The sequence below is a fragment of the Culex pipiens genome, chromosome 3, assembly GCF_016801865.2.
Source record: "Culex pipiens pallens isolate TS chromosome 3, TS_CPP_V2, whole genome shotgun sequence".
NCBI lineage: Eukaryota > Metazoa > Arthropoda > Insecta > Diptera > Culicidae > Culex > Culex pipiens.
In genome coordinates, this window is record NC_068939.1 from 55391 (window position 1) to 195603 (window position 140213).

Genomic DNA, 140213 nt, shown 5'->3' on the forward strand with positions numbered 1-140213 from the left:
TATCTCCATATTATCCCTTTCCCACCTTCCCTTTCTCCTATCCTCATTTCCTTCCCCTCCTCCGGTAGGACCCAAGGATATATCTCGAAAAGTATTATACGAAGTTGATTTTATAATTGTCGCCCTGGGCTCCTACGTGTATGAAAGTTTTGCACGGAGCGACGGCGCCGAATACTCATATTTACATAAACAATTTTAGAGAGCCCGCCGCGGGATTCGAACCAGCGACCTCTGGATTATGAGTCCAGTGCGCGGTCCAATTGATCCACACGGGCGGTAAGGTATTATGTGTAGATCAGTGGGGGGGGGGGGGGGGGGGTGTACGTCTGTCAAACACGTTCTGACCTGAAATCTCTTCGGCCAGTTCGGCGCACTTACAACAATTTTCAGGGTGTGTCAAGATAACATGACAAGATTGAAACTTCTTTCGTATTGAGAGTGGCAACAATGCACGGTGTTTTTTTGGTTTTTATTGAATATCTCAGAATTGAAATCGAATTTCGAGTCTGCGATTAGCAGAGTAGCGAGTCAGACGAAAGTACCTCCAACACCAAATAAGTGCTAAAAGGTGCAAAAAATGCCTCACTGCAAGAAAAGAGGCGGTCCTCACCAGCAGGATCGGCAGATTTGAAGAAGTTAAAGAATGTCGAAGCGCTTCCTGCAAAGCCAGGCAGTTTGAGCAAGTACGCTCAAAATTCATCTGGAAACCAGTTTGCTACCTTCCCTGTGGACGTGAGCGAGAAGGAAGAATTTTTGTGAAAACATCGTCATCGGACTCGGTGCGAAAGTGGCTGTACGGGTTTATCAAATCTGGTGCTTTACGAACTTCCATTCGCTTGCGTGCTGATGGACTACCTGGCAGAAAGGATAACAACTACGTTTGGGATTTCCTGAACAACACAAAGATTGAATACTACAGCCATGACGATCCATGTAAATGCCCCATGAAACAGGTTCTCCGTGGCCTGTACGACATAGATGTGAGTGTGCTGAAAGCGCTCAAAACTCTTAAGTTGAACGTGATCGATGTCTTCAAGATGACGAGACACAACAAGGACATCAAGTATCGTGATCAACTGTACCTGGTTCATCTCGAGAAAGGATCGACAACGCCGTCTGAGCTGAAAGCAGTTCTGGCAATTTTCAACATCATCGTGTCTTGGGAACGTTATCGTCCAGTGCACCGTGACGTGACGCAATGTTCGAACTGCTTGCAAGAAATGTTGAACTGCCCGTAGGAAAGTTCAATAAAAACATATTTAATTTCTGAAATTTCAGAAAACGAATTTTGGGAATCTTTGCCGGTCCGAAGATGAGGCATTGTGAGCAGCACAAAGTGAGGCATTGATCGTACACAGAAAAAATATATAAATTTACACAGAACGTAATTGCTGTTTCTTATGTAAATTCACTCAATGTAATGTTGCAATATGTTGTAAAGAGTAAAATTACTCCAATGTAAATCTAAATCTAATAAAAATCATGAATCTAATGGAATCGTTGAGCATGGAAACTCAAACCTGATTAATTTCTACCTGTTTTCGGCTTTCTGTAAATTCCTATTTAATGTAAATCATATATCCAATGTATTTTTGCCAAACGTTGACTTCAAAACTACCCGAACTAAAAATAGTTATATTTGGTTCTTTTTCTATCGCTCTCATACTTCGCTGGCCCACTGCCTGAGCCTCGCTCTGAACAAGTTGATGCTTCAGCCGCTCGTTTATAAAATGCGAAGATGTCTCAGTCGGCAGCGGGTAGCAGCAGTAACACCGAACATCCTACCCGTCGTCCGTTCGCCTCCAGTCCAGCGTTATTCCACTTGGCCGTCGACGAGAGAGATTCCCCTACATGTGAAACAACTTTTTTAAATCAGAATTTCTTTTTGCTGACCGCTTCAATCATTTTAAAATAGAACATAGGCCACATCTTTTCCTACTGCAATCCAAGTCGAGCTTCTCATTCCCATTGGCCAATCAAAATTAGTTAATGTAAACCTAATGTAAATATACATCATTTATCATGATACCTTTTGGTACATGATGAATAATGTAGATTTAAAGGAATATTTTGTCTGTGTATTTACGAAAATAATAAACTACCTAGATGATAAATAGTATATTTTCAAAATATTACTATATTTTGCATGGATTTTTTTTACAATTGTTTATCAGTTTTTAAGTACTTTTATGTATTTATTTTCCAATTAAATATGTTGTTCGATGAAATGAACTTAAAAACGAACTTAGTCTTTTTTAGTAATTTACAAATGTTATAAGAAAACGAAGGATTTGAAAAAAACACCATTCAATCTTGTGTCACGTGCCGTTTACGTCGTTTTGGCGGTTAAGTGGTAGTAGAATTAACGAATTGCATTGCTAGTAACAATTCCTCATATTGAAAATATTGGAAATTGTAATAATAACGATCATACGAGCAATTGTTCCTCTTGGCCCATACGGTCGTCTTGCCCCACCTTCTCCTATATTTCGAGTTTGATATCGAGATTTTTCCACCTGAAAAAAAGCATGTAAATACTTGTAAAAAAATCAACATTTTAATAAGCTGACTATTTTTTACCAAAACTAGTGTGAGTAAATCATGTTTTTTGTCAGGCTAATACAAAAACTGTATACAAAATGAATGACGATTAGAAATGTTTGCGGTCAACCGGTGTCACTTACCATCGATATTTTTTTAAAGTAAGAATGTGAATAGAAGTAGCATGAATCGAACATTGGTTTATTATCTGCTGCATTTTTTGTGTGGTTAAGCTTGAACATGACTTGTGGAAAAAAATGTGCGTCCCGAACGAATCAATGACTTCACAGGGTCCAATACTATAGTTTGTATATCAATCTGTTTTAATCTTTTCTTCTGACACAGCAGTTGATACTCCTTCTTCAAGTTTACGTCTCGACAGTTGTACGACAGCTTGACGTGTTTATATGTTTAAGAGATTATCTCTGACTTTTTCTGGAGAATGAAAGAAAGAGTAATTGTTGCGAATTTCTAAATCTTTTTCGTTTTTATCTTCACGGGAAATGTCAAGGGAGCAGACAAGAATTCATGCTTCTTGGTTTCCTTTTCTAATAAACATGTTGAATACGGTTTGATCCCTGCGGCTTAAGAGGGATTATCTGTCATGGAGTCTCATCTCACTAAGCAAACTCCTGTGCGTGATTTTTGATGAATTCACGAAACAGGCATGGTATGAGTGTACTGTTCAGCTCTGAAAATTATCATCTGTTTCGATTAATAATAATAATAGATTTTTTAATGGTTAGCATACGAATTTCACCATTAACAGTTAAGATATTAATCGCGTGGGAAGCTGGTTCTTTTGTAATTACCCATCAATTAAGATGTGCTCATGGTGTTAAAGTGTAAACATAAACCATGTAGATATATTCTTGGTAGGGTGTTCCAATTCAAATGAAAATATTCTAATTCGTAAGATAACACCGTTTTACTGCCAGTTTACCCTGACTCTTCCACGCAAACACGAAAACCAGTTCTCTACTGAATTTCAGCCATATAAATCTCTACAGCTTTATATCGGAATGCCATTGACATTCGAGCTGCGTCGTTTGTCATGTAGTAAGTTCGAAATTAAAAGTGACAAGCAACGCGTCCATCGCACTTCCATCTCCGAAAGGTGATGCAGTGAATGAAACGTTGCGAGAATACCAAGAAATGATATCAATCTTTTTTTTGCTGGTGAGTTAATCGGTAAGCCGGAAAATATGTATTAACTGAGATAACATAGTATCGTGGTTGTGAAGCATCCCAAAATTATATCGCTGTTCTACATAACAGAAATAAAAAAAATCCACTGTGTGTGTGTGTGTGTGTGTGTGTGTGTGTGTGTGTGTGTGTGTGTGTGTGTGTGTGTGTGTGTTAGAGTGGTCCAAATCTGGGCTTCCTCGGGGCTACCCCTGAAATCAAATATTGACCCAACACTAGGCTAAACTCCAAATTTGAGCTCATTCTGACCACGGGAACCCCTCTCTCTAAACGCTTGAAGTTGTATGAGAAAAATCGCCAAAATGCTGGTATATGATTATCACTGGAATGTCAATAGGGGGATGGCGTCGCTATTTTTAGACCACGTTTTCCACTTTTTCTCATCGAAACCGACTACTTTATCGACTTCATTTTGCTGGGCGAGATAGGACGCAGTCTATTTTTAGACGATGACTCATCACTTTTCCACTCTTGCACTAAAAAAAACAGGTGGCAGCACGATGTGACGCCACGTCCCTATGGATGTTTAACATACACGGATGCCCAAGCCTCCCAAAAAAAGTTACAGATTTGATCAAATAAAGTTCGGCAAAGTTTTAGATCTTGACAACATTACAAATCAATGGAAGAAAGAATAGTCCCGATTGGTTGAGTTATGCCCGAGAACCAGCGTAAGGACGACGATTTTTTTTGTTTATTACGAATTTGTACGGAATTCGATAATGTCATTAACAACTGGGAGCGGCCGTGGCTCGCCTTGTAAGCGAATGAGCCTGGGTTCGATTCCCAGCGGCTCCCAACGAGAAAGTATAGGAAATGTAAATCTTGAAACTCTGAACATGAACGAAAAATCAAAGTCACTCGAGTCGGGGTTCGATCCATTTTTTAACATTTTTTTTAAGTAGTTATGCTTTATCATAATCTGATCCGAAAGAGAAATTTTGTAAGTTTTGTTTATTCAAGTTCTAAATTTCTGAATGTACGCACAAACGAAACTATTGGCACTACGCCCCCCGGGGCATGGCCTTCCTCTAACGTGGGATTTCTGCTCCAGCGCCTCTGACGAGACAGGAGAAACCGGGACCGACGTTTTACTTCACCATCCGATAGAAGCTCAGTGGATAAGGCGGGAATCGAACCCGCGTCTCATAGCATCATCGGGATCGGCAGCCGAAGCCGCTACCCCTGCGTCACGAGACCCACAATGTACGCATTTTTTTATCTTTGTTAGCTTCATTTGTTATACATCGATGTACATATTTCAAAGACATTAATGTGATCAGACTTAAACCATCCGATAATAAAGGACTACATAACTGTAAATCCGTCGAATTCCTAAATGATGGTATGAGCTCATGATTAAATAAATTTTAAAACTCTTTTGAAGGGATTATGTTAATCGTCTCCCTGGGCCCTGCCTCGGTGGAGTCACTGGTAGGCAGTTGGACTAACAACCCAAAGGTCGTCAGTATGAATCCCTAGGGTTTAATATCATTGGAAAGAAGATATAGCGTCCGCAAAATTCGTCTAAAACGTGATTCTCGACCAAAAAACACGGTTTAGACGAGTTTTGAACACGCTGTATCTTTTTTTATGGGCAAGCTAGCACCATACTCTCTTCGGGAAAATTGTAGAGGACATTCCAGAGCATACGAATATGAGTCCGGTTTTGATATAGCATGAAACATTAATTTGATAAATATCAGAATACAAAAAAAGGTTTTTTTGCCCAAACAAATTTATATGGGAAATTGAATCACTTTGCGCAAAGTGAGGACTAAAACAATCGTTCTCAATCTTTGGGGAGTTGTTTAGGACCCGAAAAGGAACTGAAAAAGTGCTGTGCTCACTAAATTTGGACAACTTTTTTTTTCCATACAACCATATTACACCCTAATGAATCCCGGGGAGGATGGAAACTTAGGTGTAAAAAGAGGTTTGCAATTGCCTCAACAATCAAGCCTTCGGGCACTTAGTTTCAAGTAGGAATCTCACAATCTAGAACGTCAAGGCAATGCTGTAGAGCGAATAATTTGATTTGGTTTTTTTTTTTTTTTTTGAGAAAGTATAATTGACATCAAGTGAAGCGAAATAATTTTTGGTCAATTTTGCATCTATGCAATCTCTTTAAAAAGAAAAAATAAATACTGAATATTAGCATAAGCGTAAACCATAAATCATCTTCAAAAAAATGATCATCACTCTAAAATGTTGTTGATTTAAAAAATAAAAAGCTCAACAATGAAAAAGGCACTGAAGAAAATTCTGTTGCAAATCAAATGCATTTAAAAATTTATATAAATTTGTTATGCAGACATTGACATCCCATTGTTCCATTGTTAATCTGACAAATGATTGTCGAGCTATCTTCTGTTAAAATAATAATGTCTAGTTGGATGACACACCTAACCTGACAACCCAACTTTATCAATTTTTATTCGTTGCAAGGAAGTAGCGGGTAACGAATTACCAAGAAGGTTAAAACTGCCAGAAATTAATGTATTAACAACAACAACAAGGCTATTTTTCTTCAACTAAAATTCCGATTTTGAAGCCCAAAAATGAAAATTAAAGAGAATTTTCTCTGATATAAATAAAATATATTAAGAGATGGACAGATGGATTAAAAAAATAATAAGCTCTAAAACGAAAAAGCTATAAAAATATGCATATTTATAAAAAACTAAACTCTTTAAAGTAATTTTCGATTACAAATTCAATTTTAAATTAGAAAGTGAGCAGATTTTTCAGTGATTTTTTGTTGATCTTTGCCCTGTCTAAATATTTTTGAAAAATTCAAAGTACCCGTGTTTCTGGGGAATCCACAGTTCATGCTTCCCCTCGAATTGAGCCAGAGCAGAAATTTGGTCGATCATTTGGTGCTTTTCAAAATGTTCTAGTTGATTGCACGTTTATTTTCATTAAAATTTTGCAGTTTCCGAAAAAAAATGTTTGCCCTGATTTTTCGGTCCAGGTATCGAAGAAATGTTTTCAATTCTTATTTTTCATGGCGTACTCAAAATTTGGAAAAACGTATTGTTCATAAAAAAGTTAAAAAAAAACAATGTTTTAAATGCACCGCCTTTTTTCGTTACTTAACTTTCGTTACTTTACTACAAAAAAAAATCAAGAGACATGTCATGTTATGGAAATTGACTGTGATTTTAAATCTGCATTTATAACCAAAAAATCGTTTTAAAATAGCTTTTTGTAATTCTGCAGGGTAACTTTTTAAAGTGTATCAATATTCTACAAAGTTGTAGGCAGCCAAAACAAAAAAAAACATACATTGATGCCCGTAAGCTCTCTTGTACTATCTAGATAGCAATCTCAGCAAGGTCAGTACAAGAGAGCTCATGGGTATCAATATATAGATGAGAGGTTCGCTTGCGTGATTCAAGAGAGATAAGTTTTACATAGTTTTACGGAAGATTTTTTTGAAAGAGTGAACATTTTGGGCATTTTTTAAATTTAATCGAGTGCATTTGATTTTTTGACAGTTGAGTTCGCAAACTTCGCATAAGACCATTGGATTGGAGATACACAATTTCACGTTTTTCACGCGTACCACAAAATAGTTATAACTTACCAGGTTGCATAAGTAATTTAGATTTTAAGCTGTATGTATGTTCTCATACATTAATGTTTTAATTATGCAGTAGTTATAAAAAAAAAACGAGTTTTTTTGGTGAGATTAATAGTACTGGTGCATCAACAAGTGAGATGAATTGTATATTTCATGTGCATTTGACTCCGTCACGTTTTTCACGCGTATCACAAAATCTTTATAACTTACCAGGTTGCACAAGTAATTTAGATTTTAAGCTGTATGTATGTTCTCATACATTAAAGGTTGAATTTTGCAGTACTTATTTGAAATAAAAACGAGTTTTTTTTTGATAAGATTAATAGTACTGGTGCATCAACAAGTGAGATGAATTGTATTTTACTGTTACTGTTTCAGTTCAAATTTCATGTGCATTTGACTCCGCCTCCTTTGTAGCAGCAAAATGCAAAAACTGCGAATAATGCGCCCGGTTCATTATTGGTGGCTTCCATTGAGTGAAAGAGAACAAAATACCGGTGAGCAACTCTGTTTTCAAATAACGTGTAGGGAAGAACGGAATGGGTTGATATGTTGAAAAAGAAGATACTCTGTGTGAAAAGGCCAGACATATTTTCATCATAGCCTTTTTGTTGCGGTGTTTTTGCTTGACAGCATTGATTCAGTAGAGAGAGCTCAGTTTCAAACGAGTGGTTTCAGGAGAAACAACATCGCGTGCTTCCGTCGGAATTATGTGTGAAGTGATTTTATTTTCTGACTTGGCTTGAATTATTTGCAATTAATTTCCGAGGAATTTCTCGTGAGAAATGCATAAACCTAATGATGCTTCATTGAAAATGCTATGCATGTTTTGCATATCTTGATTAGTTTAAAGCGTGATATCATATGTTAAGACTGCTTTTGTGATTCAATATGATTGATGTGAGTGTATATGGAAGTCATGCAATGCACGCTAGTGGTTTTCAAAGTGGAAATTCAGGATCAGACGGATTCTCCTATATACCAACAAATAATCATTACTACCAGAGACACTCAACAAATGTGGACTGCAGCAATACTGGAATAGATTCGTCATCCTTTTCGGCGCAAGCAATTGGAAATCCTGCGAGTGCATGTACTAACTCGCCTAACCCAGTTCAACAGCAACATTTTGCTCATAGTCATCTGTATAGCCCATCTGCAATCGAGTATGGAATTACGACATCTAATTCCCCGTCGGATCTTTATTTCGATAGTGAAACACAGAGTATGTTCTACAACAATAGTCAACATACCAATAGTCCATTTGCACAATCCAGAATAATAAGTGCAGACAATGGATTGAGTTACACAAATCTTGATTATATGTACAGCCATCAAGAGAGCGGAGATACTGTAATCAGTCAAGAAAGTAAGATACACTTACATCGTTATGAAAATACAAGTGAACATTCACTTAGTCACCATTCGCTACCAAATACATCATGGTATTCAGAAGGAAGTTCACACCATGCACAATCGAGTTGTGTACCAGGATTTTCAACAAATATACCACATGGACTGAACATTGTGCGACAAGACACGGATAACAAAATCAACACAGGAAGCATAGGCTTGGCCAACAATAGTGATAGTGATCAAGCAATTCATCAACTAAGACATGAGCATATACAACAAAGTTCAACTAATGCTCCAACATACAAGTGGATGCAAGTTAAACGCAACGTGCCAAAACCGCAATGTAAGTTTTTGAAATCTAAATATAATCTAGATTTCTAGATTCGTTGATATTTACTTTGTGAATACCGTAACCGTTCGTTTCTAACAAATGAAAATCTTTATTGATGAACAATGTTTTTCAATATTGTTTGATAAGAAATGTGGATTGTATCCTACGGAAAGAAAATGTTTACACACAATGTCCAGAATGAGGGTTGAATTCTCAAGTGTTGGTGCTAATTAACAAACGGCTAGAAAGCAAAGCATGCCGTAATATAAGATCTTTATCGCTACACATAATTATAATATTTTTACGTCAAGCGGCATGCAACCGTATACAACCCTATTGCTATATAGTATTCACTTCAGTAGCATTTGTTTGTGCTCTACAGGGTAGGATCAATAAAATAATTAGCGGTCGTGTGCTGTATTTTAACTAGCTGGGTTACCCTTGAAAGGATATTTTATGCCAAGGAACACACTTTCTAAGTGAATATACTTTTTCAACAATGGACTGAAAATTTGATTAAAATTGTCTTAGGCGTCGTCCATAAAGTACGTCACGCTCTAGGGGAGCGTTTGACATGGGGGAGAAAGGGGGGGGGGGGGGTAACGTCTGTAACGTCACGCTAGACTAATTTTTTAATACTAAAAATTCATTTTTAAAATATAACTCAAAAAGTTTAATGTTTGATAATCTTTTCATATAAATCAAACACTATTTGAGTTGTTGATTATAGATTTAATATGTAACGCATTTAAAACGTGGCGTACTTTTCGAGGGGGGTCATAGCCAGCGTGACAAAGTGTGACATGCGAGGGGGGTTTAGTTTTTTGTTTGTTTTCATAGTCAGCATTTGCATTTTTTATTAATGTGGGCAAGGAATTTGAGGAAAATAAAAACGATATCTTGTCACAACAAAAATCCGATGGTAAAATCGCATGTAAAAGCTAAAGCATCACTTTTGTGAGAAAATTTAATAATACACACTGAATCACCAATGCTATGCTTTGCTATGCTAAAATTTAATAATACACACTGAATATGCAGTTTTTCTAAACACAATAAAATATTAACAATACAAAAAATCAAACCATCCACTTCAACGTCCCGAAAGTCTTTTGTGTTCTTCTGCTTCTGCTCAAACTTTGGAGTCCAAAGGCTTGAATGGGGAGAGTATTTTTTCATAAAATTATTTTTATTAGGTCCTTTTCGGTACAGGGACCTGGTTAGGACCGAGTCGGCTTTTGTAATTAGATTGTTCTTAAGAATAAGAGTACCCAAACCTCTTTATACTCCAAGGAACCTTCGACTCCAGGATTCAAACTGACGACCTTACTTTTTTATTTGTTATTAAATAACATGCAAGTTAGTCAAAGTTAAAAAGTATAAATCTTGAATGAAGTAAAATTTTATAGCTAATTTACTATCCACAATATTATGAAAGGTAGTATCATATTGACAACACGACTCTGGGTGTAATATTATAATTAATTTACACATTTTTAGTTGGAAAATTACACATTTTCCTGACATAAAAGATGTACTCATATTCAGATGTAGGCAGTTTGGCAAAGTCGGCCCCAGCAAATTCAAATGGTGGCGTCGCAAGGAATGACGCATATCTTGTTTGCTGAAAAAAAGCCGAACAGTGAAGGTCTGTGCAGGGCCTCAGGAAGCTCAAAAATTATATATTTTTTTGGAAGGAGCCTAAACCGAAAAAAAGGTCTCCGATCGGGCTCAAAATTTTTCTGGGGGTTCCTTGGCCAAAATAATTAGACCCGTATTTTTTTTTGTTTCGCCATTAGGGTGACCTACATTGTGCTAGGGTGGTACGAAAAATTGCAATTTTCGTCATTTTTCGCAAAAATCACTTTTTTCAAAAAAAATCATATCTCCGCGTCATTTTATCCGATTTTAGCTGTCTTAAAAGCAAAAGAAAGGTGAAAGAAAGTTTAGCCGTTTGAGAAAAATAGTAAGAAGTTTCAAAAATCTAGCTTAACATTTGAAAAAGTCGTTTGAAAACTTAAAATGTTGTTTTGACCGTGTCTGGGCCAAAGAGCCTAACTCAGTTTTATTTTCAAAAAATCATATCTCGGAAACGTACTGTTCAACATCGCCAATTTTTTGATATGTTATGTGAAATTTTCCGAGGAATTCGATAAAAATATCAATTTGCGGTCATCAAGTAAACATATGTTCATTTGAATAACATAGCAGATTTCCTAGTTCCTTTTAGTGTTGTATTAAATCATAATCCAGTTTGGAGCATTTATGATGTTAACTGAGGCATTACCAAAAGTAAGAAAACAATTAGAAAAATCATGCTAAAATTGCTAAGAATAGCGGATAGAAAGAGAGAAAGCTTATTACTAGGTCACCGAGGGCCCAAAATTATTCTACCTTGTTACTGTCGGAAAACGCATCATCATCTCGAGAGAGCAAAAAACTCTGGCAGGGTAACAAGATCTTCCCCGGTGACTTTTTGCTGGGCCGCAATGCCCCTACGGGCAGCGACCACGCTGGTAATCTTCCGCCTTCATCCAGGAAGAAACGTTGAGTTGTCCGCTGGAACCGTATGCTGTCCAACTTCTGGCGCTTTCCCTGCCCCTCGAAGTAGGACGCATCTGCGGTAATTGCCGGTTGCGTTACCGTCGCAGTTCGCACACCTGACACGCGACTTTGTTTGCTCTGAGTTGTCCCACAAGTTCGCCTTTCGCAGCAGTGCACACTCCTCGGAGAGGTTTGTATCACTACATTTCGCGTAGCGGGGCGGAGGTAACAGTTTCGCGAGCCGTGACCAAATTTGCGGCAACGTCCATCAGGTTTTTGGAATATAACCGCCAGTAAAACAGTCTAACGCCTTAGTTCACCGCATGTCTTGAATTTTGATATCGCAGCGGTCGAAGTACAACAGATACAGGGTGTGTGTACTAGTGACTGTTGTCTTCCGCGAGAGCACTTTTATCTCCCGTGACGTTATTCCGGCACCCGAGAGGTGTCTCTTTAGGTCATAGATCAGTCGTTGTTTTCAGATTTTTGTTTACATTTTTATTCTAAACTTATTTCTATTAGGTCCTCTTAGGTGTTACAATTTTTGTTTACATTAATTACTGTATCTTTTGATTGGTGTAGCCAAATTAGTTAAAACTTGGAGCGTTTGCTTAGCGATACTATACGAACAAGTTGCTTTAAAAAGTTTGACTTCATCATTTACCATCAAACTTTAAAAAATGAGTTTCTCAAAAAGTACTAAATGTTCGTTGTCGCAAGATAGAAAACAAACGACGGTCTAGTTAAAAAATATTCATTGACCCTTGAACAGAAAAAAAAATAAATAAAAAGGAAACATAAGTTAAATTGGTGTTTCATAATTGTGGGTAGGTCTCACAGCACTATATCCTTTATAGAATCACAAGCCAAAGCAGGCACATCACTTTTGAGAGAACAATTTTTATATTACACGACTTAATGTACGGTTTTGTTGCTTACTAAATATTTCTGGAATCAATCCCAGCACGCAGATTATGACCGGTAAAAATAGACAGGAATCACAACAGAATAAACTCACTTATGTAAAGTAGGATTCCCTCCATGTTTTGTGTGTTTGTTTTACAAGTAGTAATGCGCCATGAATTTTACACGTAGGCGAATTATCTTTTTTTAACTGTGCTCAGCTTACAAATTTGGATCCTCTTCATTGGCGAGATGGGCTGGATCCCCATGTGTGCAACAAGTAGTTGAAAAACCCCTGGACATTTGTATCCAAGTTTGAGAACCGCTGGTTCAAAGCATTCCATTTCCAAAGTGAAAGATCAAATTGAAATATGATATGGCAAATAGATATCTGGAAAACGGTGTGTACATTTATTCTCCCTCTCTACTTCAACAGAGTTGTTTATGCAATGCCTATATATTAATGCGTTTCCGAATCAGATATGATTTCTCCCACAAGTTATGTAACAAACAGCATATCAAGCAAAATAATGTAAATGGGCCAATGCGAATTTGTTAACAAGCAGCCTATCCTGCTCACGTCAGTTAATTTTTACAATAAAAATGAGTAGGATAGACCGTTATTTATCCGCATTGGCCCATTTAAATTTTTTTGCTTGGAATCCTTCCTTGGAATTTTGAGACTGATGAAGTTCAATGCATTGTATGTACGTTAGGATGTCTAGAATATGAGATAGTGTTTGAAAACTCCCTCCACAACCAGAATACTGTTCCATGAATTTTAACGTCTTTGAGCAAAATACTACAAAAATCGGCCAACATTCAACCGTTCACACGTACTTAACAATGAAGTTTATACCAACCCCATTTTTATGTATTTAATTGATAATAACGTGTTTAAAATCTTGATAGAAATTCAAACCTATACTTTCGAAGGACCAAAACATTATAACTTGGTCCCCTCAAGAATAGAGAAATATTTACTGTTACTTACCTAATGCAATCTAGTCCTTTTTGAATTCAAAAATGTGTCATGCATTTCACTGAAAAGGGTTAATATAATTTTAAATCTTGACCGAATTTGCCCAAATTTGACCCATGGTCTTAGAATAGCTCAACAATGTTTTACGGTTGAAGAGCAGTGGGGTCCTTTTTTACCACTGAATTTTGGGAAGACCTTGTGGGAGTTGAGAGTAAAACATTATCAACTTAAATGTACTTTTGGCTAGGACTGAAAATATACAATATCATAAACATAACACTTAGAGTTGGTAACCTTGTAATAGAAAATTCTCATTTAATGTAACTTATTAAAAACATGATGATTTGCATGTATTGATTTTCATAGAGTGTCTCATTGTACCCTACGTGTCTTATTATTCCTGCCAAATCCGTCTACATTGAGACAGTGGAATAATTCTTACAGTAAAGTTATCTTATTGATTACTACTCTATTCTACACTTTTTTAAGGTGGTTTACATGAGCTAAAGTAGTTTATTTTTTTCGCAGGTCCTGCATTTGAAATAATTGTCTGAGTTTACAAACGTCGATATAAATTCAGGCAAATATTTTCAAATAAGTTTAAAGATCTCAGTTTTATTCATTTTAGTTTTATTGAATTGTTTTTGTTTGTCTCTTGCAATGCTTGTTATATATGCATTTTCAAAAAAAATGTTCTATTTACCCTTTATGTTCCTTCTGACGCAGTGATGAAATAATACTGCAAAGAATGATTAATTCTGGAAACCTAAATTCAACCAAAGGCTTCGTATCTATTTTCTGTCCATATTCAGTAGCTGCAACTTGTTATCTTGACATTGTGTCAATCTAAATGAATGTGGATCGATGGTAACTTCGTCGCATGAACAGTTGACTGAGGAGTGAGGTTTTCTTGTTATCAGCCTTAAGTCAAATATTTAGTTTAGCTTATTATGTTTCTAATGGTGGACACGCACATGTACTCTAGCTGAGAAGATTTCTACCCATATTGAAGCTTACATTTACTTTTTGATATGAGTTTGCCTACTGTTATCATAAATATCGTGCAGATTCACTTGGAAATATTAATAATCACACCAACCAACAAAATTTCCGCGCAAACTCAACTCGAGGGGAAGAATGAACTTTGGGGTCCCCAGAAACACATAAAAGCAATCCACTTTAACGATTCCCCGGGTCTTTTGTGGTCTCTGTTGCAAGTTTCTGCTCATTTCTAGGCGTCCGAAGGTTATGTGTGGTGAGTCACCCAAAACCACTTTTACGCAAATGGATCGATTTTTTTACTTTTCCATCCGATAGATAGGCGTGATCAGGCAAATCTCGTCTCGAAAAATCGCACCGGGACCTTCTGGGATTGAATCCAGGTCGATTGAGTGAGAGGCAACCACGCTTACCCTATACCACGTAACCTTTCGGCCCAGACTAAATATTTTTCAAAAATTCAAAGTGCACGTGTTTCTGTGGACCCTAAAGTTCATGCTTCCCAGTCATTTTTTAGATTTTTTTTGTAGATCAGTGTTATTGTTGATTAACCGCCATTCATAAGTGACGAGGAGAGAGGTTAGTCTAACTGGTGCTACGAAAAACAGTAAAATTTAGTTTTTGACTTAAACAATACAAGACTTTGAGAAAATTAACAATAATGTTGGTTGTCTCTTTGAAATTAGCTCCACTTAATCCATTTTAGTTCAATCTTTGAGGCAATATTTTAATTCAATTCCACACGCATACAAAAACGTAACAAACATACGCGAACCAGAGGAAAACGCAGCCGTTAATCGTAGAGAATTATTTTCAACCAACAGATTTTTTGACATTATGCTTTAACTTTAGTCAAAGTGTCATGCTCCGCCTGGGTGTTAAGTAAATTTTGCATTATTTTATGAAATCCTATGTGATACTACACTCAGAAATATGTAGCCCATCAGTATGGAAAACCTACTTGACCGAAATGTCAAGCTCATATGTAGAGTAAGCTATTGTGTTTCATATGTTTATGGAACCTTTTCAAAAAGAACTCTAGATATATCCTTTCAATTCTTCATCGGTATGTTGGCCGAGCGGACTAAGGCGCCATTCCTTACTGTTGGTGCTGGAATTCCGTCGGTTGCAACTTTTTTTGTGTTTACAAACATTTTACATGTGTAATATTAAGTGTCTTTTTTGACGAAGGTGATGTGCATGCTTTTGCATGCGATTTTCCCATCTTTTTTGTTGTGCAGCATTACATACTGTTTAGATAACTTTTACAAAATTGTATGGGATTATTCAGTTCAAGTAGAATTACACATTTTCGTGTAATCATACACGGAGAAAAAAGAGTTCCCAAAATCGTGAACAAGCGTTCATGAAAATAGGAACCACGAACAAAATGTTCAAATTTCATGGTACGTTTTTCAAAATCGTACCATGGGATTTGAACACTTTGTTCGAGGTTCCCATTTTCATGAACGCTTGTTCACGATTTTGGGAACTCTTTTTTGTCCGTGTACTTGAACTGAAAAATTCAATACAAGTTTGAAAAGTGAACTTAAAAATGTGTAATGCTGATTTTGTGTACAGGAAGCATCTATCTTGCGATGTGTCTCTGCAAGAAATTAACTTTTCAGCACTGAAAGTCTGGCGCAACACGAGAAAAGGTCGGACAAGCATTTTGACAGCTGGAACTGGACAGCTTGCAAATTCCGAGCTAACAGGTAACTTTTTCATAAAACTCGAAATGTTAAACAATAGTTGGCCTTCACAGCCATCTTTTAACACTGCGGGTTTTGTTAAATAGTTACTTGTTGGCTCGGAATTTGCAAAATAGTTTTGACTGTCGAAATGCTTATGCGCCCTTTTCAAGTGTTGCTGCAGAAGTGTGCTATAATGATTTTTTTTGCAATACCGTCGTGTAACTACTTTCTTTGGAACCCATACTATGCCGTACACCAAGCACGTATTGAATCTGTCCAAAAACAATAGTTACTGTACGCACTACGTAAACTTAACTGGACTTCATTTCTTCTCCCATCATATGCTGCATGCTCATAAATATACAATCATTAAAAGAACGTCGTAAATTTGCCATGCTCTCTTTCATCAACGACACGCATACAGTCAGCAGCACTATTTTCAGAAATACGCAATAGTATTCATGAATCAAGCCGTACTCTTAGACATTCACCACTCTTAAAAATGACTGCATACACGACAAATTATTTAAAAAAATCACCACTAAATCAAATGATGCACTTTTATAATGAAAATTCACAGTAGGATAGAGTAGTCATTAATGAGACAAGGGGAACGTAGTTTCAACCAATCAGGCTCATATTTGGGGGGAAGGTGTATCTACTGGATACACTTCTGCTATAATAGTGGCTTTGGTTATGGACGCTCCCTTGAAAAGTTATTCATAAATGTTTGATTCTGGGGTTTAAAAGTAAATTATGGACAAAAAATACTTTTTCGCTCGTAGGCTGCCATTTACACCAAAACTAATATTTCTTCATATTTCTGTCGACGTTCCATAGTGATTGAGTTGGGCTACAATGTCCTTTCATTAAGATTGACCAAAATTTAGAATATACCCAGAATCCAGGGCTGTCTCATTGTTCCCCACTCATTTTAGCCCATGGGTAACAATGAGACACTTAGATTTTTCTTCACTAAGCTTTTCAAAATTTATGGAAATCTTTCAAACAAATGAACAGAAAGTGATTTTTGGCATATTTATAGAGTTTTAACTTCATTAAACCAAACATACAAAGTTTTGTGGTACAAATATACGGATTTTACAAAATTTAAATACTATTTAGTATAACTTTTGTTAATTAAAGTTTCATGTTGGCAAAATTACTCTAAAATATTCAAGGCAAGTCACCTGTAATGAAATAATACAAAAACATGATGTATTACTAGCAAAGTATTATTTTTCGTATGATTCCCTAGCTGTCTCATTGTTCCTGCCAAGTGCGTCTACAACGAGACAGTTGAATAACTCTGGCTGTAGACGTCAGATCAATATCATATTTTGGCCAATGTTAGAACACACTAAAAGAAAGAAAATGCATTAAAAAGCTCATTAAACCATGCTGATGAAAAAAATTAGAAAATTCGTTGAATGTTGAAAACCAAAAGTGTCTCATTGATGACTACCCTACCCTACATACAGTACATCTGTACAATAAAAATAAGAAAATTGTAAGTAGTCTACATTAGAGACCCTAAATGTGGACACTGGTCTAAGTGTGCTAAATCTTTCTGGCAACGTATGTTTTGAGCTTGGCAACACTGATAAGTTTCGCTGGGCGTAAAGGCAAATGCTCGTTTGGATACATCAAACTCGTGTCTGTTTGGGTACGTCAAATTCACTTCGACCAGTCTCCCTATTTAGGATTACTAGTCTACATAAGCTTGACGAATAAACAATAAACTAAATTATTTTATTGTCATTCTCGAACGACGAAAGGGCCTGCTTATCAAAAAACAACAAAACACAATTGAAAGAAAATTCGCTAGATTTACAAATGTTGTAATTTCAGTTTCCTTTTGAGAACGTTAAAACCGCTTACTCTTCCATCCTCTTTTAGGCCATAAATTAAGATGCCTGAAAAACTTGTAACATGAAAATGTCATTGCAATGATCAATGTCTACTACACAGAAAAAAAATCATGGTAATATTACATCTGGGAAGGGGTACATCTTTTATGTCAGAAAAAAGGTGTAATTTTACCTCTGGAAATGTGTAATTTTACCACTTTTCTTGTGTAATGTCACTTTTTCAGTCTAAATTGAGGCACGGGTATGAATCTTCAAGCAATTTCAGTATGGCGACTTGTATGAGAAGAAAGTGAGGCATTTTCGCTAGTTCTCACTGTTCTGTGTTCTGCGTGCACGTCCGCAAATATCGACCACACACATACTAACACAAAGCACCACCAAGAGGCAAAAGGTAGTTACGAATATTGTTGGCACTTTTGTTAAAAAATAAGCGGTTTTGCAAAAACAAATAACAAAACCAACTTTTAAGTGTAGTTCGACTATCAAACTTATAATTCGATGCTGATTTGTGAGGAATTTTTTAAAAAATAAAAAGTTTTTTTGCAGCACCCCTTTTGGGCGGACATTTTTGTTGTCACCTTTTGGTTTCTTGGATTAGTCATGAATAATTTCACAGTGTAATAAACAGGGCAGCTACCACCACGCGGCGCCACCGTTTTGATTGAGAAAATGATACAGGTTTTTCAGACGAGTTTCAATCCCGTGATTGAGGTAAAATTACATCATAAAAGAGGTAATATTCAACCTTCAAAAATTACAGCTTCCAAATTTACATTATTTTTCTCTGTGTACACAATAAAAAACATGGTAATATTACATCTTATATGCCAGAAAAAATGTGTAATTTTACCTCTAAAAAGGTATAATTTCGCCACATTACTGGTTTAATGTCTTTTTCAGTCTAAATTGAGAAGTAATACTAAACCTTCCAAAATTATACCTATTAATAAATGTTTTCGGAATTGCAATAATTCAGATAGTTCAGATGCTTTACGAATGACTCCTTGACAAAATTTTATTGTTGAATCTAAATACTTCTTATTTTCTATTTCACAGTACCAAAAAGCACCCCTCAGACACCAGCAGAATTCCACATCAGTCATCATTCAGTGGATCCATTAAGAGGATTAGCAGATCATAATTTAGGTAAATCAGATACTACGGTACTTACATGTTAATATTGAGGCAAGCTGCATTCAACAGCTTCCATTTTTTTGGTTTTGTTGAGAAGTGCGTAAACAATTTTGCTCGAAATAGTACGGTGTTGTGCCGCAACACTTTTTGCCTTCCTCACCTTAATGACAAAAATCACTCGAAAGGTGTCTTATTCATATCAATTCAGAAAAATGTTTGTGCGTGATGATTTTGATAGCTTTGGTTCCATTTGATCTGTCGCTGTTAAAATTGTGAAGTTTTATAAAGTACCTCAAAAGTTATGCAAACGATTTCGACTGAAGTTTGGAAGATTGTCAAGAGGGTGGTTTTTGAGCGAAAAACCTTCATGTTATATATTTTAACGCACAATCGCACAAAGACACTTTTTCAAATATAATTAAAAAATCAATACATGAATATTTGTGCATGAACAAAAGGTAATTTTGCTCTGAAAATAAGCTTTATCGTTGTCTTTCATATTTTTTAAATTTATTCCATTCCTGTAACCAATTGAAAGCTCTTCTTGCAATATTAATAAAAGTAACCAATTAAAAGAAAATTTATTGTGGAATAATAAAAAAAATCAATTATCATTTATTTATGACCTTTTCAGCATCCTCATCGAGTTCACATCAAACCAGTTTTCTGATGACAAACGTTAGTACCGGACGAACAAATTTCACTAACAAACAGCTGACGGAGCTAGAGAAAGAGTTTCATTTCAACAAATACTTAACACGAGCCAGAAGGATTGAAATAGCCAATACTTTGCAACTGAATGAAACCCAGGTAAAATTATCACTCCAAATGTCTCCCCTTGTTTCATTGCCTCCGATTTTGAGGCCAATCTCTGGAGATTTTTTTAAGTTCAATAAACTTTTTTTTTGCTTTTTGGGTGTTTTTGAAATCGGTCTTTTGACTAATTTAATCTACTGATCTCCATTTTTTTATAAATTATATTAATTTTATTTTCAGGTCAAAATATGGTTCCAAAATCGCCGCATGAAACAAAAAAAACGGATTAAAGAAGGATTAGTACCACATGATAGTCAATGTCCATCTCCGAAGATCATTAATAGCCCTTCAGATACTACTCCTATGAAAAATGCCACAATTACAGAAAGTAATGATAACAGCCGAGAGTCTACTTCATTATAATTTTGTAATTTGAAATTGCTAAATAATATTAACTTATTGTTTTTGTTACAAATTGTTCAAAAGAGCAAAAAATACACAATCAAAGATATTATGCATTGAAGATAAAACCAACCCACACACATTCAAAGAAAAAAGTATTGAATAGACATATAATATATTTTTTAAATCAATTAATTTAAAATTGTCCATGCTAAATTATTTAGTTGAAAAAAAAAAAACACAACAATTAACTCTAAAGTGTTGAAATTGTGTATTTAATGCATTAATAATAATTTACCACATTTTAAGAATTTTGAAATTTTTAAATGGCATTCAACATGTGTAGCGGACATTTTTCGTTCATTAATTTCTATTTCATAATTGCTTAGCAAGTGGTTTGAATATGCGATCAGTTATGTCGAATTAAATCAATAAAATGGCAAATTAACATTGCTTGAGATGTGGCTTGTCAATCAGTCCAGCTCACTAGTATAATAAAGTTTTGATAGTGAAAAGTCTTGATCAAATCACGGTAATGTTATAATCCCAAAAGTATACTGGTGTTTAAATTCAATGCATAAAAACGATTATTAGATAAAAATAATATTAATTAACATCGAATGTTCCTCTAGTGTAAATTAGGTAAGATTCATATTCATATAAATTATAAAAAAAAACTACAGCAATCGAAAGCGTGTATTATACAAAATAAAATTTGACTAGAAAATGAATGAGCTGAATGTCTTTTAATGTGTTACTAAAACATCTCTATTGCAATCCCGGGGTACGGGGTAAAAGTGCGCACGGGGCAAAGGTGCGCACCAGCCTTTTAAATACTTAATTTCAACTTAAAAAGCTCATATTTGGGGTTTCGACTTGTCTTAGGGTCAATTTTATGTATGTAAAAACATAAAGTAAAAAATGAATTTTGTGAAAGCTATTTAGAAAAGTCACTTTTGGGCCATTTTGATCTTATATTTGAAATTTACAAAATAAGGTTTACAAAACTTCAAGTTTAAGAAATCTTTGAAACCATTTAACTAGTGTTTAGCCTAGCCAGTTACCTTGCTAACCCTTAAAGAATATTTGAAATTCCTCTTCTTCTTATTTTTTACCATAATTTTTCCTAAAAAGAAATTTGCTGGGCAAAAGTGCGCACTAAATTTTCTAAACATTTTGTATGAAAAAAATTCAAACACATTGGAAAACTTTTATTTCTGATAAAATTGATTCAAAATCACCAAAAAATAGTAATTCTGCCTAAATAGGACGAAAAAATATAACTTATGCGAAAATAGGAATGTTTTGCCTTTCTTACAAAAGAAAGGTTTTAGGTTTGCTTTTGGAAAAACGCTTTTTTCAGAAATCTAAAAAAAATCGTGCACGGCGAGGATTCGTCCCAGGAAAAAATCCTATTACTAAATTGAAGGTATAGATGCGCTCTTTCAATTGAATTTTGGCCCGAAACCCGGAACTCAAAGTCTGATTTTTGAGAGCTCTTTTTCTGAAATACATGGCCGATGTCTGTATCCGCTCTTAAAAATTTGTGTCTTCCATCACTGGAAAACCGCTCGTAAAACCCACAATTTTTAAAAGTCAGATCTGTAGCCGTGGGGTCGGAGACGAACATTTTATTTTTCGATTCACAATTTTCGACCAGTAAATGTGGTCAAAGCCATTTTTAGAGGTATTTTTTGGACTATTTTACAGATAACACTAGCAAATTTAAAGAATTCAGTTTCAAACAAAAAGCCGTTTGAAAACATGCGCCATAAACTGTTTGGGCCCAAAATTTGAAGCTTTTCCAAAATGTATTTCCAGAGATATAGCAATTTTAGTGTTTTTCGTTTTATTTTTACCCTATTTTTTCCTATTAAATTTTTGGATTTATACAAAATCATATACTGAACATCAAATTCGAAGTCCCGGCTCGTTCTCGCTCGAAAAGTCGTCAAGTCGAAGCTTCAACGCCAGGGCTTTTACGCTTGCGCGTTTTACGCTGCGCGTGAAAGTGTTCTTTCTGGCTTCTCATAATTGATCGACAAAGTGCAATAGCGATACATATTTTTTTAAGTTAATCATAGACTAACATTATAGACTGAGTACTTTTTATTTATTTTTTCTAATAATGTCAATCCAATATGTTTTTTTTAAATTAAATTTAAATTGCAACAAATAATGTACTTCTGAAATTTAAAAAAAAAATGGCATTTGAGGTTTAGCCTAAAATGATTCGAAGCCTTAATCTCACTGGATGGTATCATTATGTTTTTGAAAAATTAATTGCACCAATATATTTCTCGGAGTTTCATCATTTTGTAAAAAAGGCTCTATTTCACCTCTGGTGATATTAAATCGGGTTTTTAACCCTTAAAGTAAAACTTCTGTTTTATAAGTACTACGTAGTTTGAATTAGTTACTATACAATAAAATTATCTTAATTTGGGGTAAAAAAAACAATCTCCAAATAAACCTGGAGCAAACTTAACTTTTACACAAAAATTAACTCAACAGTCACTTCGCACTGCATATTGCGCACCTTTGCCCCACATACGGAGCAAAGGTGCGCACTTCATTTTTTTAGATCAATTGTCTGGTCCTCGAGATGTAAGCAGGCAATTGCCTGCTGAATCTTTCGTCAATCACCTATACTCATGACACATATGAATAATCTTTTATATACTAATAAAACGAAGTCCAAAGATGCGGCTAGAACCGTCATTGCATGATTTACAGCATTTATTCGGAAAATCTTTTGAAACCGGTGTGAATCAATTTGCAAAAATAACAATTCTTGATCTATTGAGAAACCGATAGGTTTCTATAAGTCTTTCTATATTGTTAGTGATGTAGAGGTAGGCAAAAAAGCGAACCGCTCCGTGGCTCCCAAAAAAAGAACCGCGATTCTTTTTTAAACTCCGGTCTTTTGAAAGAACCGTTTCAATATGGCATGATTTTTGATATGATTATGATTTATTGAATTGCCAAAAAATGTAGTATTTAATTTGTTTTTGAGAATAGGAAATGCAATTTTAAAAATTTTAATGCTTATTAAAATTGATCCCAAAAGTAAATGATTTTCTAAACAAAATGAAATAAACTTTTCATTGTACAACTGAGTGTACATCAAAGTAATACCGGAATACAAATTTGAGCATTTCAAATAGCATAATTTGTCAAATATTTCCAGCAATCTACTGGATATTTGAGAGATTTGGAAAAAATAATCATATTGTCCGACTAAATTTTAGCGTTTATAGACTTTATCGATTAAATCAGAATGTAAAGAAGAGTTCACAGAATATTTTCTCTTGCAGAAATAAACGCAATTTTAAAATAGAATTTTTTCCCATTCCATTTTTTTCGGATTAAAAAAAAGTTCATCAATACTTCGATATTTTGAAAACTAATGATTGCAATACAACTGGGGATGTGTAAAATGCATTTTAAAACTCTTTTTTCATTAAAATGTTTATATCATGGCTTGTTATTTCTTTTTTTGCGACTTTGGCCAGAGTTGAGGGTTATAAACTTCAAAAAAATGTTTGGTATGGCCTAATTTATAAAAGTCCAATGTGAAATAACTTATAAAATCACACGATTCTTGAAAAACCCCTTTTAATCCAAATTTTGAAAAAGAGCGAAAGAGCCGTTCAAAAGAGCGGCTCTTTTTAAAAATCGAACGAAACTGAGCGGCTCCTTAAAAAGAACGGTTTTGCCCACATTTAAGTGATAGTGATTTTTCACGGCACACAAATTGAAGTTTCGCGGTATGTCAATTACAAGTCATTAGAATTTAACGGTACCCGGGCAGACGGTAATAACAAAATTCATGCCATTTCAATAACTAATACTGTTAAAATAACAGAAAATGTTATGGAATCTTCTTGAAAAATCCATTTTCGCATAAGAGTTTAGTAACAGTTTATGTTATCATAACAAAATTTGGTATTGGTCTGATATTGGTTGAAAGCCAAAACAACATTGGAATAACATTTTTTGTTATGGAAAAATACCTCCAACTGTTATTGGGATGATCGGATTAGTTACTAAAATAACAAAAAATAATAACTAAGATTTGAAGAATAACTAAAAATGTTATTAGTCTGTTATTACAATAACAATCCCATAACAAAAAAAATCATAACGACGAAAAACAAATCATGTTATAATTAACATAAAATGTTATTGGCCTAGTATTTTCAAATATCAAAAAATGTTATTCCCAACTTATTTCCGTCTGCTCGGATAGCCAATAATCTACTCCAAATAAACGCAAAAGTGTTATTTAAGAATAATCAATACAGAAATTACAAAAAACCTGTTATTCCCACCTGGGGTGAAATATAGCCTTTCTTACAAAAGGGATAAAACGGCAATTATTTTTTTTTCAAAGAAATAGCAAAATAAAGAATGGTCCATTCATGAATCAATTCAAAAATCAACCTGCGTTGTTTTTTGCCCCATTCGCCATGGCCGGGTGTAAGATGTATTCAAGCATTTTCGATTTTCAAAATCATAACAACTTATTTTTGAGTCAGAGAATTAGTTCACAATCTGCGATGTTCGTAATGTGTTCTGCATATCGATAAATTGTTCGTACTCTCTGAGTGTTTTTTTTTTCACTTTTCAAAATATCGAATTAACGAGTAAAGAAAATAATTCCGTCTTGCTCCAAAATGACAGGCAGAAAGTATTTCCACACCCGAGATTTTGCCGTATTTACGATGTAACGGTTAAGCCGCTTAAAAGTTCATGAATGCTTTAAAACGCCTACTGGAATTTACAAAACTGACATTTAGGCGTTAGGCAAAATTGTGAGCTTTTAATAAGCAAGCCAGAAAATTATGTAGCATCCATTTAGGCGTTTTTGGGCTAGGGAAGCATACTGCGACTGAGCGCTCGGTGAGACTTCACTACGACAAACACAATCGTTCCGAGTGAACCACCTTGGCTCATACGTTGGGTTCATGTCACGGGTGAGTGCCAGACACGAAACCGAGCCGACGAGAAGACGCGTGGTACGATTAACCAAAATACTAACAAACAAATGGGCTCGTACCGAAGCTAGAAAACCAAAACCGCGATGTGCGTTGTCACTGGCGTATGGGAAGCTTGGACGCTCACCAGAAATTCGTTCGCTCAGAGATCGATCAGAGAATGAGCAAGAAAAAAAGGCAAAAGAATGAGCATGAGGCTTCAGGACGGATAGCTGCTTGCGTCGTTTTGCGTTCACTGAAGCTTAGCATAGATAATCATGATAGGCGATGTGTGATGAACTAGCAATAGCGCAGGAGGGCAACTTGCACAAAGAGGGAGTTATGTAGTATCAAAACTCTATACGCGCCAGCATTACTCGCGTCTGCATGTGAAGCTCAACTTGACAACTTGTCGACGAGGCGATGGAAATCGATCGTCCATGAGTTTTTGCTGATTTTTCGAATGAATATTTCTCGAGAAATGATTGAATTACGAAGCTTGATTTTGAGTCGGAGTTAAAAGCAGACCCTACACCTTTCTTTAGTAAGAAAGGCAAAAATGGAAATTTTCTATAATCTGAACGGTAAATCTGAATGAGGTCAAATTTGTTTAAGAACATCGAAAAAAAAAGATAAAATGCCAAAGGAACAGTTTTGGAATTTGGTGAAAAATTGGCTTTCACCTTTTTTAGGGCTTTTTTCCCCTCACAGTAAATTAGTCCAACAGTTGTAAATCAAGAACCACATTACCGACATGGATGAAAATTTGGGAGGATGTAAGGCTCAAAAAATGCAATTTTTCAGATAGATAAAAGATTTCAACTCTCGAAAAAGGCATTTTTTCGGAAAAATAAACGACCGAACTTTTATTTGAAAACCACCTGATCATGTGAAAACATACTCCGAGTCCTCTTAAAAAATGGTTAGATTAAAATTTGGTATGGAACTGCTTCACGTTCCCCTGTCAAATGCGCCCAAGAAAGCTTAAATAAATAATATGAGCTCTGAGAAACCCCCTACTAGAAAATTGAGCACTTCTTACCACACACGGACGTCACGTGTGCTCTACGGTAAGTTGATCCCAAAAATTCGGATATTGGAGATAGACCAATTCTGTCATTGTCAATCGATCGGGCGTCAAAAATCGATCGTCCATGGTTTTTTGCAGATTTTTCGAATGAATATTTTTCGAGAAATGAATGGATTACGAAGCATGATTTTGAGTCGGAGCCAAAAGCAAGCCATATACCTTTAGTAAGAAAGGAAATGGAAATTTTTTCAAATCTGAACGTTAAATCTGAATGAGGTCAAATTTGTTTCAGAACCTCGATTATGGTCTAGATTATGATATGGAGAAAAAAATTTGTAATTTGGTGAAAAATTGGCTTTTACCTTTTTTAGGGCTTTTTTCCCCTCACAGTAAATTAGTCCAACAGTTGTAAATCAAGAACCACATTACCAACATGGATGAAAATTTGGGAAGATGTAAGGCTCAAAAAATGCAATTTTTCAGATAGATAAAAGATTTCAACATTTCAATTTTCGACCGAACTTTTATTTGAAAACCACCTGATCAGGTGAAAACATACTCCGAGTCCTCTAAAAAAATCAAGTTTGGTATGGAACTGGTTCAGGTTCAGCACATCCCCTTTCAAATGCGCCCAAGAGAGCTAAAATCCATAATGGGAGCTCTGAGAAACCCCCTACCACAAAATTGGTCACTTTATTACCACACACGGACATCACGCGTGCTCTACGGTAAATTGATCCCCAAAATTCGGATATTGGAGATAGACCAATTCAGTCAATCTGGCGTCGATAATCGATCGTCCTTGATTTTGTGCAGATTTTTCGAATGAATAATTCTCGAGAAATGATTGGATTAAGAAGCTTGATTTTGAGTCGGAGCCAAAAGCAAATCCTTCTTTAGTAAGAAAGACAAAAGTCAGCAGAACTTCAACATAGAAAATAATCATTGCAAAAAATAAATGAATACGAATTCAATTTTGTAGAATTTTCATCCTTTCATCAGATTCACCAAAAGTGAAATCAGTAAAAAAGGTAAGTAAAAAAAAGTTTGTTGTCTTGGTTTCCAGCAAAAGGTCAATTTTAGTAAACGTGAAATAATAAAACATTGCAAATGCACAGCTAAAATATTTTTTTAAATTTTCTTCAAGATATATGCAATTTGCCACCACATTAAAAAAAATATTACAGAGATTTAGGAATAAAATAGCTCCATCTGCTTTGTAATTATTGAAACACTTATCCATGTAGTCTAGTGGTAATGCTTCCCCCTTGTAAGCGGTAGATCGGGGTTCAAATCCCGGTTCGGACCAAAACAACTTGCGTTCTTTTCCCTTCTGGATTAGATTGCTTAGTAAAAGGGAAGGTAGTGTATCATCACAAGCTGGACATTATCACGACACCTTAGGGAAGGCGACCTGTGGAATGTTAGCATTAATCTTAACATGTTGACATAGGGACGTGGCGTTACATCGTGCTGCCATCTGTTTTTTTAGTGCAAGAGTAGAAAAGTGCTGAGTTATCGTCTAAAAATAGACAGCGTCCTATCTCGCCCAGCAAAATGAAGTCGATAAAGTAGTCGGTTTCGATGAGAAAAAGTGGAAAACGTGGTCTAAAAATAGCGACGCCATCCCCCTATAGAGGAATTCTTTACGAAGTTGGGCGATTTCATGCATTTTTTAATTTTTGTATTTTTTGTATTTGGCTCAATCTTTTGGGGGGCCTTCCCAATACCCAAAGAAGGCATCGCGTGTCATTGGTTCACCCATGCAAGGCTCCAAACGATTTTGGCATTTGTCCATACAAAAAATGGTACGTAAATATTGGAAAACCTGTATCTTTTGAATGAATTTTCTGGTCGGAGTGGTGTTTTCGGCACATTTGTAGGTATTGGCGATTCAGTAATAAATTGGTACACCGATTTTTTTTTGCGGATTTGTTTTTATAACTTTTGATTATTTTTTCATATATGTTAGAAGACGCAAGAGATGATCTGTTGTTTAATTATTGAGAGAGATTGAAAAGTAAGGCAACTAGGGGAAATTCTCGTATATTTGGCAGGTTAACACTCGCACGCCCAACGCATGTCCAACTTACACGGACACCCAAGCCTCCCAAAAAAGTTGGAACGGTAACTTCAACTCGCTGGTTCTCAGGCATAACTCAACCAATCGGGACGATTCTTGTTTCCAGGGATTTGTAAGAATGGCTAGATGATCCTAAAATTCTGCAGAATTTTATTTGAACAAATGTGTAATTTGTGCGACCGAAAATATCGTTTCAATTTTTTTTAAACGACGGAATTTTTGACGAGTTTTTTTTTACATGCAAAAACAAGTTGGAACGATGTTTTTTAACGTAAAACTTACAGATTTGATCAAATTGAGTTCTGCAAAGTTTTAGGATCATCTATACATCCTAAAAATTACTGGAAAAAAGAATTGCCTTGATTGGGTGAGTTATGCCCGAGAACCAGCGAGTTGAAGTTACCATTCCAACTTTTTTGGAGCCTTGGGCGTTGGAATGTTAAGCGCTCGCTCCTAACTTCATCCAATTTGCTGATTTTCAATATTTAAACAGCTAATTTGACAAAACTTTTGATAGCAACATGCTTGCTCACTTCCTATCGATCAGATTATCACTCGATTTCAGTTGAAAACGCTTTTTATGAGCTGTAATTGAATGTCAAAGTGCTGATATGGCAACATTAGAGGCACGCTGGAATTAGATGCTATTCCCCTATGTCCTATTTTAACAATTCAATAGGGTTCCCACACATATTAAAGATGCTTGAATCAATTCAAATATGAATTGTTGTTGTTTCAGTTTTGATTTGCAATTCCGTTTCTGAAAATAGACATTTGATGAGAGAATTTGTAAATAGAAACAAAACATGTGCTCTTTGAGAGAACATCTGAATCTAGATTATGGAAGTTAAGATTGCTCTCATACTGTGTTGAATACTGCTGAGACATACTAACAGTATCGTCAAACTAGCTGCTTAGGCAAGGTCACCTAGGAGTAATACAGACTCAAAAAGCATAAGCTCTACTGATCCTGTTGGAGATTTGCATGTTCTAAGCTGTACACAATTATTTGAGGAATTTTGATACAAATATTAAATCTAAGTCATGTAAACGTGCCTTCAATTTGAAAAGAAGTGAATGAAAATTATCACAAAAATATAGCTGTCAGCGTCTTAGATATTGTGTGTTGTGCGCATGTTCTGTGAGAATGTCAGCGTTATTTATTCACGGTTTTGTGAATGCGAGAGCATGTCTCTTATATTTTCGGTGATAACAAATATCGTTTATCGCTCAAAACAGGAAATTTCAATGTTAAAGAAACGTCATTAAAATTTATGTAAAAACAAACATTTGAAGCAAACATAATGGCCATAAATCCAAATATAATAATACTGCTGTTTATCTAGGGTAACAACACTCAGTTATCAAGTGTTCCTTACCCTTTTAGCTCCAATTTTATCACATTGTTTTGATATATATTCTTAAAACTGTATTAGAGGTAAATAATAACAACCCTATCGTTCACCTTTGTCAATACCGTGAGTGTACAAACATTAATAAATCTCTATAAAAACATTTTTCATTGCAGATTTAAAAAAAATCTTGAGGTGTTTGTCACTTTAGCAAAATGAGTGTTAAAATTCTCGACATGAATAATGCTCTTGAGGAAATAAATAATATAAATACATCTGAACCATATGACTCGAGAAATGGTTTCACGATTGGCTACAACTATGATTGCAAAGAATCCAACTCAAAATTGTTCAATACATCAGACAACCTCCCAGAAATTGACAGTAAGAACGAAAAAAATGAAGCAGTACACGAACAAGCAAAATCAGTAGTTGTTAGTTATACATCTGGCACTATGGCAAAGAGTAAAATTCAGAATCCATATGTCAACAAGACTTCATCCCATTTGCAAGATTTGAGCATTTGGAGCTCAGTTTGTGGTCAAAAACAAGTATTGCTTTTAGTTTTTAGCTTAATTATTTTATTGTTGGGTTCAGCACTTGGGTACATAATCTCAAATTTTATTTCAAACAAATGCGAACCGGAACATGCTAGCATACAGTATGCTAGAAACAAAAATATCTGTTTATCTCAAGAATGTGTTAGAACAGGTATGTTATGACAACTACCTATGACTGCTGATTTCTCAACAGTAAGAACAATATTAATATATTTTTAGCATCGTCTTTATTAGCAGCTATGGACCGTAGTGTAGACCCTTGCATTGATTTTTTTCAGTTTGCATGTGGAACATGGAACAAAAAACACGTGATACCTGAGGATAGAAGTTCAATAAGCACTTTTGAGGTAATTTTTTTCAGTTGAATCTCTACCTCTGCCTCTGTCATGTTTTCACAAATGCAGGTGAAAATAATTTACGGATTCTTTACATTCTTTCTAGGTGTTGGCTGATCAACAGCAAGTCATTCTTAAAGGAGTTCTGGAAGAGGCTGTTAATTCAAATGATAACAAAGCTACTATCAAAGCAAAAATGTTTTATAAGAGTTGTATGGATTTACGTATGTGACATGGCATTTTTTGGCATATAAAATGTTCAAATAAAGTTATTTCTTTTCCAGAACAAATACGGAAAATAGGTATAAAACCTTTAAGACAAGTGTTGAAATTACTCGGTGGTTGGCCTGTCATCGAAAACAATTGGAATCCACCAAACACAAGTGTAGAACATTTGTTAGGTTTATTAAGGGGAGTTTATAGTGAACCAGTTTTAGTAGAGCTTTATGTTGGCGCAGATGATAAAAATTCTTCAAAAAATATTCTTCAGGTATGTCTACATGTTGTCAACTAGAAATCTTTGTTGTGTACAAATCTATGCATTCAAATTTTGAGATGCGGCAAAACGTTGAAAAACTGAGGTATTCAACAGCATGTTCTTCTGAGTTTTTTTCTGGGCAAAAATAGTTTTAAAGCTATTGATACTTCACACAGTCGTTTTTAGGCGGAATGACATGTATGCCCATGACCTCATTTTGAAATAGACAGTTTTTGCTGTTGTGCTTGTGCAAATATTGGATATTTTTCATCACGTCAATCCCTTAGCAATTCAGTCCTTCAGTTCAGATTTTTACGAAAATATCATGATCAACATTTAATCCATACCACCAGGATTTGTCTTAAAATCATTATCGAAAATATCGCTATGTAACGAAAGTGTTTGAAATTTATGTATTGAAATTGAGTTGATAATTAAAAATTTTAAGGTTGTTTGCAAAAACTGAAAACGATACAACGATGGAAACAATATTTTCGAAATATAATTTTCTGTCTTTCAATAAACTAAAAAAACATCAGAAAGTTTAAATCACACCTACACACACTCGCATACATACCCATGTTTAACATTTCAAACGTCATCTTTCACAATTTCCACAATACATTACTTTCAGATTGATCAATTAGTTTTAGCCCTTCCATCGCGTGATTATTACTTAAAACAAAGTAGTGAAGGGGATCTCAAAGCGTACCACCACTATATGACACAAATAGCTATACTTTTGGGAGGAGATCCGAAAAAAGCTTCAAAGGACTTGACGGAGGTAGTTGATTTCGAAGTTCGCCTGGCCAATGCATCACTACCTGAAGCAGACAGACATGATACTAGCGCGATATACAAGAAAATTTCACTACTTCAATTGCAACGTGAGGTACCCCAAATAAACTGGCGTGAATATTTACAGGTATTTTGTCGAACTGGAGCAGTACTTTGTTTATATTAATATATTTGGATCTGTATTGCAGACGACTTTAGGAAGTGTACAACTGGAAGAAAATGAAGCTATTGTCAGTTACGCAATGCCATACTTGGTTGAAATGGGACGTATTCTCAATGAGACAGATAAAAGAATAGTTCATAATTATGCAATTTGGCGCTTTGTAATGTCAATAATGACTCACATGATAGACGACTATCAAAAAGAAAGAGTAGAGTTTAGAAAAATTTTGCTGGGCATTCAATCAGAGAGACACAGGTGGTCTCAATGTGTGGAATGGACTAACAAAAAAATAGGAATGGCTGTAGGAGCTTTATTTATTCGAGACAACTTCAATCAAGAAAGCAAAGAAACCGCTCTGGAGATGATTCACACAATACGAGCAGCATTTAATGAACTTTTAGCGGACATTCATTGGATGGATGATGAAACACGGGCAGTCGCTAAGGAAAAAGCTGATGCGATGAATGAGAGGATAGGATACCCGGAAATACTGACCAATGCAGGAGAGCTCGAAAAGGAGTACATAAACGTAAAGTTAAACAAAAATCATTTCAAAATTATGTAACAGAAGCTGACAAAACAATAAAATATATCTTTCCCTGTTCCTAAGAGGAATACCCGTGAAGAGTTTCGGGTCGGCATTTACAAAGCGGATTCAGTGACAGTTTATTAAGCAACTTAATGTTAACATGTTAAGGTTAATGTTAACATTCCATAGGTTGTCATCCTTAGGGTTCAGGAAAAACTCCAGTTTGTGACGATACACTGGGCTACATGGCTTGGTCTGACAAAACAATGCTTGCATTCATATCAACCATGACTTTGTAATATAGTGTACAGTTTTTTGCCTTTCCCCCAAAAAATATGCTGAAAAGAATATCTGGGACCAACAAATAAATTTGGAACAAAATATTTTATTGAAAAAACTTTTGTCTCCCAGCAGGCTTAGTAAGACTCAAACTGAATTTTCATTATTTTATTAGGTGGGGAAATATATTGAATGCTATTTGTTACATAATTCGGTTAATTGGTATAAACAAAACAAAAATAATAAAACATAACATATTTTCTAGTTAACAGTTTCCAAAGATCATTTTATGAACAATATTTTAAATATTCTACGTTGGGATGCTGAAAGAAATCTACAGTTATTGAGGAAACCCGTAGACAAAAATAAATGGGCGACAGAACCTGCAGTGGTGAATGCATTTTACAATCCAAATAAGAACGATATTGGTATGCCTTTCAATAAATAACACAAATTCCTGCTGACATAAAAATTTAGTTTTTCCAGCTGGAATTCTTCAACCGTTATTTTACAGTCAACATTTTCCAAAATCACTCAATTATGGAGGCATAGGAGTCGTCATAGGTCATGAAATCACACATGGTTTCGACGACAAAGGACGACAGTTTGATAAAGATGGCAATATGATGCAATGGTGGAATAATGCCACGATAAAAGCTTTTCGCGAAAGAGCGCAGTGTATCATAGATCAATACTCTCGGTACAAAATTAATGAAGTTAACATGTATATGAATGGAAGAATGACGCAAGGAGAGAATATTGCTGATAATGGCGGATTAAAACAATCATTCAGGGTAAGTCATTATTACTACGAATACGATACAATATCTGAAAGGCTAGGCTGGCATATTAATTTTTACTTTTAAACTATGTTTCAATCACATATTTTGAGAGTGTTGTAATGACTTGTTATTATTTTTACAGGCTTACCGGAAATGGGTAAAACTACACGGCCCCGAGCAGGAACTTCCCGGAATGAACATGACACACGATCAACTGTTCTTTTTGAATTATGCTCAAATTTGGTGCGGTTCAATGAGACCCGAAGATGCTTTGACGAAAATTCGCTCATCGGTACATTCACCAGGGATTATTCGAGTTATTGGTCCCCTATCTAATTCAAAAGATTTTGCAGAAGCATATGATTGTCCCTTGGGATCCCCGATGAATCCATTGAATAAGTGTAGTGTATGGTGAAGTAACACAGAAATATCAGTCGGAGTCAAAACATTTTTTAAATATCATGTGGAATAGATAACAAAATGTATATTTTATCACAAAGAAAATCGAAATTTAATATGCTTAACAAAATATATTATTATGTTCAAATCAGGTCACAACATCAAAGAAATACAAGATCAAAATGTAAAAAATCATCAAACATGCAAAAGTTTAGAGGGGTGAAAAAACATAAAAAAGCGCCGCAAAAAAGTATTCAAAATGCATTTTATATCTATTCATTCACAAGAACTGCTTCAATTGTCAATGCTAGTTTTAATCTAATCAGGAATGCGAAACTTTTATATGCTGACAGTTGTTTCGCTAGATTTTTTTCATGCTTAATTAAAAAAAAACATTATTAAAACATTATTTTAAATTAAGAACCTGTATAAAAAAGAAGCGAATAAGAGTTAATATTGCCGCAAAAAGCAAAGAATATTCTCTTACGAGTTTGTTTTTGGAAAACATTGCATCCCTTCAGCAATATTGCGTTTCTACGCATAACTTTCCAATGATATTTATACATTTATAAATTTAACTTTAGTTTGTAAATGTTGGCTTAAGCCTAGAGTCACGGGGTCCTCACTGAAATCAAAGATTGGCCCATCAAAAGGCCCGGGGGTTCCCATTAGGGCCCATTAGGGTGCCAAGAAAAAATGATAATTTTGGAAAATCTTAATAGATACCCCCTGGCTCAATTCTTTAGGTAAAAAAAAGTAACTGTGCCAATTTTGAGCCAAACCGGTTTAAGTAAAGGGTTCGCTTTTTATCGTTGAAGTTTATATGAGGAAAATCGCGAAATTATATGGGGAAAAACATCGCTTAAGAGTTTTGACAGCATGTGGCGCAGGTCTCGCCCATTTTTTTTCAAGTGTGAGATTTTTGTAGGAATTCAAAGTCCTACAACTTTGTTGAAGAGTGCAAGAAGATCCGAGTTGATCCTGATGAGTTATAAGCAATGCGATGAAAAGAAATTGGCTGATATACTTGAAAGTATAAAAAGGGGAATATAGGACGTATATAAGATAAAACCTTTTTCTAAAAACAAATTATCAAAAATCAGGATAAACTCGGATCGTTTTGCACCCTTGATCAAAAGTGTAGGGAATTGAATTTCCTGCAAGAATCTCACACTTGGACAGTTTTAGGTGAGACCTGCGCCACCTGACAGAAAAATACTGAAACGATGTTTTCCTCAAACATTTTCGCGAATTTTTCCATATAAACATCAACGATAAAAAGCGACCCCGTAACATTAACAGATTTGGCTCAAAATTGGCGCAGTTACTTGTTTTTGCTTGTATTTGGCCGGAACCGTGGTGTACGGGTAAGCATGGTTGCCTCTCACCCAGTCGGCCTGGGTTCGATCCCAGAAGGTCCCGGTGGCAAATGTTGAGACGAGATTTGTCTGATCACGCCTTCCGTCGGATGGGGAAGTAATTGTTGGCCCCGGTCTAACCTAGAGGTTAGGTCGATACACTGAAAGCCCGACCATGGTAGTTTTAAGAAAATATGCTAAAAATGCTGCTTATTAAATTAACTGTGGCTTTTTGGTGAAAGTAAACGCAAATATGGTAAAATGTACAATGCTTCCACAAAATTGCATGGTAGCTAATACGAAATCATTATCATTCTCTCCATAATCGAGGGTTAAAATTACCATACCGCTCTCGACATAGTAAAACTGACTGCGTTAATCAGTCAATCCAAGCACGGAATGTTTTTAGCAAAAATACGTCGGTGCGTGTTCTCAATTTAACCCTACAATATGGTAGCAACTACCATGGTTGGGTTTTCAGTGTAGCGCTCAGTCCAGGTGTAGGAGTCGTCTCCCTGGGTCCTGCCTCGGTGAAGTCGCTGGTACTAACAATCAAGCCATCGGACATCAAGTTTCGAGTAGGAATCTCGTAATCGGAAACGTCAAGGCATTGCTGTAGAGCGAATAATTTGATTTTTTTTTGACGTGTTTTTGCCTAAAGAATCGAGCCAGGGAATATCCTTGATGTCGATTTCTTTATATTGTCACCCTAGTGCCCATTCACAACAATTGATTCCTCATTTAAATTAAGAAAAAAACATGCATATTTTATTTTTGCATGCGCAATTTAAAGATTTCTACTGTAAATAAGCATGCTTACTAGGGCGAAAGAGATGAAGGGAGACAGCTGGGACATTTATGCGTAGAAATACAACTGAAGGCTGTATTAACTTTAACCGCGTTTTTATTGAGAAGCAACTCATCGAACATTATGCGTAAAACGGCAAAAAAAAAACAATCTAATTTTTGAATACTTTCAATTTTTCTTTTCGGTGCCATTTGATGATTTCTGCAGCCAAATATCAGTTGTCAAAAAAATTAACCAGAGCAGTGTTGAAAGAATTTTGAAATGGTGCCCTTAATTAAACGGGTATAAAATAAATTGTGACCAAAACATGTAACAAATTGTTTGTCACATTATGAGGAGTCATATAGTTATTCAGAAATAATAACGCGCATATTCTGGCTTTGATTCAAACTAATCTTCTAAGAATGAAAAATGTTTTTAAAGAGATCCATAATGTGAACCCCAAAAACAGCCTATCAAATGAAAGCTATTTACGCATTTTAAATACTCGTTCATCTGTTATCTGTTAAAAAATAGATTTAGTATTTTTTTTTCGAAATAAGGTTATAATAAAAATACGATGGTGTGTGTGAGATATTTGCACTTATAAAAATTGTCACAATTATTCACGTTTTAGTTAAGAGCCCATAAATATTTAATATCACATTTTTTGAAGATAGCCATTCCGGCACATCGTAGGACTCATAATCCAAAGGTCTAAGTGTAACTGTGGGTATCTGGCGCAATTTTGTGCAGATCTCAATGCCTTCACAGATTCACAAAATACGATTTCAATCCTGAGATATTCAACAAAAGCCAAAAAAAACTCTGTGCATTGTTGTCACTCTTCATTTGAATGAAGATTCGATCTAATCGTGCTTTCTTGACATACCCTGAATATTGTTGCAAGATCGACAAATAGCCAAATGAATTTTGGTCAGAATACGTTTTGACACACGTACATGCAGGCCAAGGGTGAGTGATACCGATGATACCTCCTCGGTTGACGCCCAGGCGAGGAGCATCCCGGAAGGAGCCAAACTTCATCCGTAGTGCTGTTTGGTCAAAGCAGTATGGCTCTGGTTCCTTGCAAGTGTCCTAATTTCTTACCTCCACGTTGGCTTGGTTTAGTCATCATGATGATAAGATGAAACCTAGCTGGTGGCCTGTGGAAACGGCTCGTAAACCTTTGACCAGCGAGGGTTAGAGTCGAGACGGCTAGAAGAAAGGGGTGCGCCAATGTGGGAAAGGGAAGTAATTTGTGATTGTAGACGGGTTTGCTTTGATTCGCAACATGTTGAGTCAACTGTTGTGGATGTACCTGAACATCGCAGGTTTCTCTTCTTTCCATTTCCAGCTTCCACTCCTGTTTTTAATTGCTCTACTGATTCGTACTTCTTCACTGATTCAAAAATCCAGAATTTTGCATTACGTAGTAAAAGAACGCTCCCTAATGAACTGTGTTTGTTCTTAAAAATAAACCTTCCCCTAATGCACTAGTAATATCAAGTCTATTTATCATTTGTCTATTCTTTGTTGGTTTACTTCTTGATTTATTTATTTAAACTATTTTTAATCTGCCCTATCATTATAACAATAATCTAAGCTTGTTTGTTATTTCTATTTATTAACTTTTGCCTATTTCTACATCTACTACATCAAGCTTCTACTTTTTATTTTTTTATATACAATAATGATTCTCTTACTATTGATTCTTTATAAAGTATATTCTCCTTTATTGTTTTCAATCTTCACCCTTTTCTTCTAACAAGTGAGGTTCGAGAATGATTGAATGATTGAAGGATTAACACAAAAATTACTATTGTACTTTTGGTAAACATTTATAACATGCTTAGGTTAAAAAAATTTAACAAATCACCGCGACATAAGAAATAGCAATAGATAAACACGACTTAACATTAGGGAAAATTTTAGGAGGAAGCAATACCCAATAAATAACAGCTAGATTTTAAATTCAATTTATAAATAATACATTTTTCGTTTAAATAAATGTTGATAGGCACACTATAAACAGTTAGGCACATACACTTACATCAAACTCAAAACACTGTACCACCCCCGGCCGAGCTGCGTAACCGGAAAAGAAGCCTGGCACGAACTCTCAAAGCGTGTTCTAGCGTGTTGCTCGTACTGACTCAGAGCAAGGGTGAGATGTAGGTGTAAGGGCAGTACGTGTTCGTCGGGAACCTGGTGCATAAGATCGGTCAAGGCCCGTTCTTACACTGTAAATTGCGAATTGTGAAAAGACGTTTTGACACACGTACATGCACGAATGCACGATGATTGAAAAAAAAATCAGGGCTCAGGCTACCAAATTCGACAATACTTCGGGACAATGCACAGAACGGTCACACATTATGAAAAAAATATGCAATCCGAGATTTTGGGGTCTATCGATTCCTTACACCAAACACCATCTGTGCAAAAAATAAAAACATTCGCTGATGTAGTTTTCGAGATACAGCCCTTTTGAGATGTTACATTCGATTTTCAATAAGAAACCCAAAACAATCTACACAATTTTAGCATTTCAAAAAATATGCAGATAATGATCAATTTTGCTTTATATGACTGTCAAGTATGTCTGGGCAAAGTTTCGGAAAGTTTGCTGTTCTAGTTCTGTAAATCAATACAATTTCAGCACTTTAAAGAATATGCATTTCGAGATAACAGGGTGGCCACCAGATTTCAATTTTCAATTTCCCGGTTTTTTCCCGGTTTTCTCCCGAGCCCAGAAGGAATTTTCCGAAATGTTTTTAAACCAAATTACAATGTTTTTTATGCTAACGTTAGAACCCACATACTTTTTGAACGCATACATTTGGTTAAAAGTTTGAATTCCTCAAGAAAGCTTTCAAATCTTGAATAAAAAGTAGGTAAGTTGTAAACGAAGCCGTTTTTATCTGTTTCCAATCCAAACATCTAATTTCCATAATGATTGCGATTTTTAATCATCATAAATGAAAATTTATAAACTCAAAATAAAAAAATCATTTATTTTTTTAAAATGAGTTTGATTATTACTACAATTTATTAATTTTGTAGAAAAGATCTGTAAATCTGTAATCTGTAAATTTATGTAAATGCTCGTTAATTCGTTAGTTGCCCCGAAAAATCAGAGGGCAAAAAAATATTTATCAAAAAACATTAAAATTTCAATTGAAATTTAAGTGCAATCAGCTGAAATCAAAATAAAATGCATTCCCTTGCGTTTGGAATCATCTTTAAGCATGTTTGGGTTGATTTAATAATCTTTTAATTTTTAAAATTTTACACCTTTAGTTTTTTTTTTGTTGCCGTCAAATCTTACATTTTTTGAAGACTAATGGATGCAAAACAAATAAACTAGTGTAAAATGCATTTTTGCAATTCCGTCGTGAAACTACTTACTTTTCCTGTCATTCTTGAACGACGAAATAGCCTACTTTTCTGTACCAAAAATAACAAAATCGAATAGCAACACTTTTCAAAATAAATGCTGAAAAGTTCTACTTTTCAGCACTGAAATGGGTGCTGAAAAGTTGAACTTTTCAGCACTTGTTTCGAAAAGTAACACTTTTCAACATTGTTTTGATTTAAACGATTTATTGACAAATACATGAAAATTTGACTTAAAATTTCACTAAATGGGTGTTTTTCGAAATTGCAAAAAATGTTGTATGGAACTCGTTGCAAAACTTGATTTTTTCAGCACTCGTCGTACTTATCCAACTCGGTGAACCTCGTTGGATAAATGTACGACTCGTGCTGAAAAAATCCTCTTTTTGCGACTTGTTGCATAAACTACTATTTTGAACACTTTTTGCATTCAAATGTTGAGACTATGGATTGTTCCCCCCGTTCCCCCACTTGACCCCGGCCAGAGCCGAGGGACAAAAACTTTGAAAAATATTAGCATCGGCTTTTTTTTTCAACATGATTTAAATTTTTGTGTTGATGTAGTAACCACCTAAAAGTGATTGCCTGTATTTCAAGTGACTTTTTTGTAGCAGAATTCTAAATATGTTGTATTTTTCAAATATCTGAAAGTTTTACATACACAGCAAAAAATCCGATAGTAAATTCGCATGCAAAAGCATGCACATCACCTTCGTCAAAATAAACACTTAATATTACACACTGCGTGTACAATTTTTGCAAACACAAAAAAAAGTTGCAACCGACGGGATTCAAACCCAGCACCAACAGTAAGGACTGGCGCCTTAGCCCACTCGGCCATCAGACCGATGAAAAGCTGTAAGGATAAACGCATATATGAGCTTGACATTTCGGTCAAGTAGGTTTCCCATACTGATGGGCTACATATTTCAGGGTGTAAAATCACATAAAATTGCATAAAATAATGCAATATTTATTTTACATCAACGCCTTTTACATGCAGCTGGATTACTACTTTTTTAGCTGTGTAAATTTCAAACGACATTTAAAAAAATACTTTGCAAAAAAAATCATTGCAAGTTGTCCTTAATAATTTGTCTGGCTGAGAATCTCAAATATCATCAAAAAAAAAAAAAATCAAAAATCAAATCATTCGCTCTACAGCATTGCCTTGGCGTTCTCGATTGCGAGATTCCTACTCGAAACTAGGTGTCCGAAGGCTTGATTGTTGAGGCAATTGCAAACCTCTTTTTACACCTAAGCTTCCATCCACCCCGGGATTCGAACTGACGACCTTTGGATTGAGAGTCCAACTGCCTACCAGCGACTCCACCGAGGCAGGACCCAGGGAGACGACTCCTACACCTGGACTGAGCTAACGACCTAACCTCTAGGTTAGACCGGGGCCAACATTTACTTCCCTGTCCGACGGAAGGCGTGATCAGACAAATCTCGTCTCAAAATTTGCCACCGGGACCTTCTGGGATCAAACCCAGGCCGACTGGGTGAGAGGCAACCACACTTACCCCTACACCACGGTCCCGGCTCTATATCAAATATCATCAAATAAAATAATATTTACAAACAGAAACTCCATGATATTAATATTTTTAAGTTGAAATATATTATAATTCAACGGTTCTCAACTTTTTCTAGGCTAGGTACCCTTTTTAGTGCTACTTAAGCTGCTGGTACCCCCTAGCGTTCATACATGAAATTTTTCGTTTGCATGAGATTTTTCTACATTCCAATTCACGAAGAAAGAAACTTGAATTTTGAAGTATTAAAAATGTCGTAAATCATGTTTCTAGAGTTGTTTAAAAACATACTGGATAGGCCACACAACGTCCATGTACATTTCTTCAAATCAGTTTTCTTAATAAAGCTTCAAAATAAAATGTTGTACCCTGTTTTTCTTTAAAACTATCTACTATCTGTAGAAAATCCTTTTGTTAATTAAATTTTCGCTGTCTTTTTTCATTTCTACAGACATTTCCTTTATTTTTTTTTAAATTTTAATTTTTGGAGATTTAAATTTTGTAAATAGTATTTTTTTGAAGTTGTAGCTATTTTCAATTGAAAAATTATCTATTAAATGGTTGAGAAAATTCTTTTCTGCTTTCTTTTTTGAATATTTTTGATCCATAATTTCCACTTACAAAAAATCCTAATTTTTATTTTATGCAAAACTAATATTTTAGCAAAAAAAGGACGAATTGAAAATATCCAAATCATGAAACATAAGATTATTTTTACCAACATGGTAGTAAATGGTAGTTGGCACAATATACAAATTTGAAACAAATATTTGTAGAAAAAAAACGAAATAATCCAAAAAACGGTGCACTTTACTTCAAATTCTTAAAAATTTCTAAACGAATGCAAATTATAGATTTATCATTCAAATATTTTTTAAACATTTTCTGATTTGGTCAAAAACAATTCGCCCGTAATTCATTGCACCTTAAGCATGGTTGTTATTTTTTTGCTTCAAAGCAATTTGTTATTTTTTTCTCTCTCAAATATTTTGCTTGGGACAAATGGCCGCCATTGCGGGGATTGTCCTCGGGACTCCCTGAGACCGCTCGTGGTACCCCCAGGTGTACATGTCCCCAGGTTGAGAATCGCTGGTAGAGGAAACATTTCGTTTTATTAAAAAAAAATCGCCAAGTAAAAATACAATAGGATACAACAGAAAAAAATTACACAAATTCAAACATAGTTTTCGCGAATTCTTCATTTAAAATAACAGGAATAATATTCTAATTGAGAAAAGAACATATTGAACTCATTAAAGAGGCTTTTGTAAAAATTTTACTAAACTTAAAATATTTTCCCGGTTTGTCAGTCGAATTCCCGAGTTTTTCCCGGTTTTCTCCCGGTGGATAAAAATCCCGGTTTTTTCCCGGTTTTCCCGGTTTTTTCCCGAGGTGGCCACCCTGCGAGATAATGATGTTTTTTGCTTCATATAACTGTCAATTATCTCGGGGCCAAGTTTCAGAAAGTTTGATGATGTAGTTTCTTGAGATACAGCCATTTTAAAATGTTATTTCCGACTTTGTCAAAGAAAATCTATCGAGAAATTAAAAGTGAGAGTGTGTGCGTGCAAAATGGAGTTAAACTTTTCAAAGTGCCATGGAAAACTTCACAGCAACTTCACAGAAAGTTTAACTCCATGTTGCAAATTTGACAGCTCGATACAATCAATACAATTTCAGATACTGATACTGTGTAAACTTTTGATGCTCTCTCATTTTACATACATTTTTTTCAAAATTATTTTTTTCAAAATCTTTTTTATTGCGTTAATTTATAGAGGGCAAAAAGTTCACACCACTTGATTTTTTTCTCAAAAGTTGTTCTAAGAGCTGTAGATTAAATTTTAAGTGTTCATTCCTATGTCACCACACAGGGAAAATTGTAATCGTCATACTTCGATGCTTCGCGCCATCTGGCTGAATTATTGAGCTTTTAATTGCGAATTGAGCAAGATAGACTGCATTTTTGCCTTCCTCACCTTACTGAGTAAAGGCTATAAAATCACTCGAAAAACTAAATTCTTAATTTGACATCCTAGACCCACCTTCATGTATACTTATCGACTCAGAATCACAACCTGAGCAAATGTATGTGTATGGTGGGATGTTGATAAAAATATTGCAAAATGGCACTGGCTGAACCGATTTGGACCGTATTGGTCTCATTCGATCCGTCTTGGGGTCCCATAAGTCGGTATTGAAAATTATAAAGTTTAGTAAAGTACTTCAAAAGTTAAGCTAAATAAAACGATTCTAACAAAAGTCCGGAAGATTGTAAAAATTTATGCACTTTTTAGAGACCGGATCTCATATATTTCGATTAAAACGTTGTCCGGATCTATCATGCAACCTGTCGATGGTTAGGTGATCAAAAGATCTAACGAGTTCAAAAGATTGAAGATTTGACAAACCTATCAAAAGTTATGCGCACTTAAGGGTTATTTATGCACTTTTTAGTGGCCGGATCTCATATATTTCGATGAAAACGTTGTCCGGATCTATCATGCGATCTGTCGATGGATAGGTAATCAAAAGACCTTTCCAACGAGTTCAGTAAATTGCAGATCTGACAACTATCAAAAGTTATAAGCACATAAGTGCCCTGAATTATGAAGATCTGACTACCCAATCTGATGGTATGAATAATGAATCAAGTTGATAGAACACTGAAAGGTCCGCCCTTGTGTATCTATTTTGGATAGAATTACCCTCTAAAAGTGAGGAAGGCAACAACCACCCAAGGGTAGATTAAGTAACGTTCAAACTATTTTTATGGGCGAATCACAAGACTGGACGACGACGACCAATTGGTGCATTGCACGTTGAACAAATAAAACATGTCAGAAACTACAGTCATCCCACATATTCCGAACGGTTTACAGATCGGCCGATGGTTGAAAAATCATAGAAAATCGATAGTCGAACATAATGTTTTGCCTTTTCCTTCATGTGGAAGCTTTTCTTGAGATCTTTCGATTGATGTATAGACCGGCTGTAGTTTTTTACGTTTTATATCATTTTTTAAAGAAAACCATTGACTCATGAAAACCACAAATTCGGAACACTTTTTTCTTATTGTAAGGTATGCACTTCGGAAGAAACCGGTCAAGAAAAAAATCAAATGGGCAGCAGCGGTAGCGAAAGCAAGCCAGAGAGGGTGAAGAAAAGCCCCAAGAAGACGTTCCCTCTTTTTTGTCCTGCCGTTCGTAAAGCTGTTTCTTGACCCCTTTCCTTCCGATCTGCAGACCAGCCTTATGAATGTAAACAAACCTTGGTTCTCTCCAGGAATACAGATTTTTAACAAAATAATGACTGAAATCAATGAAACTCATGCTTAGTGATGGTTTAAACATGGTCTGATGACTTTTTTGTGAAAATGTCAGTTAAATTCAGGTGTTCCACAATTGTGGGAGGCACAATAACATCCCACAATTATGAAACAGGCAATTTGGAGGCAGTGTTTTGCTGCTCTGGATAAAATTGTCTTGAAATGAAGTTTTTGTCTAAAAAGTACTACTTTTACTAATGAAATAGCAAGAGAATGTCCAAATAAAGGTCCTAAAAATAGTAGGGTTGACGGAAAAGCTGCATTTGGCATGCTATTGACAAATTATCTCGAAAATGTTCCGAATATGTGGGTTGACTGTAATTAGTTTTTACGTTTAAATAACAGTTTTTTTTAACAGGCAGTGATACCATTTTATTTTTTATTAAAAATGTAGAGAATAAACACACATATTGAAATGTATACTTTATTTGCAAATGACAATTGATATAGACAAAAGTTAAAGAATTATGTATGAAAAATCACATTTCGCTTTTGTTCGTAAAATCACAAAGGTGAAAAAAACATGACTTTAATTTAACATTAAATAAACTGATTTATATATATTTACATTCAATATTTCACTGCTGATTTATCGAAAACAATTAAATGCATTAATTAAAACTTTTGACTTGTCCGTTTGCATTAACAGTCGTTTTTTTAGGAATAAAGGTTGATCAAAGTATTTCTTGGCGATCATTTATGATACAGTGTACATTCAAGTTTCCTTGATTCTTTGGAATTAATGTTCATAGCCTACTGTAAAAATTAATGAAAAGTTTGTTATTCGATTGCTTTGTGTTTTTTTAAATAATAGGTGCATCGTCCGAATCATTACCTAAAATAACATCTTCGTACGCGGGTCTTCTGGCTCGAGTTGGATACAGAATACGAATCCTTTGAAGCAGCTGTATTTTTTTTGACAAAATGATGATGCCCAAGATGACCATAACAATGCATACTGGTATCAATATTCCTCCTAGGATATGGTGTGGTTCAGGAGTTTCTTTGAAGACTTTTCCAAACGTATTTGTTTTACTATTGTTTACTTCTAAAGTTGTTTCTTGAAGAACGCAAAAGCTTCTGCTTACTTTTTCATCGTAATCTGGGTTCTGCTTGAAATTATGTATGCAAGAACATGAACCATTATTACACGATGAATGTGGAGGACATTGGTTGAGCATATCTTCCATGCATGAAATGGCTGCAAAAAGCAAAATAAACAAACCAAAAGCATTAATATCAATGTACGAGGCGTACAAAGTATTTGTGAAACAATCTACTTACAAAAAAAATCATTCTTCACAAAACACTTAACCAATGAATAGTAACTCGAGTAAAGTAGCACTATAAAGCTGTAAACATTGTTGCGAATCATCTTACAATATGAAATATGATGACTAGAAACGAATATTTGATGAGTTTAATGTTATGTTTAACACCAGTTCTTTCTACGTGACATTATATTTCAGTAAAATGCCAGGATAATATATTAAAGTCTGAATAAAACACTGTGGAGATGATTGTAAAATGGCAACTCTTATTTTACTATTCGAAGACTGAGAGCAAGAAAATTTAATGGAAAGGTTATACAAACTCAAGGTCCTAGAAAACCATTAGGTACGAAGCATATTAATTTTGTTAGAGATTGAGGAAAGGAAACGTTTTTTTCAATCCGTAACGCATTTAGAAGAAGTAGTACAGATTTTCTATTACCAGATTGGCCAATCTTGACTGGCAGCCGAAGTTTTAGTTTGCCATCAGTGATGGCCCATCACCGCCAAGTGTCACCGGATTTACTTAAAAAAGGAAAACATTTTAAAACTTCAAACCATTCAACTTATTTAATCGAGAACTATGAAACCACCCCAATACCGTTAACCTAATGGACAAAAAAAAAAATACATGTCTAAAAATTCCAGCCAATGAACCCCTACTTCAATTTGGGTCCTAAAACTAAGCTTAGATTTGTAAAAAAATTTTGATTACGACGATAAAGCTTATTTTCGATTGTTTTGGTTCAAGTACGATTACGATATTTTAGGTTCAATCCTTAACTTTCAAAGCACATCCCCCTATGTAGTATTGAAACATTTACAAGATGTTTATTGCAGTAATTTTGTGTGTTTTTTTTTCTTTTTTTTTAATTGAGAGGTCTATATCAGCTGAGCGCTCTCAGCAAAGCAGGCATGTAAAAATGCTGTTGGATAATCTCAAGATAATCCCTCAATACCGACAGCCCAAAAATAATCATTTACGGAAGATAATAACTACGCTAGACAATTTTAACTCAAATAAACGCGTGACGCCATAAGATTTTCTATGCCACTGTTAAAATGTCTGCGCACCACAACTAGGTAGATCATTTATGCCACATTCATACAGACATGCACTAACAATCTGGCATCCCTGTTTTTAAGCAAGCTGTTTTTCTTACCTTTTGTAGGCATCACTGTTAGTATCTGTCAAAATTGAGCTCTCTCCATTCTGTCATACGTTGGAACATAAAACCCGGTAAATCTTCCAAAAAAAACATTTTGCTTCGTTTTCCCGTAGAAATGGTAAGAAGTACATTAATTTTATGCAAAATATGAAATATCACCTATTATTTTTAAATTTTAGTATTCATTGCTGCATAAGGAAGAGTCGGCTCATGATGAAAGCATCTGGGCTTGCAGCTGGGGACGTATAAAAGTGAACAGCGAATTAGAGTCAGCTGAAAGGGACGACGACAATTCGGTTGATTCTACAGCTTCGTTTCGCGATTTCATTGTTACTGGCGGCTTAGATGATCGCGTTAAAGTTTGGGACGTAACGTCTGACAATAAGCTCAAGTTGAGAAATACGTTCACTGGTCACTCTCTGGGTGTTGTATCTGTAGATGTGAGCAGCGATGGAGAAGGTGAGACTCAGCTTTAAAGATTTTTTTACTATAAAAGTTACACAGTAAACATTTTGTTACAGTTATTGCGAGCAGTTCGCTCGACTCAGGATTATGTGTCTGGAAGGCGGAGACTGGACAGCTATTGAATCAGATTGCCCTTGGTCCAGTTGATCTCTGGACAGTTGCATTTTCCCCTTGTGACAAGTACATCATTTCCGGATCACATGAAGGAAAAATTTCGCTGTATGGAGTCGAAACTGGAAAGGCCGAGCAGGTGCTGGATCCTCAAAACGGAAAGTTTACCCTGAGCATCGCTTATGTATGTATTCGCGAAATTTGTAGCTAAAAACCCCAATCAAATTAAATCTCTTTCTCTTCAGAGTCCGGACGGAAAATACATTGCAAGTGGGGCTATTGATGGAATAATTAACATATTTGATGTGGCTGCTGGTAAAGTAGCTCAAACCCTAGAAGGACACGCTATGTCCGTTCGAAGCCTATGCTTTTCACCCGATTCTCAGATGTTGTTGACCGCTTCGGACGATGGGCATATGAAGCTGTATGATGTTGCCAATTCCGATGTAGTTGGAACGTTATCGGGACATTCTTCATGGGTCTTATCCGTATCATTCTCCGGTGATGGCAGGAGTTTTACGTCGTCGTCGAGTGACAAAAGTGTCAAAATATGGAACGTTGCCGAGCGTCAGTGCCTACACACTTTTAATGACCATCAGGACCAAGTATGGGGAGTAAAATACAGTCCAGATAGCTCTAAAGTTATTTCGGTATCGGAAGATAGAAGCGTAAATTTGTATGATTGTCCGCCAAATGTTTCCTGAATTGTAAACTCTGATGGATGAAATACAGACGATTTAATTCAGCAATTTATTTTGATTACTTGTATTGGGAAATGCCTTGCCTTTTTGTTTGTTCTCAGGTAAATGCAATTCAAATGGTTTGAAGTGCTTAAGAATGTCATTCACAAGATTCTCTTTCAAATCATAGCGTTTAGATATCGCAGCGGCATTCCATTGCGATGGATCGGTTTGGTGATTGGAAATAAACTCCATAGCTTGGCGTAATGTGCAACGGCCTTTAGACACCTTTTGTGGTTCCAAATGCCCAAATTCGAAATCATCAACAGCTGAGCGATCCAAAGGTAACGCGTATTCCAACTGTCTTTGACGGGTGGGTTCCTAGAAATTTTCAAGAAGTACGTAAATAACAGCTATTAACACGAGCCGACAAAGGGTTTAATTAATTTTAGGTCACAAAAAATAAAAATAGTTAGATGCTAATTGCTGCTGTAAATTCCAGTTACAATTTTTAACAAACGAGTATTTCTAAGGAGTGCGAAACCCTACAAGAATAATTATTCCCAGATTAGCTTTTCCATTGCTGATAAAAAAACAAAAAATAAAAATAAACTGATGATCATTAACGACGATCAGTAAATACAGGGCTGTGGAGTCAGAGTCTAAACGATGTCAGAATCCAGAGTCACTTTCGGAACAAGAGTCGCTCAACTCTACAGCAAATACTGCTTATCTTACTTGCTCTAAAATATATTGGTAAACTGGGATTTAACGCAGCAATAGTCAGTCAGATAGTTTCGAAATTGTGTATAATCGAACGAACGTGGATAATTTACATACCGAACGTGTAGAAGTTACATAGACATGTTTCAAGTAATCATCTAACAATTCATCCTTTTTGTTTTGCTTGTTGATCAATTCGGGATATTCTGAGGAACAATTTTTTTAATGTTAATTTAAAGATTTTCATTATAAGTAAAACCTGCAGCAACATTTGAAAGGGGCGGTACTACATTGCTCATTGCTCATTGCGTTTAAATGGGACGAAAGGCTGTAAGAGCAATGTCGTACCGCCGCTTTTAAATGTTGCTCCAGATATGAAAGGTTATCCCAAATCACCAACGCACACTGTAAAACTGCTAAAGTTAGTTTTGCTTTCCGATTTAGTGCTTTTGGTCTATTTGGCATGTCCTTTTCAAAATATCTCAAGAAAATGTTTTTTACGTTACCTTGTAAAACTCTTTCTAGGTCTCTTAAGTTGGAATCAAATTTTGGTGCAGGCTTGGGCTTATCTTGGGAAATTATTTTTTGAGCGCGATTTTCAACATTAAATTTATTAAATTGTCGTGAAACAAGTGACTGTACTATGCCCATAATGATAATTTGTAAATGATTTTTAATAAACTGAAACAACTATTGCACAACAATTCAAAGGCTAAAGTATAGAACACAACAATCAGGCGCTAACCATAAAGTACTGAACGCTGCTTTCACATTTTTGTTTTGCTTTGGGGGTTTGACAAGCGAAGTCAGCATCTCAAATACAGGGACATTGCGATTTAGGCAACATGAATTTCAAAGTTATAACTTCGTTTTAAGCTTTATTTTTCAAAACTTATGTTAGAAACTAGTATGCTCAATTTATGTTAAGGGTTGTTTTAAAATGCATTTTGCACCTGCCCAGTTACTTTGCAATCATTAGTTTTCAAAATATCTAAGTATCGAACATTGTTTTTTTTTTTCGCCAAAAAAGAAAACTTTTAAGGGTACACACAAACCCTGATGGTTTGACACAAAACGTAACAAAGTGTGACAAGAGGGGGAAGTGGTGTCTGTGAAACTGTGACGTCACGCTAGACAATTTCTTGAATACTGAAAATTCAGCCTTGAAATATATTTAAAAAAAAAGCGTGACGTACTTTTCAAGGAGGGTCGGAGACAGCGTGACTAAGTGTGACATAGGTAGGAGGGGGGGTTGATTTTGCTTAAGTAAATTTTCAAAACAACCTATGAATAATGGGTTTCCTATACAGATAGGACCTTTTGAAAATATAATTTAGATTGTACAAAAAATCAAAATGGGTGGGGGGGGGGCGACAAAGCGTGACGTACTTTTCGAGGAGGGTCGGAGACAGCGTGACTAAGTGTGACATAGGTAGGAGGGGGGGTTGATTTTGACCGATTTTAGCGTGACATACTTTATGGATGATGCCTTATAGGACCCTAGTTTCGAAGGGCAAAACGTTGAAAAACTCGAATTTTATGTTTAAAACAAGAAAAACGAAACCCATACAAACCTTCGGATAATCGAACTTCGGATAATCGAAACTTCGGATAATCAAGGCTTCGGAAAATCGAGTCTGAACTGTATTACTTTATATTGGTTGAAACGCCTTTTGGGAAAAATCGAGCTACAAATTGTTGATAATATAACATTGAGTGCTCGATGGAATGATTATTTTCACTTTTGAATTAAATAATATATAGTTAGTTGTAAAGAAATTTTCTGGAATTTACAGTTAAACTTTAACTTAAGTGCAAAATTTTTTTCTGATGAAAATTCAATTGCTTAACTGATAAATAAGCTTTAAATTTGATATTCATTCTATCCTAACCAAAACATACAAACCTTCGGATAATCGAAACTTCGGATAATCGAGGCTTCGGATAATCTAGGCTTCGGATAATCGAGTCTGGACTGTAATTATTTCCAATATCCAAAAAGAACATAACATAATAACAAATGAAAAATATTTAATTTAATGTTACAATTAAAGTATTTTAATGGCGAATTATAGTCATTTGATTCGTAGATGTACCAAGCATATTTTCATAAAACATGGTTTACCGTACTATAAAACGTTGCACTGTATGTCAATGCACTAATACCATAAACATAAAATTCTCATTCCATTCAGTCAGTTGTTTGGCGTTCGTCGGCCTAGTTGGGTGTAGCCCACACGATTGAATTTATAATAGATAGTTTTAGTGTGATTTAGCCTGCAATGTTGGTTCAATTATTATTTTGGCATAATATGAGAAATTTGTTGTTTCTTAGTAAAGAAAATAGGGATATAAACAATCGCATAAATCTATATTAAAATCCAGTGAAATCAAAAAGTGTCAAAAGGGTTCAAATTTTCCCGTACATCAGTGTTTAGCGGCGATAGTGTTTCAATTATGTTGTTCTTTTCCGATTCATACACAACGTTTTATTCAGTGCTTGGAATGAAAGACTGGAATAAAGCAAACCGGAAGACACTTTATTCTATCATTTCCCTGTATTGTGTCATTAAATGTGCTGAAATAAGTCCAATGAGTGATTCAGAGTTTCGTTTAGCTGGAATTAGTCATTTTGATCATTGCTAGTGAAGATCGTGATATAAGTGTTAGGATTCAACAATGAGATTAATTAATAATCCAGTGAGATGCTGTGTACTTAATTTAAAAATCTTGAACCCATATTTTCCACTCGTCTTTTGCATCAGTTTTTTTTTAAATATCCATCGCATGATTCAAAAATAGATTTTATATCTTGCATGGTCAGTGAAGAAAAAACGCAATGCTGTAAAGTCTATCATGGAGAGACATGTCTTTCCGGACACACGCGGAACAATAATTTCTATTAAATAATACCTGGTGATAAATGTTTAGAAATTTACATGCTTATATTTTATAGTTAAGTTCATGTATAAAGTAATATCTACAAATGGAGAACTAAATATAACTCGTTATTTTATTGAATTTGGAAGATTTTACATATGCGGAAGGCTGTTGGTCAGTATGCATATTGCTGTACGAATACTTATTGATGTAGGGACGTATAAACCATGAATCAAATTTAGACGTGTTAGGTTGATGCGTCACTTCGAACAGTTACCCTAGAAATTTCAAAGCAGGTTTTTTTAAGATGTGAAGAATTGAATGTACTATTCAAATAGTAGTTTTAAAGAGATACTGCATATCTTCCTTTTTATATAAGTAATAGTGTTGTGACCAAGACAGATTCTAATGAATGGAACGTACTAACACACAGATACACAAATTCATATGTTTTCCCTTTGTGTAAGCGGTTGCATATGACAACAAAGATAAAGTATTAAGTTCTACTTCTTGTTATGCTTTTTATCTCAACAAACAGTCGTGGGTTTGAGAACCGGTTTGTCCAGTTTTCTGCCTCAAAAAGGAACGTAGAAGAGAAACGAATAAGACATGAGAGCATAGCTTTTTCCTTTTCCACTTTGCTTTCTACACCTGGTCTACGTGTGTGATGAACTGGTTAAATGAAGGTATGACCCAGCATGACGATGCTGAATGTTCTGAACAATGATCAAGGGAATGTAAAAGGAAATAGTGTTGAGATACTTTCGTAGTGAGATGGTCCAACTCTCGTTTCGTTTATTTCATTGGAGTATCTCTGCTCTTGCCAAGATGCTAGGTACCTTTTTCCGTTCCCGTTTCGGCATTCTATGTTACAGCGTGCTTGCTAGGCTGCGCAAAGAAAATGAACTTTGACTGCTAGAAAAAGTACAGGAAATCTCTGCATTTAAGATCTACGATTTGTTCAGGTTTCAGGTTAAATTATGTAAACAAACGCGCGGAAGAATTATTCTGTGAATACATAGATCTGTGCTATTAAAAACGATAAGTGGGAAAAACAACCAAAAAGGTGTCAACTAGAAACGAGCAAAATGCCTTCTCAACCTTACGATCTTGTTAAGGATGACCAAGACATTCGTGTACCGCTTTATCCGGAACAAGCATTCTATGGAAATGGAATAAGTTTTCAAGCAAGGGTAAGTTTTATAATAATTTTCACGGTTTTGTTTTTTGTAAGATACGTCTCTAAGTAATGAATGCAACGTATATTTTTTTATATTTTCTAATGTTATTTTTATAAAAAAATAGATTGTCCTTCTTTAATACATTCCAATAAGGTGAAAAAAGCTTCCTATTTCAGTGTATGTTGCCTAAATGAAAACTTGTTACTTAACTCTCTAATGCCCATGGTTACTTCAGAACACCACTTTTTTGTCGTCAAATTTTAATTTATCTGCAACTATGCACTTATTAAACAGGCAGACTACTATCGATTCTACATACTTGTGTCTTTGAAATGAGTCAAATATCAACCGTCTAAGGTTTGTGGCTCTCGAGATATTGCAGCTTGAAAACTGAGGTTTTTCTCAATTTCTACGTAAAATGCATTACTTTGGGTAGGGCGTCCAATTTTCCAGGGTTTTGAATTTCCCGGGAAACGGGAAAAAATATTTTCGAAATCCTGGGAATCCCGGGAAATTTTTAAAACAGTATTAAAATCTATGTTTTCATTTTATGTGCATGTTTTTCAAGCTTAAAATCATAGAATTAGCTCAATACAATTCATTGGTGGTAATTAGAGGGTGACGACTCTCGAGATTTTCAATTTCCCGGGAATCGAGAGTTGAGTTTTGCCATTTCCCGGGAATTCCCGGGACCCGGGATTTTTTTAACCAGCCAATAGTGTCAATAACTTATAAAGATAAGTAAAACAACGTTTCTTTTTAATGAATTCGAATACAATTAATTCATACTAATCCAATGAAACGTAAATTTAAGTAACCTCATTATGTTGAGGAACTATTTCTTCATTTTGATTTTTTCCCTCAATCTACAAATAGAAAATCGTTTCTTGAGCCTTTTAGGGACTCAAAATTGCAGTTTAAAATTTGAATGATTTTTCAAAAGTTGCACAAACTTGTTGTTGAACTTGTTATTAGATTTTTTGAAGGTAAAAAAAAACTAATATATAATTTTCAATAAATACAATATCGTATTTTTGCAATATGATAAATAAAAACACAAAACAAAAACTTTAAGTTGATTATTTCCTTCTTAGGGTCAACTGTAAATGTTAAATAATTAGCGGACACTAACTTTACAACTAATGCTTGAAAAGGTTTTTCCTCTTAGAAATAATAAATATTTCATTCCTGGTGTGTAACTGCTATGAATGTTTCAAGGTTGACTGGGTTAGTTAGCTCGGTGGTAGCATGCAAGAACAGTATTCAAAGGAAGTGAGTTATAATCTCAATTTTTGGAAATATTTTTTTTGTGTGGTGGGTGCCAACTTTTTGACGACGACTGAAATTACATTTTATACAAATCAAGGGACACTCCAGCTGGGAGGCTAGGGAGACTAACTTAAACGGTTAAAAAGCAAAAAAGCACCCCAATAAAATGGAGACGAAAACTTATTGCCACCGTGATTAAAAAAAATCTATGCTTTTCTAGTTCAGGCAAAAACCTCTGATTGCTAAACCTAATTGTTACCACTAAGCTAGCAGTACTGACATGTAAACGGGTGATTAAAAGTCAATGAAATTTAGCTAGTCTACTGAGGTCTTATCAAAGGTAAATGTTGAAGTTCTGAACTGGGTTCTCCGTTCGTTTCAAAAAGGCCTACTGAACGAACGTTTCTTAGAGACGAGCGTTCGTTCTCAGAGCTGTTATTTTTCGTGTTGCTGTGTGAACTTGAACAAACGGAGAACCCGTTCAAAAGCATTACTGCTTAAAACAAAAAAAAATCTTTGAATTATTCAAAATCATTAGAACGAGTAAACTACGAACTGTATTTTAAGATAAATCCTCCAAGCGTTCTTACTTGTTCTGCAAGAGTTTTGCAAACACGCAGTGTTGTTGTCATCTCGATGAAAATGTTCAGAAGTTCTTGTGAGGAAAACAGGTCACTCCTGCCTTCATCTGTTGATGCTGGTTGGCTTTCCCTCGGTTACTGACTGAAGCCTGGAGGTGTTGTATTCTCTGCAACTTTTTGCCGCTGATTCAACGGCAATAGCTGCAGATTTGGAACCACTCGAGCAGATTGCGCTCCTGGTGACGCCAAAGCAGGAAAATCTACGTCAGCAGATGGTGTCTTACGACGATTTGGTTGGTGTCTCGTCGTCGCTTGCTGCCGATTTTTTACAAACTCAGCACGTTTTGAATAGCTTTGATTCTTGGTCGAATGGTCGCCACCGCAATTGAAGCATTTGGCTTCGAAGTTCTCGTTGATTGTGTTGCAAGCAGCGTTGCCAGGTTGCCAGATAAATCTGGCATTGCCAGATTTTTTGAGTGGCAAATTGAAAAAAATATTTTTTTATTTCTTCCAAAATTTGTTAAATTAATGTATGTTGCTTATTTTATGAAAACGAACGAAACTATTGGCACTACGCCCCCCGGGGCATGGCCTTCCTCTAACGTGGGATTTCTGCTCCAGCGCCTCTGACGAGACAGGAGAAACCGGGACCGACGTTTTACTTCACCATCCGATAGAAGCTCAGTGGATAAGGCGGGAATCGAACCCGCGTCTCATAGCATCATCGGGATCGGCAGCCGAAGCCGCTACCCCTGCGCCACGAGACCCACTTCTTTTATGAAGCTATATTGTATAAAATGTGAAAATACACCATTTTTTGAACACAATTTTTCTTATTACTTTGAGAAAAGTGGCTTGCCAGGTTTTTGACCGATTTTTTGCCAGATTGTTTTTATTCAGTCCTGGTAACCCTGGTTTCAAGCTTGAGTTTTGTGCTCACCTCCGCAGGTTGCAAAACGACTTTTGATGAAACAGTTCCTTCTACCATGTCCAAACTGCAGCAGTTCGGACATTGCATCACGTCACGATGCACTGGAAGCAAACGTTCCCATGTCACGATGATGTTGAAAATTGCCCGAACTGCCTTCAGCTCAGACGGCGTCGTTGATCCTTTATCGAAATGAACCAGGTACAGTTGATCACGAAACTTGATGTCCTTGTTGTGTCTCGTCATCTTGAAGACTTCGATCACTCACGTTCAACTTAAGAGTTTTGAGCTCTTCTTTCAGCACACTCACATCCATGTCGTACAGGCCACGGAGGACCTGTTTCATGGGACGTTTACCTGGATCGTCAAGGCGGTAGTATTCAATCTTTGTGTTGTTCAATAAATCCCGAACGTAGTTGTAATCTTTTCTACCAGGTAGGAGAATCTTGAGTCCATCAGCACACAAGCGAATGGAAGCTCGTAAAGCACCAGATTTGATAAACCCGTTCAACCACTTTCGCACCGAATCCGATGACGATGTTTTCACAAAAATGGGTGGCACCTTTTCCCGTCGTTCAAATTCTTCCTTCTCGCTCACGTCCTCAGGGAGGGTAGCAAACTGATTTCCAGAAGAATTTTCGAGCGTCCTTGCTCTAACTGCCTGGCTTTGCAGGTAGCGCTTCGGCATTTTTTGACTTCTTTAAATCTACCGATCCTGCTGGTGAGGAACGCCTCTTTTTCTTGTCGTGAGGCATTTTTTGCACTTTTTAGCACTTTTTTTGGTGTGTGAGAGACGCACGTCTGACTCGCTGCTCTGCTAATCGCAGACTAACTGTTATCTTAAAGTTTTCTACTTTAGTCATATTAGCATTCTGCTGAAACGCTCAACCAAACCACAAAATATTTCATTCGAACAATAGAAATCAAATTTTGATAAGTAATAATATTTATATTTAACAAAAATCTCTTTAAAAACAACCTAATTTTTTAAGAATAACCAATTGTTTTACAGATTTCTCAAAGGGCCATATTATATGATCACTCAAGATGGGTCGCGCGTCATACTTTGGTCTACCCTGAACTAGCTGTTTCCGGGTGCCTTAACCAATTAAAGATTCTCGAAAAACCTTATGAGATTATAGTTTGTGTTCGAAGAAAAAAATGCCGAAGTAAGAGATTCATCAATTTTTCACATCTGTACAGAATGTATCCAGGTTTTTAAGCGAAGATGACGTAGCACCAACATTAGAAAAAAAAATGTGGCTGTCATGCCATGGCACACTTTTTTGGTAATGATGGTACCACTGCATGACTTTGACATTTCGGGCGTTCACAATTCGAACGCCATCTTCGCTAAAAAATCTGGATAGCCTCTCCCCTTAAATTGCAACACCTGCTGCAACTGCAGAGCTCTGCAGAGACTGCCGTCGGCCTCGTTGCTGGGGTTGTTAGCGTAAAAATTTCAATTCAATTCGGCTTTATTTGTCAATAATCAAGTTACATTGAGTTTATTAAGGAACATAACAGAGTTTTGGAGTTCCTTTCAGCTGTGTGTTCGTCGTAATTCAATCGAAAGCATTATTACTTATAAATATTAAATAGAAGACAAGAGTAGGCAAAACTTAAAAAAAAAAATCTTACAGAAATTGTTTGCGTAAAAGAGTGGTTCAAATTTGACTTTTTGCCGTTCACTATATGGCTGAATCGTTTGGCTGTAATAAGCCTAAATCCTGAATATGAGCTCGATCGGACAAAACTCGAGCATCCCAAGTAGAAGTAGTAGTATATTTAATACATTTTTCATACGATTTTGTATTGGGAAAGACCATTTCTAGTCAGGGCTATTTTTGAGCGTGTTAGCCATTTTTGCAATTTATGTCCTCGTAGGCATATATTTTTAAGATTTATTTGGATTGGGCTACTCGTTTTCGCTTGCAACTTGTGAATTGATCGCTAGTGGCCACGTTTTCACATTTGAACTCCGCCTCACTATCCTTTCTTCTATTATGCACTTGTTTTATACATCACATCATATTATGAATTACAAAGCCATAAATTTTTTTATCTTCTTTATTTTTTTGTAATTTTTTAGCTGATTGGTTGGCAGATTGTATCACGTCCAAATAGCAGATCGGAGATTGTTCAAGCGATGCGAAGGATACGAGTGAGTTGACAAAACCCATGATATCTTAAATTATATATATTTATATATATTTTAAATTTTTCATACAGTACGAATGCAAAGTGCAAAATGATAAAAAAAAGAAAATAGCTTTCCATGTATCGGTTGATGGCGTTAGAGTTTGCTTAAAAAGAAAAAAAAGAAAGGTGAGTTCAACATGATTGAAGCAAAGCTGTTGTTAGCTGTGAACACTATCTACAGAGTACAAAGGAGTAGTATACTGCCCATCATTGAAAAAACGGCTATTATGCACTTTTGGCAAAATCGAGATTTTTGCTTCAGGGGGTAGAATGTTCCATCGCACCCTCCAAAACTTGAATTTCACTAAAAATGTTAAATATTCCACTCCCCTTTGAAATTGCCGTGGCGAAGACTTTGTGACGAACACAAACACGCGTTTTTCCCGGAATACTTGATTTGGCATAATAGCCGAATCTTCAATTATAGGCAGTATAGGATCGATTTTAAATATTTATTTCAATTCATTATAGAAAAAACGGCAATGGAATGAGAATTCTGAATTAGAAATCCTGAGTCATCCAATTTATAGGATTTTTTATGTTTCTCATGATAGCAATGATTTGAAAATATTTAGTTACATTGCTAGAGACGGGAGCAGTGATGTTTTCAAATGTTGTGTTTTTAAAACCAATAAAAAGGTAAATAAAAAAACTAATAATTGTGTATACATTGTTTTATCACAACCAAAATTAATTTATTTTGGGTTTGTGTGCTTTCTTTTACTAAGTTGGCTGAGTTCATCATACAAATAGTACAAGAAAGCACAAGCATCGAGTGTTATTCGCTTAAAACATAACCAAGTTAATGCTTTGTCGTCTAGCAATGTTGAGTTTAATGATCTGCCGTAGGGTAGAGTAGTCATCAATGAGACACGGGGAACAATGATAAAATGGCTCTCACAAGTCGTAGTTTCAACCAATCAGGCTCATATTTGGGGGAAAGGTGTATCTACTGGATACACGTCTGCTATAATAGTGGCTTTGGTTATGGACGCTCCCTTGAAAAGTTATTCATAAATGTTTGATTCTGAGGTGCAAAAGTAAATTATGGACAAAAAATACCTTTTCGCTCGTTGGCTGCCATTTACACCAAAACTAATATTTCTTCAAATTTCTTTCGACGTTCCATAGTGATTGAGTTGGGCTACAATGTCCTTTCATTAGGATTGACCAAAATTTAGAATATACCCAGAATCCAGGGCTGTCTCATTGTTCCCCACTCATTTTAGCCCATGGGTAACAATGAGACACTTTGATTTTTCTTCATTAAACATTTCAAAATCCATGTAAATCTTTCAAAACATGAATTGAAAGTGATTTTTGGCATATTTATAGAGTTTTAACTTCATTTAACCAAACATACAAAGTTATTTGGTATAAATATATGGATTTTACAAAATTTAAATACTTTTTAGTATAACTTTTGTTAAGTAAAGTTTCATGTTGGCAAAATTGCAATAAAATGTTCAAGGCAAGTCACCTGCACAGGAACAATACAAAAACATGATGTTTTACTAGAAAAAAAAAATGATTTTCGTAGAGTGTCTCATTGTTCCCCAGCTGTCTCATTGTTCCTGCCAAGTGCGTCTACAATGAGACAGTTGAATATATCTGGCTGTAGATGTCGGATCGATCTCATATTTTAGTCAATGTTAGAACACACTAAAAAAAAGAAAATGCAACAAAAAGCTCATTAGAACATGCTGATGAAAAAATTAGAAAAATCCTTAAAAGTTGAAAACCAAAAGTGTCTCATTGATAACTACCCTACCCTATATCTTTAAAAGCTAACAAATTTAATTGGTTGAGAATGTATATTATATTAGGACTGTACTGTAAAAATTACCATCTTTGAAAAAAAAAAAACATAAAAGATTGTAAGCTTTCATTCATAAACAATGTAGAATTTTCGGATCCAATAAAAATTATATTGTGAAAAATGATTTTGTTCCATATGAAGGAAGCTCATTCATAGTTTTCAAAAGAAATTTTCATCTTGCACAAGAGAACACGATGGCATCAATTTGTGGATCAACATATACTGTCTCACTTATAGACTCTAAGCTGTGTAGCCTATCTTGCCAGTGCAGCCGCTCAAGCGGGAGTATTCGTTTTTTTTAAATTATATTCTCTTTCAACCTCTCGCATGTACAGAAATATTTGCTTACACAGAGAGTCAATCTGAGCACACCAACACATTAGAGCAGAGAGAAAAAAAACGCGCGCGTTTGTATACAGAGGTTTATGAAGCAGAATTTTAAAATTATACCAAAATTCATAAAGCAGAGGCAGAGATTTTCCTCAATGTGGTCAGCACATAGTTAGTGCGTACCGACTTTTAAGCCAGTAAGGTTTATTGTGGAAAAAAGACATACTGATTTTTGTCTATTTATTTTTTGTGTTATTCCAAACCTTGTTTAAACATCTGAGATAGTTGTTGATCCTCTGATAAGTAGTCAACACAATGTATTGTTCTTAATTGCAAATAAATGATGAAAAAGAATGGCAAAAATAAAAAAAAAATAATCGCGTTTTACGTTTGAGTTTAAACAGAGAGTGTGGATTTTTTTTTGCGTAGCAATAATAAATTTATAATTATGTAACATCATCAACAGAATTTTTTAATGGCGAAGAAAAATCATCACATATTCTTAAAAAGGAAACAAACGTGAAGAGACAACCATGTGACATTGTGGAATTCTAGAGTGATAAAAAATTAAGCTTGCTCTAAAAATAACAAGGACAAGCCGAAGTGAAGGAAAAATATAATAAATGAGCACTGTGAACAGAGAGCGTTTTTATAATGTTGTTTAAATTGTAGTTAACATTAAGAAAAAGTGATCAGTGAACTGTGGAAACTAATTGTTCTAATTATGTGGAAGAAAAATGCTATAACTTCAATCGATTATTGCTGTTAAAAATAATTCGGAGATTAATAAAGGGCAATTACCATTTTCACAGGGTTGCATCGTATTCTAAATATATACTCTATTTTGATTTTGCCGCTAAAATGATACGAAAATGGCAGCGTTTATGATGAAATATAATTATACTCGAGACAATAAAGGCGATACGATGCAACACAACGAAATATGACAAATGGAGTGCAAGTGTGGTCCCTCAACGATAAATAATTTAAAATCCTTTGTAATATAAGTGAATAATTGAAAAATGATAAAGCAAAAAACAGAAGAAATGCAACTTGAAAGCGGCGATCCCCTGAAATCTCCAAGTAGTAAGCGTAAAAATGAATCGACACTTCGTCAACTACAGAACGATGTCATGGGAAAAGCTCGTTCTACACTTAGCAGCTTGGGTGATGTTCTGAAAGTAGGAAAAAATGTCGGTGGGAGTTCATCAATACCCAGTCAATACCAAGAACATCAGCAAAGAACTGGTACAGGAGATTTGTTTTTGGAAAGCCCCGAACAACATTTTGTTACGCCTCCTCGGAGTCCCAAAACACCCAAAGATAAAAGTTCCTTAGACTTTTTTCCTTGGTCAAAAAGTAAAGCTAAAGATAATTCAAAGAATACAAAACGGGAAAAAATCAAAACTCAACAATCCCAACTTAGTGACGTTCATGAAGAAGATGTCGAAGATGAGGATAATAAAAAATCTCATACTGGCAATATTTCTGCCAAAGGAAAAACACCAGTGACTGGTACTGTTAAAAAGAAATTAATCAATGATAACAGTGTAATTCGCCATCAAACTCAGAAAAGTAAATATTCATCTGAGTTTGTAGAATCTTCCGATGATTTCAAATATGAAAGTGAGTTCAGTCGTTCTATGGAAGATGGAATACAGTATGCATCCCGAGAAAGCGTTCAGGGCAATGAAAAATATTATGAATGCAGGCCGAAATCATACAATGAAAAATATGCACAAAATGTTGAGTTCATGTATAATGAACAGCAAGAACAAGCCTCAAAATCTAATCGAAAAATTTCGAATTTGTCGAGTCCATCTTCAGTAAAACATATTTTGTTCAATGAAGAAAATGATATCCTGTATTATAAGGACAATCATCGGCCATCAAAAAACAAAACGTTAGGAGACCATCACGCTAGAGAAAAACAAAAGTGTGTTCCAGTAAAGTCCTCTACAGGCAGAGATTCGTGGAAAGTACAAGATGTAACTCCGATACCTATTAGGAAAGTATCCAAAGATGAAAAATCCAATCTCCCATTATCAAACAATGCCATGGTTTCTCAAGTAAACACGGAATCATATTCTTCAAAAGCCAATACTAAATTTCAACGAACAACAGTCAACACAGAGGATAATTCGAGAAATAGTCAAAGACCGAGTGCAAGGCTTACTTTAGCAAGAGGTTATTCAGTGGATTGTAGGAATAGTAATTCTAAACTTGATACAAACAAATATGGGGAAGCAAGCGAAAGTCGTAGTACAAAAGATCCCCAGATTGAAAATGAGCCCGTTGACAGAAGGTGCTCAAAAAAAATTTGTTTTCAAGAACCAACTTACGACAATAGAAATAAATGTGAAACACTCCCACGTAGTCGAAAAACTTCAAAAAAAATTGATGCCAATGATTACTTAGATTTTGATATGCTTAGACCTCGAAGTGGAAGCCTTGATTCAGATCTTGAGGTAAATGTTGCTGACGACAAAGCATTTATTTTATGCCTTTATAACTTTTTTTTTAATTAATTATTGTTTTATTTTATTTTTAACGAAATCCTATCCTAATTCTACTTTTAGTCTCAAGCGATGCGTATTGTTCGCACAGTAGGACAAGCATTCGAAGTATGTCACAAATTATCCATACAAGACAGTGGGGGCAACATGGACGAAAATTCGGAGACATCTAACTGTGATTTTTCTGAGCAGGATAGAATTTCCGACAAAGTTAGTGACGATGGAGATTTTAAAAAAGGTATGTTGTGTATGAAAAAGATGAATATAAACAATAAACAACAACAAAATCATACTAAGAGATAACACGTTTAAAAAGAATAAGTCTTTAGTTTATTTTAAAGGGTCCTATAAGATATGGGATTCCTAATGATTATAGTAGCTTTTAAATAAAACTCTAAAAGTTATTCAAGGTGCAAAAAATAATAACAACTAATGTTTCAGTTTATGCATTATGTGGAGGTGTGTGTGGATTTTTTTTAAATACCTTTTGGCCAGCAGCGAAATTATGGGAATCTATCATTTGTATCAGACATGGCTTATGTCCTTGCAACTTCCCTTTAAGCATTTAACACTTCAATGAAAAATGTTTTGTGAAATGCATTCTACACCACAACAGTTTTCTGAGAATAATTCATTTTGAAAAAAAAACACTGAAAAAATATTTGCAACTGCGTAAATTTAAAAACACACAAACATTTTCGATTATTTGACCGCCGAACTATTTAAAAAAATATAATTTGTGTAGGTCTCCTTTCATTACTAATGTTTGCAATTTAAAATAAAAAGCAGAGAGCCAGCAATAATGTTACAATTAGAGCTGGAAAACAAGAAAACAAGAAAAGAAAAGAAGCATTTAACACTCCATAGATGGAGCCTTCAATTAAACCCAATCTATCGCACAAAACAAATAAAAACATATTGTTGTTCTTGTTTAGACATTGCAGCAGATGCAGAGGATTTGCCACAAATAAATGCATCAGCAAATATGGATTTAGACATTTTACCACAAACGAAACCAACGTCGCAAGTAAGTATATATCAATTAAGGGCGACAGTAAGAAAGCATTCTCACCAGCGCTCACACTCATTCAACAAATTTGGGTTTAGTAAGAGTCTAGATGAGTAGGAACGAGTAAACTCGTCAAAAAACTATTGTTTCATAATAAATTTGTTGTTTCATTTATATTGGAAAACCTTCTCAATAAGTAAAAAATTGTCTAAACTTGATTTTTCGGCAAAAATAAGTTAAAGACCATTTCAGTTTTGAGGACGCTGTATCTTTGTTTAGAGTATGTTAGCATCATACTTTACGCATTTTTTAGTTTGATCCTCATTTACTAATATAGTTTCTTAACGCTCTGATTTAATTGAAACTAGTAAGTGTTGAATGTTAACACGAATTTACAATTCACAGGAACATCAAAAAGAACTCATGCCTGAAAATATACCTCTGTCATCATCAAATGAAATTGTATCACTCAAAGAACAATTAGAACAACAACAAATACAGTGCAGACAGATAGTTGCACAGTTGGTATTGGTACGAGAACAGCTGATAACAGAAACAAATGCAAGAATTGAATCACAGGTACATAACACTCAAAATGTCAGTTTAACCACATTAACTAAATGTTTTATTTACTTTTCATCATTCAGGCTCGCAACCAACAACTATTACAACAGAATCGAGAACTTTTGGAACACATTGCATCACTTGGTGGTTATCATGAACCTGATCGACCTGGAATGTCAACGACAATTGGATTAGCACCACAGGTAAATTTCTATCATGTTTACTGTCATTATGACATTTTGTGAGCATTAACTATTAAGCTTGAGTGTAATTTTTCAAATTAACAATTGTGTTGAGAAAGCTAAAAAATATATATTGTATGGTACACAGAAAAAAATAATGTAAATTTGGAAGCTGAAATTTTGGAAGGTTAAATATTCCCTTTTTTATGATGTAATTTTACTTCAATTTAGACTGAAAAAGTGACATTACACCAGAAAAGTGGTAAAATTACACATTTTCAGAGGTAAAATTACACCTTTTTCTGACATAAAAGATGTACCCCTTCCCAGATGTAATATTACCATGATTTTTTTTTTCTGTGTAAGGTTCAACGCTACAGTGCGATTTAAAGCTTAAAGGATTTAGGGAATTGTTGCATTTCATTCTTGTAATACTAAATGACGAATTTTAATTACGAGCAATGAGTGTACTAACGAGTGTGTGCAGTTTTGTGTGTGTAAAAGTTAACAATAGTTACAAGTTGAAAGTATCTTTATTGGTAAGTACATCATACCGCTTGATTTTTTGTGTTCATGCATGAAGGCTTGATTAAAAATACTTCAATATTGTGTTCAACCAAATAATTCACTAAATATTGTTTGCAGTATTCTTTATTTCAGAATCACCAAGGACTAGGAGATATAATTAATATGGGAGGATTAGGTTCACACTATGCATCTGTACAACACCTAAATAATGCTAATCAGGCGGCAATGGCTGCAATGCAACAACCAATCAACAAGAATAACTCTTCTACATATTCTCAAATGAGTAAACTTCAAAACATGCATTCAAATGTACAAAATTCTAACAACATGATGGGTACACAAGTTTCTTCTTTGGCTGCACAAGAATTCTATAGATTAAATCAAAATATTCTAAATCAACTGACCAATCCCAGTTATACCTCGGTATTTCCCTCGATCTCGCCATGTTCTTCAAATGCCAGTCAACTGCAGTCAAAAGGATTTGTATTTGCTAATCAAAATGCTGCAGGATTCAATAACAATATTCTAACTTCAGATGTTAAATCAGCAGCAAATAATGAAGATAAAGGAAAAAATGAAGTTCTACTAAACCAAACCAAACATACAGCAAAGAGTGCTATTTCGGATACATTATCTAAATCTAAAACCGATCATGCAATCGAAGATAGTAAACAAGACGAGAACTCAAACTCTGAAGGTTCTCAGTTTATCAAGCCATTATCACAAGTTGGAACACTTACAACAATGGATGCCGAGGGCAAAGTTAAAGTTATAGTACCTGTAACTTGCAATGAACAATTAATCGTTCCTACAATGATGGGTCGAAAATCAACGTCCTTCTCAGAAATATCTGCAAGTACTGAAAGTAGCACTAAAAACATGACAACAACTAAAGAATCGAAGGAAAAGAAATCCTCCATTCCAAGCTTGGTGACTCTGAAAGTAACAGATGAGAGTGGTACTATAACCAGAAGACTTCCAGCTACCCCAAGTTTTATCACACGTACTACTAGTGAAAAAGTACCAAATCGTAGTCAAATAATGAGTCAGGTACAGAGAACACAATGGGCACGACATACCACCAAATAGTATGATTAGTAGAAGAATAATGACAGTTGTAGATAACGTTTTTCACTTATTTCAAACCATCTAGAACATATCTTGAATTGCATAGTACAACACATAACCGAAGTTTTATTTAATATCACTGACCAAGCTAGCCAACAATTCCAAATCAATGCCAAAATAAGTTATTACATGCTTTCTCCAAGAATTCGTTAGATGATTTGTCTATTATATATATTTTTTTTAGAAAGCTTGATTTGCCCGCATACAGGCATTTTTAACATGTTGTTTTAACCGTTTTGTGGGCTTCACCTTAACTGTAACTTTTCAAAAATAAAAAAACTTTAAATTTCTTTGATCAATCCATAAGATAAATGTATGATTAATGTTTAAAAGAAAATTGTGAATATTCTGAAGGTCAAGGTAATATTTTTCTATTACTTTCAGCCCAATATTTTCACAATTGCTTAAGAGCGAGTCCACGAACAGGGCATACCCCTTTGTATGGGACGTCGTTTGGACCTCACCAATCTGCCTGAAATTTTCAGGGGTTGTTTGTACATATAAAACTAGCATCTGGCCAAAATATGAGCACTCTAGGTCAACGGGAAGTGGGGCAAATCGGGACACAAAGTTTAAAGGTTCAAAAACGTCAAAAATCTTAAAAAGGCTATAACTTTGGCAAAATTCAATTTATTTTCAATGTTCAAAATGCATCTGAAAGGGCTTAAAAAATGCAACAAAATGCAGGATAGAGCATCCCAATTGGTTAAACCTAAAGGGAGTTATTGGCATTTTAGTGAAAAAAAAGCATAATTTTCAAACTCAAATAAAAAAGTGTTCCATCCAGATATCAACTCGGTTCGACCTGCAGCTTGTAGGGGACATCTGGGACTACCATCTGAAACTGAGAACGCTTTGGGTAAGGCAGTTTAACATATTAAATAGACACTTTTACTTTTAGTGATTTTTTTGGTCGTAAATTTTTGCTCGGGGGACCCCTTAGATCCCATTTTCTGGTGATATTTTTATCATATTCGTGTTCCTGAGACAATTTCACAATAGAAACATGCATAAAAATGTTTATTTTGATCCATTTTAACCCTTTAAAAAATAAAAGTTAAAAAAAATTAAAAAGCTTCTTTTTTCTGGTGTCATCTAGTATCCTTGGAAACGAGCTTGATTTTCAATAAATGTGAATGGAGGGTTTTTTTAATTTTTATTTTTTAAAGGGTTAAAATGGATCAAAATAAACATTTTTATGCATGTTTCTATTGTGAAATTGTCTCAGGAACACGAATATGATAAAAATATCACCAGAAAATGGGATCTAAGGGGTCCCCCGAGCAAAAATTTACGGCCAAAAAAATCACTAAAAGTAAAAGTGTCTATTTAATATGTTAAACTGCCTTACCCAAAGCGTTCTCAGTTTCAGATGGTAGTCCCAGATGTCCCCTACAAGCTGCAGGTCGAACCGAGTTGATATCTGGATGGAACACTTTTTTATTTGAGTTTGAAAATTATGCTTTTTTTTCACTAAAATGCCAATAACTCCCTTTAGGTTTAACCAATTGGGATGCTCTATCCTGCATTTTGTTGCATTTTTTAAGCCCTTTCAGATGCATTTTGAACATTGAAAATAAATTGAATTTTGCCAAAGTTATAGCCTTTTTAAGATTTTTGACGTTTTTGAACCTTTAAACTTTGTGTCCCGATTTGCCCCACTTCCCGTTGACCTAGAGTGCTCATATTTTGGCCAGATGCTAGTTTTATATGTCCAAACAACCCCTGAAAATTTCAGGCAGATTGGTGAGGTCGATGCGAGATGGGTATGCTTTGCTCGTGGACTCGCTCTTAATAACTTGTTCCGCCCGTGTGGATCAATCGGACCGTACCAGAGGTTCCTGGTATGAATCCCGAGGCGGGCGCTCTAAAATTTGATGTGTAAATATTGGTATCCGACGCCTTCGCCCCGTGCCGTACTTAAACAATTAGGAGCCCAGGGCGGCGAAGTCTTTGTAGTTGAAAAGAAGACTAGCATGCTGCCAATAGCATATAAGCATGCTACCAATGCTTATATGCTATTGGCATTGGCGAACGCCTAAGTCTCTTAATTAGTTGGACCGTTAACTTTAACTCGATGGTTCTCAGCCATACCTCAGCCAATTGGGACGATTCTTTTTTGAGTGATTTGTATGGATGTCTAGAAAAGCATTAACAGATTACCTAACATAAGTAGATTGAATCGAATCTTTAGTTGTGTTGGTTGAAAGGTTTTCTGGAAAAAAAAACTTTAAGGGTTTCACACTCATATTTATAATTATTTCAACAATGCCAGAGCCTTATTCAAATATTTTAGTATCTTTAAAACTAAGGGAACTATCGATATCAAGAAAGGTTGTCTACAATAGAATTAAACAAAGTAAGACTGCTTGTTCAATCAAATTGTTTCAGATTTGAGTCCGTAAATGCAACAATTTCGAAAAAAGACAAAAAAAATCCGAATGATGAGCACCCTTAAATATCTTTAAAACACATCTTCGTTAAGTGGCAGAAGTTCACATACTTTTATGGTCGGTAATAAAATTACAGTTCATGTTTAAATGCTTTTGTATCTTTATTTTCAGCTTTCTTCTTCTGCGAAAGTAGCGCGTTGGTTTCATCAGCTGCAATGGACAAATCAGACACAGCCTCTTTCTAGACCAGAAAGTGGATTTGTTTCAGGAGATTCCCGGTCTGAAAAAAATCCAAAATCAGAGGCAGACATAACCGATAGTTTAACCAAAGATCAAAGACAACATCATAATGTAGATTTGTGTGATGAGTACTTATTGATTGAGGGAACAAGTAATCTGTGGAGCAAGCTTAACGTTAAAAAACGTAAAAAACTATTAAGCATGAAGCTAGGTAAAGTTACAACATTCTAAATACTAAGTATTTGAAAAAATATACAAAAACACTTAATAATTCGGTCTTCCGAGCTGGTACTAAGCATTTTTTATCCTACAAAATGGTAAAATATAGTTTACATTATTGGTATAGATAAGGCATGTTTTTTATCGAAGTATCGGGATTTCTGGAAAATTTTACGTGAGGAATTTCGATTCGATTCTGATAGTTTCCGAATTCTTAATTCGGATATCCCGATGCATCGAATGCAATTCCGCATCTTTACTAGAGATTCTTATTTTTAATAAATATTTGAGCCATACATATTTATGTAATTCTTATAAATTGCAAGACTCAATAAATACAAAATTAATTTAATTTTTAAAATAAATCACTTTTACGTACTATTAGGCAATTTTAGGTTTATAGATAGTTATGACATTCATTTATCAGATTTATTTGGGATCATTGATATCCAACCTTACTATTTTCAGTAAGCATTAATTTCATTTTTAAACTATAGACAATAACAGTATTGCTTTCCAATTTCAATGTATAGAAGTATAAAAATTAAGATGCAGGAAATTGGTTAGCCTTTAGATTGGATTAAATTAAACAATATAGCAAAATTAAATCATTTGTTTCGACTGAAATATTCACAACTTGAATGCTTTTTATAGTAATAAAAAGATATTTAAAGTAATAAGACGTTTCAATTGGTTTCTTGATAATTTCACAATCCCTTTTATTTGTTGTTTTGTTAGTTTCTGTTACTATTCCTTCTATATTGTTTACAATTGCACAATTTTCATACTTTTTAAGCATTCTATTAAATTAATGTTTTTTTTAGCGACACTCAAGCTCCCCTCATGGTTCCTTGTCTAGCTGCTTAAGCAACAAATCTAATAGAATCTAATCTAATCAGACCCTAGCGCAGCCAATCTTTCAAAGGGATCATAGAGAGTGCCTTAGGTTAGATTACGACTAACACTCTTCTTGTCATTTATTAACATTTGTAGTGCACCATTGCATTAGAATGTATTGAAACATCACAAGCGTTAAAACGGCCAGGCCTACTGCCTAAAGTCATGTCGCAGAAACATAATTCGTGGGTTGAGTTTGAGCACAGAATGTTCAAATAACAACACAAATCTGAATCGACAGGGGAGGAAAAAGCGTGGGGACACACCACCATACGCTCCGAGGTTTGGTTTGGTTTGGTACTCCGGGACACTCTGGGATCGGACATTGTATTTCCACGAATGCCCTGGACACTATTTGTCGTGGTTATAGCGCCCCAACTCGCTCTCTGTAACAGTATTCCTAATTCCAGTCCAAGCTCACCAAGTCGTCATGGCCTAATGGTTAGCATTTTAGCTTAGCAATCCAAAGGACGGGGAATCGAACCCCGCCTCATCATTCATCATTTCAAATTTCTATGTTCTTAACTTTCTTACAATGCGAACAATGTAACCAGTCAGCAACGGCCGCTCCCCTATCTAGCTGCTTAAGCAACAAGCATACAATTTCTGAATCATTAAAAAAAGAAACTATACCAGTTTTTGGTTCAAATAAAGTTAACATTCTCCGGTTAACCAGTTTTAAATTTGTTATTATGGCGGAAAAGTTTGACAATGGAAGAAAGGCGTGATGACAAGCATAAAAAATAACTGACACATGCGTGCAAAAAATAAAAACAAACCATCAACACTTTAACGACCCCCAGGTATTTCGTGGTCTCTATTGCAAGTTTCTGCCCAATCCTATGAATCCAAAAGGCTTGAATGGGGAGATCACCCAAACCTCTTTTTACTGCACGGAACCTTCCACCCCAGGATTTGAACTGACGAACTTTGGATTGCGAGTCCGCTTACAAAGCGAGCAGCGTAACCATTTGGCCACGCCTTCACACTTGATAAGCCCGAAAGGTATTCTCGTTGGTCCATCACCCTCCTCTTTTAACTCAATAGATTCTTTGTTATAACATTGAAAATTAAAATGTAATCTAGAAAATCAACAACACTATTCCTTACAATTTATACTTCTCTTCTGAAAGCTTTTTCATTGCACTTTAAAGTCAACAAGTCAATTTTTGCAAGCAACATGTACAAGAAGCGAGCCACACTGATTCTCCATTGTAAGGTAGTGAATAAGCGTTTTTTGTTTTAATTGGCAAGTATAATCAGTTTATTCTGTTTAACATTAGAAATTTATACGTAAGCTGTGGATGTTATGCACAAGTCGCAGACGGGTTGAAACTTTACTACAGGTTTACTTTAATACTATTGCGTGCACCCTCGCAACTTCTAATGTTAAATGAATCAAGCACGCGTTCCCACCTACATTTTTACTTTTCTCTTGGAAGCAATGGCATGTAATGTAGAAAATAGTAAAAAGAAAATATCGACGCTGATATGTTTAGAAAAAATCATACATTTTGTAAATGATGCATCAAAGTCTTTAAGTACAAAGAAAAATAAAATGATGGTAATAGTCGTCCGGAAATGGTGAAAAATTTAGTGTCAAAAAATGAGTAATATTACATCAGGAATTGATGAATATTCATCAGGTTCACATTTTTACACATTTTTTGACTAATATTACTCAAAAATGGGTAATATTCAACCAACCAAATTTTCAACATTCCAAAATTTAACTTTTTTTTTGCTGTGTAACATATATAAAATATATCCTAAACAATAAACTTTAGTGGTTTTAATCGTTACGTAATCACTATAATCATATAAAAAACCAAGCCACCAACAGTAAATATTTATATACTGAATGAAGGGAGTGACTGGGATTGGGGATGACATTATCAACGAAAGCCCATCATTCTTCTGTTACGTGTAGTACCACACAGGTTTCGTTGAATAAAACTATTGAACATGGATGAAAAATTTTGCACACGAAAGACATCTGGTATTCTTAAATTAGATAATATAAAAACTAGTAAACAATTAACATCATCAATTGATATTCTACAACCATGTCCTTCTCAAGAAGAGGTAACTATTACAACAAAATATTATTGTATCGTTTACAAAGCGTGACCACGAGTAATATGTATAGATAAGCATTATTTTTAAAAGCATTTCTTTGAACGAAAAACTTCTTTCAAAAAACCTAGAGTATAAAAACAGAAAAGGAAAAACGAGCTTTCCGCTATTTTGATGTTGTGATAAAAAGAAAATACACACTAAAAATTATAATAACAAAAGTGCACATTGTTACAAGAATCGATGTTATTTTCACTAGGTGATTTTTTTGCAAAACGAACAGTAGCAATTGATTTAACATGGTCTACCAACTATCGTTTTTGATATTTTTTGATGTTTTTTTTTCTGTGAGGTGCGCCGACGTTACCATCTTTTATGCCAGCCCAGCAGGAATGAAAAAGGATATAACATTAATTTCGCCACCAAACTACGGGTGGGCATCCTTTAGCACCTTTTTGTTTTTGCAGTTCAACGTGCCCCGTCAGTAATGCGTTATCTCTAGAGTTGTTCAAACGTAGCCATCAATATCGAAAAATTGGTAAAACAATGGAATACCGTCATCATGGGTGCCATTGGTATAGGAGGTGAGATTGGGTCTTACAAATTTGAGCATTTTTGTATGGTCCAATCTCACCCCAGACCCAATGCCACTCCTGATGACGGGAATAAATAAAAATGTATAATGTCAAGTCAAGTAGATAAGCAGCATGCAATTTCATCGAGCACCTATTATTAGCGTTTCAGCACTTTGACGTTCAACTACATCTTCGAACAAACGTTCCAACTTCGAGAAGTGAATAGCTCTGTCCGAAGTGATCAAGCAAGTTCCCATCAATAGTTATGCAAAAAAATGGTTTAAATACTGAATCTCAACGAAATGCATGGATTAAGGACAAGATCCTTAACCTGCCAAACATATATTTTTTACCTATTTCGAAAAAAATATATTTTTCAGTACGTTACCATTATTTTAGAAAACAATTAACAATCATTAATTCCGCAGAATTCATGTATCAGAAGATTTATCCCGATTTTGGTATAAAGATATAACAGCTTTTTTAAATGGACAGAGAAAACCATTTAATTAAAATAGTGCTCCTTTTAATTTAAGCACCATTATCACATAACAATGTTGTTAACAAGTTTACCTGCACACATCAGAATTTTGTTTGATTTTTAAGTTTTACAAATATATAAACTTCATTAAACATTTTCCGACACTTTCTTCATAATACGAAACGTTATAGCTAGTATCACGGATCATGAATAATCAAATATGTGTTACTGCATCACTGTTACTGTTCCATTCCCACATTGTACCTAATAAAATCAGAACTTGGAAATGACTAGCAATTGAATCTCATCATTGGCACCTATTTTTCTTGTAGTTTTCTTCATCATCAGCAGTATCCCCGCAATTGTCAGTAACATGGGCATTTCCACCAAATGAAAGGAACTTTGAATCGGTGGATTACATTTTCCCTATGAAGATGGATGCAGCTGGTGAGAGCTTTATCAGGTAAGTATGTTTACTTTTTCTCCGAAATTAAATGAAACATACCATCAATTTAAGTAAACACGACAGCAAAGCTAAAATACAAGAAGAAAATAACGAAGATTATTCCACGAGCCTAAATGCAATTATTCAAAGAAAGGCCAGTGTTAAAAGAAAAAGAGGATCCAGAAATCATCGTCAAAGTTCTAAATCTGGTAGTCAAATAATGGGGATAGTAAGTGGGGACAGACGGCGATCCAGTGTATATACAACAAGTTCAGGGGAGTAAGTATCACTTGAAAAATTAAATACTGAGTATTTATTTTCAGTTGGATTAGGAGCTCGTAAACAAACAAGATTGTTCTTTTTTTTTTGAAATAAGTGAAATTAACCAAGTTGTTCTTAATTTACTAATCGAAACATGTTTATTAAAAGGACTGCAATAACGTTTGAAGAATCCAAAGATGACTCTATGCAAGACAAAATATTTGAAAATATTCGACTTCATAAAGAGGTACTACAATCCGTCAAATTCGAACCATGGAGCATGAAACGTAAACTAAGGCTTGTTAAGCAAGTAGGTCAACTTATGATGTTCAATGATATAAACACGAACTATCATTAATTATTTTAGGCAAAAAGCTACATCACACGTCATGAGGGCGCATTACAAGAGCATTTCACCTCACGGACAGCAAAAAGTTTATTAGCGCAATTCAATATTTTTTTATTAACAGTATGTTGAGAAACATTATTATTTTTTGATTGAGTATTGACTTATATAACTTTTAGAAGTGGCGCATGATGATCCGCGAAGTAACTAATGTATCAACTTATCTGATCCCATGGGAATCTAGAATAAAGGAAATTGAATCTCATTTTGGATCAGTTGTTGCATCATATTTTACATTTTTAAGATGGTTGTTTTGGGTAAACGTAGTCATATCACTGTTATTAATAGTGTTTGTGATGGTACCAGAAGAAATATACGTCGATTCTAGCAAGATTAAATGTGATATTCGAAAAACTATGTCTCGCCAAGAATATGCAGCATCGGCTAATTTTAGTACGATATGGGAGTTTGAGGGTAAACTAAAATATTCCGCTCTATTTTATGGGTAAATATTTATATTAAATATTTATATTACGCTACACTTACAACAATTATTTTAGCTACTATTCAACCTTTTCCGGTGCAATCGCATGGGGTTACAATTTACCATTAGCATATTTTTTAACAGGACTAGTTGTCTATATTTATAGCTTTGTTGCAACGCTTAAAAAGTAAGTTGTAAAGAATTATAAATTGATCATTATTATGATTGAGGATGTTTTTCAGGATGGCGAAAAACTCAAGAATGTCTAAACTTTCATCAAAGGAGGATGAATATATATTTTCATGGAAACTATTTACAGGATGGGACTATATGATAGGCCACACAGAAACATCTCAAAATAGAACAGCTTCAATTATTTTAGGTTTTAAAGAGGCTTTACTGGAAGAAGCAGAAAAAAATAAGGACACGAGAAAGTATGTACTTGATTAATGGATTGGAGAAATTGATAACAACACCTCTTGAAAATATTCTTTGTCTATTTACAGTTGGCGAAATATTTTGTTAAGGGTATTAGTTAATTTAGCTATTCTTGGATTGCTAGCAGCATCTGCATTTGCTGTTGTTCGTGTTGTTAAACGCTCAATGGATATCAAAGACACAGATTCCTGGTGGACACGGAATGAAATAACTGTTGTTATGACAGCAATAACATTTTTCTTCCCAATGATTTTTGAAACGTTGGGATTACTAGAAAACCATCATCCCAGGAAGCAACTCAGAATTCAGCTGGCTAGAATCATGGTTTTGAATCTCCTCAACTTGTATTCATTAATATTTGCACTATTTGACAAAATTAATCACATGACGGAAGAGCTTACTCATATGAAACCGTCAAATATATCATACAACAATCTTTGCTTTATTTCAAATCAAAGTTACAATTTTATAGAATATCAAAGTTCCACTCTAAACAATATCAAAACCACTTTTTCCAATCCATTACCGTTGCCTTTATTGCAAACACAGATGTCAAATTTGATGGAAGATTGTTATAGAATAGTCGTTGATTGTACTAGTTCGATATCAATAAATTCTACAATGTTGTCAACATTATTTTTAACAAATATAACAACAACGACTCTTCCTGACGTTACAAGTATGAATTATGGTCAACTTAATCGAAATATTGGCTATAGTAACGAATCTGTTCTAACATTAATCAATGAAACATCTGATAGCTTTTCGTCCACAACATTCAAAATGACAGATGTTGAATACGACTTCAACTATGACGAAGATAATGTAGCTTATTATCTGGAACAAAAAATGCGAAATCTTCCAAATGATCGCTTTGATGATATTCTTATCAACAAACGAGAAATCGATGGGAATGGTAACACAACAATGACTCCATCAGAAGAAAACCGTTTATTGGAATTAGTCACTCAAGTTGTTCAAACTACAAACAATGATGAATTACAAACTATGACCTACACTGAACTACAGGCGTACATAACGGGAAAGTACGACGATTTTCTAGAATCATATTACTATTCTGAAGAGGAAAAAGAAGTACAAGCAAAAGAAATGTTCAACAACAAAACATGCTTCCGTTGGGTATGCAAAAACGTAACCGCATCTACTACAGAAGCAGCTAATTACTACAACGATCGCACTACCAAAATTCAAGAAAAAGATTCAACTATCAGTAATACTATTCAACCCACATTGTCTACGGACATCGAAAAGGATGCATTTGCCAAGAAAGAACGCAAATTTAAAAATGCTGATATACGCACCTTGTGTTGGGAGACTATGTTTGGCCAAGAATTAGCCAAACTAACCATAATGGATTTGGTAAGTATCTAAACAAATTTGAAAACGAACGAACTGTCTGAGTAGCAGTAGCTAGAGCCCACAAAGACCCCTAAAGATAATATAATAGGTTCAAATTCAAATTGATTACTTTTTTATGAAAATTGTTGATAAAAACTAGTACACCGAATAGCACTAAATATTTAGAGCAAACTACCACTGCGCCATGGGGATTTTATTTACGCATTTATTATCTCACCTTTTGAAAAATAGCGAGAAATTTCACATCAAAATCGGAAAATTAATAACACTTTTTTTTCTAAACTACACAAAATTGCACATGGGATAATAAGGAAATATTCTGTATTATTTCTAAGGGATTGAATTGTCTGCATCCTAGACTTCAATTTAATTACATGCTAAGAATGACTATATATGCAAAATCTTTTGAAACCCACGTTAAACGATATTTTTTTATTTATATTTCCTTTCAGCTGATGACAATACTTTCAACTATGATATTAGATTTTTTTAGAGCTTTGTTTGTTAGATATTTGAATAATTGCTGGTGTTGGGATCTGGAGAAAATATATCCAAAGGTATTTTTTTTATTTGTTGAAAAATAATTTAGTTTTATTAAAAAAAACTTACAGTACGGAGATTTCAAAATAGCTGAAAATGTATTGCACTTGGTGAATAACCAAGGAATGGTATGGATGGGAATGTTTTTTTCACCGGGTCTTGCTGTTCTTAATATATTGAAGTTGATAGTAATAATGTATCTTCGCTCATGGACTGTACTTACATGTAACGTGCCTCATGAAGTAGTATTTAGGTATTGAGGTATAATGTTAATATTTTTCATATATCTAACATTTATTTTTTTAAGGGCCTCACGATCGAACAATTTTTATTTCGCTCTACTTCTCACAATGTTATTCTTATGCGTCCTACCCGTGAGTTACGCAATTGTATTTCTGGAACCATCTTGGCATTGTGGACCATTTTCGAATTCAAAACGAATCTATCATCTACTCACAAATGCTACAGAAAACATTGTACCAGAAGTGATTACAAAATATATCGTTTCACCGGCTGCTATTATTCCTTTACTGGTTCTTCTTATACTAATTATATATTACCTCATATCGTTAACTGGATCATTGCGAGAAGCAAACCAAGACCTTAAAATGCAACTCAGGAAAGAACGCACGGAGGAAAGACGTAAAATGTTCAAAATCGCGTCTAGTCAAAACCAGCCCCAAGATGACGGTATGAATGGATTGTCAATATCATGGCATAAAGTATTGAACTCAACAAAATTACGAATCAACTCTACGGCAAGCGAGAATAGTGAAAACGATAACATAAGTTCGAAACACCGTGAATTAATGCAAAGAATGATGAAAAAAGCATTGTTAAAAGAGCATGGAGGTGAAAAACATAGATCGGTAGTCGATAGCTCACCAGACGGAATGAATGATCTTACATCAATGAACCCTGTTGATAAAAATTACTCAATCACAAGTAAAATTAAGAAAACATCGGAATGGATCGATACAAATCCTATTATAACAATAAGTAAAACTTCAAGTGATGAATGCATGATAGATTCAGATATTGAAGATCTTAGTGAAAATGTAGATACATGTAAATGAAGGCAATTTTTTGTTAATATAGCACATTATTAGAATTTGTTTAATAGCATATGTAATAGTGTCTCGAATACTTCTGGTAATTCACAAATAAATATATGTCAAGTTTAAAAGTGGTGGCACGAGAAATCATTTTCCCGTTGAGATTAATTTCATCACATCGCATCACATCTTTGCGACCCTTTTTCTCCCTCTTCTGCGCATACAGCAATCCGCATTAACAACACACAGGTCTCTATTGTAACCTTCTGCTCGGACCTAGGCTTGAATGGGGAAAGCAATCAAATCTTTTTTTTTTCTCCAAAGAGGATTCAAACTGACGATCTTTAGATTGCGATTCCAACCGCCGGCCAGCGACTCCAACGAACCAAGCCTGGTAACCACCAGAGAGCGCATTTCATTAACTAATCAAACAAATATGTTTAAATTACTTTAATCTGGTACATGCAACAAATGTTCGATTCCCATCTGTTGCAACCTTCCATCGGATGAGGAAGTAAAATGTCGGTCCCGGCCTTGGTTGTTAGGCCGTTAAGTCATTCCAGGTGTAGGAGTCGTCTCCATGCCATAAGTACAAACAACACACCAAACCAAGCCTACTCCGGTGGAATCGCTGGCGGCGGTTGGACTCGCAATCCAAAGGTCATCAGTTCAAACACTGGGGTGGAAGGTTCCTTGGAGTAAAAAGAGGTTTGGGTGCTCTCCCCATTCAAGCCTTCGGACTCCTAGGTTCGAGCAGAAACTTGCAATAGAGACCACAAAAGACCCGGGGGTCGTTAATGTGGATGGTTTGATTTGATTTTTGCAACAAATGTTACGATTTAGGATCTAATCAATAATCATGACATGCTTAGTAGACCAACCGTTGCCACCGACGATAAGGAACCATCAGCAAACCACATGGACTCGTTTTGGAAATCTCAATGTAAAAAAATAACAAAGACTTTTTTTGGCTGACCGATATGTGTATTGTCTCAAAGTTTGGTTGAATGCGGTTGCCGGAATCCCGAGTTACAACTTAAAATCATTAAGTCCCATTGAGTCCCAGAGAATCACAAACTGTGAAAAAGAAGTCACAACATTTTGTAAGCAAAAATAATTTTTTTATGCTCTCAAATATTTCAACAAGGTGCACCCTATATTCCGAGACCAATCATTGATGTGTTTGTTGAACCAAAGTGAATGCACTTTCCTTCAATTCACAAATACTACTACCCATTTCCTTCCTATTCATCTTCGATCGCCAGATGATCGTATATTCACGACCTGCTATTTGGTACATACCAGTCTTAAATTATTCTAATGAATGTATTCGTTAAGCTCTCATGACAACATGCCAGTGTATATTCATATAAATGTAGTACTACACCGAAAAAGAATGAAGAGAGCTCAAGAGAACCGCACAGGCATCTCAAAACAGCGATCAGTTGCATTTAAGTTTTTGACTAGGATTGAGGTGTGACAGTGAAAGAGAAGTATGTTTTCCACATGGAATGTGCCATCTTGGTTTTGGGATAAGTAAACGAAGGCGTGCGGAGGTTTTGCAATTACTTCAAATGTTTTAACAGCAAACTTTACGTTACATTAACTTCACAAAGTAATTTCTTTTAAATTTAGGGTCAGCTGAAATCAGCTTTACTTTAGTAATTATTTCTAGAGCTTCCAGTAACATTATCTCGTCACGAGATAACGAGAACTATTCATGTTGCTAGCAACCATTTTTAGATTCATTTTTTTTTAATATGTTCAGCTTAGTTTTGAATCCAAGTAAAATAATTGGTGACGTAATCAAAAGTGAAATAACGTTCTATACCAGCAGAAATGAAATCATTTTTGATTTTAAGTTTGGGTTAGTTTGTGTGATGTTTAATTTACCAGATGCGCGTAAATTCACATTGAGGATTCAGCAAACAAAAAAAAACCAAATGCTGCGAGATCTAGCATGCAAATGTTTATTTTAGTTAGCATGTTTATCTCGTGTGCATAGCTTAGTATTAGTGTGAAAAGCATTTATTAGCTCCACCCAGATAATTAATGTATCTTTCTTTTTTTCTATTTTCTCTTGTGTCATTTCAGAAAACAATAGTTCACCTAAAATGATGCAAGTTATTGGACAACTCAACTAAACGTGCGAAATATCATTCATAGATCAAAAAAAAAAGATCAGCAATGTGTTCATCATACAAGAAATGGTCATATTTCACCTTGAGTTATACGGTAGCATTCATAACTTTGGCAATATGTGCAACGCAAGCAAGTGAAACAACCCACTATTTGCCACCACTTGAATGTTACGATCCGTACGGAAGACCGCAAGTACGTAAATTCCATAAATTATTAAGTTAATTGAAAATGTGCGCAGGGTTTGCAAACTTATAGTCCGAAAATCAAAGAAGGTTTCAAATGATTCAATTTCATGCTCTTACATGACTCGTTCAAAACTGAAAATCTACCGTGGTATAAAAGCTTTATAAAATACGACCAAATTATACGATCTCTCTCAGAGAATGTTCTTGATGAGAAAGCGTGAACAGACGACAATGAATGTCACAATTTATAGCGAGAGTGAAATTATACTCCGGAAACAGAATATCAGCTATTTAAAATGTAACATATTGATAAGGAGTACGAAGCTACGCAATGCTGCTTAGTGACAGTCTCTGCTGATGAGCTCAGTTGACTTACGAAATACAACTAAACATAATTTTCATTCCCTTTCTAGCGTTGTATACCAGAGTTTGAGAATGCCGTGTACCAAGTAGAGATTGAAGCAACCAACACATGCGGTGAAGATGGAGACACTAATTTTTGTGTTCAAACAGGCTATTCCAACAGAAAAAGTTGTGATGATTGTCGGGCTGGACAACATTCTCCGGATTATTTAACTGACTTACATGATCCTACCAATCCAACATGGTGGCAATCCGAAACCATGTTCGAAGGAATCCAATATCCAAATCAAGTGAACTTAACCTTAAAGCTAGGCAAGTCATTCGACATAACTTACATTCGAATTGTGTTTTACTCACCACGTCCGGAATCATTTGCAATTTATAAAAGAGTTTCACCAAATGGGCCATGGATTCCGTATCAATACTACAGTGCAACCTGTCGAGATACTTATGGATTACCAGATTCTCTGTCTGTCATGAAAGGCGAAGACGAATCTCGTGCGCTTTGCACTAGCGAATACAGTGATATTTCGCCACTTCGGGATGGCAATATCGCATTTTCTTCACTTGAAGGTCGACCCAGTGCCATCAATTTTGAACACAGTATTGAATTACAGGTATTGTAACCTCGTGAGGTTCCTTGATTTACCATTGTTATTAATTTTGATACTTTTTTTTACAGCAATGGGTAACTGCTACAGATATTCGCATAACATTGGATCGTCTCAACACTTTTGGTGACGAAGTTTTCGGCGATGCACAGGTGTTGAAATCATATTTTTATGCGATAGCAGATATTGCTGTTGGTGCGAGGTGTAAATGTAATGGTCATGCCAGTGAATGTGTAACAAGTACCAATTCTAATGGACAACGAGGACGCGTATGTAAATGTCAACACTATACCGATGGACCGGATTGCGAAAAATGTCTTCCATTCTACAATGATTCACCTTGGGGACGAGCAACATCGAAAAATGTTCACGAGTGCAAGCGTAAGTAACGACTGAACTGAACTTTTTTTTTGGTATCGCAATGCTCGATAAAAGTTAAACCTGATTTATGCGTTTCCTTTTATGAAAACTCGTCTCACAGTACCATTAAAGGGCAGCAAAGAAAAACAACGCAGAGCAATAAAGTCACACAAACATCTTTCTTCTTAAGACAAGTTCCACCGACGCGTGAACATCAAATTTGATTTCGAGTTGCACATAATTATGTTACATTTGCGATTTAGTTTCATTCTTATCAATAGTTTACAAATTATTTATACTGAACAGTTTAATAATGTATATAAAATAAGGAAAACCATATCACATCCACCTTGGTATCTTGTCAATTGTACGAAATAATTTTATTTTGATTAATACTAAAAACCTCAAGCTTTAAATGTCGAAACGGACGTTTACCGTTATTAAAGACATTTTGAGAATGTTTGAGATATACCTAATAACTCGTTTACTCTATTTAATATTTCTCATCTTGTTTCAGCCTGTAACTGTAATGGATACTCAACCAAATGTTTCTTTGATCGGCAACTATACAATCTGACTGGTCACGGTGGTCATTGTATTGATTGTGGTGCCAATCGCGATGGACCAAACTGCGAAAGATGTAAGGAAAATTTCTTCATGCGTGAAGATGGCTACTGTATCAACTGTGCTTGTGATCCGGTCGGTTCTCGGTCATTACAATGTAATGCTGAAGGAAAATGTCAATGCAAGCCAGGCGTTACTGGAGACAAGTGTGATCGCTGTGAAAATAATTTCTATAATTTTGGTCACCACGGGTGCCAGCCGTGCAATTGTGATGTTCGGGGTTCACTAGAAAACGCGCCATCCTGTGATCCTGTAAACGGTATTTGCTCATGTAAAGAAAATGTTGAAGGTCGTCATTGTCGCGAGTGTAGACCAGGTTACTTTAACTTGGATTTGGAGAATAAATTTGGTTGTACCCCATGCTTTTGTTACGGCCATACCAGTGAATGCACAAGTGCCGCAGGATACTCAATCGTGTCAACAACATCAAATTTCAACAAGCATAAAGAAAAATGGTCTGCCATTACAGCCACTGGAAATCCTGTCGATATAAAGTACAATGCCAAAAGTCAAACAATTGGAGTTGGAGCTCAAGGATATGACGCAATTTACTTTCTTGCACCTGATCGTTTCCTTGGCGATCAACGCGCTTCGTATAACAGATTGCTCAAGTTCCGTTTGCAACTCGTAGGCCAGACTAGACCAGATGTCAGCACTTTTGATATAATTTTGCAAGGAGCCAACAGCAGTATTTCACTGCCAATTTTCGCTCAAAATCAACCAATGCCCGATGATGAATTCAAAGAGTTTTCGTTTAGGCTCCACGAATACCCCGAATATTCTTGGCAACCATCTATGTCAGCCAGAGGCTTCATGTCCATTTTAAGTAACCTAACGGCAATCAAAATACGAGCAATCTATTCGGATTACGGTGAAGCATTCATTGACGACGTAGAACTTCAAACAGCGCATCGAGGTGCTGCAGGTCGTGCGGCGACCTGGATCGAACAATGTACATGCCCTGAAGGATATCTTGGCCAATTTTGCGAGTCGTGTGCACCTGGTTATAGACATAATCCAGCGTTAGGGGGGCCGTTTATGCCATGTATTCCCTGTGATTGTAACAAGCATGCCGAAATTTGTGATTCTGAAACAGGAAGATGTATTTGCCAACATAACACAGCCGGTGATACATGCGATCAATGTGCTAAAGGATATTACGGAAATGCGTTAGGAGGAACACCCTACGATTGTAAACGATGTCCTTGTCCTAACAATGGTGCATGTATGCAGATGGCTGACGAGTCGGTTATTTGCCTCGAATGTCCCGTCGGCTATTTTGGTAAGATTGCTCTTCTATCTATAAGCTAAGAGTCATATGAGATAGAAAGTTTTGTTTGCAATATGTTTTTTTTTTTCAATTCTTAACAGAAACATTCATACGAAACAAACGAGCTTTCTAAATGAAAATAAAATGAAAAATATCAGATATTTTAAGCCAATTCAAATCTTTTCAGGACCACGTTGTGAGTTATGCTCAGATGGATATTTTGGAGACCCAACGGGAGTACACGGAGCCATTCGTATGTGCCAAGCTTGTGATTGCAATGGAAACGTTGACCCGAATGCTGTGGGTAATTGTAACCGTACAACTGGAGAATGTTTAAAGTGTATTCACAATACTGCGGGTCTACACTGTGACCAATGCTTGCCCGGTGAGTATCATTTGTGTTATCAATAGATAAGATATTCAATATTCACACCTTCGTAAAGAAGAATGCTGCACGCATCACTGCTTTATTTCTGTGCAATAACTTGTTTTTTTGATTCAATAAATAGTTGTGGTAATTTCAAAATTGAGCATTAGACTTTTTCATAAATAAACGACATTTTTTGTTACAGGTCATTTTGGAGATCCATTTGCACTGCCTCATGGAAACTGTGAAGAATGTAGTTGTTATCCGCGAGGAACTGAGCAAACTGATAAAGGCATTTCAATCTGCGACCCCAACAATGGTAAACATAACCTTGAATTGATATGTTGGTCATCACCTAGATAAAACAAATATTTCAGGTAACTGTCAGTGTAAACCAAATGTGATTGGACGAAATTGCAACGAATGTAAAAATGGTTACTGGAATATTATCTCTGGAAATGGATGTGAAAATTGCAATTGTGATCCAACTGGAAGCTACAACTCATCATGTGATACATATACAGGAGAATGTTATTGTAAACCAGGCATTATTGGCAAAAAGTGTGATCAGTGTGCTTTGGCACACTATGGATTTTCATCAGAAGGATGTAAATCTTGTGACTGCGATCCGAGTGGTTCTAAAGGTTCACAATGCGATCAATTCGGACAATGTCCATGCAACGATAACGTCGAAGGAAGACGTTGTGACCGTTGTAAAGAAAACAAGTTTGATCGTCATCAAGGCTGTCTGGATTGTCCTGCTTGTTATAATCTCGTTCAGGAAGCAGCAAATGAACATCGAGGAAAATTGGCAAACTTGAACAAAATATTGCAAGATATTCAGTCTAAACCGATCGTTATCGACGACAATGAATTTGTCTCGAAATTACGAACAGTACAAGACAAAATTGATATCTTGGTTGAAGACGCCAAAAGTGGATCCGGTGGAGGAGAAAAAACATTGAATGAAATGTTACAGGATTTAGAAAAAAGACTAGAAATTGTGCGTGACTTACTCAGCAAAGCTGATGAGTCTCAAGAGTCCACGGAAGTAAAAATTAGTAGAGGAGCAAACAACGCAACAATTGCTAACAATCAAATACAGGATGCTCGCCGCGAATTAGAAGCAGCCATTGATTTGTTACAGACTGACGGAGCAGCTGCGTTGAGTAAAGCACGAGACATTTCTGGGCATTTAGGAAATCAAACAAATCAAATTAGCGGCATATCTAGGGAAGCACGACAATATGCTGACCAATTCAAAAAAGAAGCCGAAGAGAACAAAAAACAAGCTGAAGAAGCACACAAAAAAGCGAGTGAAGCTCATTTATTGGCCAAAACTACAATTAACTTGCAGGCACAAATTGGAGAAGAATTCAGAACAAATATTTCAAATGAAGTTCAACAAGCCAAAGAAAAATTAAACACGGTATCGAAACTGACCGACCAAGCTTTAACAAAGGCAAATGAAGTATATGACGAGTCATTATCTTTATTTGTTGCTGTTAATAGCGTTTCCCCGCCAAGCATCAATATCGATCACATTAAAAAGGAATCGAACAAGTATAACAAAGAAGCAGACAAAATAAATGCAGATTTGGAAAAAACAATTGAAGATCATCAAGCTTTGCTCACGGATGTAAGTGAAAACATCGAACTTGCCAACACACTTTTAGAAAGGTAAATATTATTGAAAAATAAAATGTAGCTCTCAAATATACAAAATATAATTGTTTGCTTCAGGGCCGAGTCTCAAAAGTTTGACGCCATAAATGCTGTTAAGGAGTTGGAAGATGCTAAAGAACTGGCAGTTAAAGCAGTTGCCGAAGGCGATGGAACATTGAAAAAAGCTAATTTCACTTACCATACTCTGTCTGGGTTCAAAAATCAAGTAGACGAATCTAAACAAAAAGCAGCAGATGCGTTAGAATCGGTACCTAGCATAAAACGGCAAATCGATAATGCCATTGAGCTTATTGCAAATTCTGAAGCGGTAAGTACTAAAAACAAAACACTATCAAAAAATCACGTGAATTTTTCATGCCGACAAAAAAATATTCACTCAATCGCGTGATTCATGGACTATCTTAAATGATGGAATGTTCAAGTATTTCATAATGTTACTTTATCCACAGGCTTTGAGAAGCGCAAACCATAATGCGCTTGAAGCACGTAATAATGCTCAGTCAGCACAAAAGAAGTATGCTGAGGAAGCTTCTAAGGTTAGTGTTTTATTTTATTACTTGCATTACTTTCTATTTAAATTTGTTTTTTATTTTATTTATTTATTTATTTTTTTTTGAAATTACAGCTTGCGGATAGTATCAAGAAAAGAGCAAATACTACCAAAAATACAGCTCGCGATTTAAGGCATGAAGCTGATCAGTTGAATGGTCGATTAGCCAAAACGGAAAACAGTCTTGCAGAACGAGAGGCAAATATTCGAAAAGATTTTAACTTAACGAAAGAAGCTAAGGAAAAAGTTGGCCAAGCTCAATTGAATTCAAACGAGGCCAAATCTCAAGTAGAAAAGGCTATGAAAGAAGTAAAAGCTATTATAGATGAACTAGCTGATTTGAGAGACATCGACATCAAAAGTTTGAATGCTTTAGGTATGCAGTTTTTTCGGTGATTTTGAGAAAAATGTTGAAATTATTTCTTTTTGTTTCAGATGATCGTCTGACAGCCGCAGAAAAAGAATTAGAAGATGCCAAACTAACTCATAAGTTACACGTGTTAAATGAATCCAAAAATCTACAAACTCAAAATATTAAAAGCTATCAACGGGAGATAGCAGAATTGGAAAATGAGGTAGCAAACATAAAAATGATTTCTGATTCTTTACCAGAAAACTGCTATAAAAGAACTCGTCTTGAGCCATAAGTTTTAACTGGATTCTTTGTTTGAATGAAATGCTGCATTTTTCAAACAGAAGTCTTATTAAAACCATCTACGGTGTTCTCAGATAAGACTAACAAATGAAACAAAATCTTAAATTCAGTAGAAACAGTGCCAATTACAATAATAACTATATGAAGTGACTAATCGCAAAAGAAAAAGAGTGAAACTAAATAAAAGCAATTTTAAATATAATCGAAAATAAGCCATAGTTTTAATTAACAAAAAAAATCACTTTCCTGATAGATTGACTGGATACGGTCAATCAACCGATAAATTAAATTGATGCTGCTCACGTCAGTGAATGTTTACATTTATACGGAACGGAATCGACGTAACACCTTATAATGTGGCCCTCTTAAACCTTGCGGTTTCGTCAACGGTTCCACAGGTGTGTATCGTTCTTTTTGCGACAAGACTCCGCCTCCCGGGTCTCCTAAGTGTGAAAGTATGGCACGGGGAGAGGGCACCGAATACCTATATTTACACTTAGAATTTTTTGCGTCCGCCTCGGGATTCGAACCAGCGACCTCTGGGTTGTGAGTCCAGTGCGCGGTCCGATTGATCCACACAGGCAGACATTATGTTTACATTTATAGCAGGATATACTTTATTTTACAAACCCTAATTGACTGAATAACATTGTTTTTCATGACTATAATTGCGAATAATAATTGAATCTATAATGTCGACATTTTTTATAATGTTGATTTTGTTAAGCTAAAATGTGTTTATAATCTGAACTTGCTGATAAATTGTATTGAATGATCGATTAAATCATGACTGGTAAACAATCATCACCAAACTTCTTATCTATAGCATTTTTGAAGTACCTAATCGAACAGCGCTGTGAAACCATATCAATTTCTACCTATTGATTAGTTGTCACTTGACTGTACGAACTTCACATCGTTAGATTTTTTTCTTTTCAAAAGGGACATCATCTTCATTTTATTTTGATTCACAAAAATGAGATCACGGAACATAAATGTATGAAAAATGACGAATGAAAGTGAGACATCCAATTCAGTGCCGCAGTTGAACAATGTAACGATGAATCCTGAACATAGTCAAGAGACGGATGCTGATTACTATGCTTTGAAAAAATGGGAACTAGGATTTCTAAGAGTACGTAGTGCTATCTATTATCGTATCGTGGTCTTTAATACATGTTTCGTTTAGAGAGAATGTGTAAATCTGGGTTTGGAAGCATTCTATAACAAATACATGGCTAGAGTGCAACGAAGCTATTTATCAATTTTTGTGGTTCTTCAAACGTTTGTTAGTGTTGCCCACGTCATAGTGATAGTAACAGGAGAACAGGTATGTACTTTAAATATCCGAATATTTTTTTTAACATTTTTTAAAAGCATCCAACAGCTGCTATTCATCCTGACCTAATTTGTTATACATTTGGAAGTTTGATTGTATGGATTTCTTTATTCGCTGCCTTTAAAGAAGGTTTAGTAAAAGCTTTTCCATGGGTTCCGTATGTGACTTCCAGTGCTGCAATTTTTACACTTATAATTACAGGTAACATAACTGAAAAAAAAACACGTGCAGCAATAAAATCATCAACAATTCTCTTCATTTCAGATCTGATGATTCCTTTATACCATGCAGTAGTTTCCTACGTAAATCCACCTCTCAGGCCTTCATACGCGAGCCATATTATTTTTGCTATTTACATATTTCTACCATTGAGCGAAAATTTGCACGTCATAATTTTAGGAAGTGCTACAACTATTTGTTACCTGATTATCATGACAATGATAACATACAGATTGGAAGCAGATAAATTTATCAAAGTCATGACTGAGTTGGTATACTTTCTTTGTTTGAATTTATTTGGACTATATTTTCGATTGATAAATGAAGCAGCAATTAGACGAACATTTCTGGATCGAAGAGAACTTGTGGAAGGAAATCTTCTTTTGAAATTTGCCAGAAATCAAGAGGTACGTAAACAATCTAACAAAGTTGAACATTAAAAAATAATTCAAAATCATGCAGAAAGAACTGCTGCTAAGCATTTTGCCGGAGCATACTGCTGAGCTCATGGAAAAAGATATACGCTCCATGATACAAAAATTACGAACTAATCATCATGACACAATTAACACTCAAAGGTATTGAACACAAACAGTTAAAATTTGTCCATTCTAAATGATGTTTATTTATTCTAGTTTCTTCAGAACTGGAACTCAATGGAGATCTATAAAGTAAAAACAAAACATTTTTTTAACAATCATATTAATAACTGCCTGCAATTGATTTCAGCAAACTATACGTACAAAAGCACACAAATGTGACAATTTTATATGCCGATGTTGTAAATTACACTTACATTACAACACAATTACCCGTTCGCACGCTAGTAGATGTATTGCATGAATTGTTTGTCAAATTTGATGAAGCAGCTAAAGAATTTAACGTACTGAGAATTAAATTTCTGGGGGATTGTTACTATTGCGTATCGGGTGTTCCAATCAAAAATAAACATCATGCCAAAAGTTGCGTTGATCTTGGTTTGCGTATGATCAAAGATATACGGGATGTACGTATGTCCAGAGATTTAAACATTGATATGAGGATAGGTATACATTCTGGAAGTATTATATCTGGTGTCATAGGAGCTTGCAAGTGGCAGTTTGATATATGGTCAAGAGATGTTATTATTGCAAATAAAATGGAATCAACAGGAGAATCGGGGTAAGAAAACAATAAGCACACCAGGATATTAAATTTTTCAAGTTTGCACCATAACCACAAATCAGGGAAACACTTTTGATACACAGTATATGTTCTGTATCATTCTGATGATACATTATATTTCAGAAAGGTACATGTAACTATGCAAACACTTGAATTATTAGATGGCGAATACATTTACGAAGATGGAACTGAAAAGGCAAGGTTGGATCCCGTACTTGTAAAACACAACATTCAAACTTATTTGATTGTTCCACAATTCTTTGAAGAAAATAATGTAAAGTTTTAGATTATTTCAAATGATATCAGCAGTAATTTTTTATTATTTTTTCAGTACTTCATGACGCCAGATGGATCGTCTAGCAGCCGTTTGTCTGTTGGCGTAAAACGAAAAACTATTAACAACAAGGTATTTAATAATCATTTTAAATTTCAGTTATTTGCACTACTAAATACTGGCGAAAAATGTGTATACACAAGGGTGCCGAAAAGATGGAAAAATGTTTCAAAACATCACTCCATACTGAAAATGATGTTGAAGTTTGTTCGAAATATAACAGTGGATGCCCTAATTATCCATTCAAACATCTTTATAATGCTGCTCGCATACTGTCCATTTGTTTAAGTGGCAAAAGGAAACCTTAAACCTCGTGATACGTAGTTTCCCATTTTGTTGCATGGTGTCACCAATGCATTGCAATGATTCAAAGGCTTTTTGGTTGTGGAAAATGATCATTTTTTTTCTAGCCACTCCAGTATACGCATTTTATTATTGCTACCCAACACATGAAATATCCAATGGTCATACAGCATATATTTAAACCACATTCACATTTTTATAGAAAGAACGAAGTTTGATATCAAGAAACTTTATGCAAAATTCAATGGAGCAATTCCGGGAAATCATGAAACAAACTAATGTTGAAATGGCGCATGAACTAGATCGAATGCCAATCGGAAAATTTCAGTAAGTTTAAATAAATTATTTATTTATTATTAAATAACGTGTTCGAAATGTTTGCAGCATGTATAAGATAACCCAAATTCCTAAAAAAACGTTTTTGCTATTTTTAGGAAGTATTTTTTTTAAAGGACACATTATATTGTGGAAACAGTCTTGATTTCCATTACCTATTTGTTATATGACTGCCTGTTAATGATGTTTTCTTTTGACACAGAGAATGTTTAGGCAAATCGAATGTATGAATTCATACTCAGAAGCAAATTACCAAAATACTCTTTAAAGATGAAAATATCTAAAATTAACATTATTTACAGATTCAACAAAATATTTTCAACATCTCAAGTAACTCCAACTACTACAACTGCTTCATCATATTGCAATGCTTACAAGAGAAATGATGTAGACAGTGACCACCGGTTGGATAATCTCTCGCCTTTTTTCATGTGTTTTGAGAATAAGCGTTGGGAATGGCCTTTCATGAAAGAACCAGACCTTATGCTTAAATATAGTATACTGATGAGTTTTATAGTGTTTATTTGCATTTTCACTGTTCAATTGCTGAACTATGCGTGAGTATATTTAATATTGGAACAGAGCGACATTTTTGTTTGTTGAAATTATCTTGCTAGAATATTACAGAAATCGAAATCGATATCAAAGTAAAATTATATTCAAAATTATGTATACATTTCGATTTAAATCATTTTTTCTTTGTTTTTACAGGTCCGGATACTATTTTTGGTCAATGATGCTAGTATCAGGAGTAATACTTCTTGTAGCAATACCAATCACGTGGTTCAAAAAACTATGGGATGTGTACACTCCATACTCGTCAGAAGATTTATTGAAAGTTCGAAGACCACAACATGCAATTTTGCGAATGCTGTATAATTTTTCTGACAAAATAATGGAAAGTTTCACCAGTAGAACCATAATTTATGTTACAATAATTTTACTTCTAGTCACTTGCTCGTTAATTTATTTAGTAAGTATGAATATGAGGCAAGTTCAAGATCATCATAATAAATTATCACCCTTTAAGAACTCCATACCATTCAAAGTTTGTTCGGCGTAAAACCATGTTCTGTGTTCGATAAAACTAATAAAACAAATCTTCCAGATTGAATGCAACTATGACCTGAACAGTGAAACAAATTCATCTATGTTGAACGTTACACAATCAACAATAATAGCTAGAAAGTACTGTATGAATTCATGGGTATGTTTTTAAGTATGATGTTTAAACTTTCTAGATCCATTACCTTTTGTATTTCAGTCCGTTACCCAGTGCCTTACACTAGCGATCGGGATGGTATTTCTTTTTCTAAGAATTCATTTTATTCTTAAAGCATTCTGTGGCATAATGATTCTTCTGTTCTATGCTTGGGTAATTTTTTATGAATTACATTACATTTATGACAATAGTGCAAGCATGAACCCTGGAATGAATCCAAAAGTGGCTCATTTAATGCTAATAATATTCACTGTAATAATTTTCCATTGGATTGATCGTCAATCTGAGTACATCGCAAGAGTTGATTACAAGTGAGAATTATTGTTGATCTTTTTATACTTCTATCAAGAATTACACACATATAACCTGTTTTGTCATTTTCAGTTGGAAGCGTCAACTTTTGAAGCAAAAAGAAGAAGCTGAAATTACAAAGCAAACCAACAAAATATTGGTTGAAAACATCCTTCCAACACATGTTGGTATGTATTTCGAATTGATTCATGCCTTTATGTTGATTGTCTCTTTTTTTCAGCTGAAATCTACATCAACAGACAACTCAAAAATGAATTTTACAATGAAGAGTACAAAAACGTTGCTGTTATGTTCGCTACAATAACAAATATGGAAATTAACACAGATATTTCTGTGGAGAATGAAAAAAGTGTACTGAAGGTTTTAAACGAAATAATATGCGATTTCGATGAAAAACTTCAGTACTTTGATGGATATTTGAAAGTAGAAAAAATCAAAGTTGCTGGTTGGACATACATGGCTGCATGCGGTCTCGATCCAGGACGGTGTGACTCTTCTTCGTCCCTTGGGCCATTTCGGTCGGTATCTGGTATAACGCGTACATCTTTGATGACTAATGGACGAAGAAGCCTTAATCCTAGATCATCAGAAATTCTCAATCAGCAACCCAGCAGAACAAGTTTATGTACCAGACAAAGTAATAATGTAACTATTGTATTGACTGAGTTTGCACTTGAGCTAATGAAGGTATTAAGAGACTTTAGCAATGAAAATTTTAAGCAAAACAGTCCTGGATTACTGCGCGTAGGAATTTCAAATGGAAAAGTTATGGCAGGAGTAGTTGGATCCAGTAAGCCATTGTATGATATTTGGGGCAATGCCGTAAATATGGCTTCAAGAATGGATTCTACTGGAATACCTGGTCGAATTCAAGTAACAAAGCAAAGCGCTGAAACTTTACAGGCGTATGGATATCAATGTGAATATAGAGGACAAATTTTTGTTAAAGGAAGGGGTAAAATTCCAACGTATTTTGTAAATGTTAACGATAATTATGAGCTATTGAAAAGCGTTGATTCTAGCGACATTTCAACTAAATTGTAGAAATTTTAATCGATTGCTCAGTCCCAAATGCTATTTTCAACACAAACACACACATGAACTTCTTTTGCGATTACCTTTCATATGCCATGCTATGACAGCAAATGTCATCGTCGGAAGAAATTTACACGTCACAGTTGCCGGTAAAATTAAATCACAGTTTGTAGCGTTCTAAATTATTTTTATACTTGAAGAAATCATGTCCAAAAAACACAAGAGTAAAATTAATGAAAGCGAAAAAATCAATGTTAGAGAAAAGTTAAACCACAATGTACTTGATCTTAGCTTGATGAACATTTCTAGCGTTCCGGTCGATGAGATTGTAAGTTAACAAAGCGATGTTTTATTTCTGAGCTCATGCATGGATACCTTTTTCAGAAAACTTTGAAACGTGCAACAATACTAGATTTATCAAACAATGTTATAAGCATCATAAATGTAAGTATAATGTATATAACGCAAAAGAAGATACTTTATTTTCATATATTTTCAGACCGACTTCACTTCACTTATACAACTTACAAAAATAGATTTGAGTAAAAACAAAATTAGGTCTATCGCTGATGATTTTGGTAATCTGATCAATCTTCGTCATTTAGACCTCTACGATAATCAAATTGAACGACTTCCCTTAAGTTTTGGTCGTTTAAAAAAGCTTAAATATCTCGATTTGAAAAACAACCCTTTGAATCCGGTATTCTCAAAAATAATTGGTACTTGCACCGATCAGAAAGATTGCATAGAAGCTGCTCGTAAAGCTGTTGCTTTTATGGCGGATATTGAACAGCAGGTATGTACTTTACAGCATAACCTTTTTTAACATAACGCAATAAATATAATCTCTCTGTTCACAGGTAATTGAAGATCGACGTAAAGAACGGGAAATAAGAGAGCTCAGTGATGTGAAAATACCGAGTGAAACTACAAATATCGTCGAGGACGTAAACAAGCCTGATAAACGAAAGAAAACGAAGGCTAAGAAAAACTCGATTGTAAACAATGCGACGGAGGAGATTGTAACTAAATCGCAAACTAAAAGCAACCACGTATCTACGACTGAATTGAAACCCCAGAAACAGAATGAAAGCAAGACATGTTTGTCTAAAATTATCAATTATACCTTTTTATTCATAATTTTATCACTAGTTTGCTTTGGATTAATTTTTCTTCTCAAACCAGAACTTATAATCAATTTTTTATATGTAAATGATATGGACATTTTGGAAGAGTTCATTAAATAAATAATGTTATTGATTGAAAATGCTTTTCATACTGATTATAGTCTAGACAGATAAAAAAAAAGAAAACAATCCTAGACCACTAACTTCATCAATTCAATTCAATCTCTTAGATGCATTCGAATGGTCTTTTGAAGCACTTCAAAATGTGCCATAGACAACCAGGATTGGTTCGACTTTTTCTCTTAGCTTTTGCAAATTACTGGCAAAAATTGATTTTTTTTAAACCTTTATATCTTTTTACAACAACCTCCAACACCCATTCTCCCATAGGTCAAAAGTTAGGTAATTTCATGGACTATAAGCCTTCGGAAATAACTTTTTGGCCAATCGCAGTTTTTCTCATAGTTTTTGGATTTTTCTATAACAAACATTTTACAACGTTAGTTTTCCCCTGTAAGCCGCCATAGGGGCACTTTTTGGTCTCAATTTTGTCATATTCGGAATCCTCAGACAATTTCACGTAAGTTAGAAGTATTGGAGTTGTAAATTTGATTGAAAAAATTGCTATTTAGAATGAATTAAAATATTTTTTAACAATTTGTTGGATTAGGGGTAAAACAGGTTTTCGCCTACTTGATACAGCATTTGACGTATTGATCAAAGGGAAATAAGATCTATTTCTTTTTTCAAAAATGTTTTATTTATTTATTTTTAAAATCAAATTTACAACTCCAATACTTCCAACTAACGCGAAATTTTCCGAGGATTCCGAATATGACAAAATTGAGACCAAAAATTGCCGCTATGGGAGCCTACAGGGCAAAAACTAACGTTGTAAAAAGTTTGTTATAGAAAAATCCAAAAACTATGAGAAAAACTGCGATTGGCCAAAAAGTTAATACCATAGGCTTATAGTCCATGAAATTACCTAACTTTTGACCTATGGGAGTATAGGTGTTGGAGGTTGTTGCAAAAAGATATTAAGGTTTTAAAAAAATCCATTTTTAACAGTAATTTGCTAAAGCAATTCGCAATTCGCAATTTTCAGTGTAAGAACGGGCCTTGACCGATCTTATGCACTAGGTTCCCGACGAACACGCACTGCCCTTACACCTACATCTCACCCTTGCTCTGAGTCAGTACGAGCAGCACGCTAGAACACGCTTTGAGTGTTCGTGCCAGGCATGCACACCTTCTTTTCCGGTTACGCATTTTAACTCGGCCGGGGGTGGTACATTACGTAGGGTTTGATGTAAGTATAAGCGCCTAACCATTTATAGTGTGCCTAACAACTTTCATTAAAGCAAAAACTGTTTTATTTTTAGTTTGAATTCAAAAACTAGTTGTTATTTACTGTGTTTTGTTTTCTCCTGAAATCTTTCCTAGTGTTGAGTCGTGTTTTTATGTTGCTATTTCTTTTGTCGCGGTGTTTTGTTACAATTTTGGTCCTAAGCATTTTATAAAAGTTTTTCAAAAGAACAATAGTAATATTTGTGTTAATTCTTTGATCACTCCAAAAAATGAGTAAGGGCTCGAACCTCATTTGTTTGAAGAAAAGGGTAAAGATTGAAAACAATGGACAGTGAAAGAAATATACTATTTGAAGAATCAATAGTAAAAGAAAGATAGTAATTTATAAAGTAGATAAAGAAATTAACAATAATTAATAAATAGAGGTAAAAAAACAAGCTTAGATTGTATTGAGGGCAATTTATAGGCCCAAATTTGAATATTGGCCCAAAATGAATATTGAATTATTCAAATAGACAAATTAAGAAAAGGCACATGATAAACAAAATTTACTGCCAAATTAAGGATTGATTGATTGATTGATTGATTGATTGGTTGGGAAGGGGGAAAGCAGGGAAAGCAGAAAGTATGTTACAGCAGCATCAATTGGTAAAATAGAGTGAAAAAGCGTTGAGAAATAAGAGAATCAAATGAGTAAAATCGAAATGGAGGATAGTAAACAGAGCCGCGTTAGAAAATCAGTGAAACAAAATAAACAGAAGATAGGTGGTAGATGAAATGGAAAGTAGAGAAACCCCGTTGTGCGATGTTTCAGGTACATCCACAGCAGTTGACTCAACATACTGCGAATCAAAACAATACCGTCTACAATCACAAATTACTTCCCTTTCCCACATTGTCGCGCCCCTTTCTTTTAGCCGTCTCGACTTTGACCCACGGTGGTCAAAGGTTTACGATCCGTTTCCACAGGCCACCAGCTAGGTCATCATGAAAACCAAGCCAACGTGGAGGTAAGAAAATAGGACACTTGCGAGGAACCAGAGCTATACTGTCTTGATCAAGTATGATCTAACAGGACTACGGACGTAGTCAGTGACGCTCCTTCCAGGATGTTTCTCGCCTGAGCGTCAACTGAAGAGGTATCATCAGCATCATTCGCACTTGGCCTGCAACAGTAATTTGCTAAAGCTATGAGAAAAATTTAAACCAATCCTGAATGTCTATGGCTCATTTTGAAGTGCTTCAAAAGACCTGTCGAATGCATCTAAGAGAGTTGGAAATGATGAAGTTTTACTGAAATGCGAGCAATTTTAAGATTTTTTATGTTTTTTGGACCTCAAACTTCAATGCCCGTTTTACCCCACTTCCCTTTGTCGTAGAGGGCTCATATTTGGCATGAGTTCTTCTCATGTATAGACAAACAAACGCTGAAAGTTTCATCCAAATCGGAGCACCTTGATACGACCTCTAGAACAAACCGAGCAATATTTACAAATACTGCCTCTTAAGGTTCCTTTGTTGTTTGTATACCTTGGTAGAAGCATCTAGTAACGTTATAAGCATTGAGCAAACTTTTTCAAACAATCCAACTTTTCAGAAAGCTTATTTAAAAACCTCGAAATAAACAACGTTTGCGTAGTTTTGTCAATAAATTTACATTTTTGCTCATAATTCGAAAAACACAAAGAATTCAAACGTCGTTTTCGGCATGGTGAAGTTATTTGACGTCCTTTATAAGACCCTTGCCTTACAGTTGGTCTAAATCCATTCTAAAGCCCAAAACCAAGGGTGGCCCATTCTGCCCCCCTGGTCCATTCTGCCCCCCTGCCCCTAAAATTATTTTAATTTTTTAAAACGCCGCAAGAAACGTTAAATGACTCATCATGCCCCAATTTATCATTTTTATACATTCTTTTCTTGAGGATCGCCCCGTATTGTGTAAGGAGGGTTAAATCTAATCTTGTTAAAAATTTAAAAAGTAAGTCAATTCACCCCAAACACTATTTAGGAACCGTTAACTCCAGTTGCATTTTAAGTAATATCGACAATTTCCATTAATTGGGCGTGTAAAAGATCAGAAAATTTACTACATAAAAGCCTACATGAAATTGATTGTTGTGAATTGTGAAAAAGTTAGAAAAATAGGATGCAAGCGAAGTGAATTTTCTAAAGCACATGATAAGCAGCCATTTTTTAATTTTTAATTTTATACAGACAAGCAAGTGGTAGGAAAATTTGTGATCTTTCCGATTAAGTTTTTTATGTTTAGAATAAGCCGTATACAAAAAAGTGCTATTCCACTGTTTATTGGTTCGTTTACACAAGACCCTAACCAATGTTTGCAAATGTTTTTTTTTTATTGAATTGTAGTCATCGACATTTCTACCGACCTAGTTTTTTTTATATTGAAAAAAAACACCATCTTTTCGAGCAGATATCCTGAAATATTGTAGCTACAATGTAGAGTATGCATTAGGGTGGGTACGGATTTCCAAAAGTTCTCAGATCAAGTTCTGGTGTGGTTCCCCTTGTAGGGCATACCCATAGGGACTCTCACGCCAAATTTCAGCTCATTTGGTTGAAAACTGGCTTGTCTCAAGCGAGTTCAAGTTTACATGGGATTTACTATGGAAAATTTTGAATTTTCATTCATTCGCTCCCATAGTAAATCCCATGTAAACTTGAACTCGCTTGAGACAAGCCAGTTTTCAACCAAATGAGCTGAAATTTGGCGTTAGAGTCCCTATGGGTATGCCCTACAAGGGGAACCACACCAGAACTTGATCTGAGAACTTTTCAAAATCCATACCCACCCTAGTATGCATACTTGAGAAAAGAGACTCGCTACACGCACACTACTACAAAGCCGGTATATCATATGGTAACCTATCCGCATGCGTACAGTTTTTAAATACAAGAGGAAGCACGAAAGACTGTCCCAAAATAATGTTACCTGTATTTTACGAAAATAATTGTAAAGAATTGGAAGAATCCCTCTGAAATGTTAAATAAAACAATTGCAAATCAGAGTTACCTTACTTCTTTTACATAAAACTACTATATAATTATTATTTTGCCACATAAAAACATTTGCTCTCTAGTAGCGAATAGGACTGTAAAGCGGTTATGGCTACCTCGTACCAATACCGTAAATCGGCATTGGCAATGTCGAGAATAGAAGTTCTACATGAATGCTGAAGTTAATTACATGACCAGTCATACTTTTACTCTTGCATCAATAGGTTATATTGGCAAGTTTCGTTTGTTTCAGATACCATACAAAAGTAGATTGTATTTCAATATTCGTTATTGTTAATTGGCTTAGTGTGCAATTGGCATTTACAGCAATGGAAATCGATTCCGAATTTCCTTAGTCACTAAAGGCTCCTTAATATCATGGCAAGTTTTTTGAGGTTCTGAAATAACTAAAAAAGAGTTGCATCATTTTTTGTGTTGGTTCAAAAACAAGAAGTTCCTATACTCGTAAGTATACTTTCAAACTTGTGAACTAGTATAAAACAGAAAAGTCCTCATAATACACATTACATACATATGGACCCGAAAAGCCACGTGTTTCTTTTTGGAAAATGATAAATTATAGTTCTTGACGAATACCACCGAAAATAAGGTGTAAACCTACACATCTATCACTACACCGAAGCTTACTACTACATGCAAACTCTGGTATGCATCGTTTAACACGATACAACTGCACAGACTAAAAAGCGGTAAATAATTTGGAGGCTTTTTTTACTTCTGTGAATTTCTTCATAAAATGATGCAATTTACATCATTATTACAGCCAGATCACAAAATCAGTTCATCAGTTCCAGCTGTATCATTACCTTTTTTTGGGACGATATTTGTTAAGGGGACTTTTGTTCCAACGTCACTGTTATTTCAGAACTGTCGTTAAATAGTTTCACAATTCCTTATAGTACCGTACTCAAAGAAAGTGGTGTTGAGGAAATGTGATTCTGCATGATGAAATTTGTAAAATTTACTTGAAATTTGTGTTGAAATAAAGAAACGTGATGAATATTGGCAAACAAAATAAATTTTACATAAAACAACCTATGGCATATGCAAATATTTAAAAAAAAGTATGTCCCTTGCTAAAGATAAGAGAGAGAGCTTAAGGAGCCAAACAATTAGAAAAAAATTAACATTTAACTACAAGCTATGAACGATTCTATTAAAAAAAATGTTGCAAAATATATTGCACAATAATACAGTTGTTTTGCTATCATTAGTTGCTTGGTTATCATAAAAATGTACAAATGAAATATTTTTTGTATGAAATAACTTAAGGCAATTTGAGCTTCTGCAAAAGCATTTTTTTCATGATCTAGCCAAAAAGTCGAAACACACCACAAAAGGAACTCAAGTAAAGTTCACCTGCTGAACATGGGAGACATAAATCCAAAGATCACTTTTCGTATGTTTTTAATGCGTTATGATGGCAAAAAACAGTACATCGATATAAAAAGCAAAAATGGTGAAATCATCAAAGTGTGCAAAAAAAGGTATAGAATGAATTGAAAATATAACTTTTGATTTATTTCAGTATTTACCAGCATTCTTCAATTATAAAGCTAGTTAATGCTATGCAACACAAAGAACGTTCCTCATTTTTTTCTCAAATTTCTAAAAGAATGTTCAGGGTAGTTTCTATACTCTGTTTTCCAAAAAAAATGAATCTTGTGGTAAGATGCCACCCTATTAAAATACTTTGGCTAAAATTAGAAAGTACAGCCGAGCATTGAAGAAAACAAAATAGGTCAAAACAGAAGAAATGTGCGTAAGACAAAGCATGTTGTCTACGGTATTTTGAGGACTATATTTGGTACACAACTGAGAGGTGTGTTGCGCAATTATGCAATATACTAAAATTGGTATTATTATGAATTTGTGCTCATGTAAATCTAAACGTTTGAAAACAGAATAAAGGAACATTTTGTTGACTGTAGTGAAATATTGAACAAATATCCAGGGCTTCCGAATTTTTTTATGCAAAATGGAAAAAAGTACTGATTTCTCCTGATACAATTACAACGTGATATCTACAATTTTTGTAAAATGATTCTTATGTAACGTTTCAAATGGATTACCTTTGGTGTAAACAAACAAATCATTTCGTCTTCTCTGGCGATTTAAGTCGCTTGTTTACATTCAAGGTTACGTCCTACTGAAAACCGGCAGCGGATTTAACCGTGTTTTTCATTCGTTTAAATGTTATATTTTTGTAGCTGTAATAATTACACCATAAATGACATGTTTGAACAAACTAAGACATGGCCGAGAACATAAAGATTAAACTATTTTGTGAAACCAAATTCGTAATTCAAATGAAAGAAAACGCTTGACTTCATTCAAGAATGTCACGAAAGATGGAAGATTTTGCTATCTCATCATTATTTGATTAAAATTGTTCTTTGTATGTATTGATGCTACATACACCTTGCTCAACATCTGTATTGTGAATCAAGACTACTTTTTTAATGTGTCGTATTTTAGACCATTTTTTGTGATTTGAGTATCTGATTTAAACATATAATCCTGAACCTGAGAATTATGTTTACGCCTTTATGAAAACGTACACCAGAAATAACTCTGTATTGAAAATATTTGTCCAATCAGTTCCATTAGACACCATCCAGAGATAGCAAGAAATATATGTTCAACCTAGACCGAGGATGGTTTTAGTTTCAAGTAATCAGTCATGGTGTCAGCACGATTTATAGTAATGTGACTGCAAAAACTGCTACGTAGAGAGCGTGTTGTGATCATTTTCAAGAATCAGGTTACAGCTGACAAAACAACATTTATACCGAGTTGTTCAAAGTGAGTACTCAGTTGAGGACAAAACACAACATTTTGATATGTGAATTTCTTTTATATCTTTACTGCCACGTGAATGCAAAATCATTTAGTGGCGTACAAAGTGCATTTGATGCAAACACGTGCTTTGCTCATAACTATACTTAAGCTTATCTCAATGTTTGATATTTGCAAAGGAAACTGATAAGGTACTTATTTATTTTTTTCAATTCATGTTTAATATATATTTAATATATTTGATAATATATATTTTATTTTTGCACAAGAAAAAAAACTATACCATCTAAAAAATCACAAATCGGAGAAGAATGATAAAATTATGGTTATACATCAAGATTTTTTTTTTCTTTGAAACAAAGATGAAACCATTCATGCTGCAAGGTTGAAAAGATTTGGTGAACCAAATGAGGCCGAAAAGCAATCAATTGTCAATTTAGTCGCTAATTGATTTGCTTTCCATATCCTAAACAACGAACCCGCTGGTTTGGTTCAGGGAATTAGGGTGTGTTACCAGGTCCAATTAAAAAATATTATGCTGATCAAATTATGGTTCAAAAATGCAAAAGGCTTGTTAGCTACTGTATCAACTGCTGTTCCTATTTAGACTGTTGTCCCACTATAGACTGATAAACTTCTTTCACATCCGCAATAATCAACGAGCTGAGAAATCATGGATTGTGATTGAACACTAGGGATTGAAAATTTTGGAAAATCTTAAGGGTGTGCCAATTTTTAAGCCAAGAATCGCAAAAATGTATAAGGAAAGGAAAAAATCTAAATCTCACCAAAAGGAGGCGTTAAATGTGTCGGATCATTGTCAAAAGACTAATGTAAAATTTGATGACAAGCAACTTTGTCGAAGACTGTAAAACGATCCGAGTTAACTCTGACGAATTATTAACGATTGAAAGAAGACATTTTTGTATGAATAGATTTTTTTCACCAACTTTAACGATCTATAGCGACCCCTCAACCTTAACCGATTGTGCTCAAATTTGGCACATACTTATTTTTGCCTAAGGTCTCGAGTTGGGGGTTATCCCAGATGTCGATTTTTTATTGTCAACCTATTGAAACCTCAAAGAATCATGGCTATAAAACATTCATTCCAGTCAGCCATTTTCAGCCATGTTTGTTTTAGAAAAAAATATCTTGATTCAAAATGCATACATCACAAATTGGATCACAACGTGTTGTTTTTTGTAATATTTCTTTTCAATCTCCCATTTCTGAACTTTATATCCAAAACCATCATTGAAAAAACGCTGTCGTACCAACAGATTGAGAATAAAAATGTCCATATGTCTTATTTCAGATAAACTTCTTCGAAGATTCTAAGCAATAATAAGAGATTAAAAATGGTTAACGTAAGTATCATAAAACTCGAAATATTCATATTTTTAACATTTTATCTATTTTAAGGAATACACCGGACCACCTGCTCAAGAACTTGAAACTTTTTTGCCAAAGGATGCAAAAAATGGAGCATCAAAGTAAGTAATTTAAATCATAGAAAAATATGACCAATTGCCCTCTCACGGAGGCTTAAACGATCTGTGATTGTACTTGAATGCCAAAGGTTGTAATAATGGTTTGGAGTATTTTAAAAAATAACATATTTGAAAACAATCATTTAAGTGAATACTTGAAATAAGAGTACAAAAAAATTTACCTTTCTACGCATACTTGGCGTATTTTACACAATACTCTCATGAAATCGCATGTAAGTTGGTTTCGCAAGAGCAAAAAGCGAATATAAAGACTGAAGCAAACTGAAAAGCATCTTACCGGAGATTCATTTTCTTGGAAATTGATAGGGGACATTCATAGGCAGCGTATAGCTTAAGGGGCCGATTTTATAATGTATATTCGAAGCTGAAGCAAATCATATTTTTATTTATGTTTTGCAAATTAAAAATACTATAAACAGGTGATTGCCTTTAACGAACAATCAATAACAAATAAATTTAAAATGCGGTGTTTGTGAAAGACGCCTGACACAAATTATAAGAAGCAAGGGAAAAATTGGATGTTTTCTGGTGCCCCACTGTGCAAGACGGGTAAAATATTTTCTTTGGTGCACTGACCTAAGAAGAAGTAACTTGGTAAAAACCTGAATTTTTCAACAACGAAAGTTAATCGGTTTTTCAGACGAGCCAAAAATGTAGTGGAATATGCAACAACACAATGAGATGATGAACGAACGCAGAAAAGATTCATGGAAGGAAGAAAATTTATTTCAAAATTGCGAAACGCAGCAAAAAGAATGAATAAAAAATGCAAGGCTCAAGCGCTCAAACCTTCGATACGGTGTTGATTTTGAAAGAAGGTATTGATTTTAAAATTACACACCAAACACGACTCACTTATTATCGGTAATTATTCCTCTGTTGCTCATATACTCATTTCCAGTTTTTGTTATATAACAAAATCCATGTATAAGTTAAACTATTTTAGATTTTTTAAATGTGGTTTGTAAATACATGTTGATGTATTTTACTTGTTATAATTATAACGCATTCTGAGCTGACTCGATGAATTATGTTTATAAATTCATTTAACACAATAAACTTGTGTAACTTTACAATATTTTTAATTTTATCGATTTTTACGTCCATAATTCAAACTAAATAAATCATTAAAATCAAAAGTTGTAATTAATAACCAGCGAACGACTATAAAGCATTTTGAATTGATAAATTCCTTATGACCTGGAAGCGAACAAAATGGAGAAAAAAACGAAAAAAATACTGTATCCTTCTGTACACCGTGGACCAAGCAATGGTGCATAATTTAGTCTGTTATCAGCTTCCGAAGAGGTTGGATCACATTTTAAGTTGTTCGTTCCTACCGAATATTTGTGATTTACTAATCATGGACAGTGATTTCCAGTACAACAATAACTATACCGAAAAAGGAGACGCCAGGTAACAAGAAATGTTAGGAAGTTCAATAGAATGACTTACCTTAGATTCAGTCGGATTTAATTAACAAGCTCGTAGCTGAAAACAGAAAAAAATACAAATAATTTAATTCGTGTAATATAAAGAAGCAAATTCAAGATCTAAAAAGTTGATATCCCGTATAAAGAGATTTTAGAAAAAAAAATATTTAAATAATGAGGGATAGAGGAAAGGAGGACATCGATTTTTTTTTTCAAAATTCAACAGATTTTTTAATAAACCCAAACATGCTAAACATGATATATATGAGCGCAGGAGAATGCTTTTTAAATTGATTTCAGCTGATTGCACCTAAATTTTCAGAATTTTGTTTTGGTACCCTTTTGTACCAGCTCAAGCTATTTTGTTTCATATGTTTAAAGGATCCTAAAAAAACTCTAGAAATGTATAATGCTCATTTAGTTATCTAGAAAAAAAATGATTACGTGCACCGTTTTCAAGTTATTGTTTTTTTAACACCTAAACTCCTAATGTTAATTTTTTTAAACAAATTGCCTTATTCAAAATTAAAAAAAAATCACCCTTGGCCTTCCCTGAAAAACATAAGTCCAAAAAAAAGGAATTCCCATGAAAACAGCATTTTTCGAAAAAAAAGTTATCCGATCGGGCTCAACATTCCTCAAAAACTATATAAGTTATAGCTACCGTACTTCGAGATTCGATTTTTTTGAAAATAAAAACTGGGTTGACGCGTATCGACGCGTCGCGCTCAAAGACGGAAAAATGACGAAAACGGGAAACATTTTTTTTTTCACTAAAAATGCGACAACTTTAAAATTTCAACGATGACTTATACTGAATAAATATTGGTTCTCAGTTTCGTTTTTCTTACTGTGCATGGTTTATTTTCCTGTCAGGATTCATTTTATGGGCTCCTTGTTAAGGACTAAATATGGGATTTAGAAAAGTATTGACACTAAATTTGCTTTATAAATGTGGTTGCGATATTCTTAAAAGGGTTTATCTGTGGAACTGACGGTACAGAAAGTTAGATTTTTTTTAAATTTTTATATTGATTGGGAATACTTGTAGTGCTGATTTACAATATCATTAATACACAGGTACAAGATCACACCTGCCGGTGAAAAACCCGATGTGGAAACGGCAACCGCCGGGTCATTTGACCCGTTTAAGGAGCGAAACTGTGAACATCCAACAACGTGAGTATTGTAAAGCAAAACATGCAATCAAAAGTATAACCACAATTTACTTTCAGAGATGGGGAAACACTAACTCATCTGTTGAAAGCATCGCTAGGCACTGGAATTTTGGCTATGCCAGTCGCCTTTAGTTATGCTGGTTTGGCAGGTGGAATCATTGCAACGATCCTTACAGCTCTTGTCTGTACGCACTGTGCTTATGTTCTGGTTTGTATATTTTTATATTATTTTATGAACAAATCACACACAATCAGTACCGTCACATGGGACAAAGTGGGACAGCTGATTCAAACTGTTTTTGTTTGTCATTTTTTTATTTTTCAAACGTTTCTGTTAGAATAGATTCAAACCTATATAATGTTTCCATCATTTGAAAATTTGATGAATATAACTGCCGTTCTACGCATAATTGTCCCATGTTCAAAAAAGTGCAACTGAGAAAAACGCGATTGAAATTTTTCGACCGATTTCGGTGTTTCTACGCATGATTGTCCCGTGGATTCTTATTCGCCCTATGTGTCCCTAATCTCCCCAGTTAGCAAGTTATCACCCTTATTTTTGATTCTCCTGCTACACTACAGGTAAACAAGACATAATGCTTCGTAAAACTAATGATTCCGTGTAAGGAAATACTTGGTGGGACAATTATGCGTAGAAATACAACGATGGGACAAACAGACTTGGTGTTGTTTTTAATGAGTTTCCGAACAAATACCAGATTTTACGTGTTTTTCTTAAAGTACACATCAGACTAAACTTAAAAATGTCATAAAGTCAAAATCGTCCAAAACTGACATTTGACAATTATGCGTAGAACGGCAGATAAGTGCTTCAAATAATATCGCAGTCCCGATACGCATTCAGCTAACGGTATTTGAAATTCAGGCATATCTTGTAAAATGAAAACAGAAATGCATTTCTCATTTTTTGTATTGCACAACCATAGCAAATTCGCCCAACCGTTGGCGCTGTTTCAAATTATTTTCATTTAATTTCATGCTTATTTGATACATTATAAATGTTCACGAACAAAACGCATCAATATTTTTTTTTTCATTTTTTATTGATATTCCCGTAGGTCAAATGTGCTCATACACACTACTACAGAACAAAAACTACAGCTATGTCCTTTGCTGATGTGGCTGAAATATCGCTAAAAAACGGACCTCAATGGGGACGAAGGTAATTTTACCAAGACACAACTTAAGTTTTTTTTATTCAAGTGAATGCACGGGAATGCTAAATTTTTATTATTAAAATCAATTTTGTTTTTTTTTTTAACATATTTAGGCAATGTTATTTTCTTTCTTCACAGGTGGAGCACATTTATTCGCCAGTGTATTACGTATGGATTATTTATAACATATTTTGGAACATGCGCTGTATACACAGTTATCATTGCGAGGAACTTTCAACAGGTTATTGAACATTACACGGGTTCTGAATTGAATCTAAGAGTTATGATTGCGTTGCTCTTAATTCCACTGATCTTACTGTCATGGATTCCAAATTTGAAATACTTAGCCCCAGTATCGATGGTGGCGAATGTTTTCATGTGCGTTGGATTGGGAATAACTTTCTACTATCTAGTGACTGATATGCCACCACTGTCCGAAAGACCAATGTTCGTTAATGTTCTGCACTGGCCACCATTTTTTGCCATCGTTATATTTGCAATGGAAGCAATCGGAGTTGTTATGCCTTTAGAAAATCAGATGAAAACGCCTAAAAACTTTATTGGAATTTGTGGAGTCCTGAATCAAGGCATGGGAGGAGTAACTCTCGTATACATCTTGCTAGGATTCTTGGGCTATGTACGATACGGCGACCAAGCAGAAGGAAGCATAACACTAAATTTGCCAGTAGAGGAAATGTAAGTCACATGATCATCAACACACTTCTCTACAACCCTAACAACAAATCTATTGTTGGTCCTTTTTAGTCCTGCACAAGCTGTAAAAATTCTGATCGCTTTGGCTGTATATTGCACATTTGGATTACAATTTTACGTTTGTCTTGACATTGCGTGGGTTGGAATCAAAGACAAATTCACGAAACGACCGACGTTGGTCAATTATACTATGAGGTAACATTTGCTGCTAACTAGACATGTTGAAAATACAATTTGTTTTTGTTATAATTTCAGGACAATTCTAGTAACGGCGGCGGTTCTGTTGGCTGTGGCAGTTCCCACAATTGGTCCCTTCATTGGCTTGATAGGAGCGTTTTGTTTCTCGATACTTGGTCTGCTCATTCCTATTCTCATCGAAATGGTGACTTTTTGGGAGCAAGGATTTGGAAAGTTCAACTGGATTATTTGGAAAAATGTTTTAGTATGCATTTTCGGTATAATGGCACTCATATTTGGATCTAAAAGTTCAATTGAGGACATTCTCAAATTATATATCTAGAAGACTGGGAGTTATGTTTCAAATTGCTTTAAACCACATGTAATAGCAAAAGTGCTGAGCACAAAATGCATTGAATTGATTTGCTTTTCCTATTTTTCATAACTCAATAAAACGAAAAGACAACAACCACTGAATGCAAGTGCCTAATAGTTAACGAACAAACCATTCAGAAGGCCTTCGCAAGAAACAATCATAGTCTTTCTTTTTTACATACATACACATTTGTAAAACAAAACAAACATAAAAATTACGATTGGCATTATGTTATATGTAACGCAAGAACAAATACAAACTGATTTTGGTTTAAATATTGTAAGAACTTTTTGAAATTATAAATTCAAACTAACATAACAATAAAATTACGCAAGGCAATGAAATAGTTCCAATGATTTTCCACCATTTATAATGTACGGTTTCCTGAAAAAAAAAATACGTTGCTCCTGTATTGTAGCAAACATGTGTGGGCTATCTTCAAACTTTACAAAATAAATGAAAACAATTTAGTTTTAATGATTTCATTTTTGACTAATTGCCAAATTCTGATCTGACAAACACATACAAATGTGCGAGCTTTCTTCTCTCACACTTTTTTTTTGCATAAATGTAAGAATCAGTTAACGCAATTTTTTCAGATGAGAATTATTTTTATTTCTTTTCACTTGAACTTCCTTATCACTGGCTCCCCGTTCATTTGAGTTTGTTATTATTGTCGATTGTCTGCTTTGTAAGCAGGCCAGGTATCGAACGCCCATTTACCGAAATAGTCTTGAATATTTCTTTTTATAAAAGATATTGTCATTTTGAAATAAACACAAAGCAATCCGAAAGCCCCTAAAAATATAACGTAGTCTGTTAAACATTTTTCTAACATGAATAATCTGACCATCCATGATAACATCTCCATGTTTTTGGCACAACATATTTAACCTATTCTGTCGTCAGAGGAGGAAACTGCTCTTGCTCTCATAAAAAAAAAAACAATTAATACGACTTAACAAAAATATTTCGTGGGTTTTGTTCTTAGATAGTTTGCAAATGTTTTTTTTTTCAAATTAATTTGCTAACAAGTATTTTTGAAGGATAGACTTTCAGTCTAGATGTTTTATAATTTTCTAAACCTTAGAAAATTGCTTGGGCCCATATTAGTTCATTTTGCGCAGAATAGTCAAGTGTCACATGGAAATTTTAAAAAGAAGAAATGAAGTTGATGCCTTAAACAAATTGGAATTCCATGCAATTCACCGTAGGCTGATTGATAGTAATTATTTAAGCTTCAAAATGTAAAAGAAACACATTACATACATACATACAAATAAATTTTTCATAAAACATATTCTCGTTTGACTTGTTTTTTGGTGAAGCAGTGAATGAATTTTTTGACACAGCTCCTATATATATTTATTTATTTGAATATATTTCGGTTTGGGCTCAGTTTTGGGTATTAATCAGTTCCTTCCTGAAGTAATTGTAAAATGAGCATGTAAAGAGCTAAAGTTCAGCTTTTTATAAGCCAGCTTGATCGCACTAACTCAGCCTTCAAATTTAAAATATATTGAGCATTTCTTTGTTCGGATTTTTTTTTAAATTTTAACCTCAAAAACTGAACCAATGTTTTTTTTAAATAAAAATTTAAAAATCAATTTACAGAAATGTAAGGCCGATAAACCTCTATAATATAATGATAACAGTAGTTTTGCCTTCCTCACTGAGGTAAGGCTATAATCCTGCTCAAAAAATGAACTTTTGAAAAACAGCTCGTAGACCTATATTCATGTATACCTATCGACTCAGAATCGAAAACTGAACAAATGTCTGTGTGTGTGTGTGTGTGTATGTGTGTGCGTATTCCCCTTGGTGCTCAAAATTCTTGCCAAGTTTTCTCGGCACTGGCTGATCCGATTTGAGCCAATCTAGTTGCATTCGATCCGGTTTGGTGCCCCATACTGCACTATTGAATTGTTTGAAGATCCGATAAGTAGTTCAAAAGTTACGTATAAAAAAGTGCCAGAGTTGCGAATCGGATCTCACATAAATGTATGTAAACTATGTCCAGACCCATCACCCGACCCATCGTTGTTTAGATTATCAAAAAACCTATCCAACGAGTCCAAAACATTGAAGTTCTGGCAACCCTGTCTCAAGTTATGACCACTTAAGTGATATTTATGTACTTTTTTGATGCCGGATCTCACTTAAATGTATGTAAACTATGTCCGGATCCATCATCACACCCATCGTTGGATAGGTAATCGAAAGACCTTTCCAATGAGTCCAAAACATTGAAGATCTGACAACCCTGTCTCGAGTTATGACCACTTAAGTGATATTTATGTACTTTTTTGAAGCCGGATCTCACTTAAATGTATGTAAACTATGTCCGGATCCATCATTCAACCCATCGTTGGATAGGTAATCAAAAGACCTTTCCAATGAGTCCAAAACATTGAAGATCTGGCAACCCTGTCTCAAGTTATGACCACTTAAGTGATATTTATGTATTTTTTTGATGCCGGATCTCACTTAAATGTATGTAAACTATGTCCGGATCCATCATCCAGCCCATCGTTGGATAGATCATCAAAAGACCTTTCCAATGAGTCCAATTCATTGAAGATCTGGCGACCCTGTCTCATGTTATGACCACTTAAGTGATATTTATGTACTTTTTTGAAGCCGGATCTCACTTAAATGTATGTAAACTATGTCCGGATCCATCATCCAACCCATCGTTGGATAGGTAATCGAAAGACCTTTCCAATGAGTCCAAAACATTGAAGATCTGGCAACCCTGTCTCGAGTTATGACCACTTAAGTGATATTTATGTACTTTTTTGATGCCGGATCTCACTTAAATGTATGTAAACTATGTCCGGATCCATCATCCAACCCATCGTTGGATAGATCATCAAAAGACCTTTCCAATGAGTCCAAAACATTGAAGATCTGGCAACCCTGTCTCGAGTTATGACCACTTAAGTGATATTTATGTACTTTTTTGATGCCGGATCTCACTTAAATGCATGTAAACAATGTCCGGATCCATCATCCGACCCATCGTTGGTTAGGTAATCAAAAGAACTTTCTAATGAGTCCAAAACATTGAAGATCTGACAACGCTCAGTCTTAAGTTATGACCGCTTAAGTGACATTTGTGTATTTCTTTATTGAGAAACAAGCCTTACCCGACAAACTTCGTTCTGCCTTTTTTTCGTTTGTTGACGTTTTTAACGTTTTTGCTTCTTCAGCCTCCTGTGATCTAAATTTGATTTTACGTAACTTTCTCCATATAATCTGCAGATTTTCCGGAATCGGTTCCAGAGTGGCAAAAGTTATAACTTTTTGGCGTAAGAACCTTCCTTGGACTTATACGAACCCAACGCCACAAATATCACCTTGATTCGACGTTCCATGTTGAATTGATTCGCGTTCGAACAAAACCGTCGAAATTTTATATATATAGATAGAAGATAGATAGAAATTGTGTCCAAACCCATCATATCACCAAATGTTGGTGAAAAGTGAGGAAGGCAACAACCACATAGGTGGATTAAGTTAGTTTTTTTTTCAAGTTTGCAAAAGATGATTTTTGCAGATTATTTTTTATTAATTTTCATATATTTATTTCAAATTTAAAGTTGTAAAAAATAAAACTTTTAAAACAGTATAAAAGACGCTGTAGATATCATATACTCAACGGTTTTATTTGGCACTAAATCAATATTTTTTACAAAATGTATTCAAAACACATATTATTTAAGGCAAAATGTTGTCAAAATTAAAATTATTCATAACATCTGTTAAGCACTGGTCAGCTGTTGATTTGATTCTAAATCCTGAACGCTGTCATTCAGTATAACTGATGAGCCGTCTTCCGCATCTTGATCAATTGCTTCCATTTTTTGATTTTTTAATCTAAGCTCAAACACTTGCGAAATGGCCTCTCGGAAACAAAGAAAGTTGTAATCTATAACTCCTTGTCGAGAAAAATTTTCTTCCCTGATGATGCATACAAGTGCCAAAAATTTGTTCACTTCGCGAAGGTACAGCACTGTGCAGTTATTCATTTTGATGAGGCTAGAACTTTGATTGTCAAACGCAGGGACGTCGGGATCATCTTTGGAGCTGCACAGAAATAAATAAATAAAAATGAAGTAAATGTTTGGTGCGATTGTTCCAGTTTAAAAATCTTACCCGTAAATACACGATAGGTCAATAACAACGTCAATCATATCACAACAAAGTTCGTAGCTTTGCATATCAACCGGGGAGCAATCAGTTGCAATATATATCTTTGAAACAACATCAAACAAGAACGCCTTTTCAATTCCAGAGTTCTAAAACAGAAAACAAGAATCATTTGAATACGTATGCTTTCTTTACAAAAGAAATCTTACCGAAATGAAAATATTCAGTAAATTTTCCAACGTAGGTAGCTGGGGAATCAACTTTTGAACTACTTTAGAAAAGGCTTCAAATATTGAGTGGTCATAGATGGACGTAAGGTGGAAGCTTAGATGGACTCCTTCTAGTCCGGCGTCCGCCAAATCGTCGGTAGCCCTCGAGTGAATGTCTCTTTGGGATTCCATTTTGAAATCATCGCTTACTCCATCTACCTAGAAACTCAATCAAAGTGTTAAAATGGATATTCGAGTGATTGAAGGTTAACAAAATCTACCTTATGGATGAAAACCTCAAACTTGATTCTTGGATTAACTTTGTAGGCTTTGGTAACAGTTTGATTCAACTTTGCGAGGGCTTCAATATAATCATCTTGTGCATCGATTACAAAAACTAATGCACCACATCCTCCAAAAATCATGTCAGAATCAAAAGTAGGATCAAAGAAATCTATTTGACCAGGAAAGTCCCAGATTTGAAACTGCACAAAACTGCTGTTGTTGATGTCATCCTTAACAATTTTGTTTGTTGATTCCAAGAACAATGTTTCGTTCGGGGACATTTTGTGGAAGACAACCTTCTGAATTGAGCTTTTTCCAGAGCGTCTTAGTCCCATAAGTAAAATTCGAGGCTTGTCATCTCCCGATCCTGAGCTGTCTTCTGGATCAAAATTTCCGTATCCGAAATCTTTAGGAAACGATCCAACTTGGTAGCCTTCTTCGTCCTGATAGCTCTGGAATATAAACTTGTCATTATCGGCTTCAGAACTTTAGATACAACAAGAAAACTTACCATGATGTATTTCGTATTTAATATTGTTCAGTGATAAGCGAAAAACTCAGACAAAAACTAATGATTACAATCGCTTTTACAGATTGCAAAAACACTTTGTGGTAATACGATTGCGATGGATGACAGCAACTGAATACAATCAAAACACGTATTTGATAATATGGCGTATGTGCGGTTTGATTTGGAAAGGTGCAAATGTTCATATGGTACCAATTTATTTAGATACTGAAAATAGTGATATATTTTTTTATAGTGTAGAAATTTGTCTAATGTGTAACTCGTACAGATAATAAATCGGGAAATTCCATATTTTCATTTCATCTTTACATCGCTCTTTCAATAGACAGTTAACACACTGTTTCAGGTAGGCTCAATATTTTTGTTATAAAAACTAATCTGTACATGTGTTTACTGTAATCTGACGCAGAGTTTGAAACTAATTGAACACCAAATCAAAATACAATTCTAGTCAAGACTCAAGCAAAAACAGAAATAGTGACAAAACCTTTATCATTACTGGCATTACTAGTGCGTGTGATTTTTGTTGTTTATTGTATCTATTCATCTATCAGTTTCGAAACTTTTTGTTCAGAAATATTTACTTGAAGTTAATAGTACTCAACTATTTTTTTTTACGTTAATGTCTTCCGAATTCCACAATTTTTAAAAGTCCTTGAAAATTGATCCTAATTTTGCAAGTTACAAATTAAAAATAATTAAATGCCATATGTACAGTATGTAAAAAAAGTATTTACACCCCTTGGGCACTATGCACATTTTGTGATGAAACATGTAAACAATTTAATGTTGACATAAACCTAGTACTACGTTTTGTTCAGAAACTCATGCCGAACATTTTGCTGCAAAAAGCTCATGAAAAGATGTTTTCTATAAAAAGTTATATAACAAATACTATTACAAAAATAAAAAAGGTGCAAAAAAAGTTTGTACACCTTTCGAAAAATTAACATAAATAAAGTTATTTGTTGACAAATCACCATAAATCCAGTCTCCCAACTCCAAATAGGCATCCTTGACTGATTAAAAAAATAATTTGGATTGAATATAAAGTTTACTAATTACTTAGTATAAAAGTTTATATAACTCTGGAAATTCTATATAAAACTTATCTTAACTTAATTTTGCAAACTTTCAATTTAACTAAATGTCAATATATTACCATAGAATTGCTAAATAAACATTTTGGAGTGGGTATAACACCGTTTTGGGGGTCTTTGTATCGCTAGAATAGATTTTTCGTTGGAATTTCGTACCAACCCGGAATTACGTCGTCGAAAAATCCGCCGGCATCCGAACCGGTCCACAATTCACAAGTTAACCTATGTGGCATCGGAAAGGGCATAAAATTTCCGATCTTTTGATACCCAGACATCTAGGTTTTCTATAAAACCCACGTTTTTAAATACCTGGGCAAAAACGTTGTTATGGTTTCGTTTGAGCAATCTGCCAAAAATGTATGGAATTTCGTAATTTTTGTTCTCGTGGATCAAACTTACTTTTTGCCCAGGTATTTAAAAACGTGGGTTTTATAGAAAACCTAGATGTCTGGGTATCAAAAGATCGTAAATTTTATGCCCTTTCCGATGCCACATAGGTTGACTTGTTAATTGTGGACCGGTTCGAATGCCGGCGGATTTTCCGACGACGTAATTCCGAGTTGGTACGAAATTCCAACGAAAAATCTATTCTAGCGATACAAAGACCCCCAAAACGGTGTTATACCCGATCCAGAATGTTTATTTAGCAATTCTATGGTAATATATTGACATTTAGTTAAATTGAAAGTTTGCAAAATTAAGTTTAGATAAGTTTTATTTAGAATTTCCAGAGTTATATAAACTTTTATACTAAGTAATTAGTAAACTTTATATTCAATCCAAATTATTTTTTTAATCAGTCAAGGATGCCTATTTGGAGTTGGGAGACTGGATTTATGGTGGTTTGTCAACAAATAACTTTATTTATGTTAATTTTTCGAAAGGTGTACAAACTTTTTTTGCACCATTTTTATTTTTGTAATAGTATTTGTTATATAACTTTTTATAGAAAACATCTTTTCATGAGCTTTTTGCAGCAAAATGTTCGGCATGAGTTTCTGAACAAAACGTAGTACTAGGTTTATGTCAACATTAAATTGTTTACATGTTTCATCACAAAATGTGCATAGTGCCCAAGGGGTGTAAATACTTTTTTTACATACTGTATTAGCGTAAATGGTTCACATGACGATAAAATTCAATTCAGTTTGAAATTAATGCAATTTTACGCCTTTCAGAACGTCAATTTAAATACAAGCAGGCTTTCTAAATAATTGAAGCACATTTACAATTTAATTTTCATACCTTTTTTACGCATATATTTTTTGTGCCGCTACCGAAAGAGCAAACGGTGTATTCACAGTGTGTATTTAAAGTACAGTTCAAAGCTTGACATACAGCCAGTAATAGCAAAAGTGTGGAAAGATGCTGACTATGGAAAGAATGAAAAGCATAGTTTGCACATTTTTATTTCACTTCATATTGTTTTTGATATCGTCTGGTTTACTACTAACATCAGCTCAAAACGGGTAAGATTATGTATCCAAAAAATGTGTTTTTATTTTCAATCAGCTAATTTTTTTTTGTTTTTCAGGCAAAATGATGGCCTAGTTTTTGGATCATTAAGTGGCAATGCGCCACCGAATTCATCTGTAATTGAATCATCCAAAGATGGAACAGATATTCCGGCAGATTTACGGCTTTAATTTTGACATCGTTTCAAGTGGAGCACCCAGCAATTGAATAAGATTAGCCAAAATACTAGCAAATGGTGCAAACTGTAATAAAATGGAACCTATTCTGATTAACTTTTTGTGAGTTATTTAGCCGATTCGCCGAAGGTGAAAATTTTGAAATTATAAAATTCGAATTTCAAAAACAGACACATAGTGGAAAACCAAACCTACCTTCTTAATCGATAGATTATTTTTGTTTCAGCCTTAGAGTTGATTCACATGATGCTGATTTTCCTTTTAACACTTTTCATGAATCAAAAACAACAACAAAAAATCAAAAACTTTAAGCATTTTTTGTTGTTCAGAAACACTTTTCCAAAATGTTTTATAATACGCAGTAGACGGACTTGATTCAAGATTTTCAAAAAAGTTTTCAATTTTCACTCGACTTTGTTTTGTAGGGTTATTTTACTACCTATTTCTTCGGTTAGTCATACATTTTTAATTTTTTTGATTTTTTGATCACGCAATAAAATAGCAGTCCTTTTTTTCACAAGATTACACATGCATCCGATCGTACAGAGGACCGAACATCGACTCTGATCACTTCCTGGTAGCGTGTAAAATCCGAGCTAGGCTGTCGAACGTGCTGACCCCGCGGACTGCGAGGATAGCGCGGTTGAACGTCCAGCGCCTCGCGAGCAGCGACGTTGCTGCAGAGTACAGTCGGAAGCTCGACGAGCGGATCAACGAGGACGCGCCTACGGGTAACCTGGACGAGCAATGGGGAGCCCTCCAGAGCATCGTCAACACAACGGCTACCGAAGTGATCGGCACGACCAGAGGACGCAAACCCAAAGGGTGGTTTGATGCGGAGTGCCAGCGAGTGACGGACGAGAAGAACGAGGCCAGGAAGCGTATGCTCGTTAAGGGTACGCGCCGAAACTGTGAGCGATACAGTGAGTTGCGAAGAGCAGAGAAACGAATCCACCGCCGAAAAGAACGGGAGTACGACGAAACGGTACTTGCCGAAGCGGAAGCACAGTACAACGCGAACGATAAGCGGAGGTTTTACGCGACTGTCAACGGTGTAAGAAGGAAAACCACGCCTTCCCCTGTGATGTGCAACGACACGGAAGGCAACCTGTTGACAGACAAGACTGCGGTGGCGGCTAGGTGGAAGGAGCACTTCCAGCAGCTGTTGAACGGTGAAGCACGAGAGGGAATCGTCGAGGACAGGATACACGTTGAGGAAGATGGAAAAGCTGTGGACCCGCCTACGTTGGAGGAAGTAGCTAAGGCTGTTAAAGAGCTCAAGAACGGGAAATCCGCGGGAAAGGACGGACTTCCGGCCGAACTTTTCAAGCACGGGAGTACGCGGATGACCGAGATTCTGCACCAAATCATCCTACGCATTTGGTGCGAAGAACAGCTTCCGACCGACTGGTTAGACGGGCTCGTCACCCCAATCTACAAGAAAGGGCAAAGACTCGATTGTGCCAACTATCGAGGCATCACAATCCTCAACGCAGCGTACAAAGTACTCTCCCGCATCCTGTGGAGCAAGCTGAGACCGATGACCGAGACCTTTGTCGGCGAATACCAGTGCGGTTTTCGAGCGGGTCGGTCAACGACGGATCAGATGTTCACACTGCGACAAATCCTCGACAAGTTCCGGGAGTACAACCTGCAAACACACCATTTGTTCATCGACTTCAAGGCGGCGTACGATTCGGTCAAAAGAAACGAACTTTGGAAGATTATGGTAGAACACGGCTTTCCGGCGAAGCTTATAAGACTGATTCGTGCAACGCTCGACGGAGCAAAATCAAGCGTGCGAATAGCCAACGAGACATCTGAAGCTTTCGTTACGTTGGATGGATTGAAGCAGGGCGATGCTCTCTCGAACTTACTGTTCATCATAGCGTTGGAGGGTGCTGCGCGAAGGGCAGGCGTGCAAAGAAACGGAACACTCATCACTAAATCGCACATGCTGCTTGGATACGCTGACGACATCGACATCATTGGTATCGACCGTCGTTCAGTGGAGGAGGCGTTCGTCCCTTTCAAGCGGGAAGCTGCGAAAATCGGACTGACCATCAACACTGCCAAGACCAAGTATCTGGTCGCTGGCAGAGCGCGTGGCAGTGCAGGTGATGGTGTTTCGGAGGTGGAAATAGATGGAGAAAGATATGAGGTGGTGGATGAATTTGTATATCTTGGTACACTCGTGACGTGCGACAACGATGTGAGCTGCGAAGTGAAACGGCGGATTAGTGCTGCAAACAGGGCCTTCTACGGTCTTCGTAGCCAGCTAAGGTCCCGCAGCCTAAGGACGCCTACGAAAATCACGCTGTACAGGACCTTGATACTCCCTGTAGCTCTTTACGGTCACGAGTCGTGGACGCTAAAGGAGGCTGACCAGAGAGCACTTGGGGTCTTCGAGCGGAGAATCCTGCGTTCTATCTTCGGCGGCAAGCAAGTAGGAGACCGGTGGCGCAGGCGCATGAACTTCGAGCTGTACCAAGACTACAAACATGCTGATATCGTAAAAGTCATCAAGCACGACAGGCTGAAGTGGGCTGGACATGTAGCCAGAATGTCGGACGAGCGGGCGGCTAAAACGATATTCAGTAGCGAACCTGGACGGGGTCGTCGGCTTCGTGGAAGGCCTCGTACGCGTTGGCTGTGTGCAGTCGACGAAGATGCAAGAGCGGCCAACATTGTGGGCGACTGGAGACGAGCGGCCCAAGATCGAGCATCCTGGAAATCTTCGATTAGTTCAGCGTTGGGTCGATAGACCTGTTGCTGATAAAGTAAGTAAGTACACATGCACCATTGATCAATTGCATTAGTTTTTTATCACTATATGAATAAAAATATTGTCAAGGTTGAAAGAAAATCCTTTTGATAACCACAACAAAAAATCTTATGAATGACAATCTGATCTGATCGCAGAGTGTCAAGGTGGATAATGTAAGGTAAGGTGGATCTCTCATGTGTAAAAAAAAAGTTAACGCGAGCGCAGATTTCACATCTAGTTGTTTATCCCGCTCGCTCACTCAGCGGATTTTGGCAAAAAATTGAGCAGGATGCACTGAATGTTTTTCTTAGTCTATTTCAAGAAAACGTAAAACATGAAATTTCATCTGAAAAGTGTTTATTTTTTTTCATTTTTTGGGCTGGTTCTAAATGCGCATCAAAACAAAAACTTTGTTTTTTTTCGGAAAATCGACCGAATTGGAACTCTTTCAAAATTTATTAAATTAAATAAATATTTTTACAGCATAAAATCAGCTAAAAACAAATTTAAAAAAACAATACAGATTTTTTACTAAGCAAACACAGATCTCCCGTAAACAACAAATGGCAGCCCTGAATCGCAGTTGTCAAAATTTTAGGTCTCGGCTCAGCTCGTCCAGTCCATCTTTAAGTCTAGCCTGAATGGAACAAAAAGAAAAGTGTGGAAGTTAGAAAATAGATTCTAATTGTTCTTTAAAGTAAGCTGAATACTCTCTTCTTGATAAAAACTATTCCAAATCAGGTTCGTAGCTATCGCAAAAGATTCATTAATGAAAATAATCTATAATATGAAAATTCACTTTTTCAACAATATCATGAAAATTAGAGCCTTTTATTATCACAAATTTACATTGAACTGCTTGCAAAGTATTTCTTGAGTTTTGCGTTGTGCTAAGTCTGCTTATAGTTTCATAATTCTCATTTCATTTACTTTTTTTTTCTTTGTTTGAAAAGACAACCATCTTGGACATTGCCCTCAGCTAATAAATCAATAACAAATTTTCATCTAGACAAGCCGCTTTCTAATAAAGATTTTATTGTCACATCAAAGTTTTTCGGGGGAACAAATATTTTTAATAGATAATTGTGTCTACTGCTTGAAAAGTAGAAAAAACGCTCTGGCGAAATTGGTTACAAAAAATGCACTCAGTTGGCATGCATATAAGTAACTAACCATGTTGAATATGTCTCGCTCTTTATTGTAGTATTAGTGCAACTCCTTGGAACAGGTGATTCTAGCTATGGATCGTTCGATGTCTACTAGGCAATTACAGCCACCGTTCAAAACTTGATTTAAAATGTCACATGAATTCTACGTTGACTCATATTGCTGAACAAATCTGATAACTATCTTTCAATAAAATAGGAACCCTGCGCAGTTTTGTGCAAATATTTTGCTCAATTTGTTTAATTCTGGACATTACCCTAGAAAGGCCGCTTTGCGATTAGATTGACGTCACTATCTAAAACACGTAGACTGATAAGTTTGTGGCTGATAAGCACAAGTTGGTCTCTGAATAGTCAACTTGTAATCAGCGAGAGGAAGTTAAAAAATGTTGAAAGAATAAGTCGTCATGAATAGTGAAACAGTTGTTTACTACCCTACGCAATTTATATAGGCAGTACTCACAAGTACATAAGACGATGGCGCGATGCTCCACGGTTTCTGATTGGTTGATGCTATGAAGGCACGTCCCGTCGTCTCGCATTTTTATGCTGTTAAGTTGAGTTGTTTGTTTGCCATGCCGCAAGCTTGGCACAGGGACTAGTTTGTAGATGATCATTCTATAAAAAGCTGTTTTTCGTCTTGATATTAGAGGGTGTGTGTATCTGGCAGCTATTTCGCCGAAGAAACGCGAATATCTCATTTCAAAACAACTCTTGTCGGAGGCGTAAACAATATTTCCTGAGGCTTAGTTGAAAATTAAGCTTTACCTAGGAAACGATCAATCCCCTGGTTGTTTTTCGCTGTTAGTTTTAATATTTTATTATGCGAGACAAGAAAATGTGTTTTTTACGTCTGTTATAGTGATTTATGATAGAAAAAGAAACATCCACATAGCTGTTATGATTTCTTTTTAATATTCGGTAATAGAGAGTTCCTGTCTTCAGAGATTATATGCATGTGTGCTTACTTCCTTGATTTTTTTTTATTTATGACGATCTTTATTTAGGCATTCGTAGTGTGTGATATACATTTAATACACTGTAGACGTCGCACATACACCTTTATAGAAAAAGTTTAATAATAAATTCACCGGGAGTAAAAACAAACACCCAGCAATCCGTGCACCAATAGTCTGCCGAGCACTTTTTGGGGATGTGTTTCTTTCATTCACTTATTGTGGGTTTCTGCCCTTTTAAAATTCTGGTCCAGAAAAATTACCGTGCATACTCGATTACAATCACCAACAACAAAGTTGCGCACTCTCAGTTCATTGAATGGCAAAAGTTCCAACACGTGCTTTTCGATTTTTTACATGGTTTGACTTGCAACACGTTTAAAAAATCTGCCTCAAAAAGTAGCGAGGCTTTGAGGCTTAACAAACCTTATCACTTCAGTTCATGAGGGCAAACTTCAGTCTGATTGTGCTTATCTATTCAACTCCAGAGTTTTTTTTATCACACCTTAATTAACGAATTGCGGTTTTTTGAGTGAAAATAGCTTTTGTCCAATGCTTATCAATCTATCCCTTGAAAAAAATTTTTTAGTTATTTTATGTTATGTTTAACATTTCTAAAAGTGTATTTTTTCATCTTTCAATTACAGATCATCCGTAAAACGAGCAAAGAAATCACACAAAAGCAAACATGAATAGCATAGTAAAAGTGTTTAGCAACTTCAAAGAGTTTTACAGTGAAATAAATGGCGCTACCTTAACAGGAGCGATTGATGTGATAATAGTCGAACAGCCAGATGGATCGTACATGTGTTCTCCGTTCCACGTGCGGTTTGGAAAGCTTGGAGTGCTGCGCAGTCGGGAGAAGATTGTGGACATTGAGGTCAACGGTGAGCCTGTCGATATCCATATGAAGTTGGGAGAATCAGGCGAGGCATTTTTTGTCGAAGAGTGTCTTCCTGATGACGAAGAGGTGCCAGCTCACATGGCTACATCGCCGATTCCGAGCAGTTCGTTCATTGCGAGCTTTGACGCTTCGATTGTTACTACTACGGAAAAGCAGCCAGAAGATACTCTGCCCAGACCACGTCGTAATTCGATAGATTTTTCCCAGGAAAATGGAGACACGGAAAAGGCGAAATTTGAGAACCAAAAATCCGACTATAGTCACAGACGACACACGGACAATACAACCGGCAGGCCCGATTTGACACTTACGAAAAAAGAATACACAACGCAGAAGATACGCCAAGAGTGGGCCGAAGTTGAGCAAGAGCAAATATTCCAAATGGAAGGCGTCGAGAGCTCCAATACCTCCTGGAACAATAGCACCCCTGTGGCGTCAGGCGAACAAGCAAAGCATTTCAAACCAATTGATTCAATAACAGAGTCGGAAAAAGCACCGAGCGCCGGACAGAATGCTAAAGATGAACAAACGTCACCGACGGCGGATGATAAGACTACGGCAGACTCCAAGTCGAAAAAGAAGCGAAGGAAGAAATCCATCATGAAAAAGAAGAACTCGCAGCGCAAAAATTCTTCAAGCAGTTCGGCTGGTTCTAACCACTCGGATCATAATGATGGTGCGGAAACAGATAGCCTGACAGCCTCACAAGTGACCGCCTCATCAAACAGTGGATCACTCAAAGACAACGAAGACATCATTCCTATTGTTGAACCACCAATCGAAACTGAACCCTCGGTTGAACCAAAAGAAACCTCAGAACTGTCTCAGAACCGTATCCATGAGCTAGACATTCACTTCTTCAGTGACACGGAAGTTGCCACTGGTACAAGTCCTCGTCAGTCACGACCGTCGACACCAATCCAGAGCGATACCGAGTTTGAAATCTCACAACGGGAGAACATGGAAGGCGACAACATGTCCGCTTCATGGAAATGGGGAGAACTTCCAACCAAGCCAGATGACCCGGAGGATCTCAACACTACCCAGGGAAAACAAGCTCAACGCAACTCAATGCTTAGCGGATTGATGAGTTTTATGAAGTATAACAAAAAATTACGCAAAAATGTTCCTGAAGGGTTGTATCTGTCGGACTTTGACGAATCCTTGGATCCTGAAGTTGCAGCTCTCTATTTTCCGCCGTCGTCTTCCAAACCACAAACAGGGCAGAGCGAAGAGGATCGGGAAAGTGGGAACGGTACCTCGCTTCCGCAGAGTCCAACATCGCTGGAGGGAGTAAAATCAATGGATTCTGATTACGACGACACTAAAACGGATAAATTAGACTTTGTCGCGCTTTCACTATGCGGTGGAATTGAGAATGGTGTTCCGTCGCACGAAGAGTTTGAGAAACATCGTCTGTTGTACACGGACGTGTGCAACAATCCTGCATTGTTCTCGTCACCTGATTTGGTTGTGCGTATCAATGAAAAATACTTGTCCTGGGCGGTTGCTTGCCCGCAAGTCATGACCATGTTAGCATTTCAAAAGGCGCTCCCCAACGATGCTGGCGATGCATCGCAGAAAGGTCAACCCGAAGACGCATCTGTTGAAGACGGTCCCAATCAGCTGGATGTGCAGAAGAATAAATCGCAATCACAGCAGTCGCCGGCGGAAGCTGCTCGTGGTGGGCGTTGGTGGTACTGGCGTCGTTCAAATGATAAGTCCACAATCAAGATTGAAAACGAACAAGAATTGTCCTTGCAAGATGAGTCGAAAACTTCGGCGGCGGCGGCGACACAAACTTCCCGTTCAAATACTCCCGAAGACTCGGCTGTGCCTTCGCTTGCCAGCACAAATAAGGCCAAGGAAGACGGTTACAACGGGTCTTTGAGTTCCGAAGATGCTGACTTGTCGGTGGATCAAAGCGGTCGCAACGAGAGCAGCTACACTTTGAACAGTTCTGTTGAGAAGTATAGAAAAACGCTGCGCTTGTCATCGGATCAAATCGATAGCCTCAACCTCAACGAGGGAACGAACGAAATTGTCTTCAGCGTTACCACTGCCTACCAGGGCACATCTCGCTGCAAGTGCTTCTTGTTCAAGTGGAAGTACAACGACAAGGTGGTCATCTCCGACATCGATGGAACCATTACAAAGTATGTTAATTGGTACATGTTGCTGAACCATGTTCCCTAATGTTTCCGTTTTGCAGATCTGATGTGCTTGGTCATATTTTGCCCATGGTGGGGAAGAATTGGGAGCAAATTGGCGTCGCTCAGCTGTTTTCGAAAATAGAAGAAAACGGTTACAAGATGCTGTACCTGTCGGCGCGTGCGATTGGTCAAGCAAAGGTAAGCCATGTGAATGCTGTTTAGTACTGGGTCGCAATGAATGATTTTTCTTTCAGACGACTCGTGATTACCTTCAATCGATTAGACAGGGCGACGTAAAACTTCCCGATGGGCCGCTTCTTCTGAACCCTACCTCACTGATGTCGGCGTTCCATCGTGAAGTGATTGAGAAGAAACCGGAGCAGTTTAAAATCGCTTGCCTGAGTGACATTCAAGCTTTGTTCCCGGATAAGAATCCGTTCTACGCGGGTTACGGCAATCGAATCAATGTGAGTTTGATAGTGTACAAGTACAAACATTTGAAAATAACGTTCTTCTACATTTATTTTTAAGGATGTCTGGGCGTACCGTGCTGTTGGAATACCAATTTCTCGCATATTCACCATCAACACAAAGGGAGAATTGAAACACGAGTTGACCCAAACATTCCAGTCTACGTAAGTTTCAAATCCTACCTTTTTATATATTTAAACAAAATGTGTCTCATTCCACAAACAACCATCTCAATGTGTCTTCGTGATGTTGGCAATCAGCATCAATCTTCACGCCAAAAGAATTGCAAACCGCTAACCATTATTTGGGTTTCATAAGAATTGTTCAACTTCAATCATCATGATATTGTTTATCATTATTTAGTTGTTTGATGAGTTATTTATTTCTTTTCTTACTTTTTCTGTTTTTTTCAAACACAACACAACAATTATGCATTCTTTCTCAATGAAACATTGAACTGTGCACAGTTATGCGGTGCAATCGTTGGTAGTCAATGATATATTCCCACCACTCATTCGCGAGTCGTTATCCATGTCTGAAGAGCTAGACTATGATGACGACGACGACGAAAATAAAGATGAAGAAGATAGCAGCATTGAGGACGGCGGATGTTCCGGTGCTAAACAGCGCAATAGTAGAGGCGGAAAATACAAAACTAGGCAACCGTTGAGTGCCCACTGTGACCAATGTACTCACGACGAGTTACAGTTCCGGTGTGACATTGAGTATTGAAAGGGCAAGCAAAGGGATTAACAGAGGCATCTAAAGACGCCAAAGCAGAAAAGACTGAATGTGCTGTCGAAACATGAAAAGAAATACAGCCGCGTTATGTGGTGGCTTGCTCTGTTTGTAAATATAAAATTGTTATGAAAACCAGTGCCAAAAACATGATTACCTGTAAATTCCGCGTGTGATTTTTTTTAAATATTATTTCTCATCGCTTTACTGCGGGTAAGCAACTGCAAGTAGGTAGCATCCAGTAAGTACGTCATGCTAATGCTAACCAAAGTATTTTCCCGTTGTAATTTCCTTAATATATTCATGAATCTTCACGCTCCCTTTAATCTCCAAGAGCTTGACGTACTTTATGGATGCAGCCGTAACGTACTGTATGAATCACCCTAACCCGGTTGTTAAATTGTCATAAAACGCGCGATTTTCATGCTTTTAAACCATCATCGCTGTCTCTCCCTCTATCTGTCTGTATTGGTCTTAAATCATTATTGGATTTTGGTAAATGGCTATCACTTAGACTGGAACAGTGGAATTTGTTCATGCTACCTACATAATTATTCATAAACGTTAATTTATCCATGTGCGTTTGGTAAAGTTCATGTTTTTTTTTACAGCTACGCCAACATGGCATACATCGTTGATCAGCTATTTCCACCGATCAAGCACATTGAAGCGGAGGATATCGAATTTACCAGTTTCAACTACTGGCGGGAACCACTCGCAGACATTGATCTTTGTTTGGATTTATCGGGCAATTCGCAAAGCGGAAGCGGCAGTTCAACACCCGTTGGCAGCGCCAGCGCCCTTCTTTCTGGCAAAGTGACCCCAACTATCACCCTTGTGCAGCAGGCATTGCCAACAATTCCGGAAAATTGAAACCATAAATTATTCATCCTTACACAACAATAATCAGTATCTTATATAAAGAAAAATGCGACAAATATTATCAAGCTTCACTCGAACGATTTCGCAGCTTATCGCTGAAAGGTATCTCCATTGGATGTATTCAGCTTTGTTTCGTGCCTCGTGGATAAGTTTGTTGATTCAAATCAGTTGTCAATCCGTTTCTATGTTGTAACAAGTTTAGTTTGGAAATCCAGTATGAAAGATTGAAGTGTGCGTCTCTCGGAAAATAATATATTTTGATACAAAACCTAGAAGGAAGCATAACATCCTAGAATACGTCTCTCTGGTATCATCATTCTATGCTGATTTTTCATTTATTTTTTATTTTATTTTTTGCTATGATTGATAAATACAAAAAAAAAACAGCACATAAGTCTGTTTATTAACTTGTGGTAGGTGACAATGGTATGTGATAATAATTATTTTTTTTTAAATTTAGTTCACGTTATTTCTAAGATTCAAGGCTCACATGATGAATCATTGAGACCATTGAAAGAAACCAAGAAATAAAGAAAAAATCATCCTTGTTTGCGAATTTATTTCTACAAAAGTATGCATCAAGTATCAAACGAAACAAACTAACTGTTCAAAAGAAACGAAAACGCAAAATCGCTTAGACATGATCGTTGAATAAACGCTAAATATGCTTAAACAAAGGTATTGTTTGTTAAATCCGAACTCCCTGGAAATCTGTAGCTGATCGAATTGGTGCATTGGGCTATTTTTGACATTAAATTAAATTTTGATTTTATTGTAACAGTTCAGGCTGGAACAAACTTCAACCCCCTCTTTGCAGGCCAAGGATTGATACCTAAGAGCATGCAATGGCACTGATCTTGTTGCGTGCTCATCGGTTGACGTTCAGGTAAGGAACATCCTGGAAGGAGCGTAACTAACTACATCCGTTTCTTGCAAGTGTCCTATTTTCTTACCTCCACGTTGGCTTGGTTTTCATGATGACCTAGCTGGTGGCCTGTGGAAACGGCTCGTAAACCTTTGACCACCGCGGGCCAGATTCGAGACTGCTGAAAGAAAGGGGCGCGTGGGAAAGGGAAGTAATTTGTGATTGTAGACGGTATTGTTTTGATTCGCAGTATGTTGAGTCAACTGCTGTGGATGTACCTGAAACATCGCACAACGGGGTTTCTCTTCTCTTCATTCTCAGCTACCACCTATCTCCTTTTTTTTTTATTTTGCTGATTCTTCTATTTAATACCCATCATTTGATTTTGATTTTACTAACTTTTAATTCTCGTAACTCTCAAAGCTTGTCCACTCTTTTTTACCAATTGATACTGCTGTAACAAACTTTGTTTTTTTTTCCTTAAAAATATAAATTTCCTTAATGTACTAGTTATATCAAGTCTATTTATCATTTTCCTAATCTTTTTTGATTTTATTGCGAATTTATTTATTTCAATAATTCTTTATCTGTCCTATACATTATCATTACTATAATCTAAGCTTGTTTTTTTTATCTCTATTAACTTTTGTCTAATTTTACATCTACTGCATCCAGCTTCTCATTTTTATTCTTTAAAATACAATCATCATTCTCATACTATTAATTCTTGATTTTTTATAAAATATATTCTCTTTTACTGTCTATTGTTTTCAATCTTCACCCTTTTCTTAAAACAAGTGAGGTTTGAGCCCTTACTTAATTTATGGAATGGTTAAAGGATCAACAAAAAATATTACTATTGCACTTTTGGTAAACTTTTATAACATGCTTAGGACCAAACATTGTAACAAAACACCGCGACAAAAGAAATATTAACATATAAACACGACTCAACACTAGGAAAGATTTCAGGAGAAAACAATACACAGTAAAATAACAACTAGTTTTTGAATTCATACTAAAAATAAAATAGTGTTTGCTTTAATGAAAGTTGACTGGCACACTTAAAATGGTTAGGGCAATGTACCACCCCCGGCCGAGTTAAAATGCGTAACCGAAAAAGAAGGTGTGCGCCTGGCACGAACAATCAAAGCGTGTTCTAGCGTGTTGCTCGTACTGACTCAGAGCAAGGGTGAAATGTAGGTGTAAGGGCAGTGCGTGTTCGTTGGGAACCTAGTGCATAAGATCGGTCAAGGCCCCCCCCCCCCCCCTCTCCGACACTAAAAATTGCGAATTGCGAAAACTTTTTGTCTCCCCCTCTTCAAAGTTGGCTCGAAAAATCAGGGGCCAAAAATTTTTTTTTTTCAAATAACTCTATGGAAATTTCAGTGCAATCAGCTGAAATCAATTATAAATGCATTCCCCTGCTTTTAGAATCATTTTTAGCATGCTTAAGTTAAATTAAAAATGCTTTAGATAATTTAAAAAAAGTTTTTCTTTCAATTTTTTTTTTGTTTTCGTCAAATCATACATTTTTTGAAATCTAAGGCCGATGCAAATATTTTTCAAACTTTTTGTCCCTCGGCTCTGGACGATGTCGAGGGAGGGGTGCAAAAAAATATAAATATTGAAATAACAAGTTATAATTTCATAATTTGCATGGAGAAGGTGTTTTAAAATGCATTTTACACTAGTTATGTTGTTTTGCAATCATTAGTTTTCAAAAAATGTAAGATTTGACGAAAACAAAAATTTTAAGCGAAAAAAAACATTTTGCGATAATAATCATCGGGGATACTCAGGGTAATGCATTTTAAATTGATTTCAGCTGATTGCAGTTAAATTTCCATTGAAATTTTGAATTTATTTTTTCGGGCCAATTTTGTGGGGGGGGGGGGGGAAGACAAAACATTTAAATAAAATTTGCATCAGCCTAATGATTGCAAAACAACTGTTTTTTTTTGTTGAAACTATAGCTTGTTATTTCATTTTTTTTGTGACAGATTTCTTTGCTGGTTTCTATGACATTTTTGTACACTTTTTAGCAAGAACAATTTTTTGAAAAAATAATTGGAAAATGAAATAAAGTTTTTCAAATATTATTTAAGATTGTTTGAATTCTTTAGATTTTTTAGAGTAATCTGCTAGGTAATCTGTCTTCTACCGCAGATTATTTTTAATTTTATTTAATATTTGTATTTGTATTTGTAAATACAAATATTTAATATTAGTACATATTTTATTTATTGTAATTTAGACGAAAAGAAGGAGGGTAGGGGGTTTAGTGGATCGCAAAAGGTTGAAAAACACTGACTTAGAGGGAGGGGTTCTCGTGGCCAGAATGAACTTGAAATTTAGTCTAGAGATGGGATTTCATGGGGTAGCCCCGAGCAAGCCCGGATTTGTACCACCCTAATGTTTATGCTTTGATAACACCGACCAACAAAATTTCTGCGCTGGCTCAACTCGAGGGGAAGCATGAAGTTTGGGTCCCCAGAAACAAGTGCACTTTGAATTTTTTCTCCAAAGTTTGTATGGAGAATTAGTGCTGTTCGCTACTCCCACATATTGCATGCAATTTTGGCTGTCAAAATATTTTTCAAATATTCAAAGTGCACGTGTTTTTGAGGACCCCAAACTTAAATGCTTCCCCTCGAGTTGAGGCTGCGCAGTTACTTTTGTCCGTCATAATCATCTCTAGCATGTTTGAGATCGTTTAATATATTTTTAATTTATATAAAATTACGATGTATATTGTGTAAAAATCGTCAATACTTAGATATTTTGGAAACGAATGATTGCAAAACAACTGGAAAGGTGTACAAAGTTTGAAAAATATTTGCAACGACCTAAAAAGCGTTTTTCCAGAAAAATGTATATAAATTTGAAATTTGAGCGCAAATAAGCCTTGGACGTCGTAAATCAATTAAACATTCGACCTGCGGAAACATTTCACTCGAGCATGTGGAAATATTTCTCAATCTGTTATACAAAGTTTTTTAGAAGGCATTAATTTTGCATGCATAAAGGCGCAATCCCTTCCAATGTGTACACGAAAGACGGTATGAATGTGTGAAATTATGGTTGCGCATGAAAGCCCTAGGGCTGGTGCCATAAAAGCACGCGAACCGAGCCGTGAGAGAGCAAAGTTCGAAGCGGATAGAGAAAACTGTATTTTGCTCTATCCCTGCTCGCGTCTCGGCTTACGCGCTTTTATGGGCACCCTGAATTTCAGCATGTCGAGTAAAATCTTTTTTTTTTCTCATGAACTTATTTTTATAAGGTACTTCTTGGTGCTGGTTTTCGTAATGACATTTTTCTTAGAATATATAGTATTTATAGAGGATCTTTTGCCAAACAATGGAAACTGTATAAAATTAAGAAAAAAGATACAAATATTTCTCAAAAAGTTTTCTGAACAGGTCAACATTTCGACCACGTGTCATCTCTACCTCAAAATCCAAAACAGTTATTTGTCATTACAAAACCACACGACAAGTTAAAATTATTTCTTCACATGAAAAAGCAGATACATATAAATTGTCTGCCCGGATAAAATAAATACTGTGATGTTATGATATTATATTTATATTTTATGATAATATATTTTTGATAAACTCATTATTTTCACGCGCCAAAAAAAAAAAAAAATCATTTACGAAGCTGTTTAAACCGGCTGACCCTTTTCGGTTCTGTAAAGTCTTGTTTTATAGCCGAACATGGATTGGAATCAGGATTTGTGACTTTGTGTTCAACGACGTCTCCGATGATCTGAGGAATAGAAAGGAATGTTTAAAAAAGATCCTGTTGCTAGCATTACATTATTCACTTACGTCTGTTGCAATGCTACTCTTTTTCTTAGTTACAGACTCGATGTGTTTAGCCTCCTGTTGGGTTGCGTTTCGCTTTTTCAAAATTGATTTGGTTTCCAACTTGGGCGGAGCAACGATCTCTTTTGATGTGCAATGCTCAAACAAACGGTAAATGTCAACTGGACTTTGAATTTCGTTGTTTCCATCGGATGGCGTCGAATATGTGGTGCATTCATCAGAATGTTTGATTTTAAGCTCCAGTGTGCTGTTGCACTTTGTGTTTGTTTCTTCATCATCAATGATTTTAACGCTCACGTCGTTCGCAAACTTGATAACTTTTTTTCTTTTTTCGCTTTTCTCACCGGATTCTTCCCAAGAAGGAAGGAGAAAATCAAGTGCTTCTTCCAGCTCGTACGACAGATCGTAGAGGTCCACCTTTTCTTCGATGGTGGTTTCACTTTGTTTTAATTTAAGTTGAATTTCCTTCAATTCTTGCTTGAAAGTTTCGATTTTGTCGCGTTTGTTCATGCTCTTGGTAACCTGCAAAAGCTTTAAGAATGCTGGTGAAACGTTATCTTCCGAAGCACTCGACTCTTCGTCCTCCTCCTCGTCGTCGTCAGTGGTTTCAATTTCACATTGTTCGTCGTTTGAGGAATTGTTCACCGGAGTGCATGATGTGTTTGAGTGGTGTTCTGTTTCACGATCGTGAGCAATTCTCTTTTTTTCACTCAACCTGATCTCGCCAGACATCAACTTGTGCAACTGTTCGTCGTTGGGGGGCACATTCAATCCGTCTATTTCCGCTTCTAGCTCCTCCATCAGCTCCAACTCTTCCAGATGCTCCATGATTTGTCGGTCTCTGCTATCCTGCTTGTTCTGCTGCCTTTCCTGCGCCTCGCGTGTTTTGCTTTCCTTGACACGTTGTCGATGCTCTTCGCGCCACACACTTTCTCGTTGGTCGTCGTATTCTTCGATGATTTCCTGACCTCCAAATGCTTCCTCTGCAAAAGGCACTTCCATCTTATCGGTAAAAAGTTCTCGCTCCCTGTCGTATTTTTGCAGCATTTCCCGGGCGGCTTTAAGGCGATGATCAACGATTAATTTGGCCTGATCGACGGTACAGTCGGAAAAGTAACCGGAACCGTGACTGGCCAGCACTTCCCCGGTGTGGTACAAGTATCCCGGGAGTAAGGCTTTTGATCCGATCGGGATAAGAATATCAACTTTGAACTGCTTGCGATACAGGTCCAGATTGGATTTCACTTCCTGATGTTCTTGCTCGTATTGTTTCCATTTTGTCGCTTCCGCTGTATTCTTCTGCAGAGCCTGTTGAACAAAATAATAATTTAAATATCAGTCGCTCAACTATGTGAGGAAACACATTACCTCGGTGTACACTTTACTGTAAAGATCCATGGTAAATAATATGAAAATGTAACCCTAACCGGCATTTAAAGCCACAATGCAAAAAAGATTCAAAACAAAAAAATCACACGGCGTGCGGATGCCGGAATCAAAACATACACGCTTATGCGAAAATATCTGTATAACAGCTGCACGGTTTTTGTATAACAGTTACGTAATTTACATTTTGAGTAATTTACCACAAAAGTGACCTCCGTGAATCGAGCCCCCAGCCCCCTCCGATTTGACCAAAGCGCCCCTAGCGGAAAAATCTGGAACTACTGCTGTGTTAGGGTGGTTCATGGTACTGAAACCAACACGGCATTTGACGTTTGCTTACACATATAGTTTACGTTGTGTGCAAAAACAACAAATCTAGAATATTTCCGATTAATTTCTTCAAAATTGAGAGAAAAGCTTCAGGGGCTTTCAAGGACAAAACCAGTAGAATTTGATGTTGTCGATGTTCTACTTTGTGTCCTGCTTATTATCATACCTGGTATATCTGGAGTGTGGTTACAGTCTTTCAAGCTGGACAGGACACGTCGAACGCTGGTCGGATTTGTGACTCAGAGGTGACCCAAGATGGAAAAAAAAACATGCAGTGCTGTTTTCTTTCTTTTTACAAAGGTCAATCCGAGATATGAGATTTTCCCCATGCGGAACGAAGCCAATGAAACTGAAGTGCTAACCTGGAAGCAACTCTACTTACTGGATGGATACGTTTCAGCACAAAATAAAATAGGGACCATCCATAAACCACGTGGACATTTTAGGGGGGGGGAGGGGGTATGGCGATTGTCCACGATCCATGCTAAAATTTTTTTTTGTATGGACAATTGTCCACGAGGGGAGGGGGAGGGGGTTCAAGATTCCCAAAAAAGTGTCCACGTGGTTTATGAATGGTCCCATATCAGATTTTGAAATTCTCAGCATAGTGGTTTATACTTTGAACTAAGCGAAGATTTTGTATCTGCTGCCATATGGTTTTTCTATTAAAAGTTTTGGCAGTTATGAGATTTTGAATGAAAATTGTGAATTTTGTTGAAAATTCATCAAAGTCCCAGATGGTTTTTGGAAAAAGTTGTTCGGGGACCTAAAAAACACATTCACCAAAATTTGGCAGCACATTCAGCATGCTTTGAACAAGGTCTGGCCAAAATATGAGCATCCTGGATAGGGTCTGGCATGAGTTATGGGACCTTGAGTGGAAATGATGAGATTTTTGAAAATTCGTCAAAGTCCCAGACGGTTTTTGGAAAAAGTTGTTCGGGGACCTAAAAAACACATTCACCAAAATTTGGCAGCTCGTTAAGGATGCTTTGAACAAGGTCTGGCCAAAATATGAGCATCCTGGATAGGGTCTGGCATGAGTTATGGGACTTTGAATGGAAATGATGAGATTTTCGAAAATTCGTCAAAGTCCCAGACGGTTTTTGGAAAAAGTTGTTGGGCGACCTAAAAAACACATTCACCAAAATTTGGCAGCACATTCAGCATGCTTTGAACAAGGTCTGGCCAAAATATGAGCATCCTGGATAGGGTCTGGCATGAGTTATGGGACCTTGAGTGGAAATGATGAGATTTTTGAAAATTCGTCAAAGTCCCAGACGGTTTTTGGAAAAAGTTGTTCGGGGACCTAAAAAACACATACACCAAAAATTTGGCAGCACATTCAGCATGCTTTGAACAAGGTCTGGCCAAAATATGAGCATCCTGGATAGGGTCTGGCATGAGTTATGGGACCTTGAGTGGAATTGATGAGATTTTTGAAAATTCGTCAAAGTCCCAGACGGTTTTTGGAAAAAGTTGTTCGGGGACTTTGAACAAGGTCTGGCCAAAATATGAGCATCCTGGATAGGGTCTGGCATGAGTTATGGGACCTTGAGTGGAAATGATGAGATTTTTGAAAATTCGTCAAAGTCCCAGACGGTTTTAGGAAAAAGTTGTTCGGGGACCTAAAAAACACATTCACCAAAATTTGGCAGCTCGTTAAGGATGCTTTGAACAAGGTCTGGCCAAAATATGAGCATCCTGGATAGGGTCTGGCATGAGTTATGGGACCTTGAGTGGAAATGATGAGATTTTTGAAAATTCGTCAAAGTCCCAGACGGTTTTTGGAAAAAGTTGTTCGGGGACCTAAAAAACACATTCACCAAAATTTGGCAGCACATTCACCATGCTTTGAACAAGGTCTGGCCAAAATATGAGCATCCTGGATAGGGTCTGGCATGAGTTATGGGACTTTGAATGGAAATGATGAGATTTTCGAAAATTCGTCAAAGTCCCAGATGGTTTTTGGAAAGAGTTGTTCGGGGACCTAAAAAACACATTCACCAAAATTTGGCAGCACATTCAGCATGCTTTGAACAAGGTCTGGCCAAAATATGAGCATCCTGGATAGGGTCTGGCATGAGTTATGGGACTTTTAATGGAAATGATGAGATTTTTGAAAATTCGTCAAAGTCCCAGACGGTTTTTGGAAAAAGTTGTTCGGGGACCTAAAAAACACATTCACCATCCACCTAAAGGTGGATTAAGTACCATTTTTAAGTAAGGTCCTATTAACATATGAAAGATAATAACGAAAAAAAAACTCTGGAAATGTAGTCTTCTCAATTTAGTTTTTTTCATTAATATGAAAAAAAAATAAAAATAAAAAATGATCAAAAATGATTCAAAAATTTTAATCGTGCTTACGAACCCTTCTTTCTCGCTATACTAGACCCAAGTTTCAGCACCATCTACCCACTGAGAAATGTAACGCCCTGATCGGCCTTTGTCAGCTTTATTTTATTCTACCATCAAACTGATTGATTCATCATTTCCATTCAAGGTCCCATAACTTATGCCAGACCCTATCCAGGATGCTCATATTTTGGCCAGACCTTGTTCAAAGCATGCTGAATGTGCTGCCAAATTTTGGTGAATGTGTTTTTTAGGTCCCCGAACAACTTTTTCCAAAAACCGTCTGGGACTTTGACGAATTTTCAAAAATCTCATCAATTCCACTCAAAGTCCCATAACTCATGCCAGACCCTATCCAGGATGCTCATATTTTGGCCAGACCTTGTTCAAAGCATGCTGAATGTGCTGCCAAATTTTGGTGAATGTGTTTTTTAGGTCCCCGAACCACTTTTTCCAAAAACCGTCTGGGACTTTGACGAATTTTCAAAAATCTCATCATTTCCATTCAAAGTCCCATAACTCATGCCAGACCCTATCCAGGATGCTCATATTTTGGCCAGACCTTGTTCAAAGCATGGTGAATGTGCTGCCAAATTTTGGTGAATGTGTTTTTTAGGTCCCCGAACAACTTTTTCCAAAAACCGTCTGAGACTTTGACGAATTTTCAAAAATCTCATCATTTCCACTCAAAGTCCCATAACTCATGCCAGACCCTATCCAGGATGCTCATATTTTGGCCAGACCTTGTTCAAAGCATCCTTAACGAGCTGCCAAATTTTGGTAAATGTGTTTTTTAGGTCCCCGAACAACTTTTTCCAAAAACCATCTGGGACTTTGACGAATTTTCAAAAATCTCATCAATTCCACTCAAAGTCCCATAACTCATGCCAGACCCTATCCAGGATGCTCATATTTTGGCCAGACCTTGTTCAAAGCATGCTGAATGTGCTGCCAAATTTTGGTGAATGTGTTTTTTAGGTCCCCGAACAACTTTTTCCAAAAACCGTCTGAGACTTTGACGAATTTTCAAAAATCTCATCATTTCCACTCAAGGTCCCATAACTCATGCCAGACCCTATCCAGGATGCTCATATTTTGGCCAGACCTTGTTCAAAGCATCCTTAACGAGCTGCCAAATTTTGGTGAATGTGTTTTTTAGGTCCCCGAACAACTTTTTCCAAAAACCGTCTGGGACTTTGACGAATTTTCAAAAATCTCATCATTTCCACTCAAGGTCCCATAACTCATGCCAGACCCTATCCAGGATGCTCATATTTTGGCCAGACCTTGTTCAAAGCATGCTGAATGTGCTGCCAAATTTTGGTGAATGTGTTTTTTAGGTCCCCGAACAACTTTTTCCAAAAAACCATCTGGGACTTTGACGAATTTTCAAAAATCTCATCAATTCCACTCAAGGTCCCATAACTCATGCCAGACCCTATCCAGGATGCTCATATTTGGGTTAGGCGTAGTTCAAAGCATCCTGAACGAGTTGCCAAATTTTGGTGAATGTGTTTTTTAGGTCCTCGAACAACTTTTTCCAGACAAACGAATTTTCAAAAATCTCATAATTTTCACCGGGACAATAATCTTCCTGGACCTGTAGTGCAAAAGTTTGTTGAATTTTGTTGTGATGCAACGAATTCGTTAAAATGAACTCGTCCATGTAAATTTTGAAGTTTAATTAAAGTTTCATCATAATAACCTCCTACTTCGCATTAGAGGTTAAATGGCTTCGTTCCGCTACCGTATGGTCAATGCACCAGAATCGACGCAGAGATCCTCCGCAGAGAATCCACTGAAAATCGCTTCTGTCGGCCTCCAAGCAGAGCAGAGGACAACTTTATCATCGTGAGCAAGAAACAGCATCAATTTTGTAGCATGGACAAACCTACCCCTGCGGCATAATTCCGGCAATCGTTCGACGTGTCGTGTCAACCTTGAATGGCAGTTACCATACTCCAGCTGGACCAGGTTCGATGAAAAGCTGGACACGAAGTAGAAAAATCGCTCCGCTCCAAGCAAAGCTTTTCCACCGGAAGGATTCTCCTCGGAAGTGTCCTACGGCATCCACGTCGGGTTTTTTTTCCGGAATTTGTGGCAATTCAACCTAACTTTTACCGCCAAAGAAGAGAAACTCGTCGGAAATGCTCTAGTATTTGTTGTTTTTGCACACAACGTAAACCAAATGTGAAGCAAACGTCAAATGACGTTTTGGTTTCAGCACAATGAACCACCCTAACACAGCAGTAGTTCCAAAATTTTCCGCTAGGGGCACTTTAGTCAAATCGGAGGGGGCTGGGGGCTCGATTCACGGAGGTACAAAAGTGTATTCGGTTGAACTGTCAAAAAAGGCTTTTTGTTGCTTTTTATTTTGATGCTTTTGCAGAAGTGTTTCTGAAATCTATTCTGATAATAAAAAAATTAAAATCTCTATATTTGCGAAGTAACTACATTCTAATTCGAACTTCAACATGACTAAAGGTAAAAAAGCTACGTTCCACAAACCTTAATCGGTTGTTTACCTAAACGATTTTTATTCCAGAAAAGCGCAAGGCTGCCGAAGGAGGTAAACAAACCGGAACGAGCGACCCGTGCGGACCAATAACACGGAAGGGCGCACTGATGTCCTTCTTGACCAAACAGTTCAACGACATTCCGAGCAAGGACATTGTAGGAGACTCAGTATTACTCAAGGTACTCCGATAGGATAATTGATTACATTTTTTTCAGTTTGGCAAATGCCGGTACGTGTCCGCCTTTCAAAAGTGTAACCGAGTAGGCGAAGGAACGTACGGAATCGTGTGTAAGTTTAATTCTGGTCTGTTTTCAGTTGGATTTTTCTATAATTTATTATTATTTTCTGCAGTTCGAGCCAGGGACACCACTAATAATGAAATTGTCGCGCTGAAAAAAGTTCGAATTGATCAGGAAATATTTAAGGATGGATTTCCCGTTAGCGGCCTGCGAGAGATTCAGATCTTGAAGAGTTGTAATCACGAAAATGTAGTCCAGCTGAAGGAAGTTGTGGTCGGAAACAGCCTGGAGAGCATTTTTCTGGTTATGGAGTTTTGTGAGCAAGATTTGGCTTCGCTTCTGGACAACATGGAGTCGCCGTTTACGGAGTCACAGGTAAAAGATAAAAATTCTGGACAAAACTCTTGAATAAAATAAATGTGTTTTTGCTTCCAGGTAAAATGCATCGTAATTCAGCTCCTGAAAGGGCTGCGTTATTTGCACGCCAACTTCATCATTCATCGCGACTTAAAAGTCTCAAATCTGCTTCTCACGGACAAGGGCTGCCTGAAGATTGCCGATTTCGGATTGGCCCGCTATCAGAGCGACTCGACTAAACCGATGACACCGGGCCTGGTCACCTTGTGGTATCGATCTCCTGAGCTATTGTTCGGTGCGAAGGAGCAAACCACTGCCGTGGACATGTGGGCCGCAGGTTGTATTCTGGGCGAACTTTTGGCCCACAAACCTTTACTGCCAGGTGTCAGTGAGATTTCCCAAATTGAGCTCATCATAGATCTACTCGGAACGCCGTCCGAAACCATTTGGCCCGATTTCTCGCGTCTGCCGGCACTACAGAATTTCACGTTGAAGGCCCAACCGTACAATAACCTGAAACCTAAATTCGCATGGCTTTCATCGGCGGGACTGCGGCTGCTCAACTTCCTGTTTATGTACGACCCCAAGAAGAGAGCATCTGCCGAAGAGTGTTTGCAAAGTAGCTACTTCAAGGAAGCGCCTCTACCGTGTGATCCAAAACTTATGCCAACATTTCCGCATCACCGAGATTTGAAGAATGCCCCCTCGGTTGAGGCACCATCTTCCTCTTCCAATGTGAATGCAATTTTTGATCAAACCACAATGCCAACCATTTCCGATTTACTCGGTTCGCTGGTGAAGAAGAGACGTATCGATTAAGTATTTAAGTAAGTTTTTTTTTTCCAAATAAAGACACTGAACTCTCAAGAAACAAAGTTTTATTCATTACATTATTTTAATTAAAAATCTAGAAGCCAACTAAGCCACAAAACAGCTTAAAGAAATTCCCGGTCCATGGGAGTGCGTTTCGCTTTCTTGTCGCGTGCTCGTGGGAACCAACGGTGCTTGGTGGTGAAGGTTGCCTTGGCGAGCTCGTCACGAACAAACTCGGGATGTTTGTCCTTCAAGCCGCTCGCGCCGGAACAAACCAGCTCGTCGTTGATTAGATTCGAACCAGGTTCCACGGAATTCCTCACAATTGGCTTCGAATGCTCATACGGAAACTGTGGCTGGGGGTGCCACGCCAGGTAGCACTTTTCCCCGACAGGAATGACTTGCTGCACGAGAGACTGAGGACATCCCGGTGCGATCGGAACATTTTCGTATTGCTTCAGGGTTTTGAAATGATTCCAGCGGCGGAAAACCCTCACGCACAGAGCCATGATGCAACTTTGACAATCACGTTTTGATTACACTCTTGACAAGAGTGACGCCAAAAATGCCATGTTTTACACTTTTTGTGTTGCGCTGAATTATGCAAAATTTAAAGAACCATGACTTGAGTAAAATGCACTCATGTTTCCATTGGATAATTTAAGCAAAACAATTTGGATTTGTAAACAAGCAGTTTATCCTGCTCACGTCAGTGACTGTGTACATTTAGCATGAGCAGGATAGACTGTTTGTTTACAAACCCACGTTGGTCCAATTACAGTGTTTTGTTTGAATTTTGGGTGAGAGTGTAGATTCTTTAGTTGTGTGTGATGACAGCTCACAGCGGTTGATTGTTGACTTTCGCATAAAGAGATTGAAGCTAATTTTGTCGCGATTTTTCGGTGATCTAAATCGTCAACCTGAGTTTACCTGTGTATTTTCTATGAGTTTCTTCAAAAATTCTGCCCTTGTCGAAAAATTTGCAACGCCATTTACTTTTCTAGTGTGCACTGGTGATATTTATAGTGCGTTTCGGTCGTTTTCATTTCGTGTTAAAAAAGTGATTAAAAATATCATGCAAAATTTAGGTGAATAAAGGCAAGTTTATCGTGATTTCAGTGCACATGTGAGCAATATCTGTGTAAGGCATTTAATACATCACAGGTGAGTTGTTTTGATTGAGATTTCCAAAAAAAGTGTCCACGTGGTTTATGTATGATCCCGTAGTGTAGGGTCCTATGCGATGCAAGTCACCGAACTTGTATTTATATTTCACCACACCTTGCATGCATATTGCGTTTGCATCACACCTTGCGTGCAAGCCTTTGTGTTCGATTCTGACTTAAGAGCGCGTGGTTATTTAGTCGAGAGAAAGCCACCGGCCGGAGCGGACAGGGAACGACGACGCGAACCGATGGTTAGCGGGCGGACGGGTGGAAGGCCATCGGTGACAATCGGAGTGAGCACAGGAAATCTAGGACACTACAATTGGCGACGAGGGTAAAAAAAAGGAAATTCGGCATGGGTCAACTGTGTTTTGATGGTGAAATTGATGTTTGTTTACAATAAATAATAACAGTAAATGGATCCAGTGAATTTTGTGAGGGAGAAAAAAATGTGTTGTGCTGTTGTGAAAAAGGAGGAAAGTGTTGTGGTTGGGTTTGTCTAAAGAAAAAAAGGTGAGTCATTGAAAAAAATTGTGAAAATTCGGAATGCTGAGTCGAAAAAAAAATAATTATGAGGTTTGGCAATAATTTCTTAAGCTAAAGGCAAGAGGTAACG

The 140213-nt window shown here is 35.9% G+C and overlaps 16 protein-coding genes and 1 long non-coding RNA gene across 36 annotated transcripts; 12 read left to right on the forward strand and 5 right to left on the reverse strand.

Moving 5' to 3' along the window:
- Positions 1-7981: 7981 nt before the first annotated feature.
- Positions 7982-21036, forward strand: LOC120428062 (homeotic protein labial). Its single transcript, XM_039593021.2, has 4 exons — positions 7982-9032; positions 19070-19159; positions 19782-19957; positions 20144-21036. Exons 1-4 carry the CDS (start codon positions 8225-8227, stop codon positions 20324-20326), a joined length of 1257 nt encoding a protein of 418 aa, XP_039448955.1. The 5' UTR covers positions 7982-8224; the 3' UTR covers positions 20327-21036.
- Positions 21037-29275: 8239 nt separating this feature from the next.
- Positions 29276-36362, forward strand: LOC120428080 (neprilysin-1). Of its 4 annotated transcripts, none has more exons than XM_039593057.2 (10): positions 29276-29835; positions 29926-30460; positions 30529-30656; positions 30751-30868; positions 30929-31134; positions 31757-32047; positions 32109-32612; positions 33157-33319; positions 33369-33685; positions 33816-36362. In XM_039593057.2, exons 2-10 carry the CDS (start codon positions 29965-29967, stop codon positions 34086-34088), a joined length of 2496 nt encoding a protein of 831 aa, XP_039448991.1. In that variant the 5' UTR covers positions 29276-29835; positions 29926-29964; the 3' UTR covers positions 34089-36362. The 4 variants fall into 4 exon arrangements, with proteins under 4 accessions (XP_039448991.1, XP_039448992.1, XP_052566483.1 ...); XM_039593058.2 differs by having other exon boundaries at positions 33378-33685; XM_052710523.1 differs by lacking the exon at positions 29276-29835 and having other exon boundaries at positions 30068-30133; positions 30588-30656.
- Positions 36363-44880: 8518 nt separating this feature from the next.
- LOC120428070 (uncharacterized) lies at positions 44881-46281 on the reverse strand. Of its 2 annotated transcripts, XR_005607036.2 has the most exons (3): positions 45767-46036; positions 45318-45683; positions 44881-45238 (listed from the first exon to the last, which is right to left on the reverse strand). It is a non-coding gene; the product is annotated as an uncharacterized LOC120428070 (long non-coding RNA). The 2 variants fall into 2 exon arrangements; XR_005607035.2 differs by having other exon boundaries at positions 44881-45683; positions 45767-46281.
- A 628-nt stretch (positions 46282-46909) lies between these two features.
- On the forward strand, positions 46910-48247 carry LOC120428077 (WD repeat-containing protein 61). Its single transcript, XM_039593053.1, has 4 exons — positions 46910-47040; positions 47102-47381; positions 47444-47682; positions 47744-48247. The coding sequence occupies exons 1-4, from the start codon at positions 47038-47040 to the stop codon at positions 48200-48202; spliced, it is 981 nt and encodes a 326-aa protein (XP_039448987.1). The 5' UTR covers positions 46910-47037; the 3' UTR covers positions 48203-48247.
- Positions 48221-49661, reverse strand: LOC120428078 (protein NDUFAF4 homolog). Its single transcript, XM_039593055.2, has 3 exons — positions 49408-49661; positions 49019-49107; positions 48221-48559 (listed from the first exon to the last, which is right to left on the reverse strand). The coding sequence occupies exons 1-3, from the start codon at positions 49550-49552 to the stop codon at positions 48236-48238; spliced, it is 558 nt and encodes a 185-aa protein (XP_039448989.1). The 5' UTR covers positions 49553-49661; the 3' UTR covers positions 48221-48235.
- Positions 49662-51094: 1433 nt separating this feature from the next.
- Positions 51095-68912, forward strand: LOC120428068 (capon-like protein). 7 transcript variants are annotated; one of them, XM_039593041.2, is made up of 10 exons: positions 51095-51185; positions 52747-52974; positions 57833-57904; positions 57973-58068; positions 58414-58581; positions 62671-62845; positions 63543-63634; positions 64022-64195; positions 64264-64383; positions 65008-66076. In XM_039593041.2, exons 2-10 carry the CDS (start codon positions 52870-52872, stop codon positions 65977-65979), a joined length of 1974 nt encoding a protein of 657 aa, XP_039448975.1. In that variant the 5' UTR covers positions 51095-51185; positions 52747-52869; the 3' UTR covers positions 65980-66076. The 7 variants fall into 7 exon arrangements, with proteins under 7 accessions (XP_039448975.1, XP_039448972.1, XP_052565730.1 ...); XM_039593038.2 differs by having other exon boundaries at positions 51128-51185; positions 52320-52974; XM_052709770.1 differs by lacking the exon at positions 51095-51185 and adding an exon at positions 51973-51991.
- A 2662-nt stretch (positions 68913-71574) lies between these two features.
- On the forward strand, positions 71575-77966 carry LOC120428082 (transmembrane channel-like protein). Of its 4 annotated transcripts, none has more exons than XM_039593061.2 (12): positions 71617-71852; positions 73232-73362; positions 73417-73623; positions 73774-73915; positions 73973-74074; positions 74131-74456; positions 74512-74622; positions 74678-74869; positions 74942-76253; positions 76706-76810; positions 76865-77046; positions 77101-77966. In XM_039593061.2, the coding sequence occupies exons 1-12, from the start codon at positions 71733-71735 to the stop codon at positions 77867-77869; spliced, it is 3699 nt and encodes a 1232-aa protein (XP_039448995.1). In that variant the 5' UTR covers positions 71617-71732; the 3' UTR covers positions 77870-77966. The 4 variants fall into 4 exon arrangements, with proteins under 4 accessions (XP_039448997.1, XP_039448995.1, XP_052566017.1 ...); XM_052710057.1 differs by having other exon boundaries at positions 73429-73623; XM_039593062.2 differs by lacking the exon at positions 71617-71852 and having other exon boundaries at positions 73166-73362.
- Positions 77967-79186: 1220 nt separating this feature from the next.
- On the forward strand, positions 79187-86873 carry LOC120428064 (laminin subunit gamma-1). The gene is made up of 12 exons (XM_039593023.2): positions 79187-79341; positions 79943-80182; positions 80589-81155; positions 81221-81530; positions 82027-83415; positions 83591-83788; positions 83976-84089; positions 84148-85450; positions 85514-85763; positions 85906-85992; positions 86082-86382; positions 86442-86873. The coding sequence occupies exons 2-12, from the start codon at positions 80036-80038 to the stop codon at positions 86651-86653; spliced, it is 4878 nt and encodes a 1625-aa protein (XP_039448957.1). The 5' UTR covers positions 79187-79341; positions 79943-80035; the 3' UTR covers positions 86654-86873.
- A 660-nt stretch (positions 86874-87533) lies between these two features.
- On the forward strand, positions 87534-92934 carry LOC120428071 (adenylyl cyclase X E-like). Of its 2 annotated transcripts, none has more exons than XM_039593044.2 (16): positions 87534-87796; positions 87851-87991; positions 88039-88201; positions 88265-88626; positions 88682-88797; positions 88855-88890; positions 88949-89380; positions 89507-89657; positions 89715-89789; positions 90223-90347; positions 90659-90913; positions 91068-91329; positions 91465-91563; positions 91621-91889; positions 91963-92057; positions 92111-92934. In XM_039593044.2, exons 1-16 carry the CDS (start codon positions 87668-87670, stop codon positions 92932-92934), a joined length of 3534 nt encoding a protein of 1177 aa, XP_039448978.1. In that variant the 5' UTR covers positions 87534-87667. The 2 variants fall into 2 exon arrangements, with proteins under 2 accessions (XP_039448978.1, XP_039448979.1); XM_039593045.2 differs by having other exon boundaries at positions 88049-88201.
- Positions 92935-92964: 30 nt separating this feature from the next.
- LOC120428072 (leucine-rich repeat-containing protein 59) lies at positions 92965-94187 on the forward strand. The gene is made up of 4 exons (XM_039593046.2): positions 92965-93253; positions 93310-93369; positions 93425-93721; positions 93786-94187. The coding sequence occupies exons 1-4, from the start codon at positions 93131-93133 to the stop codon at positions 94170-94172; spliced, it is 867 nt and encodes a 288-aa protein (XP_039448980.1). The 5' UTR covers positions 92965-93130; the 3' UTR covers positions 94173-94187.
- Positions 94188-98584: 4397 nt separating this feature from the next.
- Positions 98585-109071, forward strand: LOC120428073 (proton-coupled amino acid transporter-like protein pathetic). 4 transcript variants are annotated; one of them, XM_039593048.2, is made up of 9 exons: positions 98585-98846; positions 102520-102571; positions 102627-102697; positions 105229-105327; positions 105384-105534; positions 106406-106509; positions 106643-107200; positions 107270-107413; positions 107474-109071. In XM_039593048.2, exons 2-9 carry the CDS (start codon positions 102563-102565, stop codon positions 107736-107738), a joined length of 1401 nt encoding a protein of 466 aa, XP_039448982.1. In that variant the 5' UTR covers positions 98585-98846; positions 102520-102562; the 3' UTR covers positions 107739-109071. The 4 variants fall into 4 exon arrangements, with proteins under 4 accessions (XP_039448982.1, XP_039448981.1, XP_039448983.1 ...); XM_039593047.2 differs by lacking the exon at positions 98585-98846 and adding an exon at positions 101055-101207; XM_039593049.2 differs by lacking the exon at positions 98585-98846 and adding an exon at positions 101374-101392.
- Positions 109072-111418: 2347 nt separating this feature from the next.
- On the reverse strand, positions 111419-113091 carry LOC120428081 (ras-related GTP-binding protein C). The gene is made up of 5 exons (XM_039593060.2): positions 112929-113091; positions 112414-112869; positions 112133-112351; positions 111930-112072; positions 111419-111860 (listed from the first exon to the last, which is right to left on the reverse strand). The coding sequence occupies exons 1-5, from the start codon at positions 112929-112931 to the stop codon at positions 111536-111538; spliced, it is 1146 nt and encodes a 381-aa protein (XP_039448994.1). The 5' UTR covers positions 112932-113091; the 3' UTR covers positions 111419-111535.
- A 3135-nt stretch (positions 113092-116226) lies between these two features.
- LOC120428063 (uncharacterized) lies at positions 116227-118462 on the forward strand. The gene is made up of 2 exons (XM_052711161.1): positions 116227-116238; positions 116354-118462. Exons 1-2 carry the CDS (start codon positions 116227-116229, stop codon positions 118460-118462), a joined length of 2121 nt encoding a protein of 706 aa, XP_052567121.1.
- Positions 118463-119010: 548 nt separating this feature from the next.
- Positions 119011-126412, forward strand: LOC120428067 (phosphatidate phosphatase LPIN3). Of its 3 annotated transcripts, none has more exons than XM_039593034.2 (6): positions 119011-119162; positions 121235-123647; positions 123704-123842; positions 123899-124111; positions 124176-124279; positions 124583-125034. In XM_039593034.2, the coding sequence occupies exons 2-6, from the start codon at positions 121276-121278 to the stop codon at positions 124845-124847; spliced, it is 3093 nt and encodes a 1030-aa protein (XP_039448968.1). In that variant the 5' UTR covers positions 119011-119162; positions 121235-121275; the 3' UTR covers positions 124848-125034. The 3 variants fall into 3 exon arrangements, with proteins under 3 accessions (XP_039448968.1, XP_039448969.1, XP_039448967.1); XM_039593035.2 differs by lacking the exon at positions 124583-125034 and adding an exon at positions 125465-126412 and having other exon boundaries at positions 119048-119206; XM_039593033.2 differs by having other exon boundaries at positions 119048-119206.
- A 3758-nt stretch (positions 126413-130170) lies between these two features.
- LOC120428079 (unconventional prefoldin RPB5 interactor-like protein) lies at positions 130171-131958 on the reverse strand. Its single transcript, XM_039593056.2, has 3 exons — positions 131799-131958; positions 130434-131738; positions 130171-130371 (listed from the first exon to the last, which is right to left on the reverse strand). The coding sequence occupies exons 1-3, from the start codon at positions 131826-131828 to the stop codon at positions 130252-130254; spliced, it is 1455 nt and encodes a 484-aa protein (XP_039448990.1). The 5' UTR covers positions 131829-131958; the 3' UTR covers positions 130171-130251.
- Positions 131959-136831: 4873 nt separating this feature from the next.
- LOC120428075 (cyclin-dependent kinase 10) lies at positions 136832-138498 on the forward strand. The gene is made up of 5 exons (XM_039593051.2): positions 136832-136988; positions 137050-137177; positions 137238-137310; positions 137374-137636; positions 137697-138498. The coding sequence occupies exons 1-5, from the start codon at positions 136979-136981 to the stop codon at positions 138435-138437; spliced, it is 1215 nt and encodes a 404-aa protein (XP_039448985.1). The 5' UTR covers positions 136832-136978; the 3' UTR covers positions 138438-138498.
- LOC120428076 (39S ribosomal protein L42, mitochondrial) lies at positions 138480-138978 on the reverse strand. The gene has a single exon (XM_039593052.2). It carries the CDS (start codon positions 138938-138940, stop codon positions 138554-138556), a length of 387 nt encoding a protein of 128 aa, XP_039448986.1. The 5' UTR covers positions 138941-138978; the 3' UTR covers positions 138480-138553.
- Between the last annotated feature and the right edge of the window lie 1235 nt (positions 138979-140213).

Bases quoted from the DNA above. Each gene is read 5' to 3' on its own strand.
- LOC120428062 (XM_039593021.2), top strand. From the start codon at position 8,225: ATGATTGATGTGAGTGTATATGGAAGTCATGCAATGCACGCTAGTGGT. The intron at 9,033-19,069 runs GTAAGTTTTTGA...TCTATTTCACAG, and splicing joins CAACGTGCCAAAACCGCAAT to TACCAAAAAGCACCCCTCAG. The intron at 19,958-20,143 runs GTAAAATTATCA...TTTTATTTTCAG, and splicing joins TGCAACTGAATGAAACCCAG to GTCAAAATATGGTTCCAAAA.
- LOC120428080 (XM_039593057.2), top strand. From the start codon at position 29,965: ATGAGTGTTAAAATTCTCGACATGAATAATGCTCTTGAGGAAATAAAT. The intron at 30,657-30,750 runs GTAATTTTTTTC...CATTCTTTCTAG, and splicing joins GTTCAATAAGCACTTTTGAG to GTGTTGGCTGATCAACAGCA. The intron at 32,048-32,108 runs GTATTTTGTCGA...TCTGTATTGCAG, and splicing joins ACTGGCGTGAATATTTACAG to ACGACTTTAGGAAGTGTACA.
- LOC120428077 (XM_039593053.1), top strand. The intron at 47,382-47,443 runs GTGAGACTCAGC...ATTTTGTTACAG, and splicing joins TGTGAGCAGCGATGGAGAAG to TTATTGCGAGCAGTTCGCTC. The intron at 47,683-47,743 runs GTATGTATTCGC...CTTTCTCTTCAG, and splicing joins TTACCCTGAGCATCGCTTAT to AGTCCGGACGGAAAATACAT.
- LOC120428078 (XM_039593055.2), bottom strand. From the start codon at position 49,552: ATGGGCATAGTACAGTCACTTGTTTCACGACAATTTAATAAATTTAAT. The intron at 49,108-49,407 runs GTAACGTAAAAA...ATTGTTCCTCAG, and splicing joins CCTAGAAAGAGTTTTACAAG to AATATCCCGAATTGATCAAC. The intron at 48,560-49,018 runs GTATGTAAATTA...GAAAATTTCTAG, and splicing joins ATGTAACTTCTACACGTTCG to GAACCCACCCGTCAAAGACA.
- LOC120428068 (XM_039593036.2), top strand. From the start codon at position 61,114: ATGATAAAGCAAAAAACAGAAGAAATGCAACTTGAAAGCGGCGATCCC. The intron at 62,846-63,542 runs GTATGTTGTGTA...GTTCTTGTTTAG, and splicing joins CGATGGAGATTTTAAAAAAG to ACATTGCAGCAGATGCAGAG. The intron at 64,196-64,263 runs GTACATAACACT...TTCATCATTCAG, and splicing joins ATGCAAGAATTGAATCACAG to GCTCGCAACCAACAACTATT.
- LOC120428082 (XM_039593061.2), top strand. From the start codon at position 71,733: ATGGATGAAAAATTTTGCACACGAAAGACATCTGGTATTCTTAAATTA. The intron at 71,853-73,231 runs GTAACTATTACA...TTTTTCTTGTAG, and splicing joins CATGTCCTTCTCAAGAAGAG to TTTTCTTCATCATCAGCAGT. The intron at 74,075-74,130 runs GTATGTTGAGAA...TATAACTTTTAG, and splicing joins TCAATATTTTTTTATTAACA to AAGTGGCGCATGATGATCCG.
- LOC120428064 (XM_039593023.2), top strand. From the start codon at position 80,036: ATGTGTTCATCATACAAGAAATGGTCATATTTCACCTTGAGTTATACG. The intron at 85,993-86,081 runs GTTAGTGTTTTA...TTGAAATTACAG, and splicing joins ATGCTGAGGAAGCTTCTAAG to CTTGCGGATAGTATCAAGAA. The intron at 86,383-86,441 runs GTATGCAGTTTT...TTTTTGTTTCAG, and splicing joins CAAAAGTTTGAATGCTTTAG to ATGATCGTCTGACAGCCGCA.
- LOC120428071 (XM_039593044.2), top strand. From the start codon at position 87,668: ATGACGAATGAAAGTGAGACATCCAATTCAGTGCCGCAGTTGAACAAT. The intron at 88,627-88,681 runs GTACGTAAACAA...AAAATCATGCAG, and splicing joins AATTTGCCAGAAATCAAGAG to AAAGAACTGCTGCTAAGCAT. The intron at 88,798-88,854 runs GTATTGAACACA...TATTTATTCTAG, and splicing joins GACACAATTAACACTCAAAG to TTTCTTCAGAACTGGAACTC.
- LOC120428072 (XM_039593046.2), top strand. From the start codon at position 93,131: ATGTCCAAAAAACACAAGAGTAAAATTAATGAAAGCGAAAAAATCAAT. The intron at 93,254-93,309 runs GTAAGTTAACAA...TACCTTTTTCAG, and splicing joins GCGTTCCGGTCGATGAGATT to AAAACTTTGAAACGTGCAAC. The intron at 93,370-93,424 runs GTAAGTATAATG...ATATATTTTCAG, and splicing joins ATGTTATAAGCATCATAAAT to ACCGACTTCACTTCACTTAT.
- LOC120428073 (XM_039593048.2), top strand. The intron at 102,698-105,228 runs GTAAGTAATTTA...ATTAATACACAG, and splicing joins GCAAAAAATGGAGCATCAAA to GTACAAGATCACACCTGCCG. The intron at 105,535-106,405 runs GTTTGTATATTT...ATATTCCCGTAG, and splicing joins CGCACTGTGCTTATGTTCTG to GTCAAATGTGCTCATACACA.
- LOC120428081 (XM_039593060.2), bottom strand. The intron at 112,352-112,413 runs GTAGATTTTGTT...TTGAGTTTCTAG, and splicing joins TTGAGGTTTTCATCCATAAG to GTAGATGGAGTAAGCGATGA. The intron at 112,073-112,132 runs GTAAGATTTCTT...TTTCTGTTTTAG, and splicing joins TACTGAATATTTTCATTTCG to AACTCTGGAATTGAAAAGGC.
- LOC120428067 (XM_039593034.2), top strand. From the start codon at position 121,276: ATGAATAGCATAGTAAAAGTGTTTAGCAACTTCAAAGAGTTTTACAGT. The intron at 123,648-123,703 runs GTATGTTAATTG...TCCGTTTTGCAG, and splicing joins ATCGATGGAACCATTACAAA to ATCTGATGTGCTTGGTCATA. The intron at 124,280-124,582 runs GTAAGTTTCAAA...AACTGTGCACAG, and splicing joins ACCCAAACATTCCAGTCTAC to TTATGCGGTGCAATCGTTGG.
- LOC120428079 (XM_039593056.2), bottom strand. From the start codon at position 131,828: ATGGATCTTTACAGTAAAGTGTACACCGAG. The intron at 131,739-131,798 runs GTAATGTGTTTC...TTTGTTCAACAG, and splicing joins ACAGTAAAGTGTACACCGAG to GCTCTGCAGAAGAATACAGC. The intron at 130,372-130,433 runs GTAAGTGAATAA...TCTATTCCTCAG, and splicing joins AGAGTAGCATTGCAACAGAC to ATCATCGGAGACGTCGTTGA.
- LOC120428075 (XM_039593051.2), top strand. The intron at 137,311-137,373 runs GTAAGTTTAATT...TATTTTCTGCAG, and splicing joins AGGAACGTACGGAATCGTGT to TTCGAGCCAGGGACACCACT. The intron at 137,637-137,696 runs GTAAAAGATAAA...TTTTGCTTCCAG, and splicing joins CGCCGTTTACGGAGTCACAG to GTAAAATGCATCGTAATTCA.
- LOC120428076 (XM_039593052.2), bottom strand. From the start codon at position 138,940: ATGGCTCTGTGCGTGAGGGTTTTCCGCCGCTGGAATCATTTCAAAACC.